The sequence below is a fragment of the Schistocerca nitens genome, chromosome 9 (genome assembly GCF_023898315.1).
Source record: "Schistocerca nitens isolate TAMUIC-IGC-003100 chromosome 9, iqSchNite1.1, whole genome shotgun sequence".
Taxonomy (NCBI): Eukaryota; Metazoa; Arthropoda; class Insecta; order Orthoptera; family Acrididae; genus Schistocerca; species Schistocerca nitens.
The window spans coordinates 373,967,395-374,111,573 of NC_064622.1; the positions used below are offsets into that span (position 1 = coordinate 373,967,395).

The following is a 144,179-nucleotide window of genomic DNA, read 5'->3' on the forward strand; positions in this document are numbered from 1 at the left end:
AATCAAGTGTAAATCACACTTACAAAGAGCCCTTCTGAAAGATTCTTCAGTATTGCTACTGGTATGATATTCTCAGGAGGCTGAATGAAAGCAAGAAAAAGGTAAGTTTCAGGAAGGATCTGTACAGTTTATCACCGATTTGCTCAAATAGACCGAGTGTGTGTCTGAGATGATCAACAACGTATGGAAGGAGACACTACAGGAAAGAACTGCAGGAAAGAACTGCATGAGTACCAGTTTAACTTTAAATTCTCGAGAGCATTTCTCCAATAAGAGTCAAACTACACATCCTCCTCCTCCTATGCATGCTGACCATGACAGCATGGCTGAAGACTTGCGTGTAAATACAATTCTTCTATCACGCTGATCTCTTGGAAATGTACTGATGACTGCAACCTGCAAACATATTTTTTTAATATTTGCCGTGTCAGCTGTATGTTTGCGTTGTTGACTCCATATGTCGTTCCCACAACTGTTTGCCAGCTCCTAACTTGCTAGTTTTATTCATGGATGAAAAGTATGATCAAGAGTTAGACACACCTACCCTCAACACTAATATTTCCTAAACAAGCACTGATAAATCGTAAATTCTTTCCCATCTCTGATATTATCTTTCATTTTTTTCCGAGCGTAAATATCTACTTACGAGAGATCCAGTATGGTACAATTATCAGTAGATTCTAAACCAAGACCGGTTTGGAGTGCAAAACTGGAAAATTAGGACCAAGAAACAACCATATGTTCTGAGTTAGCTCCAGTCACAAAGACGTTGCCTATAAAATCTGCAAGTTCGGTATTCGAGTCCTTGGTGGAAACATACCATTCGCTAGTAAATTTCATGGCACTGTACAAAAGCTGCGAGAACCAGCTACTGTGTGTATAAATCTATATTCACCACATTATGTACCACATACTGCAAACATGCAGATCTCACGCTCAGTCCACTTACCTAATACTGACAACACCACAGCTCTTTCCTTTTTTTTAAAAAAAAAAAAAAGCATGTGACAATTTACTTTTCATTTTGAAACTAGTCTGTTTCTCCACCCTTTTCAGTCTGTAAAATCATAGTTTGGCAATGGAAATCGAATGGCGTTCACATTCCAACGATAGTAACGATTGGGATGTCCCACTGTACACAGTGTCCACATTTCTACAGATAAGTGTCACATGCTGTTGTTTCTCCTTCTCAATAAACTGACTGCATTGGTCCCATAAAGCTGCACACTGAAACAAACAACTGTCAAGCGTTTTCACATACCTGGTCTTTGAGACACACTATCGGTTAGCTATGGTGATAGTTTTTAGTTATCTCATAACTGCTGCTAAAACAATTCCAGGTTCAATCTTTAGAATTATTTTCATGTCCATGCGACCTATTCAACACTGCACATGTAACTATTCTAAACAGTTCACTCAAATGCAACACTGCAGACGTATACCGCTATTTCAGAGCTAAAGGTCTTCAGCACATTTTGTTACGACTGCCACCGGTATATAAAATGTGTAAGTATCAGATTCCGGCTTCAGTGGTGTAGCATCAGCTTCAAGGCAGAGCCTGTTTGTAAATCTCTGGCCGGGAATGGACTGGATGACACTGAGGACAGTTCTCTGGCAGCTGGCTGAACGGGAACTTTTCTATGTTCTCCACGCCGTCGACGTCTGCTCTGAACTTGTCTACAGAGCTGTTGTCTTCTGTGGCAGCTGATCTAGTTGTCTTCTCTGTGAACACCGACATGTACATCACAGTAGCCAGGACGGAGCCTCCTAAAGGACCAGCCCAGTACACCTGCAACAATACAAACATGCCGTATAGAGGCTACTGAAATGACCTTGTTTACATATTATCATACTAATGCTCCACCTCTGCAATAACACAAACACACAATGTCCATAACCTGCTAAACACTTCACATAGCAAACGTCCAACAACTCAGACATGTGCTGTGGAGTTTGCTAAAGAGCCCACCGAGTAGATGCACATCACTACCAACAAACGGAGTAGCGCTGGCTAAAGCTATTTCTTTAAATGGATACTCACAATCTAGTACACTTGGAACAACACAAACACACGGAATAGTAACTGCTGAAGAGTCTACATTCCACACTTGCAACGAAAACACGTGGTGCAGACTTAACCAGAAGGCACACTCAGTACACATTTAACAACATATACTACTTACGGTTTAGACATTATTAAAGCAGTGCTTCCCAGCCTGCGGTGGTTATTACCCATCGGGGTTAGTGTAAAATTTTCTGAGAGGGATATGAGTGCATTATCACACCAAAATATTACAAAATCGTCCGCAGCTCGTGGTCTTGCGGTAGCGTTCTCGCTTGCTGCGCACGGGGTCCCGGGTTCGATTCCCGGCGGGGTCAGAGATTTTCTCTACCTCGTGATGACTGGGTGTTGTGTGTTCATCATCATCATTTCATCATCATTGACGTGCAAGTCGCCGAAGTGGCGTCAACTAAAAAGGACTTGCGATACGGCGGCCGAACTTCCCCGCAAGGGGCCTCCCGGTCAACAATGCCATACGATCATTTCATTACAAAATCATTCTTTTTTTTTTTATTTCGCTGGAACATTTATTAGACTTTCATCATTAGCCAGTATCCACAAACTCTATGCACTAAGATATCCGGCTAAAAGGGGTTGGATAAAAATGTGGAAACACCAAAAAGACAACATATTACCACGCCTGATGTGGTGTAGGAAAACCCTTACCATTTGAAACAACTCCAGTCGTCTCACAATGGATAAATACAGACCATGCGTGGTCTTCAAGGGAATCTTATACCATTCTCCGTGCATGCTCAATAATACTCTAATCTTTTTTTTTCATATCAGGAGCCACAGTAATCAATTTATTAAAGGAAGATGTCATTTTTAACTTTTGCTGTTTTAATTTTATTTGACGCCAACTAGTTTTCAGCTTGCAGGCCATTTGCAAGTGTTTTTATGGTACTGCAATTTGTGCCTTAGGTGTCTGTTCTGCGTTTTCTATTAGTGGAACATAAACGCTGTCTTGCTGGTTTGACAGCTTGGATATGACCTAGACTGCTGAAACTAGATGTGAGCAAATAAAATTAATACGCAAAAGTGGAAAATGTCGTCACCTTTTAATACCGTGATCTGGTGGCTATAATGGCATAGCTAGATGAGACAGTTCATCCCTTTGTTCAAAACACCGGTCCTGAACGATACGATCTGTGTGGACTGGGAGCACAGCATCATCATTGGAGAACATTGTACCATGGGATCGACCTGATCAGCCAAACTGCTAACATAATCATTGGCAGTAGCACAACCTTGCAGAGGAACTATAGGTACCATGTAGAACCACGAAGCGAGTTTCTCTCTTTTGACATAAACTCAGAGAAGCTGGAGACAGTCTGAAGCAAGGCTCATTCGACTAAATGATTTTTTTTCTCACTGCTTCATAGTCCAAGTCTTATAACTTCAGCACCAAGTTTTCCGGTAACTAGCTTGTTCATCACACTTTAGTGTTTTGCCATCCCGGATCGCCGTGAAATTCTCTAGTTGCGAAACTCCCTTCATACTGTTTTGGTGCTGGTGGGACTTGCAAATGTGACATTTAGCTCTACATCTACTTTTGCAGCCCTCTTCCCCTTACCATGGTCACGATCCTCTTCAATGAACATCTGTTTCGGTCACTAAGTACACACTTTTGTCCATGTTGTGTTTCGGCAGATGATTTTCTGCTTTCCTGTATGCGGTATAAGGATTATATCATCTGAGGTCATCAGTCCCCTAGAACTTAGAACTACTTAAACCTAACTAACCTAAGGACATCAGACACATCAATGCCCGAGGCAGGATTCGAACCTGCGACAGTAGCAGTAGCGCGCAGTTCCGGACTGAAGCGCCTAGAACCGCTCGGCCACCACGGCCGGCTAGCTACGAAAGCACTCACGATACGAACACCAGCTGTTTGCCCATGATCGAATTGACATAGCTCCGAAATAATGCACTCTCAAGTACACAGAACGTCGTTCCGACCACGAGTGACACATGCAATGTATTGCAACCATTGCAGAGGCGGTGTTCGTGTCCAAATGCAATAGCGCAACCTCCAGGCTCGCCTACTATCTACATTCGTATCAAAGCATGCATTTCTAAGGGTATTTCCACATATTTGTCCAACCTCTGTATGTAGCCTCCTAATTCTGCATGTTTTCATAATTTGCTCCACCAGTCTTCCATTGGGACACCTTATCTCTTGAAATTCTGCAAAGAACTACGTCCACCTACCATCTACCACCCGCTCTCCTTACAACATTTAATTTTTATCACGTACATGTGTAACTGTATCTTCCACTCCTACTTGTTCCCTAATCCATCTGCTTATTTACCTGTCTCTCTCGGTAATTCCCAATATACATTGACCCATCAGTAAAAATATCTGAGCGTAGCATTCCTGAGGGGTATGAATCAGTACTAGCATGTAAGGTAGGTTGTAGTAAGTTCGACTTTAGTTTATTGGGAGAAGTCTGAGAAATTGTAGCTCATGTATAATGGCTCACGTGTACAAAACACTTGTCAGACCCTTTCTTGAGTACTGCTCGAATGGATGGGATCCACTCAAGTCCGATCGTATGAAAACAACGAAGCAATTCAACTCCTAGATTTGTAACAATACCCGAGTATTACGGAAATACTCGGAAATCAAATGAAAATCCTTGGAGAAAAGTAGACTCTCTTCTCTTGACAGGCTGCCGAGAAAGTTTATAGAACATACGGACTACAGAATGATCCTACAGCCACCAATGTACACTATTGGATGAAAAGCATCTGGTCAACTCTGTGTAATGCGTAATTGGCCACCAGATGTCACGAGAGACTGACCCGTCAGTATAAATTGCCTCGAGCACCTCCTCATTACCCATAAATTTCCGTAGTCAGTGGTAAGCTGCGCTTGAGATGGTGTAAAGAGCGACAGTGTTGGACAGTGACGAATGATTTAACAATCACAGTATACCCTGTGGCAATCCGTTGCAAGGGATTGGGTTCAAATACCAAATTTCTTCAATAGAATTTTACTCGCAACACGAGAAAGCTGACTTGTATGTCACTCATGCAATACTTCAGACCATTCGTAAGTTACAACTGGACCACTACCGCTACGGCAGAAGTCTGTTTCGTATTACATCATCACATACCTTGAGAATATTCTTTCTACCATACATATTCATTAGATGGCACATTGCTTGGACAGCGTCGAGAAAGGGAAAAAATTTATTTGATTCGCAATGTCAATACCCTTCAAAGTACCACCTGTGGTAATATTATTTGGCAAGAAATGTCAATCAGAAACTTGCATTATATAAATTCCAAAGTTCTCATAAATTTACACTGCAAATACACAGACGTACACCAAGTCTGTATATAAGGCTTGTTCAAAAAGTAAGGGATTTTGTAATTTCGCACGTTTTATTAGTCCGGAGCGCGTGATTTTTTCGTTTTTGTTTACAAAAAATGTCTGCAAAGTATCTGTACAGTGTTAGCCATATCGGATATTTAGTCTGTTGTCTGCTGTGAAAAATGTTACATTTTCACTTTCTTCATTTGGTATCAAAATGGATCAGAAAATTGTGTCAAATATTTCTTTAAGTACGGAATAAAATGCAGCGAAGTCTTATAAACATTATTTTATGTCGATCTTATACGACTGAAAGGTGGGTTTAAAAGTGGCATATGTGTTCCTAAGAAGGCCATGCGGAAGATGATGATGACCAGCATCTTGTACGCCCCAGAAAATCATGGAAACAGTGGAAGAAATGATTATGAACGAATGCCGAGTAATTATCACAGCCCCCGATAAGGACACACTGATTTGAGTCATTTCATGGAACATTTTCGGATGTTTTTTGAATTTTTGAATTTTGAACAAAAACAGTGGCGAACGCAAGTTGCTAAGAAGTTACTACATGAAGTCAAAAACAATACAGAACTTCGTAACAGATGATAAAACATGATTTTGCGGATGTGGCATCGAAACTAGTGCTCAATCGTTCCAGTTGTCCTAAATCGCCAAGACAATGGAAAGCTCGACAAGTGCGGTGCTACGTCAAGGCTATTCTCACTGTATTCTTCAATTCTAATGGTGTAGAGCAACATGAGTTCTTCCCAAAAGGTCGAACGTGCAGTAAAGATTACATATTACGTACAAGTTCACTGTTTGCGTGGAGCAATATGCATAAAACTGTTTTCTTGTGTTTTTCACTACGTTAATCTACCTATTCAACCTTCGTAGATTGGACGTGAGTTTTTAATGACGCTCCAGCCTCCATATTCGCCATACGTGGCCCCATGTAACTTTTCTCTGTTCCCAAAAATAAAGAAATCCTTAAAGCACACTCGTTTTAGAATTATAGATTAAGAACACATCAGAGCGCTAAAAGCTAACCTGAAGACCGTGTTAGAGAAGTATTTCCTTGCTTAGAAAACATCCTGTCAAAAATGTCTTAATATCGAATTGGGATTTTTTTTAAGGGGATGGCAATGGAGACTAATAAGTAACATTCTTTTCCGAAAATGAACAACATCTGAGCCCACATTTTAACACAAAACAACAATTACATAAAATCTATAAATGCATTTCTGGCAATTTGTAGAATATCTGTCGATTATGAGTATATTCACACATAGGCTAAAGCATCGCAGTAAGGTAAAAACTGAATACATGCAGCACATTCGCAACGAAATAATTTTCCTAACATTAGTACATAAAAAGTCATGGTGCCTGAATTAACACATTCATGGAAACAGAGGTTAAGCAAAGTCACCCCACTGCGAATGATGTCACTCATTGCAAAATCGTCCTTCACACTGCACAACAAATCCCTTTTATTGCATGTGACAAAAATTTCTTTGCAACCTTCATACAACATATATAGATGTCAGTTTCACTGTTACATGATTGCATAAAATTCTCGGGAGACGTACCCAGTGGCATTCCCAAACACCCTTCCAGAGCGCTGGGGCGAGTGTCCTGGCGGGGTTCATGCTGGCTCCAGTGAAAGGACCCTGCGACGACAGTAAGAAGCGTAAGGAGTACAATATCACCAAGATGTGACAAAGCATACTAAGCAAACTACTATGAAGATGCTGTGACAGTCACTGTAAATCTAATTATTATTCGCCAAAATTTTTTACAATAATAATAATAATAATTTCTAATAGCTACTACGGCCAAGAATTCTTAACTTAGTCTGAAATATCTGCAAAAGGTATAGGTTTTATTCTGGCATTTTTACAAATTAAGAGATTTGGTTCAGATATGACTGATTTTTAAATGGATAACACAGTAATTAATTTAACTGAACAACAGTAACACCACCAGCATTGATCGCATACTGTCTGCAGGATAACCGTGTCACTGTACCAGTGACCTTTGCTGCAGGATCATTTCACTCAGAAGATGGAAGGAGGAGCGTTAGTGATATTATTAATACACATTTGGAGGATGATCGTCAGTGTCAATACAGTTACCATTATCAACAACATTGCAGATGAGGAAAGAACCACTTGTGACATTGTTGGCAGTTCCATCTCAGTATTCTCATGAAATAATTTAAAGCAATCAAGAAATTTTTAAATAATAACTGTCAAAGAAGGAACTTAACCAGATGTATCTTATCAGTGCATCAAACAGAGTTCGGTTTGCATTTAGTACACTTTTGTCTCAAAATTTAGTGTTTCCAAAGGCAACGAAAGAACATGAGACACGGCCATTACGTGACCAAACATACTTTGAAAATAATGATCCATAGTAACCTGGCTTCGAGATGCACTGGACAGACAACTATTTGCCGTGGGTGGCAGTTATGGCATCTAGACCGCCATAGTGGGGAGCAGTGCCTTGAAACAGCAACAGGGAATTAACCATGGATCATGCCACCCACCATACCATCGTTCAACAGGTGACTTTTGGAAGGGTAAAATCGTCAGTAACCGTTGCAGTCCTTCACGTAATGCCTCTCCTGTACATTTAGTTGGACGTAAGGCCAGTGGGAAAACTAATCACATTAGACATTATGTTCAAACATGGCAGGGACATTGTGTAACAAATTATTGTATTTCAGCGGTATTAGAGATAAGATTACCCTGAGGTGACAAAAGTCACAGAATACGTCCTAATATCGTTTCGTACCTCCATTTGCATCAACAGCTGGAAGTGGCATGGACTCAAAAAGGCGTTGGAAGCCTCCTGCAGAAATATTGAGCCATTCTGCCTCTACAGACATCCATAATAGCGAAATTGTTGCGTTGCAAGATTTGTACACAATCTGACATCTCGATTATGTTCCAAAAATTTTCGGTGGGTGACAAATCATTCGCTCCAGTCGTCCAGAATGTTCTTCAAACCAATCGCGAACAATTGCGGCTTGCTTACGTGGTGCATTGTGTGAGGTAACGGACGAGTTGCGGCGCCCTGGACATATTCTAAGTTCAGAGTTGGCGGCCACCGCTCGGGCAGCTGGGCAAGCCGCGGCTCGTTGGCAACCACGTGATGCCGCACAACGGCCGGACCACGTGGTCCATCGGCCGCGTGGCTGGGAATTCCATAGTGACACTGTGTCGATGAAGGGGACACGCCAGGAGTGCCAAAGATGGCGGGCTTTGGGAAACCATCATGGCAGACATTTCACAGTTCGTATAGAAATTAATAGTAGCCAGATGAATCATGGTACCTCAAAAAGAAACATGTACATTACTGTTATTTGCACGACGATTCTGACGGTGTAACCAGATTTTCAACATCTTTATTAGTTTAAAGGTGAGTATCTGACAGTAAATTATACGAGTAACACCCAGCAACGAATTTCCAAAATATAAACGCTTCATCCGAGTTTGTCGATCGCCGTGTATTTAGAAAGGTATTAGTTTAAACCTAAATTGGTATGAATTACAGGCATGTAACTTAAATAGTACATGAGTTATTGGAGGTCAAAGTAGCTGATTACTATCGATCGCGTCAAATGGCTCTGAGCACTGTGGGACTTAACATCTATGGTCATCAGTCCCCTAGAACTTAGAACTACTTAAACCTAGCTAACCTAAGGACATCACACACATCCATGCCCGAGGCAGGATTCGAACCTGGGACCGTAGCAGTCACGCGGTTCCAGACTGAAGTGCCTAGAACTGCACGGCCACACAGGCCATCGATCGCGTCAGCCATAGGTACTACACAGTTACAGGAAAAAACGGTAGCAGCACGCTTATAAATATATTTATTCATCTATGTCTTTTTTATATCCGATATATATTATTCATGAAGAAATTGGTTAAATATTTCCTGTGTTTTAGAAAGCACAGAGACATTAGGCTGCTGGCCTACATTTTGTTGCTATTCCTTTGATATATGTTTATTTAATTTGTTTATGTATTTAATAATTGTGTTAGAGCGTGTTTATGGTCCAGCCGTAGGAATATTTATTTAATTTCAAGTTATTTAAATGTAACTCCAGTATTTGGTATGTGTTTCAATATGTTTGTGAGTGCACGTTGGCCTGGAGACATGGAGGGAGCGCTGTAGCCAATCACAGCGGTCGTTGCTAAGAGAGACGTATGGAGGTTGGGGAGGAGCATCGTTTCCGGGCAGGACACGCGGTAGTTCTGGCAGAGGGAGAGTTCTGGCAGTTCGGAACAGTACGGCACAGGACACGAGAAGCAATTGAACAGTGGAGCAGTTTGCGCGTGGCCGCGGCAGATAGAAACACTTTGGAGTGCCGACTTGTGCACTTGTGAGATTTCCGTAGCTTCTACAGTGAAGTTTAGAGCTGTGTTGTTGTTGTTCACAACTAATTACGTGCTGTAGGTGCAAGCTGTTCGAGATTCTGAAAAAAGTAGGGGTAAGCTATAGGGAGAGACGGGTCAACCAAGAGGGAATAATAACAGTGGAATAATAAGAGTGGACGATCAAGAACGAAGTGCTCGTATTAAGAAGGGTGTAAGACAAGGCTGTAGCCTTTCGCTCCTACTCTTCAATCTGCACATCGAGGAAGCAATGATGGAAATAAAAGAAAGGTTCAGGAGTGGAATTAAAATACAAGGTGAAAGGATATCAATGATACGATTCGCTGATGACATTGCTATCCTGAGTGAAAGTGAAGAAGAATTAAATGATCTGCTGAACGGAATGAACAGTCTAATGAGTACACAGTATGGTTCGAGAGTAAATCGGAGAAAGACGAAGGTAATGAGAAGTAGTAGAAATGAGAACAGCGAGAAACTTATCAGGATTGATGGTCACGAAGTCAATGAAGTTAAGGAATTCTGCTACCTAGGCAGTAAAATAACCAATGACGGACGGAGCAAGGAGGACATCAAAAGCAGACTCGCTATGGCAAAAAAAGGCCTTTCTGGCCAAGAGAAGTCTACTAATATCAAATACCGGCCTTAATTTGAGGAAGAAGAGAATCGAAGCATTTGAGATGTGGTGCTATAGACGAATGTTGAAAATTAGGTGGACTGATAAGGGAAGGAATGAGGAGGTTCTACGCAGAATCGGAGAGGAAAGGAATATGTGGAAAACACTGATAAGGAGAAGGGACAGGATGATAGGACATCTGCTAAGACATGAGGGAATGACTTCCATGGTACTAGAGGGAGCTGTAGAGGGCAAAAACTGTAGAGGAAGACAGAGATTGGAATACGTCAAGCAAATAATTGAGGACGTAGGTTGCAAGTGCTACTCTGAGATGAAGAGGTTAGCACAGGAAAGGAATTCGTGGCGGGCCGCATCAAACCAGTCAGTAGACTGATGAAAAAAAAAAAAGGAATTTATTGTTTCTCTGTTATTCAACTTATATTTTATTTAATTGCTGGACCTTCGACACCAATAAGTGTTTTGCAGAAATATACTGCATTCTCAAAAGTACTTCTATTGTCGTACTCATCATTTTAAGTCGTTAATATAGTACCTGCAGATCTTATTTAATTGCAATCTTTCATTTACAAATTTATATGTTACATTCATAATTCCCAATTGTCGAGTGATAGAAACCTTCGACCATTCGATTCATGTATGTATTCTTATCGTATACTGTATTCAGCAGTATTTGGCCCGTAATGCGGCAACTACGTACCGCAGCCATGCGGCAACTGCGTATCGCAGCCCCTAGACAACGAAACCAGCCAAAACTTTAATGTTTCAACTCTGAGTCAGAGGGTACGTAGTTGAGGGCAACCTTATCTCACATTTTCTGTTTTGAAAGCTCGAAATTGTCATCCCTGACATGGTGCATTGTGATCTTGTTTGGGAAGATGACGTCCCTGAATGGCTGCATATGGTCTCCAGATATCCACACATAATCATTTACAGTCAATGATCGGTTCAAATGGACCAGAGGACCCAGTCCATTCCAAGTAAACACAGCTCGCACCATTATGGAGTCACCACCATATTGCACAGTGCCTCGTTGACAACTTGGGTCCATGGCATTTTGGGATCTGCGTCACACTCGAACCCTACCATCAGCTCTTACCAAGTGAAATCGGGTCTCACCTGACCAGTCCACGGTTTTCCAGTCCAACGTATATGGTCACGAGCCCAGCTATTAACTAAGACATTCGCGTCGATCGTCTGCTGCCATAGCCCATTATGCCAGATTTCGCCGTACTGTCAGAAGGATACGTTCATCGTACGTCCGAGATTGATTTCTGCGGGGGAGGGGGATGGGCGGCCATCTGGTTTGTCTGTTATCACGGACAACTTTACGTAAACACCGGTGCTCTCGGTCGTTAAGTGAAGACCTTCAGTCACTACGTTTTCCATGGTGAGAGATAGTGCCTGATATTCTCGGCCCACTCTTGACACTGTGGATCTCAGAATACTGAATGCTCTAGTGATTTTCGGAATGGGAGGTCTCATGCGTCGATCTACAACTACCATTTTGCGTTAGAAGTCTTAATTCCCATCGTGCGGTCATCACCACATAGGAAACCTTTTCACACGAATCATCAGAGTACAAATGACATCGCCTCCAATACAATGCCCTTTGATACCTTGTGTAAGCTATGCTACCGCCGTCTGTATATGTCTGTACCACTATCCCATGACTTTTGTCACCTCAGTCTATATCTCAGAGTATGAACTTGATTTCGGCATAAACAGCAAGCTACGCCAGCTTTAGTTTACGGCGACCAGTAAACACGCAACTGGTGCCACAAGAGTGGAAACAGCAGCAGTCTCTGTGCTGGACTCACCGCGGCGATGGAGATGCCGGTGATGTAGGAGCCGAACTTGAGCGGCGTGGAGTCCGAGTTGTGGCAATTGCGCGCGTCCCACGAGCCGTGGCACAGGAGTATCAGCATCGCCGTAGCCCCCGTCTCCACGAGCAGCGCCTGCGTTGTTGACAGCCCCGCTGCCGGCGTCGTCGTGCAGTCACACACCGCTGAAGATGGCGTCACACTCTGCCGAAACGTCATCCAGCATCAGTATGCACAATGTGTTGCAAAATTACAGGCATTCATTCACTGCTAAACAAGTGGAGAAACTCTCCATTAATATACACTCCTGGAAATTGAAATAAGAACACCGTGAATTCATTGTCCCAGGAAGGGGAAACTGTTGTGTCTACCTCATACAGCATAGACACAATGAGGTAGCTAGGTGCACGCTAAACTAACGCAGACGGGCTTGAAGTTCTGGAACATGAGACTTATTAATGAATAAGAAGAAAAGTACGTAGATGTTACTTAACTTTTATTCTCTTGTTGGAATACATCTCTTGAATAGTAGTAAGCTATAAGCACTGATACAAATGGCGCCTTGCTAGGTAGTAGCTATGGACTAAGCTGAAGGCTATTCTATCTGTCTCTCGGCAAATGAGAGGAAAGCTTCGTACGTCTGGTGCAAGCTATGTCGTCCGTACAACTGGGGCGAGGTCATGTCCGTGTCTTGTGACCTGCCATGTGGTGGCGCTAGGTTTGCGATTACACAGTGGCGACACGCGGGTCCGACATGTACTACAGGACCGCGGCCGATTTAAGTTACCACCTAGCAAGTGTGGTGTCTAGCGGTGACACCACAGAAACTTTATTGACACATTCCTGGGGTCAGATACATCACATGATCACACTGACAGAACCACAGGCACATAGACACAGGCAACAGAGCATGCACAATGTCGGCACTAGTACAGTGTATATCCACCTTTCGCAGCAATGCAGGCTGCTATTCTCCCATGGAGACGATCGTAGAGATGCTGGATGTAGTCCTGTGGAACGGCTTGCCATACCATTTCCACCTGGCGCCTCAGTTGGACCAGCGTTCGTGCTGGACGTGCAGACCGCGTGAGACGACGCTTCATCCAGTCCCAAACATGCTCAATGGGGGACAGATCCGGAGATCTTGCTGGCCAGGGTAGTTGACTTACACCTTCTAGAGCACGTTGGGTGGCACGGGATACATGCGGACGTGCATTGTCCTGTTGGAACAGCAAGTTCCCTTGCCGGTCTAGGAATGGTAGAACGACGGGTTCGATGACGGTTTGGATGTACCGTGCACTATTCAGTGTCCCCTCGACGATCACCAGTGGTGTACGGCCAGTGTAGGAGATCGCTCCCCACACCATGATGCCGGGTGTTGGCCCTGTGTGCCTCGGTCGTATGCAGTCCTGATTGTGGCGCTCACCTGCACGGCGCCAAACACGCATACGACCATCATTGGCACCAAGGCAGAAGCGACTCTCATCGCTGAAGACGACACGTCTCCATTCGTCCCTCCATTCACGCCTGTCGCGACACCACTGGAGGCGGGCTGCACGATGTTGGGGCGTGAGCGGAATACGGCCTAACAGTGTGCGGGACCGTAGCCCAGCTTCATGGAGACGGTTGCGAATGGTCCTCGCCGATACCCCAGGAGCAACAGTGTCCCTAATTTGCTGGGAAGTGGCGGTGCGGTCCCCTACGGCACTGCGTAGGATCCTACGGTCTTGGCGTGCATCCGTGCGTCGCTGCGGTCCGGTCCCAGGTCGACGGGCACGTGCACCTTCCGCCGACCACTGGCGACAACATCGATGTACTGTGGAGACCTCACGCCCCACGTGTTGAGCAATTCGGCGGTACGTCCACCCGGCCTCCCGCATGCCCACTATACGCCCTCGCTCAAAGTCCGTCAACTGCACATACGGTTCACGTCCACGCTGTCGCGGCATGCTACCAGTGTTAAAGACTGCGATGGAGCTCCGTATGCCACGGCAAACTGGCTGACACTGACGGCGGCGGTGCACAAATGCTGCGCAGCTAGCGCCATTCGACGGCCAACACCGCGGTTCCTGGTGTGTCCGCTGTGCCGTGCGTGTGATCATTGCTTGTACAGCCCTCTCGCAGTGTCCGGAGCAAGTATGGTGGGTCTGACACACCGGTGTCGATGTGTTCTTTTTTCCATTTCCAGGAGTGTAGTACCTACCCACTAAAAGATACGAATTATCTGGTAGCACTCTTGCGTGAAATGGATATTCATAGAGCGTTTCCATAGAGTCGTTGAAGGCCTCTGAGGCAACAACCAGTAGCTGTACTACACTTTCAGTAACGGATAAAACAAACTTCCTGGCAGATTAAAACTGTGTGCCGGACCGAGACTCGAACTCGGGACCTTTGCCTTTCGCGGACAAGTGCTCTACCAACCGATCTACCCAAGCACGACTCAATCCCCGTCCTCACAGCCTTAATCCCACCAGTACCTCGTCTCCTACCTTCCAAACTTCGCAGAAGCTCTCCTGTATACCTTTCAAGACTAGCATTCCAGGTATGCAGGAGAGGTTCTGCGAAGTTTGGAAGGTAGGAGACGAGGTACTGGTGGGATTAAGGCTGTGAGGACGTGGCTTGAGTCGTGTTTGGGTAGCTCAGTTGGTAGAGCACTTGCCCGCGAAAGGCGAAGGTCCTGAGTTCGAGTTTCGGTCCGGCACACAGTTTTAATCTGCCAGGAAGTTTCATATCAGAGCACACTCCGCTGCAGAGTGAAAATTTCATTACGGATATAGCTGTTTTTCTTTCTACTTTTTCCATTCTTAAAAATACATACAGAAAAGTAATAGCTACGATGTCGTGTGTAACGACATTAGTGTTTCGAGAGTTCTGTTGCCATAGAGCATTTCCAGGAAAGTCACTGCAGACCTCCGAGTTTCAGCGACCATTACTGGCGTTGTTCCTCGCTTGCCTGAACATTGTCGTCTATGGTCGAGATAAGTGGTCTTGCTTCCCGATCAGCATCACTCACATCTGTGCAGCGTTGGTCAAGTTGTCGGCGCCATTTCGCTACGACTGGACGCGACATTACATTTGGTCCACATACAGCAAGAATTTCATGCAGAATCTGAATGCATTTCAGACGTTTTACCCACAAGATGCGTACTATCCTGCCTACTTCAGCTGTGGAATACGTTTCCACTTGCTGCCCCATTTCATCCTCTTAACTGCGATGCACCTGTTATCCTTACCGGAGCAGATCTGTGTCTGCAGGAAACCCGGAACATGTACTTTCTTCCGACAGCGCGCGACTCTTGGTCTGCTGTGGTCTTAGCTTGAGACGACGACTGTACTGTCCGCGAAAACCATTCCGACACGCTGAGCAGAGGCTCATCGCAGCAAAAGTAAAGGCATCTCTAGATATATGTGGTGTCATTTCTTGTGGACATGTGGAAGCTCTAGGTTCCAGTCCCGCTCCGATACAAATTTTCACCTGTTATCATTGATTTAGTTTAAAGATATTGGGGAAGCTGGACCCGCCAGGGTAGCCGAGAGCGCTAACGCGCTGCTTCCTGGACTCGGGTAGGCGCGCCGGCCCCGGATCGAATCCGCCCGGCGAATTAACGACGAGGGCCGGTGTGCCGGCCAGCCTGGATGTGGTTTTTAGGCGGTTTTCCACATCCCGCTAGGTGAATACCAGGCTGGTCCCCGCAGACATTTGACACACGTCTGCACTATTTCACGATTTACACTAGATGCAGACAGTTGGGGTACACTGATTCCGTCCTGGGAGATACGGGGTGGCGGCAGGAAGGGCATCTGGCCATCCCTACAACTAACATTGCCAAATCCGTTGTAACCTCGCCGACCCTGCGATCACTGCGGGACTATGGCGTAAGCGAAAGAAAGAAAGAAAGAAAACAATATTGGGGAAGCTGGTGAATATAATTGGCGTGGTGACCGTACTCACGACTCCAGAGAGTGCTGCACCACAATCGATAAGGTGCTCTCGAAATACTCGTAACGCAGCAGCTGTATGGATGGGCACAACGAACTGTACCGAGGTCCGCCTGGGCCAGCAACTGCCAACTCATGGGCATCACGTGTACAGATAACGATTGACCGATGCCTCTTTAAAGACCGGAGCACTGAGCTACGGTGGACAGATCTCTTTAGTGCACCGAGGCGTGTACAGTTACCGCCTAGACTACAAGCTCCAGTGCTCTTCCGCTGTCTCAGATACTTAGTCTACGTAATTATCGTAGATCAGCTCTGGGCTCTACATAGGCATCACTCAGAGGCACACTGACAGGACTTCAATATTTTAGGAGACTCGTAGTAAAGTCGAACGACTGAAGGTGCTGGACATTTCATGAGAAGAAGCACCATTAAAGTTGAGAATTTTTTCATATTTAACAAATATTTTATTATTACTAATTGGTGGGAACCTTTCTGACTGAAGATAATACACGCCGTCCTCCTGCATTCCCAGCAACCGGCGTATACGCGCCAGGAGAGGCAAGAAACGCGGCAATCTACGAACGCATGCAGATGGCGATTAATTGAATACCGATGGGAAACCTAAATCAGGAAATTTAAATAATTATAGGATATTTCAATGTGGGGATAAGTACACCTACCATTAAAGGAATAGTGAGGCCGCATGGAGAACACATTAAAAGCTATAATGATCAGTTAAGAAATTTTTCGTCTTCAACTACTTAAGAATAACAAATAGTTTTTTTCCTTTAAGAATAACAAATATTTTTTTTTCCTTCAAAGTTATTCATTCATTCACGTGGAGCTCTAGTAGTTCTATATCACTAACAGACTCTGTTATTACAAACGAGAAGGCCAACCCATTAATAAACAAAGTCTACAAATGATATGATGTTAGTATTGACCATTTTCTGGTAATATCAAAACAAAGAATCCCACTCTGTAACAATAAGAGCACTATAAAAAAAATAAACTTGAGAAGAAGTCTATGGAATACATGCCCTACAACATCCGAGCATTGAATAGTTATACAGAAAACGTTTAGATGGAAAACTAAAGCATGAGAAAGAAAGAATGCTAATGAAAAGTGGAAAGAAATAGCAAGAATAATAAAAACAGCTTCTGGCGAAGCTTTAGGGAAAAAGATAAAATATAAAAACAAAATGAGACTTCCAGCTTCGAACCAACAACTAGCAGAAATCATAAAATGTAAGAACGGCTTACCTCAAACAAATACAGTCAAAGAAACTAGAAGACTCTATTGAGTGGTCAAGCGAGAGACAAGAGAAATAAGACACAAAGCTGGGAACATTTTCTGAGTGAAATGGAGCACGATGTACATGGGAAACAGACTAAAGATTATATGATGCTGAAACAACTTAATTACGATGAAAGAAAGATAGTCAAATTAACCACATTTCAGAAAATGAGTGGTTGATTTATTTCCGAAATCGATGGAGAGTTGATGAGGAGAATGTGAAAACTGCAGTTGATCTTATATCAACGGAAGAACTAAAGGCTCTGTTAGAAAACAGAAAATCCCCAGGGTGAGACAACCTAAATGTGTAATTATTTAAATATGCTTCGTAATCATTACTCATGAAACTACTGCTTTTTGCAAATACTTGTTGGAAATACAGACACATACCAGAGGACAGGCAAACAGCATCGCATTATTTTAAAAAAAACGTGATCGCAGAAAATGTGAAAACTATCGACTTGTCTTCTGACATCTGAATAAAAGATATATGCAAAACTAACAACAAATAAAGGTACTTTCGGAAACGTTTCTTACTGAAGAACTAAATGGGCTTCGGATGGCAAGATCTTGTTTAGACAGTGCTTTCTCATTCTGCCAGATTATTGAAAAACAGAGAATACAATCGTCCAACATACATGGCCTTTATTGTCTGTGAGAAAGCTTTTGATAAAGGTAACAGAGTAAAATTATGGGAAATTTTGGTAAATAATGGCATGCTCCAGCATCTAATAACTACAATTCGAAATATGTATATACTTAACAAAATCAAAGAACAAAAAGCAAGTAAAGCTTTGAGGACGGGGCGTGAGTCGTGCTTGGGTAGCTCAGTTGGTAGAGCACTTGCCCGCGAAAGGCAAAAGTCCCGAGTTCGAGTCTCGATCCGGCACACAGTTTTAATCTGCCAGGAAGTTTCGTACCAGCGCACACTCCGCTGCAGAGTGAAAATGTCATTCTGAAAAAGGAAATCCGTTTGCGAGAAGCATCTGTGAAGGAGTGAGACAAAGAGGCCCTGTATCCCTCACTTTATTTAATATGTACATAGAGGACGTCACAATGACATGACAGAATAAACTAGTGGAAGATTATAAGTTTACTAATAAAATTGTAAATACACTCCAGTTGCCAGATGATTAAATAATTTTATAGGCCTCAGAATATTAATTTGATTGTTGGACAAGGTGTTAAATGTTTATAGTATGACAATATCTAAAACTAAAACTAACATTTTGGCGTTCCATGGTAAGGAACAATTAAGGGCAAAAATAACAATTGATAATAAGCCACTAGAACAAATAAATACTTTTAACTACCAGGGACGTGAGGTCTCAGGTATCACACACAATGATCAAGACAAACTGCAAAAATTCCAGCAATTGAAAGGCCCTACAAATCGCAATCTCCTCAATAAAGTTAGAAAAGAGAGAATGCTAAAATGTTACAATGTGATGACAGTGCCAGTATTAATGAAGGGGTCAGGACTCTAGCCGCCAAGGAGGGTTGAGGCCGCAGATAATGGACTCCCAGGTCCTCTAGCTGGTTACGAGCTCATTACTCGGATAAAATATAGTGAAATAAAGAATGAACTGGGTGTCAAGAGCATACTTCAGAAAATAGATGAGTGCAGAAATAAATGGCATAAACACATTCAAAGAGTGTTTGAAGAACGAATATATGAAATGACATACAAGTATACGCTTCAAGGGAAAAGGAATGATGGCCGACACAAGAAGAGATGGAAAGATCTGTAGCTTTCTACTTGAAATTGGAACAGGCAAGGACGCCTAAATGAAAACTGTAAATGATGATGATGATTGTAAGTGTAGCCTTGTACGGAAGTGAAATTTGGCCGATAAACAGTTCAGGGATGAACAAAACTGAAGGTTTTGAAATGAGGTGCTACAGGAGAATAGTGAAGAGCAGATGAGAAGATTTGATAATTAGTGACTATATACTGAATCGAATTAGTGAGGAAATAAATTTATAGCACAGCTGGAGTAAAACTGAGGTTCTGTTCATAGGACGTATGGAGACACCAAAGTAGTTGTCAATTTTGTAATCAGAGGAAAGTTTAGAGGGGTGGGGCCGGTAAATAATTTTGGAGGAAGACGAAGCGTAAGTACAGTGTGGAAACACTCGTGGAACGCACACGCTGTGAAGGAATGAGGTGACTCACAGTGGATAGCCTACCTTGACGAGCCGCACGAAACCCATCATCGGACTACTGCTAACGCCAACACATTTGCGAAAGCAGTACTCACCAGCAGCAGGCGGAAGCCGAGCAGGGCGCCGCTGAGCTGTCCGATGACGTAGAGGGCGGCGGCGGGCACGGTGAGGTCACCCCTGAGCACGGCGCACAGCGTGACTGCGGGGTTGAGGTGCGCCACCGAGATGTGGCCCACCATCTGACGTCACACAACACCACCAGGCTACAGCGCTGCCTCTTGTTGCGGGGGAGCATGTCAGACTCACAAACTTATGTGAAAGACATTCACAGCCGGGAACAGCACTACGTAGGTGGGGCAAGCAGTGTCCAATAAATACAGATGTTATATATTTATGCACTTATTCCGCTTGCCAATTTTATGACCATTAATCTAACCTGTATCATTAATGATTTAACACGAGAACATGCATAATATTACATGAACTGTTCGAAATGGGGACGTATTAGCAGATCAGTTTGATTAAAACTGTGTCTAGTACGCTTCTGGCCACTAACACTGCAGCACCAAGAATGACAGAAGTAACGAAATTTTACTTATTATTTGTGTATATTAGGACGAATAAATGATTAAATTTTCTGATGATTTTACAGTATAATACACTCCTGGAAATGGAAAAAAGAACACATTGACACCGGTGTGTCAGACCCACCATACTTGCTCCAGTCACTGCGAGAGGGCTGTACAAGCAATGATCACACGCACGGCACAGCGGACACACCAGGAACCGCGGTGTTGGCCGTCGAATGGCGCTAGCTGCGCAGCATTTGTGCACCGCCGCCGTCAGTGTCAGCCAGTTTGCCGTGGCATCCGGAGATCCATCGCAGTCTTTAACACTGGTAGCATGCCGCGACAGCGTGGATGTGAACCGTATGTGCAGTTGACGGACTTTGAGCGAGGGCGTATAGTGGGCATGCGGGAGGCCGGGTGGACGTACCGCCGAATTGCTCAACACGTGGGGCGTGAGGTCTCAACAGTACATCGATGTTGTCGCCAGTGGTCGGCGGAAGGTGCACGTGCCCGTCGACCTGGGACCGGACCGCAGCGACGCACGGATGCACGCCAAGACCGTAGGATCCTACGCAGTGCCGTAGGGGACCGCACCGCCACTTCCCAGCAAATTAGGGACACTGTTGCTCCTGGGGTATCGGCGAGGACCATTCGCAACCGTCTCCATGAAGCTGGGCTACGGTCCCGCACACCGTTAGGCCGTCTTCCGCTCACGCCCCAACATCGTGCAGCCCGCCTCCAGTGGTGTCGCGACAGGCGTGAATGGAGGGACGAATGGAGACGTGTCGTCTTCAGCGATGAGAGTCGCTTCTGCCTTGGTGCCAATGATGGTCGTATGCGTGTTTGGCGCCGTGCAGGTGAGCGCCACAATCAGGACTGCATACGACCGAGGCACACAGGGCCAACACCCGGCATCATGGTGTGGGGAGCGATCTCCTACACTGGCCGTACACCACTGGTGATCGTCGAGGGGACACTGAATAGTGCACGGTACATCCAAACCGTCATCGAACCCATCGTTCTACCATTCCTAGACCGGCAAGGGAACTTGCTGTTCCAACAGGACAATGCACGTCCGCATGTATCCCGTGCCACCCAACGTGCTCTAGAAGGTGTAAGTCAACTACCCTGGCCAGCAAGATCTCCGGATCTGTCCCCCCATTGAGCATGTTTGGGACTGGATGAAGCGTCGTCTCACGCGGTCTGCACGTCCAGCACGAACGCTGGTCCAACTGAGGCGCCAGGTGGAAATGGCATGGCAAGCCGTTCCACAGGACTACATCCAGCATCTCTACGATCGTCTCCATGGGAGAATAGCAGCCTGCATTGCTGCGAAAGGTGGATATACACTGTACTTGTGCCGACATTGTGCATGCTCTGTTGCCTGTGTCTATGTGCCTGTGGTTCTGTCAGTGTGATCATGTGATGTATCTGACCCCAGGAATGTGTCAATAAAGTTTCCCCTTCCTGGGACAATGAATTCACGGTGTTCTTATTTCAATTTCCAGGAGTGTAGATGTAAAATATAGCACAAAATCCTTCTGCCTTAGGTAGTGACAGTGTATTGACACTGAGTCGAACTGATCTTGGATGACAAATACAGGTAGTCCATTCCATACTGTTTCAACTTTATGCCGTAGTAGATGGAAAGTGGTGACGTGTAAGCCTCTCGGCAACCCTTGAAGTTCTTGGAGACCTGAAGAGTGTGCTGGCCAGGGCAGCAGTCAAAAAACCTTTGCATCGTGATTGGCCAGGACAACACGGGCAAGATGCGGTCTTGCGTTATCTTGTTGAAAGACAACAGCATGCAGACCTTAAAGCTAGGGGACAGCCACTGCCCTTAACACGTCACAAATGTAACGCGTGCTGTCCAAGATGATGATGATGAGTTGGGTTGAGGGGGAGCTCGACATCACGGTCATCAGCGCCCTGACGAAAAGTCAACATGAAATCACGTGGGTGGGGACGAAGGCTGTCCCCACATGCAGAGCAGATTATAACGTGCTAAAGCCTGTCGCCCTTCCCCACCAGTTTAGGGATGAGGCCTGATAGTTCACAATTTTTCACCACTCTGTTAACACTGGTATCGGTATCTGCGAGGACGGTGGGCAGATCTCCAGCGAGACCAAGGGCTGCCCTAATATCAGTATACAGGACACACGTAGCCACAATATGCTCAATTGAAAGAGGCACGCCACAAACTTCACAGAAAGGTGGAGCCACTCCCAGAAGGAGGAAGCTACGTGTGAAAGGGCTATGCCCGATGCGCAGTCTGGTAGGCAAGACCTCCTTCGAGCGGCGAGGCTGACAAGAAGTCCGGCAAGGTTTTGTGGTCGGTTTGAGCGATCGCAGTTTGTTGTCCGACACCTGCAACCATTCAGTCTCCCACTGACGCATGATTCAGCTGTCAGAAAATGAGATAATGGCGTGCAAAGAAATGGCACATTGATGGGTGCGCTGTCCTAGTTAAGAGATACAGACTGTGACTGTGTATTACGTTTCAATAACGAAGAGGGATGTAATCCATTAACGTTTACTTTGGCGCACAGCACAGTTATCGCAGAAGTGGGACTGGTCTGAAGGGGCGGTGTGCCACTATTGTTTCCAGTGTTGTCGGTGGCTAAACCACTACCCGCGCGCCTCTCTCTGCTGCCGTATCAAGGGAAGCTTTCTACAAACAAGCTCATTTCCTGATTCAATGTACGATATTGCACAGTTGGGCGAACATTTTTTTAGTCTTATTGACCAGGTTTCAACACTTTTAAGAGTCCCATCATCAGAATTTAGAGATACAAAGTGGTTTATAACATAATTTATGGAAGAAAATTTTTTATATTTAAAAAAAGTGGAAGTACTGACTAACAATACTAGACAGAGATCGTATTCACATGTCAGGTATAACATAAATAACAAGCCAGAAGGGTTTTAGTCACGAAAATTCAAAAACAATGTGTGAAGGCGAGCCTCTAAGGACTGCTCATACCTGCACAGCCACATGTTGCCATGTTTAAAACTTTGGTGTTCATAGTCATTTGTTCTTGTCACTAGATACGTAACACGGATGTTTCCACCAATCAACAATAGAAATGCCTCTCCTGAATCTGAAACCCGCTGCGTAGTCTTTCCTTTTATACGGAATGTAGAGTGCGTCATGGCGTTACTCTTCCCTACGTTGTGCAGTTGCACTGAATTGCTAAAATTTGCACCCTCTCCGCCCCCCCGCCCCCCCCCCCACTCCTCGAGGCATGTAGTACAGTTGGAGCCAGTTTCTACATCTACATCTACATCCATACTCCGCAAGACACCTGACGGTGCGTGGCGGAGGTTACCTTGAGTACCTCTATCGGTTCTCCCTTCTATTCCAGTCTCGTACTGTTCGCGGAAAGAAAGTGTGTCGGTATGTCTCTGTGTGGGCTCTAATCTCTCTGATTTTATCCCCATGGTCTCTTCGCGAGATATACGTAGGAGGGAGCAATACACTGCTTGACTCCTCTGTGAAGGTGTTCTCGAAACTTCAACAAAAGTCCGTACCGAGCTACTGAGCGTCTCTCCTGCAGAGTATTCCACTGGAGTTTGTCATCTCCGTAACGCTTTCGCGATTACTAAATGATCCCGTAACGAAGCGCGCTGCTCTCCGTTGGATCTTCTCTATCTCTTCTATCAACCCTATCTGGCACGGATCCCACACTGGTGAGCAATATTCAAGCAGTGGGCGAACAAGTGTACTGTAACCTAGTTCCTTTGTTTTCGGATTTCATATCCTTAGGATTCTTCCAATGAGTCTGGCATCTGCTTTGCCGACGATCACCTTTATATGATCATTCCATTTTAAATTACTCCTAATGCCTACTCCCAGATAACTTATGGCATTAACTGCTTCCAGTTGCTGACCTGCTATATTGTAGCTCAATGATAAAGGAGCTTTCTTTCTATGTATACGCAGCACATTACACTTGTCTACATTGAGATTCAACTGCCATTCACTGAACCATGCGTCAATTCGTTGCAGATCCTCCTGCATTTCACTACAGTTTGACGCTTATTGTAAGTTGTCACGATGGTATTGCAGTTTATAACGGCCGGCAACATACGTGTCGTTTGCGCGAGTGCGACGTGGACGACGCCACCGACCTGTATGATGGAGGCGACGGTCATGCCGAAGACGAGCGGCCCCTGCAGCGGGTGCGGCTGGTGCGTGGGGCCGGCGAGCCCCGCGACGCCGCCCATGCAGCCCATGAAGAGGAGCAGAGCCGTGCCCAGCAGCTCGGCGCAGAACACCACCACCATGCGCTGCGGCGACAGGTGCCCGAAAGGGTAGCCCGTCCCGGGGTGCCGCCGGAACGCCGTCGTCACACCTGCAGCACGCAATGTTGTTGTAGCGAGTTGTGAACACTGTACTGACACAGAGCTTATATCGTATCACCAAGCATTGGGTGGGTGGGTGGTTTTGGGGTTTGACGGCGGCTAAACATCGAGGTCATCAGTCCCCAGTTCCAAACAGACATACTTGTAAAAGGCCTATACAGTGAAAGCGTAACCTCTGCACACAGAGGGAGGGAACACCAAGCGGTACAGAGCTAAAATGAACACCGCAGTAACACAAAATAGAGGACACTTAAAAGGAGCAGAGCAAATAGTTGACTAGAGTAAAACAGACTACAGTGGTTGATAGATTAAATAAAAGGTCAACCTCTCAACTACAAATGAATAACCTCCAGCTGGAAAGCGTTGATAGAGGTACCAATACAACTTGTTACCATAAAAGACACTATTCTGGTATCCACGTCACTATTAAAAGTCGCTGGAGTGGGTGTAGCCTGAGAAATCATGCGAGAGCACCCACACTAGAGCGAGTGATAAAATCCAGCTGCACGGATAAAACGTAAAACTGAGACAGCTATAGAGGCATCGTCATCTAGAACTAAAGGAAGTGCAGCTGGTAAATTAGAGGACTGCCGCAAGGGGGCTAAAAGGGGGCAGCATCAGAAGATGGATCACTGTCAGCCCTGCATCACAGTGACACTTGGCCGGGTTCTCACGACGAAGGAGATAGATGTGGGTCAACCGCGTATGTCCAATTCGGAGACGGCAGAGAACAACTGAGTCCCTACGCGTGCCCCTCAAGGGTGAGTTCCATACCGCCGTGTACGACTTGACCATGCGTAGCTTATTAGGCGTGTTCAAGACAGACCATTCAGAGCTCCAGACATCGCAGACCTTGCGGTGTAGGGCTGACCGGAGGTCTCTTTCCACGAGACCAACCTCCAGGGGTGGCGAAGTGATGGCCTGCTTGGCCAACCGACCAACATGTTCGTTTCCTGGAATCCACCAAGCATTATCTGCCTACACAGTACACTATACACTGATAAGGCAAAACATCGTCACCACTGCCTTCCGCGGTGTTGGATGCCGCCTAATGGCACTGCGGACACGTGACACGATAACAGAAGTATGTAAGCGGAACAGAAACGGACGGGGGGATAATTCTAGCGATGATATGGGCTACAAATGGGGAACTCATTGATATAAGACACTTTGACAAAGAGCAGACTACTATTGCGCAGAAGCTGGTCGAATGTTCACGTGCTACTGTCGTGAGCATCTACGGAAAGGGGTAGAAAGACAGAAAAGGCGCTAAAAGGCTGGACGTTCGCAACTCTTCACATAACGTGGTGTTCGGAGGCTTGTCTGCTTTGTAAAGTAGGATAAGTGCTGATCTGTGGCATCTCTACCGAAAGAGCACAGTACTGGTGCACGCGTAAGTGTTCAGGAGGGCACACCGTTCATCGTGCAATGTTCAACACGGAGCTCCGCAGCAGACTACCCCTACGCGTTCACATGCTGACCCAACGGCAAATGCGACTGCAGTGTGCACGGCACCATCAGAATTCGACCGTTGATCGATGGAAACGTGTCGGCTCTTCAACCGAAGGACATTTTTATTACACTATCTCGCTGTTCGTCTCCACAAACGCCGTCATCGAAGTGAACGGCAGCTCGAAACGTGCAGCGCGCCACGGACGCAGGTTGGTGCGAAGAGTATTATGCTATGGGACCGATGGCCGTAATCGAAGACACACTGATAGCTGCGAACCAGCAGCATCCCTTCATGGTCCATGCCTTCAAACGACGGCGATATCATCTTCCAGCAGTATAATTGTCCGAATATCGGAGCCAGAACCGTGCTACAGTAGTTTGAGGAGTATTGTAGTGAGCTCACGTTGATGTCTCGGTGACCAAATTCGACTGATGTAAATCCTATGGAACACATCCGGTGCGCTATCGGGCGCCGTCACTGCGTACGCAAATCCGCGGCTCGTTATGTACGCGAATTACACTACTGACCATTAAAATTGCTACACAAGAAGAAATGCAGATGAGAAAGGGGTATTCATTAGACAAATATATTATACTAGAACTGACATGTGATTACATTTTCACGCAATTCGGGTGCAAAGATCCTGAGAAATCAGTACCCAAAACAACCACCTCTGGGCGTGATAACGGCCTTGATACGCCTCGGCATTGAGTGAAACAGAGCTTTGACGGCGTGTACAGGTACAGCTGCCCATGCAGCTTCATCACGATACCACAGTTGATCAAGAGTAGTGACTGGCGTATTGTGACGAGGCAGTGGCTCGGCCACCATTGACCAGACATTTTCAATTGGTGAGAGATCTGGAGAATGTGCTGGCCAGGGCAGCAGTCGAACATTTTCCGTATCCAGAAAAGCCCGTACAGGACCTGCTACATGCGGTCGTGCATTATCCTGCTGAAATGTAGGGTTTCGCAGGGATCGAATGAAGGGTAGAGCCACGGGTCGTAACACATCTGAAATGTAACGTCCACTGTTCAAAGTGCCGTCAATGCGAACAACAAGTGACCAACACGTGTAACCCATGGCACCCCATACCATCACGCCGGGTGATACGCCAGTATGGCGATGACGAATAGACGCTTCCAATGTGCGCTCACCGCGATGTCGCCAAACACGGATGCGACCATCATGATACTGTAAACAGAACCTGGAGTCATCCGAAAAAATGACGTTTTGCCATTCGTGCACCCAGGTTCTTCGTTTACACAATCGCAGGCACTCCTGTCTGTGATGCAGCGTCAATGGTAACCGCAGCCATCGTCTCCGAGTTGTTAGTTCATGCTGCTGCAAACGTCGTCGAACTGTTCGTGCAGATGGTTGTTGTTTTGCAAACGTCCCCATCTGTTGACTCAGGTATCGAGACGTGGCTGCACGATCCGTTACAGCCATGCGGAGAAGATGCCTGTCATCTCGACTGCTAGTGATACGAGGCCGTTGGGGTCCAGCACGGCGTTCCGTATAACCCTCCTGAACCCACCGATTCCATTTTCTGTTAACAGTCATTGGGTCTTGACCAACGCGAGCAGCAATGTCGCTATACGATAAACCGCAATCGCGATAGGTTACAATCCGACCTGTATCAAAGTCGGAAAGGTATTGGCACGCATTTCTCCTCCTTACACGAGGCCTCACAACAACGTTTCACCAGGGAACGCAGGTCAACTGCTGTTTGTGTATGAGAAATCGGTTGGAAACTTTCCTCATGTGAGCACGTTGTAGGTGTCGCCACCGGCGCCAGCCTTGTGTGAATGCTCTGAAAAGCTAATCACTTGCATATCACAGCATCTTCTTCCTGTTGGTTAAATTTCGCGTCTGTAGCACGTCATCTTCGTGATGTAGTAATTTTAATGGCTATTAGTGTACATAACTTGAGCGTAGACATCTAATGTCACACACCTCTATAAATCTACCAACAAACTGTCGGATCCCTGATACGCAGAATCAGTGATGTATTTCGTTGCAAAGACGGACAAACATGCCATTAGGCAGGTGGTCATAATGTTTTGGCTCATCAGTGTATACAGTATGTGTCAAGAAAATGAAGCGTCCATACGAAATGGTCGGATATTAATATAACAACGTACACACAATCAGCGAGTACGCAAATGATTACAGTTGTACTTCTCAGTGACAAGCAGAACGGCAGCCTGGGTGCATTAGTAATGTTCGTGTTTAATACTGTTATCAGGGCTGCTAGGATATATAACAGCGTGAGCACCAAGGGCACAGAAACGCCGCGTACTCGTCTGAGGCAGCGTTATCAACACGTAACAGAGTCTGAAAGGAGCCTCTCTGAGGAACTCCATTTGGTTAGCTAGTCGAATCGTGCAATATCCCCGTTTATAGGGGCATTCGAATGTGACAGTCGCCCGATGTCGGACTGCGTGGGAACGTGAAGGCTTGTACATTCGTCGTCAAGATAACGGTAGACCACGTCTGACCACCTCAAGGAGGACCACCGTATTATGCAGCAGACAAGTCGTAGCCCCTTCACATCGGCACACGCTATCCGACAAGTAATGGACTCACTCCACCATTCTGTAGCATCCCACACTAGTGGTCAAAGAATAGCAACCGGTGGACTGGGAATTACCTTCCTATGCGTAAGTTGCCGTTAGCAGAATAAAGAAAACGGCTGCGTTCGATGTTGCGCCGTGGGCGGGAAGCATGAACTGCCGGTGAGTGGCCTCGCATTCTGCGCTACGTAGAGTGACCATCGTCTGCATGGTGGCGAGGTCCCATTCCTCGAATGCTTTGGAGAGGCACGTTTGTACAGAGTCATTAACTGATGTCACGTCGGTAGTTATGGAGTGTACTCTCATGGAAAATTATGGAGTGTACTCTCATGGCATAACGGATATCCTGCGTCCTCGTGTGTTTACTCTCATGCGACATTATCGTGGTGCCACTCTTTAACAGGGCAATGCTCGTCCACACGTGGACCGTGTCTCTATCAACTGTCTGCGTGATGTTCAGTTATCCCTGGGTCGCTAAGATCCCAAGGACCTGCTCGGAGCCCAACTACTCCTCACAGCGAGTATCCAGGATATCAACGAACAGTCACAACAGAAGCCAGTTTGTCTGAGGAGAAGACAGAATGGCTGTACGACACCTTTCCCAGTCTAATCACTACATGCATCCAGGCCACGTGCGATCCAAGGTGAAACTGGTAATTGGGCTCATACTGCCAATTTCTATGAAAATTTGGCTTGAAATCGAAATAACTGAAATAAACTCACATATGTTCTCACAATCCGTGAAGTTTCATTTCTTTTTCCCCTCCCTTCCTGAGTGCTTTACTTTTTTCAGGCACTGTATTTGGTTTACATTTGTAATAATATTATTTGTTTAATATGTAATACAAAGTGTTTGTGTCACTTGTTGCATTTACGCTTGCGAAGGACTGAGAAGACCAGACCACTAAATTTCACTCGGCTTCAGCATTATACGTCACCGGATGCAAATCATAGCTCTTAGGCAGAAGCCGAAGCGACACAAAACCTGCTGCGAGCAACGAGATGTGAAAATATGAAAACTGAACAGATACTGAAAATAATGTGAGATTGTAAAATTGTATACATCCTAGCTTTGAGTCTTGCATTGTACAGCTATTTCTTTTGTGAAGTCTGTCTTGGCTATTAAATAGTTCACAGTTAACAGCATTTCAGCATGACGCAACATATGTGTACAAAGTGCCGTGAATAAATAGTGCTCACGTGTCTTACTGAAAATTGATCAACTAGTTTGTGTGTACCATTTCATTACCACCTATATAAAAACGGAAGTTTTATTCATTTTAATTAAACGGAGAATAATATTTGGCTAATTATTCCGACCGATAGTAATATTAAGACGATTAGTTTCAAATAAGCCGGACTATACCGACAGAGTCAGTATAGAAAGGGGGATTAGCGATCATGATGTTATTGTAGCGCCGGCCGCGGTGGTCTCGCGGTTCTAGGCGCGCAGTCCGGAACCGTGCGACTGCTACGGTCGCAGGTTCGAATCCTGCCTCGGGCATGGATGTGTGTGATGTCCTTAGGTTAGTTAGGTTTAAGTAGTTCTAAGTTCTAGGGGACTTATGACCACAGCAGTTGAGTCCCATAGTGCTCAGAGCCATTTGAACCATTTGTTATTGTAGCAACTCTTTGAATTATTTCCTTTGAAACACTCTCCTTGTAAATTATGCTCCATCTGTGTTAATAAATCAGTCAAAAAAGCTAGGAGAGTGTTTCTACTAGATAGAGCAGTTAAACATTTATTAACATCTCACTTAGACAGTGAAATGACATCATTTAGTTCCAGTAAGATGAATGCATAGCAAACGATGGGGTAGGTTCTGGGATTGTATGCATGAAGGACAGTGAAGGAGTGTAGTCCCTATGTTCGGCCACTTAGTCGTTTTAGTAGTTTTAGTCTACGTGGACTTTCTGCTGGACTGGCTTTGCTCAGGTCTCAGGTAAGGGATGCTGTGAAGCATCAGATAGTGGGGGATGAGATGGGTGTCACTAAGTTGGAGGAACCTTGGGGCACTCCTGCAGTGGCGCAGAAAGTATGGGAGTTGGAGGTGTTAACAATGACATAGGATGGACGGTTGAGTAGGGACGATTTTGTAAGGTGGATATGGTTGACTAGAAATGCATGAGTCTGGAGTTTGAAAAGAAGACTGGAATGCCATATGTAGTTTTATGCTTTCTGTAGGTCAAAGGAGACAAATACGGCGCATTAACAGCTGATGAGCTGTTGGGATAGGAGGTGGGCGAGGTTCAGAAGTTGATCAGCAGCTCATCAGCCGAGAAGGTGGGACAGAAGCCACACTGGGTAGCAGGAAGCAAATGGTGTTGGTGCATACGTCAGTGGATGCTTCAGGAGAGGGTGGATTCAAAGACCTCACTATACACTGAGGTGAGGCAGATTGGAGGGACAAGTTTATTTAGTTTAAGGAAAAGTAAGATTTTGGAGGTTTTCTACAGGCCGAGATAGAAGACTGTGGAGAGGATAGTGATATAAAGTATTCCAAGGTTGATGAGACGAGGTGTCGATGGTTAACATGGCCGGTAATAGGGCATGTACTATGTTTTCTGTAAAATACTTATTTTGTAGATGAATTAATTAATGTATTAATGAATTAACTATTAATGTAGATGAAGATGAAATGGGAGATACGATACTGCGTGAAGAGTTTGACAGAGCACTGAAAGACCTGAGTCGAAATAATGCCCCCGGAGTAGACAACATTCCATCGGAACTACTGACGGCCTTGGGAGAGCCAGTCCTGACAAAACTCTACAATCTGGTGAGCAAGATGTATGAAACAGGCGAAATACCCTCAGACTTCAAGAAGAATATAATAATTCCAATCCCAAAGAAAGCAGGTGTTGACAGATGTGAAAATTACCGAACAATCAGTTTAATAAGCCACAGCTGCAAAATACTAACACGAATTCTTTACAGACGAATGGAAAAACTAGTAGAAGCCGACCTCGGGGAAGATCAGGTTGGATTCCGTAGAAATACTGGAACACGTGAGGCAATACTGACCTTACGACTTATCTTAGAAGAAAGATTAAGGAAAGGCAAACCTACGTTTCTAGCATTTGTAGACTTAGAGAAAGCTTTTCACAATGTTGACTGGAATACTCTGTTTCAAATTCTAAAGGTGGCAGGGGTAAAATACAGGGAGCGAAAGGCTATTTACAATTTGTACAGAAACCAGATGGCAGTTATAAGAGTCGAGGGACATGAAAGGGAAGCAGTGGTTGGGAAGGGAGTAAGACAGGATTGTAGCCTCTCCCCGATGTTATTCAATCTGTATATTGAGCAAGCAGTAAAGGAAACAAAAGAAAAATTCGGAGTAGGTATTAAAATCCATGGAGAAGAAGTAAAAACTTTGAGGTTCGCCGATGACATTGTAATTCTGTCAGAGACAGCAAAGGACTTGGAAGAGCAGTTGAACGGAATGGACAGTATCTTGAAAGGAGGATATAAGATGAACATCAACAAAAGCAAAACGAGGATAATGGAATGTAGTCGAAGTAAGTTGGGTGATGCTGAGGGTATTAGATTAGGAAATGAGACACTTAAAGTGTAAAGGAGTTTTGCTATTTGGGGAGCAAAATAACTGATTATGGTCGAAGCAGAGAGGATATAAAATGTAGACTGGCAATGGCAAGGAAAGCGTTTCTGAACAAGAGAAATTTGTTAACATCGAGTATAGATTTAAGTGTCAGGAAGTTATTTCTGAAAGTATTTGTATGGAGTGTAGCCATGTATGGAAGTGAAACATGGACGGTAAATAGTTTGGACAAGAAGAGAATTGAAGCTTTCGAAATGTGGTGCTACAGAAGAATGCTGAAGATTAGATGGGTAGATCACATAACTAATGAGGAGGTACTGAATAGGATTGGGGAGAAGAGGAGTTTGTGGCACAACTTGACCAGAAGAAGGGATTGGTTGGTAGGACATGTTTTGAGGCATCAAGGGGTCACCAATTTAGTATTGGAGGGCAGCGTGGAGGGTAAAAATCGTAGGGGGAGACCAAGAGTTGAATACACTAAGCAGATTCAGAAGGATGTAGGTTGCAGTAGGTACTGGGAGATGAAGAAGCTTGCACAGGATAGAGTAGCATGGAGAGCTGCATCAAACCAGTCTCAGGACTGAAGACCACAACCACAACAACAACAACAACAACAACTTATTTCATGCCCTGTGCTGTGATTGGGCTATTTAATTCTGTTTCTGGTATTTTGTTCAAGTACCCAAGCTGGGAGCCAGCGGTAGGACTGTGGTTTGTTTTGTTTTATGGCGCATAGGACTGTGGTAACTATGCATTTGTACACAGTAGGGAATTGGAGGTAGTCAAAGTGAGGATCATCAAGGATTGAGAGGATTTTGGAGAGATAGGATGCAAAGTGATTGGCTTTGCTCTGGTGGGCAGGTAAGGGATGTGTGTTTTGAAGGTTGGGTAGTGGGGAATGAGATGGGTGCTAGTAAGTCAGTGGATTGCTTTCCAGTACTTGAAAAATGTAACTGGGAGTGTAGCGTTCAATCTGAAGCATGTCTGGCGCCAGTCCCAGTGTTTTATGGCATTGGGTGAATTTCTAATGTCTCACTGTATTTGCTGGTGGCATGTGAGTGCATCCTGGTCATGAGACCATGGGAAGGAGCGATATAATTTCACAGATGTTCAAATGTGTGTGAAATCTTATGGGACTTAACTGCTAAGGTCATCAGTCCCTAAGCTTACACACTACTTAACCTAAATTATCCTAAGGACAAACGCACACACCCACTCCCGAGGGAGGACTCGAACCTCCGCCGGGATCAGCCGGAGCGATATAAGTGACTGGATTCACAGCAAAGGAGTGCAGCTTGTGATGAGAGAGTCGGGTGATGAGGATGCATGGCTTTCGTAGGGATATAGGCAGGGTTAGCATCTTACAATGTGTGCGGCAGGAAGGCTGTGGCATGGAGAATATCATTGGATTAAGCTTCCTATATGGGTATCTATGGATTCTCAGTAGACACAATAGTTGTGGACAGCTTTTAGATGCAGATTGGGATGGGGTGCGTGGGGATAAGGCAGTGTGTAGGGTATGGTGAGGAGGACAAGTAGGCGCTCGCTTCCAACTCGAGTGAGGTTTTCTGCAGTGAGGTGTCGAAGGAGGTTGGGAGATGCTAGGGTGACATCTAGGATGATGTTGCTTTCAGAACAGGTGTGCTGTGGTCCAGGGACAATTTTACCTTTGACGGAGTCTGTAAACCGAAGCCACCGCTGGAGTTCTACACGGGATCTATTATGAATATTGAGATCAGCAGCAATAATATAGGAGGGCCGATGTGGCTGGCGAAATCATGGAGGATGGGATTATTAGCTCAGATGTCGATAGTAGCACAGGTAACAGTTGCTTTGAAGAAGAGTCCAAGAATAAGGTGTTCAAAGGGATTGTTGAGCAACGATTTTGGCCGAACAGAGATGATCCTGTGATGGCCAATTGCTACTTGACCTATCGCCAGAGGGAGAGGGTTATAAGAGCAGCGGAGGGTGCAGGAAGGGGTACGGATGGTGTAGTGTGGTTGGAGAAACGACCAAAAATATTTGACACCGGTTGTATGAATGTTTTATTTGAATTAGTCTGTACTATCACATCCTAAAATATTTACTGCTGCACCTGGAACACACTGTGTATATTACGGCTGGTACATGAAGGAAAAAATCTTTGTAATATAATTTTTACGGACACGTACCATGAACGATGATCTCGCAGCAAGGATCCACCGGTATATCGTCATCACGCCGTGGCGCCTTCTGGCCATCGGCGAGAGTTGTCGGACAACGCACACTGATGACCTCTGGCGGCGGCTTTGCGTACTCCTGGTCGGCCGTGGCAACGGAGCACTGGTGCTGCCCCTGGCTGTCTGCCAGGGCACTAGCGGTCACGCACGTGTCGCGCTGTGGTCCATGTTTTGAGTGCAATCCGCCCATTTTCCTGAACAGCTATGGAAACAATCTGTGGCAACCTGATCTCAACTCAGATTCCTTAAATCTGGTATCGGTTCCAAACGTTCAGTTCCTTTCTACAGTTTCTTCACACTATTCTTTACTTCTCTTTTCTGTAATTTTCTTCTGAGTGCAGCTGGGCTGGTTCGCACAATCTGGGTAATTCTTCCTACGTTGTTTTTCGTGACGAAGGTTTCAACTTTATTTCACTGTTCCTCTGTTTATACCTCAGGATGTATTATCAAACTGAAAATATACTTTTTGGAAAATTCACTCGATTCCTGTCAGTAAATGTCGGCGTTACAACACAATACTGTATAGAAGTATGAAGCATACATACTATGCTTTTAAACACAAGTAATACTGAAACAAAAGGAACTATTATCTTAAACTATGAATACTGCAATAACAGGAACTTTACGCAAAAGACGTGTGTTGATCTGTTTCGTTACAGAGTCTCCTTGAGATATATTTGCTTATTTTATTTCTTTTTCTAAGAAATTTTCCCTGCTCCCTAAGTAGCTAGAAATTTTAGATTTTCTCCTCTCAAATTTTTAAGGATAAAAGGCCATTTTGAAGAAACATAAAATTATCATAAAGGAAATTTATGAAACACTGTGAAACCTCTTGATACTAGAATTCTTTTCTGACGAATAATTCTACCAAGATATCTGATATAAAACATAAAAGTCAAAGTGATCAAATACTTCAATAAGTCTGTGAAAAGTAAAGCAAGCTTCAGTTAGGCAAGTGTACTGTGTTCTAATTGATAATTCTGTAATTTTCTCAGTGTGTCTACCGAACTTTTTTGTTGGGATGACGAAGATACTTCCTACAGTAGTTGTCGCCTTGTGATTGTCACCTGCTACTTCCTGGTTTCTCACGACGTTACTTGGAACAAAAGCCTTCGCAGATGCTACCGTGAATCGATTTCTGAAACAGACAAAAAGACAAAGCGTTTAGATTGTAGTTCAGTCATTACAAACAGTAACTAATAGGCAAACGTCTAAAAAACGAATCTATTTTGTAGTAAATAGGAAGATTATTGAATTTACTTGCGTTTCGTAATTCTCGAACAACAGAGATTGAAAACAGATTTGATAACTAATCGAAAAGATATTTGGGGTAGTAAAATGGTTGCCATTTGTAGCCTAAGTAGTATGCACAAAAGACAGTTCAATGTTCTAACTGCAGGGTGTTCCAAAATCATTCCTCTGATTTCTCAAGACTCTGTCTTCTACATGAATGAGGATAGAAATGAAATCCATGGGTACATGAAAATATATGCCTGTATGTTCCGCATCAATTCCTACACCAGTGGACTGGTTTTAACCAAATTTGGTACACGTATCACTTACTGTCTGGAAAGAAATGCTGTGGTGGTAAGAAACACCTACCTATCAACGGTGTGGGGGTGGCGTGAGAAGAAGTGTAACTCACCACAAGCGCGTACCTAGAATTTATTCCTGGAGTATTTGAAAATGAGAGAATTTAGTGACTTGCAGCAAACTTTACACGTAATTTAGCTTCTTTACTATTTTTTCCTCCGCTAGCAGCCTCCACAAAATGATGGAAGGATGATAGTTTATCGCTTAAAATATATTTTCCTTGTTCATGCAGAAAAGTGTCACATCATGTACCATGTTTAAATTTATTACTTCTTTGCTACCTTCTCTATTCGCCACACATTTCGCATGCAGTATCCGCATATACTGCTGAACCCGCAAAATTTATATCACTATACGACACATAGTTCAAGAGATTTGACGTCATAAACACTGAGGTGCGTGTAAACGAAACTTCTGGGCGAAATTCGCTGGAGATACAGATGAAACATTTGTACAAATATGTGTGAATCATATTTGATATTTGTGAAATATACAGCGTGAGTCACTAACTATTGCCACCTAGATTCACTCCGAAAGTATGATAGTTGCTGAAAAGTCTGTGGGGCAAATGTTGTATGGGACAACGAGGGCCATAATATGACGGTGTTTTGTTGCTAGATGGGGTCGCGTCAGAGATATGAAGGTCAACTTTGTTTTTTTAATGGGATGCTATAGTTTGGTAATTATTTTCTGATAGCGGCTATCGAGATGAATCCAATTTGGTGTAACAGTAAGGTCTTTGAAGGTCAACGAAGGTTAAAAACGTGGCATGAACGTATCAATGCAGTGCTGCAATCTTGTCATGGATTGAGTGGTATTCCTCATCACTTCGACACTTATCGAAGAACATGCTCTGACAATTCTCTCTCGTATATTGTGCAAATAGTAAATATTCGCCAAATACCGCGTATCCATGTAACGTGCCATTGACATGTAAACACCATTCGATGGTTTCGCAATACTACACTAATAGGAACGGTAAGACTGGTGTCGTTGAATTGAGCAAATGTGAATGATGTAGTACTTCGAAGAAAAAGTAGATATGCTTGTCATTTACGGAGAATGCCAACGAAATTCAGTGAGAGCTAGAGACTTACGCACTGAAACATATTCTCAACGTACATTTAAATATGTGTATGATAAATTTTTCCGCAGCTCGTGGTCTTGCGGTAGCGTTCACGCTTACCGCGCACGGGGTCCCGGATTCGATTCCCAGCGGCGTCAGTGATTTTTCCTGCCTAGTAAGGCGGTGCGGGTCTCCCGCATCGTCCCCTATGCTCCTCTGAGTATGGGACCTCATCATCATCATCATCGTGATAAATTGAGACCAACTGGATGTTTAACGCATCGGAAACGTATCCGCCAAAGGAAAGTTACTAACGAGGTTCGAGATCCTTGTATTAGTTCGCGTCAAATCGCAAGGGAATCTGGTAAGAGCCAGAGTAGGGTTGTTCGTGTTCTGCGTCGCCGTGAATATCATCCTTAACATATCAGTCTCCACCAAGAATTAACTGGTACTGATTATATGCGTCATATTGAGTTCTGCGGATGAGCTCAACTTCAGATTCAGAGCGATGACACATTTATTAACATGAATTTATTTACTGACGAGGCTACATTCACGAACCATGGAAATGGTAATTTGTATAACATGCATTATTGGGCAACTGAAAATCCATGTTGACTGCAAAAACCGTGGTCGGTGAATGTATGGCGTGGGATTCTGGGGAAGAGAATTGTCGGCCCAAAGGAAATCTTAATGGTAGGAAGTACACCACATTCCTGCAAGAAACATTAGGTCTGTTATTGGAAGAAATACCTTTAGGAACAAGCAACAGAATGTGGTATCAACACGATGGGTGTCCGTCACATTTTTCGCTGATGGCTATAAATGGCAACTTCCAAATCGTTGGATTGGACGCGGAGGAGATGTGTCATGACCGGCTCGTTAGCCAGATTTGACGCCTCTGGATTTTTTCTTGTGGGCATTCGTAAAAGACATTGTTTAAAAAGATGTTCCAACTACACCTGAAGATATGGGAGAGAGAATTGTCAGAGCATGTGCTTCGATAAGTGCTGATGTGATAAGGAATGCCACTCATTCCATGATAAGGAGATTGCAGCACTGCATTGATACCAACGGTCATCACTTCGAACACCTCCCGTAAATGGACTTTCATGCACCTTTGTGACTTTCTTTGAACTTACTGTTACACATCATTGGATTCGTCTCGATAGCTGCTATCAGAAAGTAAGTACCATACTACAGCATCCCATTTTAAAAAATAAAGTTTACTTTCATGTCTCTGAAGCGACCACACCTAGCAACAACAAAAAAGTCATATTATGGCCCCCATTGTCCCATGCAACTTTTGTCCCACAAACTTTTCAGCTGCTATCATACTTTCCGAGTTATTCTTGGTGACAATAGTTAGCGCCGCACCCTGTATATGAGATGTGCGCATGTAGGCAAAACCCCAGGTAAAAACTCTTCCTAAGCCCCTGGATCGATTTCAACCAAAAATGATGCACATATTATGTACTATCTGGAAAGAAATACTGTGGCGGCAAGAACCAGCAACTGTGGGGTTGATAAAGTAAAGAGAAGGCGGAGGATAATACGGATAGGCAAGAGGGGGAAGATAGTCATGGATACAGATAAGGGGGGTGGCAGCAGCAGCAGGAGGAGGAGGAGGAGGAGGAGGACAGAGAGAGGGGGCAGAAAAAGATGGACAGAGAATGGGACAATAGGAGATGGGCAGAGGGAGGGGGTAGGAGGAGGTGGGTAGAGAGTGGCGGAGAGGAACAGATGGACAAGGAGTGAGGGTAATGGTAGATGGACGAAAAGCTGGGCAGAAAGAGACAGACAGAATTAGGGTGGAGAAGTTGGACTAATAGAAAGCAAATAAATATGTATCCGGGAAATTGCAGGTACGTCTGAAATAGAAGTTTACCTTGGTTGGTTGGTTGGTTGGTTGTTTGAGGTTTAAGGGACCAAACAGCAAGGTCATCAGTCCCTTGTTTCAAATATACTCCATTCTGCTAACGGGACATCTCAGAAAAGTCAGAACAATAAAACGGAAAAAGAGAAAAACGTAAAACGGCAGTCACGTTGTCATTGGTAAAAAACAAATGAGGAAAGTTGGCAAGAGAACGAACCCAACACTATGCTGAAGCAGCATAGGCAAGACCACCTGTGACTTAAAAGGTACAACTGCTATAATGCAGAAAGGACGTATGGGAATAGAAAGACTAACCAAGCCTTAAAAAGAAAAGGGGGGGGGGGGGTAAAAACAGAGTAAAAGGGGAAGAAAAGAGGATTCCGGTCAGGGAGATGAATCTGGAATCTCTGAGCACTGCCTACAGTGGGAGACACCCAAACACTCACCGCCCTGCCCCAACACCAGTGAGAGATTAAAAACCTTAAAACTGAGAATAAAAACCACTCTCCCGGAGGAAACCGAGAACCAGAGAGACCATCCGGGAATCGTCAGCCAACATCAAAGGTAAAGTGTGGGGGAGTCTGTACTTAGCACGCAGAGCCAAAAGAAGGGGGCATTCAACCAAAATGTGGGCCACTGACTCGAAGGCTCCACAACCACATAGCGGGGGTGGCTCATCACGCAAAAGAAAACCATGGGTCAACCTGGTATGGCCAATGCGGAAACGACACAGTGTGGTCGAGTCCTTTCGGGAGAGGCGAAAGGAAGAACGCCATGGGCCTGGTGTCACCTTAATTGCACGAAGTTTATTAGACATTGGAGTAGCCTCCCAAGAATTGGCCCATGACTGTGCGAAGTGGGATTTGATGTGAAGCCGTAAATCCGCTGCAGGAGGGGTTACAGAAAACGGGGGGTAAGTAACTGCTCCCCCAGCCAAACGATCAGCGAGCTCATTACCCGGGATACCCACATGGCCAGGGACCCAAGTTTACCTTGGTGCCAGCTATAAGTTCCAGTTCATGCGGTTGCTGGTCATGGCCTTTCTATTGTTGTTAGCTTCCTTGCTCGTTGTTTCACTGCGGCTTTTTCCGTAACTGACAGAACATGAAAATTTCAGTTTCCAAAGGACGGACAAATCACCACACTAGCATTTGCACATAAGAGCGTTTCACAACAATAACCTGTCTCAACCGTGGATCAGCCACAAAGGGCGCACGAATCTCTCATTACTCCACTGACTTCCTAGGTCGCCAGATCTCATCCTTTTTTCTGGAGGTCTTTGTGGAACACTGTGTCTACGTGCTTCCCCTTTCAAAGACTTCTGGTGTACTACTATGCCTCTTCGCAAAAATAGTAAGTACAGACAAGCTGGTGAAAATGTAAGACATATTTTGACTGGCTGTTTGTCGTGCATCCTGTGTAAGGCCAGACTGAGCGTTTGTGAAAACTTTTATGGTAAACGTAGTTGCAAAATCCCAATACTGTATGTGTCAGCAATTAAAATATGTACAGTTACAGAACTGGATCTTTCTCTCGGAAATAAAAACTTTGTAGATCTATGCACAACTTAAAATGTATCTTATCCTACGTTTATATCTTCATGCTTGTAGAAGCTGTAGTTTTGTAAATCGTATGAATATTTTTGAAAAATACTATACAGGTCGTTCTGAAATTCCCGTTACAACATATTATTTACCCTAGAACGAAATTTTCACTCTACAGTGGAGTGTGCGCTGATATGAAACTTCGTGGCAGATTAAAACTGTGTGCCGGACCGAGACTCGAACTCTGGACCTATGCCTTTCGCGGGCAAGTGCTCTACCAACTGAGCTACCCAAGCACGACTCACGCCCCGTCCTCACAGCTTTAATTCCGCCAGTACCTCGTCTCCTACCTTCCAAACTTCACAGAAGCTCTCCTGCGAACGTTGCACTAGCACTCCTGGAAGAAAGGATATTGCGGAGACAAGGCTTAGCCACAGCGTAGGGTTTGTTTCTAGAGTGAACGAGGTACTGGCGGAATTAAAGCTGTGAGAACTGGGCGTGAGTCGTGTTGGGTAGCTCAGTTGGTAGAGCACTTGCCCGTGAAAGGCAAAGGTCCCGAGTTCGAGTCTCGGTCCGACACACAGTTGTAATCTGCCAGGAAGTTTCATATTATTTACTATCTGGAAAGAAATACTGTGGGAAATTGTGAAACAGTAGAGGGGAGTAAGTACATAATATTTTGAATACGAAAACGTGTCCGGAAAGTAACACTACCGTGTTACAGCCGTTTGAAAACATGTTTGCTAGGGAGGTTTTGCAGCAGTGTAGTCATGGTGTGGAGTGGTTACGTCGGATCGGCTGATGTCATTTGACATCTGTCCTACCTCTCTGACCTGGGTCGAGCTTCATTCACGCGGCTGTGTGTGTTAGAGGAGTGATTGAGTATATCTTTGCAAAATACACCTTTATTAAGATCGTTCTCCACAACGTCCCACTCTATCGCATATCGTTTTCGCCACAATTACGCAACGGCTTCAAGGAGGGGTACCTTCACTGTCAACAGGCTTGACTGTGGTCCTCCAAGGAGACACCGAACACCTGACCTGGAAGAGGCCGTACTGAAGCACATTGAAGAGATAGTACACGAGTAATTTCTTTGCCTGTTAATGCGTGAAACATCTGATGTGCTGCGTCACGCCTAATCAATTACTTGCAAAAGTGGTCGCGTTACCAACATGTTTTCAACGATACATTTCCGGAATATTATCTACTCACTCCACTCCTCAAGTCCTAGAAGTTTGTAACGGGAATTTCCGAACATACTGCGCATTTTGTAAGGAAACTGCAGCAAACGTCTAACAGCAGAAATTGACAGACCTCGCCTACAAGCTGAGATACCTCAGGCCAGTCCGTGTTTGCGGGTTGCCGCCGTGCATGGCTTTAGGCGCTCCAATGTAGTTCTTTGTAGTGTTCTCTGATATGCGGTGTTCTACAGTGATTCCGTGTATGGGTTCGGAAGTAACGTGGACCGCTCCGAAACAAGCTCTTCATATAGTCAATTATCGATGTTGTAATCAGTTTAGAGCATACAATTACGTTCGTGTCTGGCCTAGATTAACATCCATAAAAATATTCCAGTTTAGTCAAATTCCACGGGACAAGCTTGATAAAGGAAAACTCGATTTCGTAGAGATGTCAAAGAAAATAATGTTTCAAAAACGTTTACAAAACGTTCCGACAGAACAGACTTTTTTTTTGGGGGGGGGGGGGGGGGGGGCAGCAGCCATTAGGGTAGTCCGTACAGCTGCAATCACCACTGTGTCCGAATGCCTCAGTGGTGACAGTACTTGCCTATTACGCAGGAGGCCTGGGGTCGAATCCCAGTAAGGACAAATTTTCGTCATACCCCATTGATTTCAATGGATGTCCACTCGCAGCCAAGATCTGTAATTCTTTTGAGTATTATTTTGTTTACTTTATGATTACTAATGCCACAAGTTTCTTGATATCATTATTCACAGAACAAATAATGAAGAGTTTTCAAAGAAATTTATTAAAACGACAGTAACAAACATTCATAAATACATACAAATAGTCTTCTCGGAATCTGGTACACGTGATTTAGCAAAAAAATGGTTCAAATGGCTCTGAGCACTATGGGACTCAACTGCTGTGGTCATCAGTCCCCTAGAACTTAGAACTACTTAAACCTAACTAACCTAAGGACATCACACACATCCATGCCCGAGGCAGGATTCGAACCTGCGACCGTAGCAGTCCCACGGTTCCGGACTGCGCGCCTAGAACCGCGAGACCACCACGGCCGGCTCGTGATTTAGCAGCGCATTCCTCTACAGCACGTAGAGCATACAGAGGCAGTAAAATAAAAGTTTCAGCAAAGGAATTGAAACAGTTACAGAAAAAAAAAAAAAGCCAGTGTTTGTTTAATATGATGCACGCGATGATTTTTTTTAAGAAAGGGGGAAAAAATAGACTAAGTTCACAAGAGAGAATGATTTAATGAAGCCATTTATGGATACAGCAAAACGGAATAACTCTGGAAAAAGATACCATAGGAAAATCGAGAACATGCGAAGGTGGAAGAAAAGTAACATCAACGTGACGAAACAGACAGGATAACGAAGACTTGGTAATAGTGGGACTGAGTGGTGATAGTACACAGAGCACTGCACTACACTCTCTTCGTAGGTTAGTAGTTGTACGTGTGTCGCACGTGTGTATAGCAAGTTCTGTATAATGATGTAAAGGCGACCCTGACAGCATATTCACTGCAGACTATGAGCTGAGAAAGTGTTACCAAATAAACGAGTGTGGGAGCCCGAAATGGTCGTATTAAACAAAGACATCTAATCAATTCATAATTGTAATGCTACTGTTGTTAACGCCGCTTTGTTTTGCTCGAACGTTGGTCCGCGAGCTTAGTTGGGTATCTTCGAAGGAAATAAAATCTTTTTATGAAACGATGTTGAGGACGTTTAGAGATTCAGTAGCGGCAACAGATTCCAAACGTTTCTACTGCCTCCCATGTTAGTGTAGAGTATAAACCATAAAAGTAGAATGGTGGAGGGGAGGTCTCATTCAGAGCAATCTTGTTCCCTTCGTTCCATTTTCGAGAGGAAATGGAAATACGTAATCCTACCTTGCAATTAGTCACCCCTTCCCAGAATATATCACTCTAATACTGTCTACAACCACCTTTATCGTTGATAATGGTTTCCATTCGGTGAAGAAGAGGGCCCGCAAGTTTGTTCGGGTACGTCCAGTGCAAGACTCCTCAACTCCGAATATCTACAATTCATCTGGAACTGGTTAATCATCCCTTGGCCTCCGTCTACAACTTTTACCTTGCACATTTCCTTCCGTTATCAAACCGACGAATCCTTCATGCCTCAAACTGTGTCCTATCACGTGATCCCTTCTCTTAGTCGAGTTGTGCCACAAATTTCTGTTTCCACCAATTCGACTTCCTCTAACCTCTCCATTAGCTACTCGATCTACATATCTAATCTTCAGCACTTTACTGAAGCACCGTTTTTCAAAAGCTTCCATTTTCACCCTATCTGAACTGTTGTCTCGTTCACGTTTCATTTCCTCACAAGAGTACACTCCAGACAAACACATTAATGTGACCACTGCCTACTTTGGACGCCCACGTGCAGCGACCAGTCACAGATGGCATGTGGCAGCAGTGGAGGGTGTGTAAGTCGTGTCCAGGGGACGCGGAAAATAGTGCAGTCGTTGTCGTAATATGGAAACGGACGGATTTATCGGATGTCCAAGAGAGCACAATCATTGGTTTTCGGAACAAGGATGGAAGCATCTCCTAAATGGCTAACTTTTTGAACTGTTCGCGTGTACAGCATCGCGGTTAAAATATACCGTGAATGTATTGTATTGTAATCCACTTCACCCCTCCGCCGCCCCACACCGAACCCAGGGTTATTGTGCGTTCCGGCCCCCGGTGGACCCCTCTCCCCCAGGGAACGTCTCACACCAGAAGAGTGTAACCCCTATGTTTGCGTGGTAGAGTAATGGTGATGTACGCGTACGTGGAGAACTTGTTTGCGCAGCAATCGCCAACATAGAGTAGCCGAGGTGGAATAAGGGGAACCAGCCCACAGATGGAAAACCGCCTAAAAACCATCCACAGACGGGCCGGTTCACCGGACCTCGGCACAAGTCCGCCGAGAGGATTCGTGCCGGGGAGCGCTCGGCTAACCGGGCGGGCATGCCGTGAATGACGCTATCCCAAACTGCGCCGAGCCAGCTTTGGTGTTCCAAAGGGCGTAAATAACAGGAGTGAACATCGCCAGTGGAGATGTGTACAGGGGAAGAGACGTGCAACTGCTGAGCAGCTGACCCCCCAGGCGGACCAAGGGGCTACCTCGTGTATCCTCAACGACCGTTCAGCGAACGTTGCCGCGTATGGGCCTCCGCAGCAGGCGCCTCGTTCATGCACGCATGCCGACTGCCATCCATCGGCGATGAAGGCTGACATTTGCAGGCTAGTACCACAAATGGACGTCCACTGAGTGGCGACAGGTGGCCTTTACAGATGAGTCACATATTTTATGCTCATCGGACAGCTGATTTCGGCGTGTGCCGCCCTGCAACAATCGCTGGTAGGACGGAGGAGGTAGCATTATGGTGTGTGTAATGTTTTTTTAGCATTCCCTAGGCGATCTCGTCATTCTGAATGACATAATAGATCTAATCGAGTATGCATCTGTCGATGGGGACCATGTAAGTAGCCTTCAAAACTCCGTATAGGCGGTGCGTCCCTGGTAGAGAGGTATCATTGAGTTTCTCTTAGCAGAAAACCAGATATTCAAAGACGCTTGCAGTATGTCTACGGAGACATGGTCAGTGAACAAAAGCATGGTGAGCCGTTGGGCGTGGCGTCTGTCATCGTCCCAATAAGGTCGCTCTAACCTGGGTTCCGGCCGATCGCACGTTGGGACGTGCGGACACTCTCATTCGAAGTGATCAACGGATCACAATGAAAAATCTCGCTGCTCAGCTGGACGTCTCTATTGGTAGTGCTGACTCACTCGTCCACTTAGTACCCAAAAGGTGCGAGTTCACTGGGTACCCCGCCACCTGACATAGGATCACAAAGAGCAACGAAGGAACATCTGTACCGAGTTCTTTGCACGTTAAGAACCTGATGGTGACAATTTTTTGTCCAACATCGCCACAGTGTCGCGAATGGGTCGCGGATGTGAGTAGAAATGCATAAGATGGCGTAAGATGAAGATGTAGGAAAGCAACCTAACGTCAGCCAGGGCGCTTGGAAGCAGGAGAGGTTGCGTTTTTGTGGCAAGGGACGCTGGAGCTACATGACCAGCTACGACAGAATGTTCTGGAAGGACGACAGGACACGCGAGACACGCGTAATCGCGGGGGATTGCATCAGACGAGCCTCTATAAGCACGGCCGCTGGTGCTGCTTCGACAGTTGCCTTAGGCGCTGGACCTGAGTTACTCTGCCCTCGGGACGGTACTTAGTTTCTCGTAGCACTTAGCTGCACAGGGTACATGCAGGACTGCCCAACTTACATTCAATGTGTTGGCGCCTCTTAGGGTTCGGCAGTGGGCTTATCCTACCTCGTGTTTCATCTCAGTTATTTCATCAGAAGTGTACGTCCTTTATCCCACAGGACTTCGAGTTGGACGAGCCACCTCATTACTGGATTTAGCGTCTCGCAGGAAACTACAGACGCGACAACAGGCGATGAAACATGAGTTCATAACTTCGAATGGAAAGAAAACGGCAATCCGTGTAGTGATACCATACCACCTCTCCGCAGAGGAAAATGTTCAAAGCTGTACCCTCAGCCGCTAACGTCATGGTGACGATCATCTGGGACTCTGAATGGGTTGTTCTGTTTGGTGTCTTCTCTCACAGTGCAACGATCAACTCTGAAGTGTATTGTACTACCATCAAGACATTAAAGAAACGAATTCCGCCTGTTCGTCGCCACAAAAATGCAAACGAACTTCTGGATGATGGTGCAAAGCCTACGTAAGTCTGCACACACGAGAGCAGCTCACAAAACTTCACTAGATTGTTCTTCCTCACCCACCCTAAAAACTGAATCTCTCTCTTTCCGACTTCTATCTATTTGGCACAATGAAGGCTGCACTCCTCGGGAAGCAGTAGGTGGATGATGGGGAGGTTATTGCTGCATCACGACGTTGGTTTCGAAGTCCACCAGCAGGGTAGCACTATACAGGTATACAGTCCCTCCCAGTAAGGTGGCGAAAGGCCGTTGCATTGAACGTAGATTGTGTTGAAAAATAGGATTTTGTGGCCAGAAGAGTGGGGAATAACACGGTTTATTGGAACACTGAATAAAACCAACCTGCTTTCAGAAAGACAATGTTACTTTATTTAACGAACGCCCCTCGTATTTCGTACAGGAAGTTTACTGTCAGTGGTTCAAAGCGCTCTCCTGCACACATTGTAGTGTATGTTTTGGAAACCCTGACTTAAAAATTAAATATCTCGAAAACTAAGATCGATAGACAAGTGCAACAATGTTTACTGTAAAAGCTGTATGAATTTTATACAGATATTTCGAAATAGTTGGAAAAATTGCTAACAGAAGGCGCTGTAATCGCAATAGGTAGTGTCTACAATGAGTGCGTCGCAGCTCAGAGCGACCAGTTCCATAGTAGAACAGTGAAAGAAGGTTAGCGTACCGAAAGAAGAGATTTAAACCACGTATTCCAGTAGACGACGTGGTTTTTCGGTACTAGAATACCACAGGTTGGAACACAGCCCTATGGCAACAAGGCACAAACACAATTTAGTGTTCCAAAAAGACGATGCAGAAACTATTCGCAAGTTCTTCGCCAAACTCCAATGGTCAGGCAGCTTGTCTGATGATCTTGTTTGCCTGGGGCCAAAAGTCCCCGCTATAGTTACTCTATAAAATGTCGCCATGGTTTCTAGAATTATTCAGCAATTCCGAGGAATACTGTCAAAAGAATTGCAGCAAAGATTACTTTGAAACAGTCCAGCATGTAGAGAATATTGAGACAGAGACTACCCACCTTCCTACTCAAAATCCGAAATCGCCAGGTCATACCTGTACGAAGTGCGCGACAAGAGGCTGACTCTGCAAACCATGTTCTCATAATGACTGATAATGAAAGACTTCACCTTGGCTGCAGCTGATTCACGGATGATGCACCACTCCCGCCTCAATTGTAGTCGTCAATAAACAAAACTGGCGATTTTGGGGATCCGAAAATCCCTGTTTGTATGGACGCGAAACCACTGCATTTACCCGAAATTACTGTTTGGGCTGCGGTATCCAAGAGAGGCATTATTGGACCTTTTTTCATGCTGGAAACGATCATTAGTGAACGTTATGTTGCATTTTTGGAACAGTTCATCGCCACACAGCTAGCGTTGGAACATCTACTAGGCACCGAATGGTTCATTAAAAGAAGGTGCCGGATCAGATGTTCCGCTTTCTTGATGATTTCTGGGACAGTGTCATTGCGTTGTATAATTGGAAATTTTCTGGCACAGGGTTGGATTGGCCTCCACATTCTCCCGTTCTCCTTTTGACTACTTTCTGCGGGACACATTGAAGTCATTGTGTACCGGAACCATCCAACCGCACTGGTCGAGCTTGAACCGGCGAACTGTGTGGCATCGGAATTCATTTCCGTTGAGACACTACAGGATGTAATGGCAAATTTCATTGTTCGTTTGTACCACCTCCGTACTGGGAGTGGTGAACATTCCGAAAGGTTCCGATGTGATTGCGAAGGCTGCTTGCAGAAGGCGAGTTTAATTTTCCGCTCTGATACTGTACGAGCTGCTCAGCAAACAGTGTCCTATGTTAGCAGCTTCTCGAACTATTTCGAAACTTCTGTATAATTCCTATATAAAATTATGTCAGTTTTCACAATAAACAGACCTTTTGCTGCATTCGTCTATCTTAGTTTTCCAAATACGAGGGTTGTCCAGAAAATAAGTTCTGATCGGCCGCGAAATGGAAGCCACGGGGAACATCCGGTAAAGCTTTGCACAGATGTGTTGGTCAGTGTCTCTAGTATGGCCGTCGATCGTGTCGCGTCGCTCTTTTCAGTTTTGAGTGAACAGTGAGCACGTAAAGATGCGTAGGGAGTAGCGTCTCCCGCCAAGTCATGCCTGTGTCCTGCAGCCCACGTAACACAACTGTCGAGCAGCTCCATCTTCATGCCAGTTCTCGACCGCACACTGCAGGGGCAATGAAGACGCTCCTGCAGCGTTCCCGATGAGAAGTGTTTGATCACCCACAATACAGTCCGTAATTGGCTCCCTCTGAGTCTCGTCTCTGCCCACAAGAACCGCTGCCTATGGAGACAACATTTTTCCACAGACAACGAGCTGCAGACAACTGGCCGAAAGCACAGGCGGCTGCTTTCTATGACGAGGATATTGGAAAGTTGATACAACACTACAGCATTCGAAGTTGGAGCGACGACTATGTAAAGAAGTAGGTGGAAGATGTACCTAGCTGTTGCAAATAAAACAGTTTCTGGTTTTCACTGTGGTTTCCATTTCGCGACCGATCGGAACTTACTTTCTAGACAACCCTCGTATTTAATTTTGAAATCAAAGACGCCGCCGGACACCCTGTATGTAGCTGTATACGACGCAGCGACTACTTGTATTAAACAAAATCTTGGCAGTTGAGTCTTTACTGTGTGTGTTCATATGATCTACGACCCTTGCAGGAGCTTTCGCTTTTATTAGATAATCAAAACTGTCATCAATAGAGGTATGTAAAACTAATGCGCGGAGTAGAGACGAAGCACGGTGTACTTTACTGAAAGCAATAAAACGGTCGCGTGTTCATCTCATCTGAGCTACTCGAGGCCAGAAATTGACACATCATGCCTGCCGCTTAACACCTGATATACTCCACCTACCTGCCTGAAGATCCGGCCTTAACTTTCCGGCTACTGTTTTCCATGTTCTCATTGATGTCGCGGCTTTTTACCGTATCCGAAGTCACGTACACGTTCTTTCTGAAAACAGTAACTAATCTGTTTACTCCGGAATCTTTCCCGTAGCGCATATTATCTCATTTACATTCCAGTCCTGTTTTGACTCAGCGTGCCGACGTCCCTTATTTGCATCGGAGCGTACGACAAACCTCCGCATGTGTCAAGTGATACCTGCGGCTCATTCACTTCTTCGTCACTGAATTAAACTGTGAATCGTGAAAGTATTCAATCTGAGGCAATAAACTAAAGCCTTGATTGTTTCTTATATGTCAGATATTCTACATGAAGATAAGCGACAAAATACGGCAAGTATAGGGTTTTTTGTCATTATCGTCGTCGTCTTCAGCTAGAAGACTGGTCTGATACAGCTCTCCAAGCTCGTGTATCCTGTGCGAGCCTCTTCGCCTCTGTATAACTATTTCATTTCAAATCCACTTAACTTGCCTGCTGAAGTCCAACTTTCGGAGCCATCTACAATCTTCAAAATGGTTCAAATGGCTCTGAGCACTATAAGACTTAATATCTGAGGTCATCAGTCCCCTAGAACTTAGAACTACTTAAACCTACTAACCTAAGGACATCACACACATCTATTCCAGAGGCAGGATTCGACCGTAGCGGTCGCGCTGTTCCAGACTGAAGCTCCTAGAACCACTCGGCCACACCGTCCGGCTCTACAATCTTCACTCCTCACCCTTCCCTCCGGTACGAAGTTGATAACTACTTGATGTTCAAACAAATTTCGGGCTTGCAGCCGGTCGCCGTTTAATTCAACCAACGATATTTCGGCTGGGCATAGGCCAGTCGTCGTCAGGTGAGCCACTGTTATTACATACCCCCACGCTTCATGCGGACGAGGTGGGGCAGGCAGTGGTATAAACAACCGACTCTTCAACCAGTTTAACATGCCTCCAATGTATATGTTAAAAGAAAAACAAAACAAGGAGACATACGTACTATGCATTAAAATTACTCATATAATGGGAGAATATATGCAGTATAACGCTATCTTGATGAATTGCTTAAAACCACTGTTAAAAACGTGGGCAGACAGCTTAGTTAAAACCACTTGAGAAACTCTTGAAAAACGCTTTAAAAACGAAAAAGAAACAATGAACATGACAGTAGATACGCTGACCATTGGGCTTTCACTAAAACTGGAAAAGGAACTGCCCTAGGATAGTAGGTTGTAAGGTTAAGGTAGGACAAGTAGAGAGAGAGAATGGAGACTTGGGCTGGTGAGGACTGATGGCTGGTAAGAGGTGCTGATGAGACAGGGGTGGCTGTGGAGGACAGGGAGAGGGGGATATCTGGTATTGGGATCTATAGATTTGAGAGGAAAAGGGGGTGGGAGGCAATAGGAAAGGGAAGAGAGGAAGTGTGGTATGGGGAGAGGAGGAGTGGGGGGGGGGGAGGGGTGGAGAGGGTGGTGTGGATTCAGAGCTTGTAGGGCGGGTATATGTCGGGGCCGAGCTCGAAGTCTGGGGACAAGGAGACGGTTGAAATTTCTTAGGAAGAGGACGTGCAGGATATGGAAGTGTAAGGTTGGTGGGATGTGTAGGGAGAGATGCGGCAGCACACTAGGATCGGAAAGGAGAGGGGGCACAACAGGATTATTATAGAGTTTATAGATGATGTAGGTTATTTGGAAGTGTTCAATGTGAGCGAGAAGAGCTGGGAAGTTAATGAGTTACTAAAGGACTGTATGCGGATGTCGGAATTGAGACAGAGATCATAGTGTTCGAGGATTAGCAGGGACTTACGGAGCTTAGGAGAAGCCAAGGTCCATGCAACATTTGCATTGAAAAGGATGGGTCTATCAGAGATTTGTGCATGTGGAGGACATCGGAAGGGTGTAGTCCCCATGTTCGGCCAGTCAATAGTTTTAGACTGTTGTGGGCATTCTGTTGGATGGTTAGTAGGTGAGGTTTCCAGGTTAGTTATCAGACGAAGGTTAGTCCAAGGTATTTTAGTGTGTTAGCTAACGGGATGGGACAGTCGTAAATGGGAAGGTAGATATGGAGACAGAAGGCGCCAGTGGTGCTATCTGTAATTATTGCCTGAGTTTTGGAAGGGTTAATCTCGAGGAGCTTTTGCTTACACCAGCCTGTAAACTGATTGAAGTGGATTTCAGGGAATCGTTGAGACTTCTGGAGCGTAGAGTAGAGAGCGAGGAGAACAGTGTCATCAGCGTACTGAAGGAACTGGACTGTAGGAATAAGGTATAGGCATGGGCAGTCTATAAGAGATAAAGAAGGGGGGACATAACGGAACCTTGGGATACTCCGGCAGTGGGATGGTGTTGTTAACAATGACATAGGATGAGCGATTGGAGAGGAGGGATGCAATAAGGCGCACATAGTTGATGATAAGTGCATAAGAACAAGGTTTGAAAAGGAGACCAGAATACCATAAGCGGTCGTATGCTCTCTTTAGGTCGAACGAGACAAATAGGGCAGATTTACCATTGTTGAGCTGTTGTGACTGGATGTGGGAAAGTTGATTATAAGCTCAGGAGGAGGGACGGAAGCCACAGTGAGTAAATGGAAGGAAATAGTGGCGGATGCAAGGGGAGAGGATGGATTCAAGGACCTTGCTGAACACTGAGGTGAGGCATCTGTGGCTCTAACAAGGTATCAGTGAGGGATTTATTTGGTTTAAGTGAAAGCAGGATTTTGGAGGTTTTCCACAGGTCAGAATTGTAACCTGTGGAGAAGAGAGTGATATAACGAAGATTTTCTCCGTTCTGCAATATATAGGATGCTGTGAGATTTCCGAGCATGAATCAAAATCAAGTTGACAGACGGACCGCACTTCCCGACATGCAAGGAAGCATCCTATCTGATCAAGTGCATCCATCCATGTCCATTGTGCATTCCGACGGACTTGGGCAATTCTAGAAGGGCAATGTGACAAACCACACATCCAGAATTGCTACAGAGTGGCTCCAGGAACACTCTTCTGAGTTTAAACACTTCCGCTGGCCACCAAACTCCCCAGACATGAACATTATTGATCATGTCTTGGATTCTTTGCAACATGCTGTTCAGAAGCTATTATTTATGGACAACCCTGCAAGGTTCATGGTGTTAGTTCCCACCAGCATTACTTCAGACATTAGTCAAGTCCGTACCACTTCGAGTTGCGTCACTTCTGCTTGCTCGGGGGGCGCCCTACACGATATTAAGCAGGTGTACCAATTTCTTTGCCTCATCGGTGTATCTGCCTGATGTTGAGGTACTCCCGTGACCAGCAAGATCCCCAGATCTGTCTCTCAAAGAACACGCGTCGTGTCACCCCTGACATCACATCGGTCCCAATGCCAGTGTCCAAGAGACAACAACTGTTAAGGACGGGCTTGCCTAAGAAGAGAGTACAGCAGCTTTATGACTCCATTCCGAACCAAATCAGGCCAACATTTAGGCCAGAGAGGGTGCACTTTATACTGTGCGCTCATACTGCCATGTTCTTTCTAAATTTAATTCGATTATATAATCACTGAAATAACATCACATACTCCTCGTCTTCTGAGTGCTCCACTTTTTTTCCTTTTTTTGGTCAGATAGTATGTCTTAAGGTTATTATTGTTTCAACTGAGTTTTCACCAGTATTGTAATCCAAGGGTAGTGGGTATTTCTGCATTTTTATGCGCAATCGTCGATCTTCTGCAAATTTTCTTGCATTTGCCAACCATTTTCTGGCTTTCCAGCTTTGCTATATGCAACATTTGGAAGTTTTATACACTAAATGAAACACTAGTAAATCACAGTTCGATGTGTTACTACTTGATGCACCTTGACTGCAGATATAATTAAAATTGTCCGTTTGTTCCGCATACTGCCACTTTAAATAACTTTGCCTGCTGAACACATGAGCGATACACCGTCTCTGGTTTCCAGTGGTTAAATTATTGAGAAAAGTGCGTACGACCTAATAGGTAACAATCGAGTCGAGTCGGGTGGTAGCCTTGCACAGTAATAGTTGTGGAGTCGCGAAGAGACGCTGTTTTATCAGGGTGCAGCGAACAGCGAACAGCTTCGACAGCGGAGATACTTCACAGAGATTTATATTTAAGACGTTCCATGATGTGTAACCTGAAGATTGGGGGTGATTTTTAAGAAGACTGTATAAAAGGACAGCCCTTCGGAAAAAGGTAACTTGTTTTGACTTCGTTTCCTGCAAGTGCAAATTCAGTAATAATTGCTATGCAAAGATTTTATTGAATCCGGTAATATTCACGTGTTGGTAATCTGGGAGAACTATCATCATGCGTTCAGTATTCTAATTAGTGCTCCCCCATTTAGAGTAGTTAAATAATATTGTATCGGGAATTCAACAAAACAAAGTTTGCAGTAGAAATATTTTGTAGAAGCAGGCATTATCTAGTAATACAATGCAGAGGGAGAGGAGAGAGAGAGAGAGAGAGAATGCGAATTGTTCGTGTTAGAGTTCACTTTTGTGTTATTAAAAGAACTTCATATTACTTTCTCTTGTCATTTACAGCTATATAGCCGGCCGAAGTGGCCGAGTGGTTCTAGGCGCTTCAGTCTGGAGCCGCGCGACCGCTACGGTCGCAGGTTCGAATCCTGCCTCGGGCATGGATGTGTCTGATGTCCTTAGGTTAGTTAGGTTTAAGTAGTTCTAAGTTCTAGGGGACTGATGACCTCAGATGTTAAGTTGCATAGTGCTCAGAGCCATTTGAACCGTTATTTAATATTTAGTTCATTGTGTCCAATTCCTTAAAACACAAAAATAACGGCTTATTTTGATTTATTTTTAAGTTCAAATGGTTCAAATGGCTCTGAACGCTATGGGACTTAACTGCTGTGGTCATCAGTCCCCTAGAACTTAGAACTACTTAAACCTAACCAACCTAAGGACATCACACACATCCATGTCCGAGGCAGGATTCGAACCTGCGACCGTAGCGGTCGCGCGGATCCAGACTGTAGCGCCTAGAACCGCTCGGCCACTCTGGCCAGCTATTCTTAAGTCACCCCAGTCGCAACTGTCTCTCATTTATTAGGAACTTTTCAGTCGAAAGTGAAAAACAATGTAAATGTAAGTGTGTAAAAGCTATATATTTAGTTTATTCTCTTGATCTCAACTATTAACTACTCCTTATTGTTATATTAAACTTCTCTTATAATTTATTAAATATGATAGGCTTAATTTGCACTAAATAACACGTTAAGTTGCTAATCTCTCTCTCTCTCTTTCCAAGCAATTATCCCGATGTGTGATCTGCTGCTATGGTTAACCGGATTTGTCGTGTTAATTTTAAGGGGTGGCCGGATGCCCTTCCTGTTGCCAACGTAAAGTTGCTAATAATCAGTGCGAACATTTACTTGGAAATAGCCGTATAAACGACTTTATGTAGTTGGTAGCTGGCAGTAAACAGCAGCATTCAAAGGATCAACAGTGCTGCCTTTCTGTTGTGTGTCTACATACGAGCAGCCGATGTGTTTGTTCACAGTAATCGAAGCGTGACGTCTGTCCGCGGACAGCTAATAGGTGCTGTTGATGGCGTCGAAGTGTGAGATTGATGCGCACGAGGTTCTAACAAGCAAACTTGACATCCTGGTGCGCAGATTTAAGTGCCAGACGAGTCGAGTAGGACGCTCTGAGTGAATGTAAACTGTGTTAACAAGGCAAAACGTGAAGCTGCATACCACTGCTGCCAGGAACGTACCTAATTTCTTGATATGCATCATCATATACTACCAGAGAGACCGCCCAGTGCGCCGCGCGAGACCTTCGTGCCAATACAGTCGCTACTGCCTCTGAACATTCCCTGATCTCTCTCATGTTCACTACGTGACACATACATGGGAGTAGCAGAACTGTTGCATATTTTTCGTCAAATGCTTGTTCTCTACATTTACCCTAAATGGTTTCGAGATAAAAATATCGCCTTTTTTCCAAAGAAGCCAACAGCCTTGCCGCAGAGATAACACCGATTCCCATCAGATTACCAAAGTTAAGCGCTGTTGGGATTGGGTAATACTTGGACGGGTGACCGGCCGTCGCCGAGAGCTGTGGGCAAGCGGGGTCAACTCAGCCCTCGTGAGGCAAATTGAGGAGATGCTTGACTAAGAATTAGCGGCTCTGGTCACGAAAACTGAAAACGGCCGGGAAAGCGGTGTGGTGACCACGTGCCTCTCCATATCCGCATCCAGTGCCGCCTGTAGGCATGAGGATGACACGGTGGTCGGTCAGTATCTTAGGGTCATCCGCGACAAGTTCAGACAGAGTTTAGTTCTTTCCTGCAAAGATTTCCATTAACGTTCCCTGAGCATCTCTCTTGCGATCCTAGCTGCGTGATCGTGAATTTGTTGGATGTCTGCTGTCATCACAACTTGATGAAAGTCGAAGTGTTCTGGAATGGGTCTTGTATAGGATCTTCTTTACTTGTACTTTTCTGTCGTGCAATGGAATTGGTCAATGGCTCACTTTCGCTACGTACTGTAAATGCATATAGTTGAAAGTACACCATACTAGAAACAAGAAAGTCTCCGTAAACATAGGGTGGAAAATGCATACCTTAAGAGCTACGAGCAATTTTTCATCTTCGATACTGTGAAGCAAATCTTTTCTACTGCAAGCTCTTTGCTTTCCAAATTTTGGGAGGTAGTAGTATGGACGAAAACAAGAAAAAACATTTGCTCATAAATGCATACCTTAAAAGTTATGAGCAATTGTTCATTAGAAGAGTTGTGTTTCCAAGTAATGAAGATGAGCACATGATCATAACTCTTAAGGAATGCATTTTAGAGCACATGTTTACTAGGCATTTTCTTCTTGTTTTGGCCCACATTACCATTTCACACAATTCAGTAGAAGAGATTTTCTTCATAGTATCGAAGATGAAAAATTGCTCGTAGCCCTTAAGGTATGCATTTTCTACCCTATGTTTACTGAGACTTTTTTGCTTCTAGGATCGTGTGCTTTTAACGGCATGCGTTTACGCTATTATGATACATCCTGTATGTATTACTAAATACATGGACATCCTTCACGCCACAAAAATTTTGGTTCTTGGTTGTGATAAAGTTAAATAATGTTCTACTTCTGCACAAATATATAAATGTGCAGATAGAAATTATTACAAGATAAAAATCGAACTACTAACAGTTGTGTTAAACAAATTTTGATTTCATGTTGAGGAAATCATCTGGTATAATAATGATAACAACATCAATACTAATAATAATAATATTCTTGGATTACGATTTGAATAGGATCTGAACATAAATTTTATAGAATATTAATGACAGATAGCTTTTATATTTTCATGTCAACATCGGTACATAAATATCGTTAAGGTTTATAGCTGAAACAGCAACTATCCACAAGTATGGTTTAATAAGGTTTATATTTATCAAATCGTGAACCATTTCGGATTTCTTACAAATCCACTTTCGAATAGTTGTTACACGTTTCGCCGTTTTCTTGCTAGGGCCTCGTTTGCTGTGCTGGGATAGGAAACAAGTTTTTTATTCAATATTTGGTAAAGTTTACGAGAGATTTGGTTCCTATCATCTTATCTAAGCGCTTATGAAATGGTTTTAAAGTTACTGACACGTGAATTGCGGTAAAAACTTACGTGCCGTGTGATTCTGTGTGACGAAATCACCCTGTGTTTTTGTTGTTAACATATTTGCGGACATGCACTATGCGAGAGTTGTTAAATTCACTAGAAAACACCTTACACATCATCATTCTCTTTTGCATATCAGCACAATACACATTTGCAAAGCGTGGCCCAGCTTCACGTGAGTAATATAAACAATGTTCTCAAAGATGTTACTGTGGTAAAGGTGTTAGGTTACTGATGCTGCGAGATTCTAACCACAGTTCACATTTTAGTAACTTTAAAACCATTTCATAAGTGCTTTGATAAATGTCGTAGGAACTAAATCTCTCGTAAGCCTTACCAAACAGTGAACAAACGTCTTTCTGTCCTAGTGCAGCAAACGAACAACGGATACAAAACGAGACCACAGCAAGAAAACGACGAAATGTGTCACGATCATCTGAAGATGGATTTGAAATTAATCCGAAACCGGTTAAGGTTCGATTTAAATAAACTTAGTTAAACCCCATTTGTGTCTGATGTTTCAGTCATATACCTTACAGTATTACAGCAACGGTTCTCGGAACGTTAGTTTCCGATAAAATACCGATAAATATCTTTGCGTTGCGAGTTGAGCGTCGCTGGTCAATTTAGTCTCACATTTTCTCAGGAGCCATCATTGTACTGTTGTCTAATGAGGTACGGCGTGTTAACTCTGTTCTCATCTGTAATGTAGTGCCCGGTACTATGATGATGTGTTTTGTTCCGTTATATACTACCCAAAGCTGAAAATTGTTAAGGAAACAGTGAATTACATGACTGATGACGACCAAAAAGGCTTTGCTATATTTTACTTCTAAATTAATAGCAAAAATCTGTATAAGCAAAAGTCTTGATTGCTCCTGGTAAAACTGGAATATACCTCGAATTTGAGCTAATATACACGAACTTCGAGAAGATCACAGGATCTAAGCTGAGTGACTTACTTCATTTTAGATTTTCCTTTCTAGTAACTCTGAATAATGCTCGCCAGTAAAGTGCTGGATAATTCTAATATTTTAATTTCTGAAACATAGTCGCTAGAAGTATGAGGTTTTAACGTCTACAGAGCCCTTTCAACATTTCTATGTATTCTACTCGCCTTCCCTACCACAAATGTAACGTGTTAGTCCCGCTTCACTTCTTAGATTTAAGCCTTGAATATTTATACAGTACTATTGGCTTCATAGGTCCACCAGATATTCTATTGGATATTCTGAAGTTGTTCCTCTTTGTCTAAAATTTATATTCCAATTATCCACAGTTACATCACGTAGTACAATTTTTTTTCAATTATTTCCGTTTCCTTAAGATCGTTCACTAACTATACTTTCACGTCTTACATGCGTAGCTTAAAGCGATGAGGAGAATGGATTGGCAGAGGCCGAGTTCTTTTATGTAGTCTATTAGCCTCGAAAAGTACCAGCAAGCATAAGACTTTAATGTAGCTCTTATTCTACAACATGATCACTATTCCCTCATTATCAGAGAGATTTCGAACATTTGATGTAATCACTAACATTCTTGATCCCGAAAAGGATATTGGAATGATCTGCGGTGTTTCCTCGCGAACTTCACGAGACCCACTCTTCGACTATATAGAGATTCTAAGACTGCCATTTACATAAATGGTAATTTATATCTTTTATGAGAGTTGGTGTTGATGATGAGAGCTCATTATGAAGGAACTAGGCAGAAAAAAGATTCATGCTTCAATATCTTCCACTAAGTCACAAAACAATTGTGTGCACTGTTATTTAGGAACAAATACACTACTGACCATTCAAATTGCTACACAAGAAGAAATGCAGATGATAAACGGGTATTCATTGGACAAATATATTATACTAGAACTGACGTGTGATTACATTTTCACGCAGTTCGGGTGCATAGATCCTGAGAAATCAGTACCCAGAACAACCACTTCTGGCTGTAATAAAGGCCTTGATACGCCTGGGCATTGAGTCAAACAGAGCTTGGATGGCGTGTACAGGTACAGCTGCCCATGCAGCTTCCACATGATACCACAGTTCATCAAGAGTAGTGACTGGCGTACTGTGACGAGCCAGTTGCTCGGACACCATTGACCAGACGTTTTCAGTTGGTGAGAGATCTGGAGAATGTGCTGGCCAGTGCAGCAGTCTAACATTTTCTGTATCCAGAAAGACCCGTACAGGACCTGCAACATGCGGTCGTGCATGAAATGCTGCTGAAATGTAGGGTTTCGCAGGGATCGAGTGAAGGGTAGAGCCACGGGTCGTAACACATCTGAAATGTAACGTCCACTGTTCAAAGTGCCGTCAATGCGAACAAGAGGTGACCGAGACGTGTAACCAATTCACCCCATACCATCACGCCGGGTGATACGCCAGTATGGCGATGACGAATGCACGCTTCCAATCTGCGTTCACCGCGATGTCACCAAACACGGATGCGACCATCTTGATGCTGTAAACAGAACCTGGATTCATTCGAAAAAATGACGTTTTGCCATTCGTGTACCCAGGTTCGTCGTTAGTACACCATCGCAGGCGCTCCTGTCTGTGATGCAGCGTCAAGGGTAACCGCAGCCATGGCCTCCGAGTTGATAGTCCATGCTGCTGTAAACGTCGTCGAACTGTTCGTGCAGATGGTTGTTGTCTTGCAAACGTCCCCATCTGTTGACTCAGGGATCGAGACGTGGGCTGCACGATCCGTTACAGCCATGCGGATAAGCTGACTGTCACATCGACTGCTAGTGATACGAGGCCGTTGTGATGCAGCCGACGTTCCGTATTACTCTCCTGAACGCACCGATTCCATATTCTGCTAACAGTCATTGGATCTCGAGCAACGCGAGCAGCAATGTCGCGATACGATAAACCGCAATCGCGATAGGCTACAATCCGACATTTATCAAGGTCGGAAACGTGATGGTACGCATTTCTCGCCGTGTCACGAGGCATCACAACAACGTTTCACCAGGCAACGTCAGTCAACTGCTGTTTGTGTATGAGAAATCGGTTGGCAACTTTACTCATGTCAGCACGTTGTAGGTGTCGCCACCGGTGCCGACCTTGTATGAATGCTCTGAAAACCTAATCACTTGCATATCACTGCATCTTCTTCACGTCGGTTAAATTTCGCGCCTATAGCACGTCATCTTCGTGGTGTCGCAATTTTAATGGCCAGTAGTGTAGATATTTTTGCGTTATGTTATTACTCATATATATTTTCCTAAGCCATTCTTTGAACATTTGTGTATATTACGGGCGCAGCGTTTTTGGCTTTTATCTTGTGCGCAGATGTTGCAAAGTTCCTCTTTTGGTCTTTTAATAATTGCAAATAATGCAGCCGATGGAGTACTTCGGACGCCAAATAGTTCCCTCCTCCCCCCCCCCCCCCTCTCCCGTTAATAGTTAATAAGTATCTCGCATCTTGCACGCAAAATTTCAGGTATGAATGTAAGTTTCGCCATCGATTGCTGAGTTCAGAATTGTTGTCGTTCTGTAACAGTTCGTATGTGTTCAGTTCTACTGAATCACATCCAAATAAAATTCAGAAGTATTATCAGCACTTTCTCAGTTCTATATCCAATAGTCGAGTGCACCAGTTTCGGCCAAATAGCAACCGTGTTGTAAGGGACGCCTGTTGCCAGGCTGGAAATAACTGCTGTTTTGTCAGGATGCAGACCTGTGTGGCATCATTAGATGCAAAACAATAGTATTCAAGAGTATTCAATTTATTACTTAGAACACAAGTCGTTGCCGTGTCTTCTGCGACGGTTGACGGCTAATTTATCAGGAATCCAACAGCGGACTCAAAGTTGCCGAGGAAACTACAACTCGGGGTAGAAGTCGGCGTTTTGCCACCCGCTAGTGAGGTTATCACGCCCCGTCGGAGTACTGTTTGGAGATGGCGATGGCAGCGACGTGTGTCTGTGATTTACACTCCGTTTCAGGGAGTACTCAGTCCCTCCCTGATCAGTTGGACTGCTATGTCGGATGCAGTCATGTCGTGCTGAACCTGGCCCGCCAGTACAGCAGGTCGTCAGATTCATTCGATGGTAGATCTATGGATTGTCCCTCGGCGCTGTCTGCTATGCGACTTCAGTACGTGATAGTGGATTTCATTATTCGTGCCTACGGATTGCTGATCTTCTCGTAATGGATCGAGTGTGAGACCAACACAGATTACACACAACATGTTACTATACTATAACCAGAGAACGCCATGAATTCTACTAATCGAATGCTCTAGGCTCGTGGGATAGGAGTATTCGTGTCATCGATGAGATGCTTCACTCTGCGACGTCATTTGTAATGACCGAATAGGTGCTGCTCTTCTCGAGTCGTCAGCAGTCTTCATTTCTACTACATTTGCGTAACGAATTTGTTACAGTGTCTACTGCTTAGTCAATGTTGCGTGCTACCTAATGAGCCTTACACAATTTTAGGAAGGTAGTTCTGTCTGCACTCTCCTAAAGATGTTCTGCTAAGCTCGCTCGCAGTCTCAGTGAAGAGAATCCAGGTTGCTGTCTTCCTGAATGAGTAACTGTGGTGACATGTTTGCGTTTCCCTGCCGGCGGCTGTTGATACTTCCGCGTGACTGAGTAGTGCAGGTTGTTCGAACTTAGAAAATTTCACTCTCCAGTATGCTTACTAATTTGTCTTGTAACAGTTCGTTTGGCCGCGGTTAACTTCGTATATTGTAATAAAGGCGACCTGGAGGTTCGAAGATCTTAGATATGAATTAGCATACGGCCACCTATATACCCGACGTTTCTGTACAATCGCTGGTGAGTGACGTCATTCTCACATGCTCTCGCTTTAGTCAACTTTCAGAAATGTGTTTATATCTCGCTACTAGCCCGTTCGTTTAAGATTGGAGAAATGGAAAACAAGAGAAGCAGATTTTTCGAAGTACGAGATGGATGTACTTCCCGACCTGGTCGGTGCGAATGTAGCAAAATAACTTTCAGCTGCAGTATTTAAAAAAATGCGGAGTGTCTCGTTTCGCTCGTTATTTTTTCGGTTTTTTTCCTTTTTTTGCCGTACATCATTTAAATAAACAATTCACCAACTACGTGCTAATCAACACATCTAATGGTAAAGTTTATGAAAAATCCTCGTCAGCTTATTTCTAACTATATACTGCATACAAAAGTCCAGTTTCTATTGCAAACAAATTTCTTCGTTACCGATCTTTTATAAAAGGTCATTAATCAAAAATGTGTAATTAAAAATGCCTCAAATTTAATTTTTTCTATCTTACACGCCACACAAATGTTCATAGAAAAAATTGTTTAAAAATTTGAATCCACCTGAAATCGAACCCTGTCCCCCAGTGAAGCGGGTATGCACACCACCATAGATCCACACTGCTTGTCGAAGAAAAACAATCGACGTTATTTTATCACATTAAATACGGTCGGAATTTTTCACAGTTACACCGAACTGCTTTAGGAGAAGTGTATTTGAGATCTGAACTTCATGCAGCATAAATATACAAACATACAAAAAAATCAAGTTTTCATGTCGTAGAGAAAAACAAATGGCTCTGAGCACTATGGGACTCAACTGCTGAGGTCATTAGTCCCCTAGAACTTAGAACTACTTAAACCTAACTAACCTAAGGACATCACACACATCCATGCCCGAGGCAGGATTCGAACCTGCGACCGTAGCGAGAGAAAAACAGGCAATGCGGTCATTTGAGGAGGCACAATTTAATTATACTCTTAGTAAGTTTGATTCGTAAATTAACTGACTTTCTATGTTCGTATTACTTCCGGGGTATGGTATATGATACCTTGTTTCTCTCTCAGTACATCAAAACTTGCTGCCATCTTAATACAGTATGCTTATAAAATCCCGGTCATCTCGAGAAAACCGGGCGTCAACCACAGTCAAATTTCACCACGGTCAACTCCCTCGGTTAACTTCGATCGAGACCAGTACATCAGAATTTTTCTTTGAACAGGGTTAAATGCGGTTTTTACCGCGATTTACTTTTAATCCAAACTGACACTAGAGCGTAGATACTGCAATTACTAACAGGGGTCAGGAATCCCGGTTCACAGTGGTCGTCTAATAGTTGGTAGGTGTAACACTCGTTTAATTTTTATACGATCTTCCGAGTAATTATAGAAGCTAAGCCTATCTTTTATTAGTTGCGCTATTTACTGTAAGTGTGACCTTATGGCTAAATTTCTTATTCACTTTCCAAGCCAAGTAGCATTACGATACTGCTTATTGTTTCATGAATTTGTTTGTGAGAAAGCATATTTTCACAAAATCGGTGCTTAAAGATACTACTTGCGTGACACAATAGCCAACTTGCACCTAGAATTTCGTAAGAAATATGATGCTGGATTTTTACTCCCTTAAATGTTACTCCTTCATAATAACCTAAGTCGTAAGTGAGTCAAGGCAGTCTGACTGAAGTTACTTTTAGTTTCGGAGTGGCAACAACTTCCGCAAAGCGCAATGGAATCATAAAAGGGGAGAGGAGTTGGGTGAGGGGCTAACCAGAGTTAACCAAGACAGAACTGAAGCAAAAATTATAAACGTAGGTTTCCGCGGTCATTGTCACATTCAATAAAATTTTTCTGGGTGTGTCACCGCATTGTCAATATATATAAATAAAACTACCGACGTTTCAATAAAAATTTTCTAGTGGTGTGATCGCATTGTAAAGATATATAAATAAAGCAACCGAAGGTCGCTTGCGACAGGGGGCGAAACGTCAGTAGTTTTATTTTTATATATTGATAATGCGGTCACAAACCCAGAAAAATTTTGTTGAATGAAGCTAGAATTTATAGTGCAGATCTCATGCAGTTATTAATATATGTGCACGAGAAATTGAATCTTATATGAACATTCCGTTCAATGCCAACTTTTCTGCAGTCTGGCTAATAATATTCTTTGTAACATTCAGGTTGAATCGTCTGAGTATGAAGTAACCAGGGTCTGGGACCATATCCTGAGATGAGCCAAGTTCCCTGTTAGTGAAAGGTTCAAATGGCTCTGAGCACTAAGGGACTTAATATCTGAGGTCATCAGTCACCTAGAACCCAGAACTACTTAAACCTAACTAACCTAAGGACGTCACACACATCCATGCCTGAGGCAGGATTCAAACCTGCGACCGTAGCGGTCGCGCGGTTTCAGACAGAAGCGCCTAGAACCGCTCGGCCACACCGGCCGGCTTCAGTGAAAGGTTTAGCTGGGGTTATCACATGGAGAGACGTCTTCAACTTGTCGTTCGTGCAGTAGAAAGGTAGCCAGATAAGAAGCGGATGTCACTGTTGTCACAAAGTGGGTCGCACGTACTCAGCGACAGCCAACGCTTTGGTACAAAAACCACCCCGAAGGACAAGACCCAAGAACATTTGTCTATCATTGCAGACCAGAAGGCTTCGGAGCTAGCCCACCTTCCTCACGCCCGCCCCCCCCCCCCCCCCCGCTCTCTCCCTCCCGCCTGAGACGAAAAGGTACACATTCCCAGGGAGGAGATGTAGCGCCCCAGCCCTTCAACGATAACGATCTGCTACTGAAATATCGTTGAGCCACCATGGCACGGGCCAACAGTGGAGGGGACTTGTAGAAAGGAGAATATCCGTTCCAGTAGTGTGGTTGATCACGTCTCATCAATGCAACCTGACAGAGGGAGGACGAAGGTAGCAGCAGACACATACAGCTGCCAGTTGCCTGTTTCAGGCACCCAGTATGACAGGTAGTCAGCCCCTGGCATTGGCATGGAAATGACAGGATCATCAGAAAAAGTGGTTACTATCACAAAGACAGTCATGTAGCGACCAATGCAATGAAGCCACGAGACTGGGGGAGAGATCATTACATCGATAGCTGGTCACTGGATAGGGGTATCATCATTGATGAGGCACAGATCGTGGTCGGTAAGAGTCAAGTAGAAGGCCCCAACCAGACGAAACTGTACTCCCCCATAGGAGATGATGTGCATTGAAATCCCCAAAGAGGAGAGTCTGAGGAAAATTTTTGGATTAAGACGGTAAGCTCAAGGTAATTAAATGGCCTGCCTGGAGATAAGCAAACGTTGCAAATGGTGGTTGCTGAGCTCTGGGCTCATATTACTTCCAACGTTGTACAAAAGAGCTCCACTTACTGGTCACATCTGCGCGAACCAATGTACAAATCTCTACAGATAACCTCTCTTGGCTAGCACATTCTGACAGAATTTATGAAAAAAGAGTGTTTCTCATAGAGCAATGTGAATTAGACTTCCACTGAATGACTAAGTTACAGCTATGTTAGGCATCAAGGGGCCACCAGGAAAATGATCACGCCTCAGGATCACTGCCTGTCCCCAATGGCGCTCGAACAACATCAATTACCAGGATCCGATGGTGTTAATGGATTTGGCACCTCCGTGGCCATCTGAGTAGCCTAGTCCCTATTCTTCTTCTTCTTCTTCTTCTCCTGCTCCTTCTCCTCCGCCGCCGCCTATTGTGGCCGGTGCTCTTGGGAGGGCGTATCTGAGGCGAGCATGGGCACATGTGATGAGCGGACAGCCCTGGAATCCACAGATTACGCGGTATCTTCAGCTACTGGCTGGCCCCAGGCCTCTGATCTGTAGGAAGCTGCTCCTCCGTCCTGACGTGCGAAGTAGTTGCCAAAGATGGTGCTGTCGGAACGACAAGAAAGTAGGGCTGTGTTTCGAAAAAATTAAGGAAGTGAGAGAGATGGCTGTGACTTTCCCATAATTGGACGTCCTATCAACAGGATTTAGGTGTTCTCATATACTTTTAAGTGCCTCAGTATACGACAGGCAATTAATAGATCTCTATTCCAATATTTTTTCTTCTTCTTGAAGACTGGGCAAACGAGTGAACGTTGCAGACAGTGCTCCATGCAATTCGTGGAGTGATCGTCTTCATTTATCAGATTTTGGGTCAGCCATGAAGCAGAATGACGTATGACCAAAGTATGACAAATAATCAGTTATAATTAATAAATTTATTCATTTATTTATTAGTTGCTGTTTCTACATATGACCTGCATCGTAGAAGCACATTAATAGAATTGCTTCCTTCTTAGATGAAGTTATCTCGCATTATCAAAACCGAACACCACATTACACAACTAAACTACTTAAAAAGTAGAAAAAAAAGTGACGCAAAGGAGGAGGAAAGACAGAGCGAAGGAGAAGTTTAGATTGAGAATAAATTACTATATAGCTATAAACAAACGTTAAAAATAATGAAAAGAGATTACAAGTAATGGTAAGAAAAACGTAAATAAGTAGGACAATCCAGAAACATCCCCCAGGCTGTGGCTAAGCCATGTCTCCGCAATATCCTTTCTTCCAGGGGTGCTAGTTCTGCAAGGTTCGCAGAAGAGCTTCTGTGAAGTTTGGATGGTAGGAGCCCAGGTACTAGCAGAATTGAAGCTGTGAGGACGGATTGTGAATCGTGCTTGGGTAGCTCAGGTGGTAGAGCACTTGCCCGCGAAAGGCAAAGTTCCCGAGTTCGAGTCTCGGTCCGGCACACCGTTTTAATCTGCCAGGACGTTTCAAGTAGGACAATGCTTGTATTTTCATTATGCATCAGAATTTGACGAAGGGAGCCCACCAGTCGCAGTCCTCAGACTCCGTATCCGGAGCGCTGCAGTACCCCCGACACACGGCATCAGCAACGCCAACGCGGCATCATTCATTCCAGCAGATGTCAACACTTGCCTTCACGTTTTTGGCACGTGGGGTGTCATCCATTGTATGTAACATCCTCTCCTTTGCCCGGCACGATAGACCGTGTTGACGTGACACACTTTCTTTCCATTCGCCTGCTGGAGTTCGCACAAGGCTGACTCTTGTCAGCAAGCAGGGAGTCCAGACTCCCGGTATAATCTGGGGACATCACGCGCTCTCTGGCAGATGCTGACGTCAGTCATCTTTCCTTTGCGCTGTCTCCTCTAATACTGAATCTATAGTCAAGTATTGCTGTAAGAGATTACCGCTGTAAGATATTTTCGGTGCTCTTTCCTGGAATACGTATTTGACTGCGCAGTAGAAGACGTGCTTCTCTATCGCGTATAATATCATATAAACTACGACGTATTAAACTGTCTGTCTACATCACCTGAGGAGATTTGATCGAGGCACTACATGTTCAGGTGTTCCCGTCTCTCCTCAGTCCCATCTGCCGTTGCTTCTTTTATTGAATCTGCACAGATAATACGGATAAGCTCCGCGACGCGTCAGTATGTGGTCCAGCCACTTCGAAGGGCATAGGCTACTCATTTTTGTACGTTCCCTAACGTTTGCTTGTATCCTATGTATCCTCCTTCGTGCACTGGCAGCGTCCCAGATTCGTTGCCATTCGTCCCTCATCTTTTTAAATCTTTCGTATCAGCTATTAGTTTCCCGGAAATTTCCCTTACTTTTTCAAAACTTCCTTTCCTGAGCCGAAATTCAGTACCCCGTCTACTAATCCGTAGCTTCATTGGAGACATTCCAAGTAACACTCAGGCCTACCGATGTTGCCCGATAAGCACGAAAGATCCTTATAAGAACATTGCGCTGCATCCTTAGGAGGATTTCAATCAGAATGCTATTTTGTCGAAAACTGGCTTGGTGAAATCGTTACTGTAAAAATATAGGCATTATCAATAATGTCTGGTCGCTGTCTTTAATTTTGTTAACATCATTTATACCTTTCCGGCAGTAGCTCTATCTATGGTAGTCACGTCTACCCTTATGAAACAAAGTCTGTAGTAAGCTGCTCACTCGCCACCACTGAGTCAGTTTTGCTGCTGCTGCTGCTGCTGTTGTGCCGACTCGGTTGTTCCATGGCAGCTGTTTACGTTCCACGCTTGCCGAGGATGGATGTTTATTTCCGCTATAGCGGATAGCCACGAAGACGAAAATCGGTAGCTGTCATCTCTATCAAAATTGTACCTCGTTGTTTCATATTTCATCTGCTTCACGGACTTTCCTGCCAGATCACGTAAGAGACGTGATCTGGGCTTTCCTTCACCACTGTTGCACCCATTGCCTAACACTCGTAGGTTTTTAAATTTCATTACTTAGTAACATTCTTTTTGATGATTTTACATTTTATCTTAAATGTGACTTTCTACATCTACATCCATACTCCGCAAGCCACCTGACGGTGTGTGGCGGAGGGTACTTTGAGTACCTCTATCGGTTCTCTCTTCTATTCCAGTCTCGTATTGTTCGTGGAAAGAAGGATTGTCGGTATGCCTCTGTGTGGACTCTAATCTCTCTGATTTTATCCTCATGGTCTCTTCGTGAGATATACGTAGGAGGGAGCAATATACTGCTTGACTCCTCTGTGAAGGTATGTTCTCGAAACTTCAACAAAGCCCGTACCGAGCTACCGAGCGTCTCTCCTGCAGAATCTTCCACTGGAGTTTATCTATCATCTCCGTAACGCTTTCGCGATTACTAAATGATCCTGCAACGAAGCGTGCCGCTCTCCGTTGGATCTTCTCTATCTCTTCTATCAACCCTGTCTGCTACGGATTCCACACTGCTGAGCAGTATTCAAGCAGTGGGCGAACAAGCGTACTATAACCTACTTCCTTTGTTTTCGGATTGCATTTCCTTAGGATTCTTCCAATGAATCTGTCTGGCATCTGCTTTATCGACGATCAACTTAATATGATCATTCCATTTTAAATCACTCCTAATGCGTACTCCCACATAGTTTATGGAATTAACTGCTTCCAGTTGCTGACCTGCTATATTGTAGCTAAATGATAAGGGACCTTTCTTTCTATGTATTCGCAGCACATTACACTTGTCTACATTGAGATTCAATTGCCATTCCCTGCACCATGCGTTAATTCGTTGCAGATCTTCCTCCATTGCAGTACAATTTTCCATTGTTACAACCTCTCGATACACCACAGCATCATGCGCAAAAAGCCTCAGTGAACTTCCGATGTCATCCACAAGGTCATTTATATACACTGTGAATAACAACGGTCCTACGACACTCCCCTGCGGCACACCTGAAATCACTCTTACTTCGGAAGGCTTCTCTCCATTGAGAATGACATGCTGCGTTCTGTTATCTAGGAACTCTTCAATCCAATCACACAATTGGTCTGATAGTCCATATGCTCTTACTTTGTTCATTAAACGACTGTGGGGAGCTGTATCGAACGCGGCATCTACCTGGGAACCCGTGTTTATGGCCATCTGAGTCTCGTGGACGAATAGCGCGAGCTGGGTTTCGCACGATCGTCTTTTTCGAAACCCATGCTGATTCCTACAGAGTAGATTTCTAGTCTCCAGAAAAGTCATTATACTCGAACATAATACGTGTTCCAAAGTTCTACAACTGATAGACGTTAGAGATATAGGTCTATAGTTCTGCACATCTGTTCGACGTTCCTTCTTAAAAACGGGGATGACCTGTGCCCATTTCCAATCTTTTGGAACGCTACGCTCCTCTAGAGACCTACGGTACACCGCTGCAAGAAGGGGGGCAAGTTCCTTCACGTACTCTGTGTAAAATCGAACTGGTATCCCATCAGGTCCAGAGGCCTTTCCTCTTTTGAGCGATTTTAATTGTTTCTCTATCCCTCTGTCGTCTATTTCGATGTCTACCATTTTGTCATCTGTGCGACAATCTAGAGAAGGAACTACAGTGCAGTCTTCCTCTGTGAAACAGCTTTGGAAAAAGATATTTAGTATTTCGGCCTTTAGTCTGTCATCCTCTGTTTCAGTACCATTTTGGTCACAGAGTGTCTCGACATTTTGTTTTGATCCACCTACCGCTTTGACATAAGACCAAAATTTCTTAGGATTTTCTGCCAAGTCAGTACATAGAACTTTACTTTCGAATTCATTGAACGCCTCTCGCATAGCCCTCCTCACACTACATTTCGTGTCGCGTAATTTTTGTTTGTCTGCAAGGCTTTGGCTATGTTTATGTTTGCTGTGAAGTTCCCTTTGCTTCCGCAGCACTTTTCTAACTCGGTTGTTTTGTGCTCGTTACCGCGGTCCTTTAGTTTTCCTATCAGTTTCATCGACCTATAGGAGGCTTTTTTTTTTAAGTTGTCTCGAAATTAAAAACACAGTGAAAACCCGATGAAGCTTTGCACAGATGCGTTGTGCAGTATCTCTAGTAAGCTCGTTGATCGCGACTCGTCGCATTTCTCAGTTCTGAGCACACGGTGAGCGCGTGGAGGTGTCATCAACAAGAGGCTCCCTCCAAGCGTGAACTGTGTGCTGTCACTCGACTTCATGCTGAGGTGTTCTGCGTGACTTCATGCTGCTTATATAACGTAACTGGCAGGCAAAATAGCAAAGTGCGGCACTGGTGTAGGACTAGCACACATTCATGATGCAGGCGGTCAGGGAAAGAGGCGAGTGTCAACCGATGATGCTGTTCAGCAGGTGGATTAAGCGATTGGAGAAAATCGTCTACGAAGAGCAGTTCAGAACAAGCGCAGAGGAACGTTATCAGGTATTACCTTTCTTCATGACAATTCTCTGCCGCGTCTGCAGCTGCAACAAAGTCTCTCCCACATAGTAATCGATGGGAAGTATTCGAGCACCCACTATACAAACTGCACTTGGCTCTCTCTGATTTTCATCTCTTTCCTAATACTAAGGCTGACTACGAGACAGCAATTTGGCACAGACAACGAACTGCAAATCAGCGAATTGGCAGAAAGCACAGACGGGTGCCATCCTTGGCGAGGATATTGGGGAGTTGGTTCAACACTAGGAGATTTTAATTGCGGTTTCCATTTCGCGACCGATCGGACTGGGGAACCAAGAAAAAAAATGGAAAAATCCCTCGTACTTTGCCAGAACTACACGTCACTTCACAGACACACAAACAAATGTTCGTCTACTATCAGGAAGCAACAATATTTCGGGTTTCCCCCTCTTTTGGACTCCTCCCTCTCAGTATCAGTTACGGTATCTACCCAGTGACGACAGCCCACTAATACTAGCCTGAATACTTTAATGCGCAAGTCCACCCGACCTGAAAAGCGCGAGAAAATACTCTTGTGTAAGTGAGGAAAGACAAAAGTAATGAGGAGTATCAGAAATGAGGTTAGTGATATACTTATCAAACCTGGGGTCCAAGAAGTTGGCGAAATAATAGAATTCTGTTACCTCGGAAGCAACGCAAGACGGACAAAACAAGGACGACACAAGAAATCAGACTATCACAGACAAAGAGTTCATTCATAGCCAAAATAAGTCTGCTAGTATCAAACACAGGCCTTACTTTGAGGATAAAATTTCTGAAAATGCAAGTTTTGTGCACGAGATTGTATGATTAATGAATCATAGACTGTGGGGAAACCGGAAAAAAATAGAAGTATCTGAGATGTGGCTCTAGAGGAAAAATGTTGAAAATTAGATGAACTGACAAGACGATGAATGATGCTGTTCTTCGCAGATGGAAACAAATGGAAAACAATGACAAGAATAAGGGGCAGGATGGTTATACATGTCTCAGTGTCTCAAAGAGTAACTACTGTAATATTTGAGAGAGATGTAGAGGGTAAAAGTTGTGGGGGAGTCAGAGCTGGAAATGCATCCAACAAATAATACAGGACACAAGATGTACCTCCTACTCCGGGATGAAGAGGTTGTTACAGGAGAGGATTTCGGGTTATCAGCCGTGCAGCTTCACCAGTGGAGTCCTGAAGAAGGATCTAAAAGACACAACGTCGGGTATTGAAGTTCGGAGAGGAATATGAAGAAGCCTAACGATTCAGGATATTTTACCATCAGAAATAAATTCTCACTCTCTCACTCTGTCTGTTTCCGTAGTTTACGGGGACAGATCTGAGAGTGGCACAGTCAGGGTTAGCACAACCGCGTTTCACTTTTTTTTTTATTTGTGAGGCATTTTCAGTGGCCTGTAATACATGTTTGTTTTATGTATATGATAACTGTGAAATATAATAATGTGAAATATGTTATTGCATTACATTTTCTCTTGAAGTTTTGTTTTTAGGTGAGAAACAAGAATTGCAGGATAAGATTCGTGCATTATTCACCATTTGGTGTTAATTATTCTTAATCGATTTGTGTCGTCTTGAAGTCGTATTTATTTGGTCTGCACACTTCAGATGGCCGATTTTCGGCATTTTTTCGAACACACTTATTTGAACACTTCATTTCCACATTCCAATGTGTGTTAATTGTTTGTGTTTGTAGTATGTAGTGTTACCAATTGTAGCTGTGTGTTTATCACACGTCTTATATGTTTTGTCTATATGTGCTTTCATTATTTTTGTGCGTCTGTGTTTTTGTGAGAGTCGCATTTTTCTTAAAACATGACAACCAAACAAATATCAAACTACGCACCTAAAAGACGAATGATAAACACTCAGCGACAGCTCGCAGTACTACACACTAAACACGCACAATCAACACACAGTGAAAAGTGGAATTAATTGTTCAAATAAATATGTTCGAAGAACTCCGAAAATCGACCATCTGGAGTATGATGACCAACTAAATACAACTCCAGGGCAACACACACGGATTAATAACATCAGAAATCGTAACACCAAATGACAACATAAACTCACGAAACTTGCGCTTGCAAAAGATGTTTCTCACCTTAAAACAAAAAAAGAAGGGGAATAACAAGAAAAACGTAATGTAGCAAAATATTTTGAGTTACAAAAGTTATTATACTTCGTTACAGGCTACTGAATATGCTTCATAAGTAAAAGAAGTGAAAAGCGTATACCACAAAATAAACTCGTTTAGTTGCAAAGACTACATAAAACTCTATAACAGTGAATGTTTCGCACGTTGAAAATATAGATAAAGTTCTCTAGTTGTCGTTCTTAACTTCTCTCTCTCTCTCTCTCTCTCTCTCTCTCTCTCTCTTCCCCCCCCCCCTCCCTCTCTCTCTCTCTCTCTCTCTCTCTCTGTCTCTCTCTCTTCCCCCCCCCTCCCTCTCTCTCTCTCTCTCTCTCTCTCTCTCTCTCTGTCTCTCTCTGTCTCTCAATAGTAGAAGAAGAAGCAATTCTGGAAATGAAAACCAGAAATGAACGAAACGATCTCTCTCTCTCTCTCTCTCTCTCTCTCTCTGTGTGTCTCAATAGTAGAAGAAGAAGCAATTCTGGAAATGAAAACCAGAAATGAACGAAACGATTTGGGCAGCCTGTCCAGTATGATAGATCAGCAGCTTTGTCAAAGGCTTCAGCAAACGCGTGTGCGATCCTAGGTCAAACCGCCGCGAGCACCTGTACACACAGACAAGATGCAAGGCCAGAGGCTAATAGGGGCCACTTAGCTCATATGCTAAGGCGCGAGGTGGGAAATACACAGCCGCTCTCAGCTGTTACCTAATGAACACATAATGGTCTAGTGGGGCCACACTAAACTATAAACAGAAACATTCTATTGTCTGCTCTAGACTCCATACCAGTCGGAATGTTGCTGATTAATAGCCTCATACGCAGAACCTAATATCATCTACAAGCACCTACAGCAAAACTTGACACCTCGCGGAAGTGCATGTATGCTGTGCAAACAATAGTTTTTGTGTTGATCGGAACCTAGAAGAATGTGCTTGTGAGCTGTTACTGTAGAACACTTCTCTGATAACTGTAACAGTCTACAGATGTGCTCTAGGAGACTTTCAACTATTTATGAAAAATCTAGATACATTATTGAGCTACCTGTCCGTAATGTATTCAAGAACAGTCCACATTTAAATGGAAACCATTTTATCAGTATATCATAGTTTGGATTCCAGAACAGTTGCTCGATTGAGAATAGCATTCATACATTCACTCATCAAATAGTCCGCAATTCGCGGTCTAGTGGCTTGCGTTACTGCCCCTGCAGCACGGGGTGCCACGTTCGATTCCCGGCCGCGTTGGGAATTTTCTCTGCTCAGGGACTGGGTGTCTGTATTGTCATAATCATCATCATACTCCGTGACAGTGGCTAGATTGGACTGTAAAAGTTGGGACTTTGTACGGGCACTGATGACGGCGCAGTTGAGCACCCCACAAACCAAACATCACCACCACCACTCATCAAATTGTAGAAGCCTTAATTAATAATACATCGCAAGATATTTTTGTGAGATTTCCAAGGCATTTCATTACGTAGAACATGTTAAAGTCTTAGCCAAACTCGGGTTTTATGTAACTGCTGGCTTTACACACAGCTGGTTTGAAGCATACTTAAAACAGAATTCAAAAGGTTGTGCTGAATAATTCAGACAATGTTGGAAAGGCAAAAAATTTAGTGACTGAGAAAAAAATCATCAAGGGCGTCCTACAGGGTTCACTCCTATCCCGGAAATATGTGAATGACATTTAACTTAACATTCAACAAGCAAAAATGGTACTTTTTGTAGGCGATACTAATGTTATAATACAGGGTGATTCAAAAAGAATACCACAACTTTAAAAATGTGTATTTAATGAAAGAAACATAATATAACCTTCTGTTGTACACCATTACAAAGAGTATTTAAAAAGGTTTTTTTTTCACTCAAAAACAAGTTCAGAGATGTTCAATATGGCCCCCTCCAGACACTCGAGCAATATCAACCCGATACTCCAACTCGTTCCACACTCTCTGTAGCATATCAGGCGTAACAGTTTGGATAGCTGCTGTTATTTCTCGTTTCAAATCATCAATGGTGGCTGGGAGAGGTGGCCGAAACACCATATTCTTAACATACCCCCATAAGAAAAAATCGCAGGGGGTAAGATCAGGGCTTCTTGGAGGCCAGTGATGAAGTGCTCTGTCACAGGCTGCCTGGCGGCCGATCCATCGCCTCGGGTAGTTGACGTTCAGGTAGTTACGGACAGATAAGTGCCAATGTGGTGGCGCTCCATCCTGCTGAAATATGAATTTGCAGCTCTCTGCTAGCTCTGCGAGTCGATTTTCCTGGGCTGCGAACAAATGCTTGCTGGATGCGTGCTACATTTTCATCACTCGTTCTCGGCCGTCCAGAACTTTTCCCTTTGCACAAACACCCATTCTCTGTAAACTGTTTATACCAACGTTTAATACACCACCTATCAGGAGGTTTAACACCATACTTCGTTCGAAATGCACGCTGAACAACTGTCGTCGATTCACTTCTGCCGTACTCAATAACACAAAAAGCTTTCTGTTGAGCGGTCGCCATCTTACCATCAACTGACGCTGACGCCTAGTCAACAGCGCCTCAAGCGAACAAATGTACAACTAAATGAAACTTTATAGCTCCCTTAATTCGCCGACAGATAGTGCTTAGCTCTGCCTTTTGTCGTTGCAGAGTTTTAAATTCCTAAAGTTGTGGTATTCTTTTTGAATCACCCTGTAAATCCCATTACAGGGTAAGCAACAGAAGGGTTGGTGAATGATATCGAAAGAACTGTTACTGGACTCTTCCTACATTTTGTAAAACACACTATATTCAATTCTGCGTAACAAGTAGAGTCGTCCTAACAATTTATATAGCACATGAGCATGAGTCAATGAATAGGGTAAACACTACAAAATTTTTTGTGTACGTACTGATGAAAACTTCAACTGGAAGAAGCATATTTCTGAGCTTCCCAAGTAACCACTTTTGCTCTTCGAACAGTTGCTAGTATTGGAACCAAACGTACTAACCGCTTCACGCATTTTGCGTATTTCCACTCAATAAAGTCTTACAGAATAACTGTCTGAGGTAACTCATCACATAAGTGAGCAGTAATAGTAACATGTAGCGTTCACACACGAGACTCATGTAGTTGTATCTTAAAGGAGCTAGGCGTTTTAACAGTACATATATTTGCTAATGAAATTCATCATAAGTGATCAGCCACAACTGGAGAAAAACAGTGATGTCCATACCTACAACATTAGAAAGAAAAACGACCTTAATTACCCACTGTTAAAGCTCTCACTGGTTCAGCAGGGAGTTCAATATGCGGGAACAAAAATTTTTGATCATTTTCCCAGTAACATAAAATTTCCGAAAAATGGCAAAGCAAATTTTAAACACAGTTTAAAAACAATTCTCCTGGAGAACACCTTCTATTCCACTGACGAATTTCTACTTAAAAACTAGCAGCCAGTAAAAAGAATTAGTTATATGAGTAGGATTAAAATAATGTGTTCATTAAAGTTAACACTAATCATTTACACATATCATGTAAACTGCATGTTACACGTCATTTAAATTAAATAATCTGCAATTGATACGATACATGGAATTAACTAATTAATTAACTAACTAGCAATGACGGTGTATCAGTACTTATAACGCATCTTTCTGCACTCCTTTTTTTCCTAGTGTTGTCGCGTGTGTCGCAGAACTGATTTATTTGTTTCATGGTCTGTCTAAATGAGTAGCATTTCTAGCTTCTCTTCATTGTAGGCTGTAGTGAAACAAAAATACAAAGGAAGACCGTTGATTGAATGACCAGTGCACTTCCCTTGTGTTCCCTTCGTCTACTGGCAGCCCAAGCAAGTGGACGAATAACGTTACCCCTTCGGCGCCAGCACCACCATCCCAAGAATCTTTCATTACAAGGGGCAACAAAGAACCAAAAACTTCAGCAAATGTGCATCTCGACGTGAACAGTCGTCTGAAGACGAACCTGTCCGTTCGAAACCGGTGATGGCGCTAGTTACGTAATAAATAGTGGCTGATAGCTGTCTTCTTACTTGAAAGAGTCAATCTATCCAAAATCACACACTAGGTATTGCTCGCCATCCATGTGGAGCACGTGTTGGTCCCATCGCGGACTTCTAGACTTGCCCACACACAACTGATTTCATCAAAGTGTACGGGCCTGAAGATGGCGTTGACGCAACGTCGAAACTTGTAGCGAAGTAAATATAAAATCTTAAGTACAGCTGGAGGAATTTCATTCTTAATAAAAATCATACCAGTTGTGTCCAACCTTCATCCAGTTTAAATATGGATGTACGAAGATATCCAAAATCAGTTCTCTGTTACGTTTTTAATAACGTCATATTTACTCGCGTGATACACTGTGGGAAGTTTCTTGAACAGGTCTTCATTAGAGGAAGTGGATTACCGAATAAAAAACATAGGCCGATGACTGGAAAAAATTGCTGCCGTTCATATCTTCGTAACGTAGAAATACATAAGAAAAGCAGTCTTGTTGGTTAATATTCACTGGTAACCAAGCGACATGCATAACACTTTTTTATTTTGTTTCTGAACAGAAAGTTATTCGGCTATTTATATTGGGTTATTCTGAATAGCAAGAGGCAGCGAGAAGGCCACCCCATTTTTTTTCTACAGGGAATAAGTATGTTATAGCAGTTAAACTTGCGAATTTACAGACGTACTCAAGTAATTTTTTTACATTTATAGCTGCCGAATTGTGCTACCGACTTGGTTTCTTTAAAAGAATGTACAAGGGCTTCAGGACCTCACCGACATACTCTGAAGAATGATAGGTCACACAAAGAGCATCCTTTTATCAAGGAACATAGACGCACCCTTAAGGTTATAATGATGAATAACCACATGCACAAAAAAATGGCTCTGTGCACTATGGGACTTAACATCTGAGGTCATCAGTCGCCTAGAACTTAGAACTACTTAAACCTAACTAACGTAAGGACATCACACACATCCATGCCCGAGGCAGGATTCGAACCTGCGACCGTAGCAGTCGCGTGCTTCCGGACTGGAGCGCCTAGAACCGCACGACCACCGCGGCCGGCCAAATGCACAAAAATTACCGTTTATTATTATTATTATTATTATTTCTTTACTTTCTCAGATGTTAAGTCTGGTTGAGAATGGAAAGTGACGCGGACCTTGATCAAGCGTCACTTCCTATTAACTGTACGGTATGTGTTATATTGCATTTAGGAACTTTCGGGTAATTGAACATGTATCAATAATTACGGATTTCTGTAGTTGTATATATGTGTTTGGATGTAGCTGTATTGCATTGATGTACTGGTGGATATTGTGTGGTATGACTCCTGTAGTTGATACTATAATTGGTATGATGTCAACTTTATCCTGATGCCACATGTCTTTGACTTCCTCAGCCAGTTGGATGTATTTTTCGATTTTTTCTCCTGTTTTCTTTTGTATATTTGTTGTATTGGGTATGGATATTTCGATTAGTTTTGTTAATTTCTTCTTTTTATTGGTGAGTATGATGTCAGGTTTGTTATGTGGCGTTGTTTTATCTGTTATAATGGTTCTGTTCCAGTATAATTTGTATTCATCATTCTCCAGTACATTTTGTGGTGCATACTTGTATGTAGGAACTTGTTGTTTTAAAAGTTTATGTTGTAAGGCAAGCTGTTGATGTATTATTTTTGCGACATTGTCATGTCTTCTGGGGTATTCTGTATTTGCTAGTATTGTACATCCGCTTGTGATGTGATCTACTGTTTCTATTTGTTGTTTACAAAGTCTGCATTTATCTGTTGTGGTATTGGGATCTTTAATAATATGCTTGCTGTAATACCTGGTGTTTATTGTTTGATCCTGTATTGCAATCATGAATCCTTCTGTCTCACTGTATATATTGCCTTTTCTTAGCCATGTGTTGGATGCGTCTTGATCGATGTGTGGCTGTGTTAGATGATACGGGTGCTTGCCATGAAGTGTTTTCTTTTTCCAATTTACTTTCTTCGTATCTGTTGATGTTATGTGATCTAAAGGGTTGTAGAAGTGGTTATGAAATTGCAGTGGTGTAGCCGATGTATTTATATGAGTAATTGCTTTGTGTATTTTGCTAGTTTCTGCGCGTTCTAGAAAGAATTTTCTTAAATTGTCTACCTGTCCATAATGTAGGTTTTTTATGTCGATGAATCCCTTTCCTCCTTCCTTTCTGCTTAATGTGAATCTTTCTGTTGCTGAATGTATGTGATGTATTCTATATTTGTGGCATTGTGAACGTGTAAGTGTATTTAGTGCTTCTAGGTCTGTGTTACTCCATTTCACTACTCCAAATGAGTAGGTCAATATTGGTATAGCATAAGTATTTATAGCTTTTGTCTTGTTTCTTGCTGTCAAATCTGTTTTCAGTATTTTTGTTAGTCTTTGTCTATATTTTTCTTTTAGTTCTTCCCTAATATTTGTATTATCTATTCCTATTTTTTGTCTGTATCCTAGGTATTTATAGGCATCTGTCTTTTCCATCGCTTCTATGCAGTCGCTGTGGTTATCAAGTATGTAATCTTCTTGTTTAGTGTGTTTTCCCTTGACTATGCTATTTTTCTTACATTTGTCTGTTCCAAAAGCCATACTTATATCATTGCTGAATACTTCTGTTATCTTTAGTAATTGGTCGAGTTGTTGATTGGTTGCTGCCAGTAGTTTTAGATCATCCATGTATAGCAAATGTGTGATTTTGTGTGGGTATGTTCCAGTAATATTGTATCCATAATTTGTATTATTTAGCATGTTGGATAGTGGGTTCAGAGCAAGGCAGAACCAGAAAGGACTTATTATTATTATTATTATTATTATTATTATTATTATTAGGCATGTTCTGACAAATTAACATGAATGGTTCAATCAGTTTTCCCTGTGTGTACATACATGGTTCATATATTCGTATCAGTGCCTGTCAAATTCTGCGTGCTGTCGAATTTTGTGGAATGTATCAGTAATTCGGGCTATCAGCTCAGCTTTAGTGGCAATTAGAGTAACTTAAAGCATGCTCTTGACATTTCCCCAGAGAAAGTAATCAAGGGCCGTTAAGTCAGGCGAATGCGCTGGCCACACAACAGGTCCCCCCCTCGTCTTATCGAACGTTTCCCAAAATCGACATTTAGCTGTGCTCGCGCATCACCACTGCAGTATGCCGGAGCTTCTTCATACAGGAACCAAAGGCCTCTGCGCCCAAAAATTGGCAGATTTTCCAGCAGCTCCGGGAATGTGGCCTGCACTAAGGAAGCTGGTGCAGATAACCTAGGCGGCAGTACCACAGGACCTAGAAGATTGTTACACACAATTCCGGCACACATGTTTACGGAGAACATTCGTTGGTGCGCTAAAAGAGCAGATGTTACTGTTCCTGCTGTTAAAATACTCGTCTCTTGTAAAGAAGGCCCGATCTGGAAATAAAACGTTTGTTGAAAACAACACCGTCACTCTTCAGTGCACGAATCACTGCACAAAAAGCATACGATGTGGGTCAACAGCTGATCCGAAATCCTGCACCCTTTTGAGGATAGTATGCATGCAATGCTCTCCAGAGACGTGACCTGTTTCCATAGCACGGCCTGTAGCATATGTCCTGCTTGAAGATTCATTGCGATCACTTCACTCTCAAAAGATGGCGTTCTCGTGTCACATCACCAGTATACTGAGGACACAACCCCCCCCCCCCCCCCGTTCCTCGCAAGTGTACATCAATTGCAGCAAAGATAATGTGGAGTTAGTTTCTTCTGTTTCAGATCCAGTTTTCTGCACTTCCGTTTCCCCTCACTTCACCGTAACATAGGCCATTGAGCTCATCTGATCCTCATCCCACTTTTCTTTGAGTACTAACTGCAAGACAAATTGAATTCGAGTATCTTGAGAGGCACGAAACTGAAGATACAGTAGCACTACACAACCTGAGTGACAGGTCTGGTACAGCTCCACAGAATAAGAACCTCACGACGTTTACATCAGTACTCCGCAAACCCCCTAACGGTGTGAGGCGGATGGTACTTCCGGTACCACTTCATGGTCCTACCCACCCTACTCCTTACAATGATGTAATGGTACTGGTACATTCAGAGGTACATGTAAATACTGTGTGCAAAATAATACAGTTATAGTAAGGAAATAGTACATTAAAGCGTCATGCTTCATGCGGTAGTTTTCCTGCATGAACAGTGAAAATGTAGTACTGTACATGATAAACTTTTTTCCTTTCATCATTTTCTGGGGGTTGTCGGTGAGAAAAAATTCGTAAAGATTTTTAATTATGTGTAAAGGTTGTTGCAAGGCATTAATTGATCTCATTCTCAAATACTGGATCGATAAAACAGTGGGGTTCACTGCTTTTTCGTCCACACCCCTTTGATAGGTAGGTGGTGTTTACCCCGAATGCGATTCTTTACGGACAGTAAGTGATAACGTGCACCAAGTTTGGTTTAAGTCGGTCAGGTCGTTTAGGAGAGGTGGAACGTACGTACGTGCGTCTATTTTTATAATATGTATGGATGAATGGATAGCGCAAAGATTCTACGTGGGGCGCATTAGATCAGTAGCTGGTATGTGGCACCACATATCTGAGCACAGGCCGCTGAAATCCCGTAAATTACGTCCCGGCTGTTGGCGGACGATGAGTTATCGCCCTATAGTGTTCCAACTGTGTACCATCTGACTCAGATAATGCGCATTTGGTGGCTGGGACATCAATTTAAGTTCACTATCATGATTCTTAAACCACTATACCTCGCTTCTGGACTCTGACATGGACAGTTATCGCCTCGAGCGAGCTATCAGGCAGAGGGGATGCAGCTGGCCTGCAGTGATGTTTACGTAGTCCGCAGCTGTCATGGGGCCTTCGACTTCTACCACAGGTCGGAAGGAAGTCAACGCAAATGTTCCCCATAACATAATACTGCCCATCACTGGCCTGCGGGAGGGGCGACAAGCCACTGCTCATGTCCGTGGCGCCAAATACAAAAAAACTCACGTAGGTGTGAGCCGCGTGCGACTAACGGAAAACCGACGCGAATTCCGAAACACAGAGCAGCCTGGCATATTTCACATCAACAGTATTTGCTAAAGCCTAAAGAAGTGATAATCCATATATAAAAATCCTATGGCTGATTCAGCACAGTGCCATGCAGCATAACTGCAGTTAGACCTCTGTCGCCTTGTCACCGCGCCTCTTGTACAGACGAGTTGACGGATCGCATTGACAGCGGACTGTGGGGAACAGATCCAACGGCCGACCACATACACCTCGTCCCTGCATCCCAGGTCTGGGCGCGTGTTCTACAACGCCATTCATCACAGCGGCCGCCGGCAGCACTTCGGAATTTTCCACGGTCGGCGGGCCTGTCCTGGCAGTGTTACCCGACCCAGGCTACGTCCCCCCCCCCCCCCCCGAGTTCTCACCCCCCCTTGGAGCGACCCCCTTTCAGTACAGCGCCATTCACAACGGGTGCTAGTCGTTCGGAATTTTCCACACTCAGCCCGCCTACCCGCCACGCGTGGCGCGCGTAACGAGTGCCATCTGTACAGTGCGGCCAACTCCTTCGAGTCACTTCCATTTGACGCAGTACCTCACATGTGCGTCCTCTGAAATCATGCAAGACGGAGCAACGTTCTAAAATTCACATTTTTGATACTAGGAAGCTAGAGACATTTCTTTTTATTATTAACCAAAACCAGTAAAAATGTGAGTGAAGTTAAAGGACAAACTTATAAACGCTTTTTTTTTTTCAACTCAACGTCACAGTAACAGTGTTTGCTTGCAAAAAATCCGCGTCTGTTCATGCTAAAGGACTTAACTGCGTAATTTTGGACTATTTTCTAAAACTGTGTGGCATAATTAACGAGTAATTTATTTAAGTGTAGCCAAGGCCAGCGTAAAACAAGATGAATTTGGGATACGTTCCAAAACAATCACAGAGTGCCTTCCAAGAGCCTTGGATTGAAAATGACTCTTACCCCCCCCCTCCTCCTTTTTGTTTGGCATCTTAACTCATAATTACGTAATTACAATGAAATGAACACCCTTAGCTGCTTACAGGCGTTGACACACGTCAACGGGGACAGATGAAAATGTGTGCCGCGACCGGGACTCGAACCCGGAATCTCCTGCTTATATGGCAGACCTATCCATCTGAGCCACCGAGGACACAGAGGACAGCGCGACTGCAGGGATTTCTCTCTGGCGCGCCTCCCGCGAAACCCACATTCTCAACGTATTGTCCCGCACTACATTCGTAGTGCCCCCGCCCATTATACTCGTTACTCGCGGCGCATTGCGGATTCCCGTAAGAGTTCGGGCACTGTTTGTGCATTCGCACAGAAGAAGAAGATGGTCAAGTGGCCGGTGAGCCTTAACTATATATATACTAAGATGGTGTCTGTTCTTTCGGACATGTAAGCAGGACACCCCGAGTTCGGGTCCCTGTCGGGACACACATTTTCATCTGTCCCCGTTGACGTATGTCAACGCCTGTAAGCAGCTAAGGGTGTTCACTTCATTGCAATTTCATTCTAACGAGCTGCATGTTCACCGATGGTATCTGTTCTTTCGGACATGTTCCCTGAGTGCAGAACGACGCCAAAATCACCGCCGGGCCGAAGAAAAGGAACAGCCTGTATTAGAATTCTGTATTCCAAATATCAGGATGGGACAAGGTATTCCAAACATCAGGATGGGACAAGGATCCCTCTTATCTCCCTTCGCAGATGCCTATGGAACCACATATACGTATATTATCCGAAGTACTACCGTCTCAGCTATCAAAAGAAGTTAGTGAGCGCTCTGAGGATTTCTTGGCAAGGAGGATGCAGAATGGTATCTTGGATGGAGTGTCAGCCACAGAGGGAGAAGTAATTTCAGATGTCCCCCACACAAGTTCGTTGGGACCGTATCTGGTCATGTTGTTTATTAATGGCAGTGTAGACAATGTCAATGGTAACTTAGATTATTACCAAATCATGCAATTATCTGTAACGAAATACTGCCAGAAAAAAATCTGCACAAATACACTGTAACACACCACAAAGTAACTACCCACTTGAAGTAACCACCCACTTGAAGTAACCACCCACTTGAAGTAACCACCCACTTGAAGTAACCACCCACTTGAAGTAACCACCCACTTGAAGTAACCACCCACTTGAAGTAACCACCCAATTGAAGTAACCACCCAATTGAAGTAACCACCCACTTGAAGTAACCACCCACTTGAAGTAACCACCCACTTGAAGTAACCACCCACTTGAAGTAACCACCCACTTGAAGTAACCACCCAATTGAAGTAACCACCCACTTGAAGTAACCACCCACTTGAAGTAACCACCCACTTGAAGTAACTACCCGCATGAAGCAATTACCCACATGAAGTAATTACCTGCATGAGACGGTAATGGGTAGATGTGACGTGCGTGTACACATAAACGTGTGATTACAATTTCGAAGAACTGTGATTTATTCAAGAGAAACAGCTTCACATATTGGACAAGTCAATAATGCATTGGTCCACCTGTGGTCCGCCGGCCGGGGTGGCCGAGCGGTTATAAGCGCTACAGTCTGGAACCCCGCGACCGCTACGGCCGCAGGTTCTAATCCTGCCTCGGGCATGGATGTGTGTGATGTTCTTAGGTTAGTTAGGTTTAAGTAGTTCTAAGTTCTAGGGGACTGACTACCTCAGAAGTTAAATCCCAAAGTGCTCAGAGCCATTTGAACCATTTTTTGAACCTGTGGTCCGTATGGAAGCAGTTACCCGGCTCGGCATTGATTGATAAAGTTGCTGGATGTCTTCCTGAGGGATATCGTGCCAAATTCCATCCAACTGATTGTCAAAAACCCGAGCTGGATGGAAGGCCCTGCCCATAATGCTCCAAAGTTCTCAATTGGGAAGATATCCAGGGAACTTTCAGGCCAAGATATGGTTTTGCAAGCACGAAAATAACCAGTTGAAATTCTCGCCCCGTTCTAGCGGGCATTATCTTGCTGAAGTATAAGCCCAAGATAGCTTACCATGAAGGTTAACAAATCGGGGCGCAGAATACCGTCGACCTACTACTGTATTGCAAGGGTGTCACGGATGATAACCGAATGCGTTCTGATATGAAAGGAAATAAAGAAATGACAACCCGGGCCATAACTTCTGGTTGTCCGGCCTTACGGCGGGCGACAATCAGGTTGGTAGCCACCACTATCCGAGGCGTCTTTAGACGTGTCGTCACTATTCATCTGGCACAATTCGAAATGGAACTCGTCACTGAAGACAATTCTACTCCAATGAGATTCCACGCTAAAGACGGGTCTGGAGACACCCCATACAGGTGTCGAATACCAACCTGACTGTCCCCTGCCATACACACCGACAACTGTGATCTTCGCTTTGGGGTACCACTTCTTTTAGTAGCAGAAGCCCTTTGATTGTCTTCCGCGGCACCCTTGCAGCACAGTGGTACGTGCACGATTGTCTACGTCCTGTTTTGTTGCCCTTCACGGCAAGCCATCCTTGGCCTACATTTCAGCAAGGCAGTGCCTGCCCGCACACGGCGAGTCTTTCTGTTGCTTGTCTTCGCGCTTGCAAAATCCTACCTTGGCCAGACAGGTCGTCGGATCTCTCCCCAATTGAGAAAGTTATGGGCAGGGCGATCTAACGCGCTAGTTCGACAGAGTTTGGAACGATATCCCTTCTAAGGACACCCAACAACTAACAGTCAATGCCAAGCCGTGTAATTGCTTCCATGACAGCCAGACCAATGTGTTGCAGACTAGTTCAAATTGTGAAGTTCTTTTTCTTGAATAAGTCATTCAATTTTTCTGAAATTGTAATCTTTTTTTGTCTTTACGTGTCCATCACACTAGCAATTTCCATACCATTCGGATAATTCCTTCGTTGTTTTTTTGTGTTATAGCGGATTCAGTAGGATCATGATAACGTTTAAGATTTAGGCGCAGGTTGGCAACTTGCTTTAAATGTTGACAAACGTCTAACTGTACATTTCACAAAGTGAAAAAACATCGTCTTCTATGACCATTATGTCAAGAAGTCACAGCTGTAACTGATAAACTCATACAAAGGAAAGCAGATTGCAGACTTCGGTTCATGTGTAGAATATTAAGGAAATGTAGTCAATCTACAACTAAGATTGCTTACAAAACACTCTTGCAACCTCTCCCAGAATATTGCTCAAGCGTGTAGGTCCCGTACTAAAAAGTATTAACAGGGGCTATTCTTTGTAGCCCCAGTGTTGACGTAACATTAATCTCTGTACCTCCATTATTTTCGTCCCAGAAATGAACTTCTGTTTTAGTAGTGGCTGTAAAAAGAAGACCGAACTAGAACAGAACTCTTATCACAAGCATATTGCCGCAACGAGGCATCGTAATTCCTCTGGTTCTTTCACGTCTTGTTAATGGGCTAAAGCAGTATTTTTTTATAAATAATTCAAAAGCCAAGATAGCTTAAACACTGTTTATTAGATAACCGGTTTCAACATACTAAAGGTGCCATCATCGGATCTGTGAAGATATAACATGACAGGTTTGAGGGAGGGCTTACATGAGTTACACTATATACATTACTATTAGTACAGCACCACGTACACGAATGTAACTTAACATGCATAAGTCATTTGGATATAACGATACAGGAGGCAGACCAGCTGATATAAAATCATTGTCGCAGAAATAAAAAATAGAAAACAACTGCTTCCATGGTCATTCTATTCCATCAGCTATATACAACCGAAGTCACAAGGTAAAACTATGACACATGACCGCAGCTACGGTGGTGCTGTACTAATAGTATATAGTGTAACTCATGTAAGCCCTCCCTCAAACCTGTCATGTTATATCTTCACAGATCCGATGATGGCACCTTTAGTGTGTTGAAACCGGTTATCTAATAAACAGTGTTTAAGCGCTCTCGGCTTTTGAATTATTTATACAGCAGAGTGCTCTCTCCACAACACACTGTGTGTTCACTGCAGTAATTTTTTTCAGTGTCCTCTCCTTTATTGACGAGACTCAGTTTCGAGACGTTATTTTCAGAGAATAAACAGAACACTGTTGTACAAAGAGGGAGACAAATACGAACGTAGACGAAATATTTGATTTCTGTTACCGTAGTGTTCTCCACGTGAGACAATCAATTCTTCTCATCTTTTACGCATGCAGGAGAAAAATTAAAAATTCATGTAATCATAAAGGCCATCACATGAATCCTGGCCAGCAGAATGAAACGTTGCAGCAGAAAGTGAACAGGAATTTGCCACTCAGATTCAGCTTAAACGTAATTCAGTTTCACAAATCTCCTACCTAAAGCGACAAATTAAAATTTGTGCCGGACCAGGCTTTGAATCCGGATTTTCCGCTTATCGGGAGCGGTCGCCTTATCACTTACGCTATCCGAATTCGCTCCCCGGACCGACCCAAACTTCCACATGTCACACTCCTGTCCATTTCTTTTCATACATTATTAATTCATTTACCCACTCTCGCAAATCACGGGATTCCCTTGCAGGTTTTTAGAATCAAGACATCGAGAAGTCAAACTACCGTATTTTCAGCACCATCCCATCTCGTTGGCTTGATTCTCAAAACCTGCCCGGGAATCACTTTGTGTACGTGTGAGGGTAAATAAATTAATAATCTATGAGAAGATATAGATAGGTGTGTGACATGTGGAAGTTTTGGTCGGTGCGGGGAGCATGCTCAGATAACCTAAGTGGTTAGGCGACCTCTCGCGATAAGTGGAAAATCTGGGTTCGAGTACCGGTCCGACACCTGTTTCCACATATCGCTTTCGGTAGTGCATCGATACCTATTACAGTTAAGTTGCGTTTCAGAAACAAACTGTAGTTCGTCATGAAATAGAGATAGGCACGTTTCAGCTATCATATTGTATATTGAATTGAAGGTGGAAATTAATTGTAACAACGCCAAGACTCTGAATTAGCTTGGAGGCGTCCCACCTCTGCCCGCAGACAGCTGATTTTCAAAATTAATGAAACGTTTTCAGTGCTCTCCCTGCCATAACCCTCCTCGTTAAAACTAATAAATGTCGGACATACATCTGGGTTCTCGGACTTTGCTTACTAGCAAATCTTTGAGTGCCTAGCTTTTGTCAGCAAGGCATCGTAGATATCGTGTAACCTTAAATATTGCGTAACGATAAATACAGATATATCTCTGAGAGTCAGTTGCATTCTCGGAATGATGATGAGAGAACTATCCAACCGCACGTAGCAGGCTCGAGATGTTATCCAAGGCGCCAGAAGTGAGAACGTTTCACCCTCTAATATATTCGACAAGATTTCACGTAAGCCATTGTTTTGCTTAGATCTTTAATATATTACTTTGACTGTCATCAAACGAAGAGACCTTAAATGAGAATACAAAAAAATGAAAAATCCATTGAACAACAATCAAATGTTTTCTGAAAATCCGATTTTAATGTAAGAAAGGTGGTGGCAAGCATGACAGGGGAGATTCAGGCCAGTAAGTCTTAAGACTGTGTTAAAACGGAATTGGCAAGATTATATGCTTCAGGTTCACCGTTAATACCGATTGCGAAAGCTGAAATGGCTCTGAGCATTATGGGACTTAACTGCTGCGGTCATCATTCCCCTAGAACTTAGAACTAACTAACCTAAGGACATCACATATATCCATGCCCGAGGCAGGATTCGAACCTGCGACCGTAGCAGTCGCGCGGTTCGAGACTGCAGTGCCTACTACCGCTCGGCCACTCCGGCCGGCATTTCATACGAAATTCCGCTCTAACAAATCACCAGATCATTCAGACGAAACTGCGTATTGCCGCTCCTCTTGTACACGGAGGAAACATGGGCAATGAACGAGGCCACAATGGAAAAATAAATGCGTTGGTAACAGAGGTTTTTAGAAGCACATTCAGTTTCCTGAATGCAGTGCCCAATGAGAAATACCGAGAAAAACTAATAAAGAGTTAAAATTGTAATCACCACCAAGAAAAGGAAAAGTGCATATCTTGCAATGCATTCTATCGTCGTGTGAGGTATCGGTCCCAGCTGCTGACACCTGTGGGTAAAACTCGAAACATCATTTCCTACCAAGGAACAAAACTGCGTAAATATTAAAAAGACCACTCAAACTTGTTTAAGAAGGCAATTAAAATGTGTGTGTTAAGCAGTTAAGTTCTATACAGTGAAGAATTTCTTCGATAACACATAGTATCGATGTGATGAAAATGTAACAAGTTCCTAATGATAAGACAGGTCTGTAATTTCACAACACACTTCCACACTACGTTTGTTTTTATTTTCTGGAAATTCTTACACCAAATATCCGCAAAGGATAATACACAGACTGGCCTCCAGTCCTCATCCGGCTGTGACGGATTTGGTTTTCCGGGCTTTCCCTAAATTACTACAGACAAATTCCGGTTTGTTCCTACCGTACTGCCTACCATACCCTAGTCAAACTACCCCCTTAAGTATACAAATGCTTGCAAATATGATTTTTTTTCTTCTGGATGAATACTAATAAAACTATTACTGTTAAAATAGCGGGCAGAGATGAGCGCGAAAGGAGTGGATCTCACGTCTCATGACTTTAAGAAATCTGTTTCAGTTTTCATCTAATGACACTAATCGAAAAGTTCCAAACACTGACAGAATTTCCTTGTGGTCTGTTATGGTCTCATAACGAATCGGCACTTTAAGAAAGTGTCTAACCGATGTACCTATCAGAGCAAACTTTCAATCACCAGAGCGCACAGAGGTTTTAGGAGTCTCACGCATGTATCTCCTAGAACCATAACACACTGTTGAAAATTTGTTCCCATTGGACATCGTTTTTAACCCAGTCTCTTTTTTTCTTTCTAGGTAGCAAACTATTTCTTATCAAGCAACCCATGTTGAAAGAGAAATACGGGAGCGCACAGTACCTCGTCCACGGCTGGCTACGTACACACGAGAGGACAGTTGACTGCCGCAGACCTTTTGCTGTTACACCTGGCCACGTCGTGAGCGCGCACTGGCCACGCCAGATCGCAGCGCCCCTATTTCTGGGCTGTCTCCATGGCGCTTCGGCTGTCGCCGCCATCGATCGGAAGATTTGACGGATGCAATCACAGCCCACCGGCGTCTTTGACGTCAAACGCCCACCGCATTCCGACACTTACGTATCCAGTAACCTCTCTCTCTCTCTCTCTCTCTCTCTCTCTCTCTCACACACACACACACACACACACTTACAACGGTCGCGCGTGTACGGCTAGGGACGGTGCCTCTGGAAGTTACATGATCGATTCTCTCACCCAGCTTCGATACAGATCAAAGCTTGTACTCCGTCTCCTACGAGCTTGTCATCGCTGCAATAGTTAAACCTAATCTTTTCTTCACTTCTCCCTCTTTCTTCCGCTATGTACATCTATATAATATACAGGGTGTCCCAGCTATCTTCTCCACCGAAAATATCTCTGGAACAATAACAGCTATTGGAAAACGACTTTCACCGGTATCAATGTAGGGCTGGGGCCCATGAATGTACATATTTGGAAACATTCTAAAACGAAAGCATATGTGTTTTTAACACAAACGTATGTTTTTTTAAATGGACCTCCTATATTTTTTCTTCAGCAATCCATAGCATGACAAAGCACATACACAATGGCGTTGATTGCATAGCAATATTCCCATTACATCCCGAGATATTGAGACGCGAAGTTGACGCTTGAAACACCCGACATGCGCTGCTATGTGATTGACATGTGTAATCACACCTCCATACTTATCAAGAGGTCCGAAACGAATAATACGGTCTGCTGCGATTACGGGCAGCATGGGGTTCCGCCTGAGCCTCAGGCCGTGCGCTAGCAGCGCATGTCGGGTGTTTCAAACGTCAACTTCGCGTCTTAATATCTCGGGATGTAATGGGAATATTGCGATGCAATCAACGCCATTGTGTATGTGCTTTGTCATGCTATGGATTGATGCAGAAAAAAATAGGAGGTCCATTTAAAAAAAAACATAAGTTTGTATTAAAAATGTTTCCAAATATGTACATTCATGGGCCCCAGCCCTACATTGATACCGGTGAAAGTCGTTTTCCAATAGCTGTTATTGTTCCAGAGATATTTTGGGTGGACAAGATAGCTGGGACACCCTGTATATAATATCGAGCCCTCTGACGCTATGAGGCGGAGGGTACTTCTGGTATATTGAGGCCCCCCGTCCCTGTTCCGCTGACGAATGGGGCGTGGGAAGAATGATTGTCGACGGGCCTCTGTATTGGCTCTAATTTCTCGAAAATTTTTTGTAGTAGTTTTTAGCGAGATCTGTGTGGGAGGATGTAATACGTTAAGGAGCTCTTCGCAGAATCTAGGAGACGAGATACTGGCAGAATTGAAGCTGTGAGAACGGGTCGTGAGTCATGGTTGGGTAGCTCAGAAGGTAGAGCAATTGCCCGCGAAAGGACAAGGTCCCGAGTTCGAGTCTCCATCCGGCACACAGTTTTAATCTGCCAGGAAGTTTAATATCAGCGCACACTCCGCTTCAGAGTAAAAATCTCATTCCGGATGTAATATGTTGTCCTACTCTTCCCAGAAAGTACTCTATCGGAATTTCAATGGCAAACTTGTCTGAGATGCACAGTCTGTGATGCACAATGCCTCTCTTATAGCGTCTACCACTGGAGTTTGTTGAGCATTTCTGTACGCTCTCGTGCCAACTACATGATCCCGTGAAAAAACGCGCCGCTCTTCATTGGATCTTCTCTATCTCTTCTATCAGTCCTACCTCATAAGGGTGCTGGATTGATGAACATTACCCAAGAATCCGTCGGACAAGCGCCTTGTAAGCAACTTCTTTCGTGGATGAGTTATATTTCCTTAAGATTCTTCCTATGAATCTCTCTCTGGCGTCTGCTTTTCCTATTATTTGTTTTATTTTGTCATCCCACTTAAGATTGCTCTGGATAGTTACTCCTAGATATTATCAATAGTATAGGTGTACAGTAGTGGATTTCCTTTCCTATGTGTGCGCAATATGTCACATTTATTCATGTTCAGGATCAATTGCCAAAGCCTGCACCATTCATCAATCCTCTGTAGGTCATTTTGGAAATCAATAGCGACTTTTGGCTTTGCTACTTTCTTATAGACAACCGCACTATCTGCCGACAGTCTTAAAGAGCTTCCGACGATTGCTGCTAGATCCTTCATATACACTGTGAACAGTAACGGCCCTATCATACTTTCTTGGGATACTCCGGAAATTACATTTACATCTGTCGATTTTAATCCTTAAGAGCGTTATGCTGAGTTCTATCCGCAAATAAGTCCTGCATCCAGTCGCAAATCTGTTCCGACAACCGGTAAGCTCGTATTTTTTTCACTTGAAGGCAGTGCGGAATGGCGACAAATGCGTACCTGAAATCACAGAACGTGGTATCAACTTGAGCACCGCTGTCTACACCGCTATGTATCGCTTGAGGGCCGCACGGAGTATCCTCGCGGTCTGAGATTCCATGTACGGATTACGCAGCCCCTCCCATCGGAGGTTCGAGTGCTCCCTCCAGCACGGGTGTGTATGTTGTTCTTAGCATAAGTTAGTTTAACTTAGCATAAGAAGTGTGTACGTCTAGGGACCGATGACCTCAGCAGTTTGGTCCCTCAGGAATTCACACGCATTTTGAGCGCTTGAGGAACAGAACGAGCTGAGTTTCACGAGATCTGTGTTTGCGGAATCCATTTTGATTTTCGTAGAGGAGATTTTTCATCCTCCAAAAACGTCACAATTCTTTAGCATAATACACTTTCATGATTCTGCAACGGATTGACGTCAACGATATAGGCCTATAATTAAGTGCGTCTGTCGTACGACCCTCCTTGAAAACGGGTATGACCTCTTCTATTTTCCAGTCTCTAGGTACCCTTCATTGCTCTAGCGAACTACGAGAAACTGCTTCCAGAAGGGGAGCAATTATTATGCATAACCATTGTAAAATCTTACAGGTATCTCGTCTGATTCTGGTGTCTTTCCACTTCTAAGCGACTGTAGTCGCTTTTATATTCCGCGATCGGTTATTTCAGTATCTGCTATTTCGACGTTCGTCGATGATTGAAAGGAGATACTGTAAAACGATTTTTCGCGGTCAGACGATTCCAGAAGACTGAATTCAATATTTCGGCCTTCTGTCCGTTATCTTCCTCTTCGGTGTCTGTATAGTCACTGAGTGACTGAGTACATGATGTCGACTCGCTTACTGATTTTACGTAATACCAAAATCTCTTAGGTTTTTAGCCTGATCGGTTGACAAAATTTTACTTTCAAAGTCATCGAGCCCGAACACTTCTCCCTTGCTCTCCTTACGATCATCTTTTGTTTCTCTGCTAGATTTTGACTTCTCTTGGACACATGATGCAGCTCTCTTCGTTTGCGTAGGAGTTTTCTAACACAGGTACTAAACCACGGTGGGTCTTTCCCACCCCTTGAAGACCTTGCTCGGTACACACTTCTCTCACCCGCCCCCCTTCCCCCAGACATCCCACCCTCCGTCACGTGCGCCCAAAATGCCATGGCATCCCTAAATAAACACGCACATAATAGTGTTGTAGCTTGAACATTTAGCACCCACTTTTCGCACAAACTTTTCGAAACTTTTGGATAATCTTTAAGTACAACAAACACGGACGTTATTTTCGGTGCTTCACAGTTATACAGCAACTGGAAAGCTTAGTTGTAAGATAAATAGAAAAAGTAGAGAAGTAGGTGAAGGAGATGTTCTTTATTGAAAGCAAAGAAGGACCAGGATGTCTCTTAACATAATGGCTATCATTTTGCCAGTAAAAAGCGAGTTAGTCAGCTAGGAGCAACACTAGCGGTGGAAAGAGAACAGTTTTCACTATTAGCTAACGTCGAAATAATTTCCTTTTATCAACATACCAGATATCCTTCTAACAATGTCGTCGTAAATGGCAGAATACCAATAAAAACTAGCGTTCTATGTAAAGAAAAGACGCCTTGTTATCGGTGGAGATATGTGATTCGTTATGTTCCTTTATTTCCTTATGGTGCGATCACAAAAGCACGTTTTCTAAACTGTCAAATGGTTCAAATGGCTCTGAGCACTATGGGACTTAACATCTGTGGTCATCAGTCCCCTAGAACTTAGAACTACTTAAACCTAACTAACCTAAGGACATCACACACATCCATGCCCGAGGCAGGATTCGAACCTGCGACCGTAGCAGTCGCGCGGTTCCGGACTGAGCGCCTAGAACCGCTAGACCACCGCGGCCGGCTCTAAACTGTCGTAACTATATAAATTTCCATAAGAAGTGTTCATTCTTCAGTGGAATGTGCGCTGATTTGAAACTTCCTGGCAAATAAAAACTGTGTGCCGGAATGGGAGGTGACCTTGTACCTTTCCCTGTCGCGAGCAAGTGCTCTGCCACTGAGCAACCCAGGCAAAACTCAGAACCCGCTTTCACAACTTTGCTTCCGCTAGTAATTCCTCTCCCATCCTCCAAACTGCACAGAAATTTTGCAGCGTATCTTGCGGGAATAGCACGCTTGGGACGAAAGATACAGCAGAGAAGTGGCTTAAAAAAACGCTTTTTTCTTTCTGTAATATTGATATTTAATTTCATTGCAGCGTTTCGATTGTTATATGTAAGGCGCCCTCAATTGGTGTTAATAATTTCTTTTTTTCTGTCCTGCCGACTTCTGCGTTTTTTGTCATACTATCATGGCTTGAAATCGAAATTTCCGTTTCACTTACAAAATCCAACGCATACTGGAGACTAAATTCCCCGTTTTGTTGCTTTTTCAGACCTTGCTCTTTGTTACTACACGATGGGAACGCCTTACTAATGTCTAAAGATTATCACAATACCTGTTGTACTTTTTATAGCAGAAATGTTTAGTTTTGTCAGGCAGATAAGAAATAGCTTTCATCCACGGAAGCTGGCTATCTGGAAAATTAAATACCAGCCTGTCTCACGAAAAAGGCGTTTTTATCAGAGATTAACATTAGCAGTAATAGTAATAGTAATGAAAGGAAGGAGGGCTGTAGTTCAGAATTCGTCGTGATTGACATTATTGCAGTCCGCACCCTAGCTCGCTTTGCAGAAGGATGAAGAAACACAGAATTCGCCAAAGGAAATTTACGGAACATGGTACAGTAATATACACCAAAAGAAGGCATAACGATGAAAAGCAACGTGAATTCCGTAAACTGTTCGCTCTATTTGTTCCTGAAATCCAGAATGTAGTGGCCGTCAGCACTCAGGTTGATACCGTGTTCCTTGTGTTTGGTGGGCACTCCATACAGCTCTTCACTGTCGTTTAGTGCATAAAATACGAGACTACCGATCATCGGACCAGATTTTTCACTGCATTCAGGAGTTCCTGGGTGACAGAGCTTAATATCGGTACGCATGCGACAGCATGCGCTAGCTAAAATGTTCATATATCTGGTCGGGTATTACTGGTGATAGAAAGGTAGATTCGAGAGTTGTGGATAGCTCTTGCGTTAGAGACTATTTGTATACCCGACACAAGCCGGCCGGAGTGGCCGTGCGGTTCTAGGTGCTACAGTCTGGAACCGAGCGACCGCTACGGTCGCAGGTTCGAATCCTGCCTCGGGCATGGATGTGTGTGCTGTCCTTAGGTTAGTTAGGTTTAATTAGTTCTAAGTTCTAGGTGACTGATTACTTCAGAAGTTAAGTCGCATAGTGCTCAGAGCCACTTGAACCATTTTTAAACCCGACAGAAGGTTCGTCATAGTGTCACTATCCTACAATACAGGATCAAAGTGTGACACATCCCCCCGCTTAGGCAAATGGACTAAACCCGTTGGTTCTTTTTTGGGTTTTAAGTGTCTACGGTGGGTTTTTAGGTGGCTCATGATGGCAGCATTAGTTCTTGGTCGGTTCCTTATAAAATCTCAAAAAAGCATTTTTTAACATTTTTTCGTACTAAAACAGAGCCATGGAGTCTAAGACGCCTACTCGTAGAAAATGGCTGAAGTTTTTACGATGTATACCTAAGATCCCGATATCGAATAAATCTGAAATTTTTTTTGGTATTTTCGCCCATTTCACGTAAAAGGTGCACGTAAAATCCCATCTGAGGCGATAACGTAGGTTATAAAGTTACTTAGAACGGAGAAATATGATGTAAAGTATCTTCGTTATCACCAATATGGTTCCGGGAACACCATATTATAGTACTGCAGCATATGCAAAATGTTTATGGAAGCAAAATCCACTCTGTGGTGTAAAATTACTTTTACCTTATTTCAGATTCATTTCAGTAACCTTTCAAAATTTTACTCTCTCATAAGGTTCATTTGATATGAGTGACGAGCCTTGCTGTGGCAGGGAAAAGAAGGGAGCCAGCGGCAAAATTCTCCTGTCGGACCTCAATAAAGGAGAATATGCTCCTTTTTAAACGGTTCTGACTGGTTTACCGGCTGCCTCAATCTACCTTGCACAATACCTTTAAAAATTGCCACAAAAATGTTAGCATGAGAACATATTCGCACTTTTTTATGCTGAGAAAGAAGGGGACAGTAATAGAGCGAAAGAGACGGAAAAATAATAAATACCGCAACATATTAGACAGTGGCTGTGGTACAGAAAGGATGAAGATGACAGTTGGAGTGTCTGAGAAATAGAGGGACGCAGTGGCAATGGCGCGTAGTCGATAGAGACAAAACAGTGTCGGGAAAAGGAGGAAGTGCCAATGGGACAGGAGAACATGGAAGTGGGTGAGAACCAGTGATAATGAGAGGCAGCGTTTATGACAATGGCAACGAGGAAGACAGTGACAAAGAGAAGAGACAGCAGCAGTGGGAAGGAATGAAGGAGACAGTCGCAGCACGAGAGAACAAAAGCGACACAGTGATAGAGGCGACAGTGGTAGTAAGACAGAAAGAAAGATACTGTGGTTGTGAGACAGGAGATGGTGGCATTCAGAGAGTCACAAAGAGATAATGACAATGACTTGGGCTGAATGACTGAGTGAGAATGAGGTGGAAGTGAATGGGTATGAGCGACTTACAGCGATGGACTATTGAGGTGTGAGCGAGTTACAGTTAGTGATGGTTATGGGAGTGAAATGTGAGCTGCATGGTGAAACCGGGGCGAGCTGCATGGTGAAACCGGGGTGAATACGTTTGCATGCCACAAGTGTTGGGAAAATTTTTAAAGGTGCTTAGGACTGTAGAATTGGGCAGGCGGTAGGCCACTTTTCAATCAGTCTTTTAACCAGGAGCTTATTCGCCTTTTTTATGCTCCGATAGCTGCTTGTTTTCTCTAGTTTATTCTTAACGGGATGAAATCGATACGTGTGAAGGTATTTATAGCAGTACCGCAATGGAATGTTAAAGGGCCATTGCTGTGTACAATTTTTATAAATGATCTAGTGGATAACATCGAAAGCTCTATAAGGCTTTTTACAAAAGATGCTCTTGTCTATAAGTAGGTAACAAGCCAACCAGACGGTAGCGAAATGCAGAAATTGTAACCTGTCTAGCGTAAATAGGCGAAGAGATCCGTTACTGTTAGATTACGCTATTGGTGAAAAATTATTTTAAACAGTACCGACCGTAAATTACATAGGCGAACTGCTTAAAACAAATACCGATAAAAGCAGATGCCGAGCTGAGATTAATTAGAAGAATCGTAAGGAAATGTAGTTCTTCCACGAAAGAAATGGACCGGCCGTTATGGCCGAGCGGTTCTAGGCGCTTCAGTCCGGAACCGCGCTGCTGCTACGGTCGCAGGTTCGAATCCTGCCTCGGGCATGGATGTGTGTGATGTCCTTAGGTTGGTTAGGTTTAAGTAGTTCTAAGTCTAGGGGACTGATGACCTCAGATGTTAAGTCCCATAGTGCTCAGAGCCATTTGAACCAGTTTTGAAAGAAATGGCTTGCAGAACAATTATTCGAGGGATTCTTCAGCGTTGCTCATCAGAGTGTGATCCTTACCAAGAAGCGATAGCAAAACCCAGTGAAGAGCAGCACATTTCGTCACAGCACCATTCAAGAAGTGTGAGAACATTACAGAGAAGTCCAATTAACTCCAGTGGCATATGTTATGAGAGGGTCGTTGCTAATCAGTTAGATGATTATTGCTGAACTTTCGAGAAGTTACGTTTGAAGAAGAGTTGGGCAAAGTATCAGTTACTCGCACATATGACGACAGGAAATGGAAAACCTATGTGCCAAATCTAACATCTATCAGCTGAATGAAAAAACAACGCGCTTGTATCTTTTTTGTACATAACTGTTTTGTATAAAAAAATTGAGAAGCTATCCCGATACCACAGAATTATGCTGCTCACCGCACCACCATAAAAAACAGTGAGCTAAATTAGCAAATAAATACCTTATTAAGAACGCTTTAGGTGCCATACCAGGAAACTGACTGGTTCTGTTCCAACAAGAAAGTTTTTAGTATTGATTTAGAACAGTCTTGGCTGCAATTTTAGTTTTTTATTTTTCAACTACGCGTTTCACCGTATTTAGGCATCTTCAGGTTGATCTTAATTTGGTATTTCTTAGAACGATCCTTTAGACAGCCAAAGGGCATCGTCGAATACATCAGGCCAACATCGCTTTCGTTAAACTCAGGAAAAACTTCCTAGATGGACTGAGTTTAACGAAAGCGATGTTGGCCTGATGTATTCGACGATGCCCTTTGGCTACACTGTCTAAAGGATCATTCTAAGAAACACCAAATTAAGATCAAGCTGAAGATGCCTAAATACGGTGAAACGCGTAGTTGAAAAATAAAAAACTAAAATTGCAACGAAGACTGTTTTCAACCAATACTGTTAAGCACTGGTTTGCTGTATGCCACAGATGGATTGTAAGAATTTCTAAGAAAGTTTTCACTAGTTGATTCTAGCAAAGAAGGAAACAGCAACCAACCACTGTTAATAATGGTACTTGTTTACACAAATTGTACCGTTATCGCTGTCGAAGGGACAGATTCATCTTGAGATGGCGGTTCCCTTTTACATTACATTTGTTGTTGTTTACGTTGGTTGTTGAATATTTTCCCCAACAATTACTGTAAAGAATAACAAACATGTATTGCCGTCTGAAGATGAACCTTTGCATCTATACCATGCTCCTCAAGCTACCTGACGGTGTGTGGCGGTGGGTACTTGTGGTACTACCAGCTGATCAATTTCCCCCCCTCCCTCCTCCCGCTTCCCTGTTCCACTTGCGGATGGCGCGTAATGAGGATGATTGTCGGCAAGCCTCTGTGTCTGGCTGTATATCAGAGGAAGTAATAGGTTGTCCCGGAGCGTCCTCCCTCGAAATTTCAATTGTAAATCCCTCAGTGATGCACAACGCCTCTCTTGTAACAGGTGCCAATGGTGTTTGTTGAGCATCTCTGTAACGCTGTCTCGCCGACTCAAGGATCCCCTAACGAAGCTCTTGGTTCGAAGCCGATAACGGCGCTATTTGTGGAAATCATTAGCATTATTAGCAGTGGTTGGTTGCTGTTTTCTACTTTGGGCGAGTAACTTGTATCCTGTACACAGCAACGGTCTCAAAATGTTCGTTCTGACGAGATAGCAAGAAGACATATTTTATTCCAAGTGCCACTGATACTGATACACAACGTTTTACTTGAAACTTCCTGGCAGATTAAAACTGTGTGCCCGACCGAGACTCTACCAATCCTTTCTTTCAGGAGTGCTAGTTCTGCATGTTTCGCAGGAGAGCTTCTGTAAAGTTTGGAAGGTAGGAGACGAGATACTGGCAGAAGTAAAGCTGTGAGGACCGGGCGTGAGTCGTACTTCGGTAGCCCAGTTGGTAGAGCACTTGCCCGCGAAAGGCAAAGGTCCCGAGTTCGAGTCTCGGTCGGGCACACAGTTTTAATCTGCCAGGAAGTTTCATATCAGCGCACACTCCGCTGCAGAGTGAAAATCTCATTCTGGAAACATCCCGCAGGCTGTGGCTAAGCCATGTCTCCGCAATATCCTTTCTTTCAGGAGTGCTAGTTCTGCATGTTTCGCAGGAGAGCTTCTGTAAAGTTTGGAAGGTAGGAGACGAGATACTGGCAGAAGTAAAGCTGTGAGGACCGGGCGTGAGTCGTGCTTCGGTAGCTCAGTTGGTAGAGCACTTGCCCGCGAAAGGCAAAAGTCTCGAGTTCGAGTCTCGGTCGGGCACACAGTTTTAATCTGCCAGGAAGTTTCATATCAGCGCACACTCCGCTGCAGAGTGAAAATCTCATTCTGGAAACGTTTTACTTGTTATAACACAACTACAGAAATACAGCGAGAGGTTTTTAAGTAGTAGAACTGTAGTCAACAAAAACCACTCTTCATACCTTTTAAATTGTGGAACTGCGAAGAGAATCACAGGGAAGCAAAGGCCTTTCACCATCTACTAACATCTAATCTACTAACATCTACTTACACGTAATACCATCGACCCGCTTCAAGTCACAGAAGAACATCAACCTGACATCAAGGAGCAATGGCGGCACTTTTGAAATGATTCTGGAATTAATAAACAAGGTATACAAGATCCTACTCTGGAATTACCGGGATTTGACCTGAAGAGATGTACCTGGACTAAATTAAACTTTATCATAACGGGCCATGCAAGATGCAATGCATATAAGTACAAGTGGGGTCCATGCGACTCACCAGCCTGTGACTGTGGAGCACCAGAACAGAACGTCCGCCATATCATTGAGGAATTCCCCTTAAGAAGACACGCCGGACCTGTCTCTGAGGTCATATATGTGAAACCCTCTGCTTTGGATTGGCTGTCCAATCTAGATATTGAGCTTTAAATATATGAATGAGTTTCTAGTCAGGCTTGCCAAGCTTTTAACGTGTAGTTATTTTGTCTTGGGTGATTGTACTCTATCCTTTTGTGCTATTGCTTGTTTTTTACACATGTACTATTTACACATTGTTTTGTTTTATACATGTCGTTTACATATTGTTGTACTTATATAAAATATTGTCGCTGTATTGCCATACGCAAAATGTATAAATAAAACCAACTAACGTATGTTGAAGAGTTACTCCACGGTTTGGATCAAGTCTACGGAATGCAACAATGTACCGAGAACAACAACACTGAAAACACATTACGGTAAAAAAACGTCACTTAGAAGTTTTCCGATTCCACTAACATAAATCTCGCGAACGTACAGCAAATATCGAATTCTGAGAAATCAGAGCTCATACAGAAGTCTGTCGACTCCCACACATCAGTCAACAATGGAAAGAAATGGGGAAAATGACAGTGGTAACAGTACACCTCACTTGCGGAGTTCAGACACAGGTAACCGTACAATTACGAAGTAAGAGTGGAATATGAGGGAAGACACGCATGACATGCAGCAGTGGACGGAGCAGACGAGCGCCGAAAAGCGGGGGAACTTACCGCAAGCCGGTGTCGCTGCGCGTCGCCTCGTGCGGACTGGGAAGAGAGTTCGGCACCACACCTCCGGGTCTGCAGAGGAGCGGCCAGCTGAATGAGCGGCGGCCTCAGGGGTGGCTGCAGCGGCGCCCCCACCAGGAGAGGTCGCAGCGGCGGGCGGCGAGCGGCAGCCGGCGCCGGGGATTTTCCACGGCCGGCGAGCGCCATCTCCCCAGACCACTCCGCCACGTATCCGCGCCCAGCGTCGCTGCTGTATCAAAGGCCTACAGCGATCAGCAGATATAAGAGGCGATCAAAAAGCTTCCGTTTAGGTCGTTGTTGCAGTGTACAGGGTGAAAAGTATTTAAGCCGACAAACTCCGGGAGGTTGTAGGGGACATCAAAACAAATATTTTTCCCTAATGTCATTTTTTCTATGAGGAGTATCTAAACCGGTAGAGGAAGATTTCTCTGGCGGCAAATTAACTAAACCAACAAACACTTTTCCATTTTTTATGACCAAGAGACAACAACTAGGTAGGAGATACGGCCCAATTAAACAATCTCCAACAGCACCAACCCACACATTAACGAAGAACCGCACTTGATGAGCGCTAGTAACTGTGGCATGTGGGTTATTCTCGCTCCAAACATGCGAATTGTGCATGTTGAAGACTCCGTCACGCCCGAACGTTGTTTCATCGGCAAACAACACAGAGGATGGAAATGTAGGATGCATTTCACACTGTTCCAGGTACCACTGCGAAAGCTGTGCTATGGGTGGATAATCAACTGGTTCCAGGTTGTGGACACGCTGTAAGTGAAATGGACGTAACAATTTTTCTCGAAGGACTGTTCTTACATTCGTCTGATTCGTCCCCATGTGACGTGCAACTGCACGAGTGCTGATTCAAGGTTCCCGCTCCACATGCTGCAAGACAGCTTCCTCAACTTCTAGCGTTCTTACCGTGCGACGGCATCCCTGTCCAGGTAATCTGCTAAATGACCTGGTCTGATGCAAACGTTGGTACGCAGCATCAAAGGTCGTATGATGCGGGATATGGCGAATAGGATATTGTTGTTGATAAACCCGCTGTGCAGCTCGTCCGTTGTGGTGCGCGATCTAGTACGCACCAACCATATGAGTGTACTCACTCCAGGTGTATCGCTCTATTAGTAAACAGAGACAATGCACTACTACACTGGTGGACAGCAGTTGCCTACAAATGAAGAGCATAATACGCCCTCTAACAACTGAAGATCGTAACATAGCCTCTAACAACTGAAGAGCGTAACACGGCATCCACTGGTTTAAATAATCCTAATAGGAAAAATATTTGTCCCCTACAACCTCCCAGAGTTTGTCGGTTTAAATACTTTTCACCCTGTATATGCAATGTAATGCGACTCCGGTGCAGGTATACAGGGTGGTCCATTGATAGCGACCGGGCCAAATATCTCACGAAATAAGTATCAAATGGTTCAAATGGCTCTGAGACTATGGGACTTAACATCTATGGTCATCAGTCCCTAGAACTTAGAACTACTTAAACCTAACTAACCTAAGGACAGCACACAACCCCCAGTCATCACGAGGCAGAGAAAATCCCTGACCCCGCCGGGAATCTAACCCGGGAACCCGGGCGTGAGAAGCGAGAACGCTACCGCACGACCACGAGCTGCGGACAAATGAGTATCAAACGAAAAAACTACAACGAACGAAACTCGTCTAGCTTGAAGGGGGAAACCAGATGGCGCTATGGTTGGCTCGCTAGATGGCGTTGCCATAGGTCAAACGGATGTCAACTTCGTTTTTTTTTAAATAGGAACTCCCATTTTTATTACATATTCGTGTAGTACTTAAAGAATTTTGAATGTTTTAAAAATGGTTCAAATGGCTCTGAGCACTATGGGACTTAACATCTATGGTCATCAGTCCCCTAGAACTTAGAACTACTTAAACCTAACTAACCCAAGGTCATCACACAACACCCAGTCATCACGAGGCAGAGAAAATCCCTGACCCCGCCGGGAATCGAACCCGGGAACCCGGGCGTGGGAAGCGAGAACGCTACTGCACGACCACGAGCTGCGGACTGAATGTTTTAGTTGGACAACTTTTTTTTCACTTTGTGATAGATGGTGCTGTAATAGTCACAAACGTATATGTACGTGGTATCATGTAACATTCCGCCAGTGCGGACGGTATTTGCTTCGTGATACATTACACGTGTTCAAACGGTTCAAATGGCTCTGAGCACTATGGGACAACTTCTGAGGCCATCAGAACTACTTAAACCTAACTAACCTAAGGACATCACACACATCCATGCCCGAGGCAGGATTCGAACCTGCGACCGTAGCGGTCGTGCGGCTCCAGACTGTAGGGCCTAGAACCGCTCGGCCACTTCGGCCGGCATTACACGTGTTAAAATGGACCGTTTACCAATTGCGGAAATGGTCGATATCGTGATGATGTTTGGCTGTTGTGATCAAAATGCCCAACGGGCGTGTGCTATGTATGCTGCTCGGTATCCTGGACATCATCCAAGTGTCGGGACCGTTCGCCGGGTAGTTGCGTTTTTTAAGGAAACATGTGAAACGTCAACCACGAACTCAACAAGTGATGATGCCAAAGTAGGTATTTTAGCTGCTATGGCGGCTAATCCGCACATCAGTAGCAGACAAACTGCGCGAGAATCGGGAATCTCAAAAACGTCGGTGTTGAGAATGCTACATCAACATCGATTGCACCTGTAACATATTTCTATGCACCAGGAATTGCATGGCGACGACTTTGAACGTCGTATACAGTTCTGCCAGTGGGAACAAGAGAAATTACGGGACGATGACAGATTTTTTGTACGCGTTCTATTTAGCGACGAAGCGTCATTCACCAATAGCGGTAACGTAAACCGGCATAATATGCACTATTGGGCAACGGAAAATCCACGATGGCTACGAGAAGTGGAACATCAGCGACCTTGGCGGGTTAATGTATGGTGCGGCATTATGGGAGGAAGGATAATTGGCCCCCATTTTATCGATGGAAATCCAAATGGTGCAATGTATGCTGATTTCCTACGTAATGTTCTACCGATGTTACTACAAGATGTTTCACTGCATGACAGAGTGGCGATGTACTTCCAACATGATGGATGTCTGGCACATAGCTCTCGTGCGGTTGAAGCGGTATTGACAGACGTTCTCCGGATCTGACGTCCCCGGATTTCTTTCTGTGGGGAAAGTTGAAGGATATTTGCATTCTTGATCCACCGACAACGCCTGACAACATGCGTCAGGCATTGTCAATGCATGTGCGCACATGCGTACGGAAGGCAAACTACTCGCTGTTGAGAGGAATGTCGCTACACGTATTGCCAAATGCATTGAGGTTGACGGACATCATTTTGAGAATTTATTGCATTAATGTGGTATTTGCAGGTAATCACGCTGTAACAGCATGCGTTCTCAGAAATGATAAGTTCGTAAAGGTACATGTATCACATTGGAACAACGGAAATAAAATGTTCAAACGTACCTACGTTCTGTATTTTAATTTAAAAAACCTACCTGTTACCAACTGTTCGTCTATAATTGGAAGCCATATGTTTGTGACTATTGCATTGCCATCTATCACAAAGCGAAAAAAGTGGTCCAACTAAAACATTCATATTTCTTTACGTACTACACGAATATGTAATAAAAATGGGAGTTCCTATTTAAAAAAAAAACGCAGTTGATATCCGTTTGACCTATGGCAGCGCCATCTAGCGGGCCAACCATAGTGCCATCTGGTTTCCCCCTTCAAGTCAGACGAGTTCCGTTCTTTGTAGTTTTTCCGTTTGACGCTTATTTCGTGAGATATTTGACCCGGTCACTATCAGTGGACCACCCTGTATAACCACCAACATGGAGGCTAAGGATTAGTGTGTTACAGATAATTTTTGGAGGAGGGCAACCACAGATCAGGAGCATTAGTAGTAACAATAACAACACTCAACCCTCAATAGCCACAAACTATCGTAAACATTACAACTAAAAAGTCTAGAATGATGAGGTGTTTCCAAAAGTCGCATAACTGTATGAAGGTGCTTTATTCGCAGCTACCGGTTTCACGTCAGTGTAGACGGGTCTTCAGGTTTATTTTTCAGTTCTTGTTCTTACAGACACCATACGTCTGCTTCGAAGCTCCACGTCCTGTACTGTTGCGGTTTAAGCCAGTCTATTTGCCATTGGTTTTTATCTCGTCAGTGAGCTGGTTAGCGTCAGTCAGTCTTCAACTTCATAGCAAACGATCATCAAGATTCCCGTATTACCCCGAAGTCAGCCATGGACGACGTAGGTTGCCTCGTCGACCGACCAAGGCAGCGGGGAACTCTCCAAACCGGGCTACAGCTCTGACCACGATGTAAGCCAGCTGGAATCTTCCCGTCCCTCCTGGTCTTTTCCAAATATACCTCCACTTTTTGTGATTCTTGAACAGAGTATTCGCTATTACTAGCTGAAATTTACTTCTGTTGATTCTGACGACAACAACTGAACTGTTCACGGTAACTCATTCTCTGTCCCACCTCCCTATTTATTACGAAGCCTACTACCATTGTCTAGTGCTGTCGATATTATCATATATTCGTCGGACCATAAATCCGTTTCTTCTTTGCGTTGTAATTCAGTGCCCCACACTGTACCTAGATTGACCCTAAGCACTTCCCTTTTTAGATTTTCCAGGTTCCCCACCACTTCCAAACTTCTAACACCCCACGCTCCGAGTCGTACAATGTTACCCTTTCGTTCGTTATTGTATCTTTTGCTCATTGGTACCTCCTTTTTGGCAGTGATCTCCCGGAGATGCAAATGGTGAACTAATGCGAAATCTTTTGCCAATGGAGAGATCATCACGACACTTCTTCAGTTACTGGCAAAATGTTCTGTGGATACACCTTATGTTTATTTAATGCAGTGGTTTCCATAGCCTTCTGCATCCTCAAGTCTATGATGATTGCTCATTCATCCGCCTTTTAGGGACAGTTTCGTGGTCCAATGGCAGAAGACTACCCTGAAATTCTGTCCGTTCCACCGCCATGATTGAAAAGGCCGTTGGCAGAACGAAAGTAACGTCTTGTGCCGGAAATCTCCGGTTCCCACTGCTGATCATTTTTATTCAATATTCAAGCAGTGGCTAGGTTGACTATTACTCAAAAACGCTGCCCCCTTTTATCTCCTCTTCATTTTGTTTGTCTTTGTTCCCGAAATTTGGTCTGGGCGGACGTCACATGACACCGCTACAGTCGCAGGTTCGAATCCTGCCTCGGGGATGGATGTGTGTGATATCCTTAGGTTAGTTAGGTTTAAGTAGTTCTCAGTTCTAGGGGACAGATGACCTGAGAAGTTAAGTCCCATAGTGCTCAGAGCCATTTGAACCATTTTTTGAACATCCTTTCCGATTCATCGTTGAATATTTCACACAGTTCTTTTGTTACGGAGGACAGCCAGTTCGAGCATTCTGAGCTACCGTACCAGCAGCTTAGACCGCGGCACCTGCATTATGTTACTGCCCACTTTCAGCCTGTGCGGATTTTCAAATGCATTTGGGTCGATTAAATAGGAAAGCAAATGCAGCTGCATTTGAAGGCAGTCACAGGCTGAAACTGACCAATAATGTAATATGACGCATTATGCAATAAATTTCGTTCTTAATAAGGAACTTGACGGACTACGGTGAACATGTTTTAGCGTTCAAAAGTTACGTCGAGGGCCGTGAACCCATACACGAAAACTAATGACTAGCTCATCGGTTTCTCAGTGTGCGTGCCCTCCAGCAATTCGCTTCACAGGTCAGCTGGCTGCCATTGAATATAATCACGTCACTACTGAGGCATCAGCCGCGATCCGCACGCCCGCACTTTCAAATACGCGCCGCCGCGTTTCCTACAGCCGCCACGGCGGAACGAGGGCGCAGCCACGAACGATTACGTCGCTGCCAATGAGGTGCGAGCATCCCCTCTGCGGAGCTCCAGCTTAAGTTCGAACGTTTATGCGCTGACCCCGTTTTGTTTGTTTGCCAGTTGAATAACCACCTAAGGACTTTCGTAGTGGTCGGAGCTCGACGTCTTCTGATAGATATTGTACTGAAGAGAGACCGATTTCTAAATCTTTTGTATCTGTATATATTTCTGCATTAAAATCTTCTGTTAACAACTGGCGCTGCAAATACAGTAACAAAAGTTCTGTATTACTCTTACTATTTTATATATCATATATAGAATAAATTAATATCTGAATTCCTTCTTCTCGCTCCTGTATTGACTAAAGAACCGTAATAATGTGCAAAGGAAATCATAACAGACTGGCGACAAAGAAAGAAAAGTGCACAAGGAACTTTGGACCCCAGAGCAGAACAATTATAATTTTTATTTCTGTTGACTTATTTTTGTGTGTGTGTGCTTATATGAAGTTGAAATACATAAACCGAAATACGAGGTGTGGCTAGAAAAAAACCGGACTAGTACTGGTGAAACAATAAAACGAATGCAATAAGGCTGAAAGTCGCGTGGCCTGTCACGTGACTCTCGCACCGCCTACTGCTCGAGTTTCATCTGCCTCCTGCACTCAGTCTGCCCGTGGCGTCTGTTTTAAGTAGTTGACGTTTTGTCTGTGCGTCGGAAAATGTTGAGTGTACAGAAAGAACAGCGTGTTAACATCAAATTTTGTTTCAAACTAGGAAAATCGGCAAGTGAAACGTTTGTAATGTTACAACAAGTGTACGGCGATGATTGTTTATCGCGAACACAAGTGTTTGAGTGGTTTAAACGATTTAAAGATGGCCGCGAAGACACCAGTGATGACACTCGCACTGGCAGACCATTATCAGCAAAAACTGATGCAAACATTGAAAAAATCGGTAAACTTGTTCGACAAGATCGCCGTTTAACAATCAGAGCAGTGTCTGAGTTAACAGGAGTTGACAAGGAAACTTGTCGAACAAGTTTACCGATTTTTTCAATGTTTGCATCAGTTTTTGCTGACAATGGTCTGCCAGTGCGAGTGTCATCACTGGTGTCTTCGCGGCCATCTTTAAATCGTTTAAACCACTCAAACACTTGTGTTCGCGATAAACAATCATCGCCGTACACTTGTTGTAACATTACAAACGTTTCACTTGCACATTTTCCTAGTTTGAATCAAAATTTGATGTTAACACGCTGTTCTTTCTGTACACTCAACATTTTCCGACGCACAGACAAAACGTCAACTACTTAAAACAGACGCCACTGGCAGACTGAGTGCAGGAGGCAGATGAAACTCGAGCAGTAGGTGGAGCGAGAGTCACGTGACAGGCCACGCGACTTTCAGCCTTATTGCATTCGTTTTATTGTTTCACCAGTACTAGTCCGGTTTTTTTCTAGCCACGCTTCGTATTTAAGTTGAGTTATTTAAGGAATCATGGAAAACAAGGGAGAGAATCGTCTAAGTGCTGAGCAGCGTCTAACATCTCTTGTCCAATTTCAGAGTCGAAAAGTAACAGAAGTGCTGTTGGCAGATTCTTGCCTCGTACAACAGTGAGCAGCCCAGCAGAAAAAAGCACAGAAGCTAAAGAAGGCGTTCAGCTGACGCGTCCGCCCTTCTCACAGTTCGATGAGACGAAGGAAACATGGAAAGAATCAACATTTCGACGCCTATAAAATCATAGGTTAATCACGTCGTGCACTTTTTTTCCATGTCTAGGAGTGTACGCCCACCACCTCCTAGTTAAATTTGTTCCCCTCAGTGAGTTCCAAACCCAGCCCTACGAGGTCATAAATGCAAGATAAGACGAATTTTTTGAGAGTCAAATACACGTTGCTGTCACACGGCGTAAATTTTTCTGCTAGCAACGTCGTAGTGATAATTCCAATTAAGAACGGATTCTGGAATTGCAAGGCTTGACAAGAAACTGTAAATTCGGTTGTGTCTGTGGCGCAACTTGTCAGGATGTAATGCTTCGCAATGATATTATTCAGAATCTATCAGATTAGAGATTGAGGGCCGAAATTCTGAAAAATCGTATTGAAGTGCTTAAAGTTATCTATGCATGCGAGGTTCAAAATTTAGGCGACCAAGATTCCTGCCGGCCAGTATCTCTTTGAGACAAACAACGGTGCATAGCCACATCCCCGGCCCCAGCATTCGCAAGTCAGCACTCTTTAAACAAGGCAGGACACAACAACACACTGTAGGAAGAATTGCTTCTTCAGACGAGCTGAATCCAATGTTTGTCACCGCACGGCTCATAACCCCGGTGTGCCTGCAAAAGACTAGGAAGCCCTGCTCTGCTTCACGTGGGAATAATGCAAAACAGGAACGAATGGAAATCAAGTCATTTCATGTCCGTATTCTACGCCTCCTTCTGCTAAAAAATCAGACAAGCGATGACGCAGGAAACACACACACACACACGCGCGCGCGCTTAACATATTCATGTTAAAACGAGCGTAATTTCAAGAAGGCTCTCCCAATCTCGTAATTCGCCAAAGTGCTCTACTGCGCTGGTGGAGCAGTTTTTCACAACACGGTATGGACAACTGTATTAAGAGAACACACCGAAAACTGTGGATTGCAAGACAAACTTGTAATCAATCAGTGCCTTTTCAACTAGGATACAGAAGCTTCTTTCACTTTGTTTCCCCTAGACACATATGACAAAATTGACCAATCTTTGCAATAGTCAAGTCTGCAGCTCACCACCTATAATGATGACAGCATTTCCGTGCCTGGAACGAGCCGCTTACCTGCAAAATACAAAAACACGATTGAGCAAGTCCCTTCCACTGCACGCTCACGCACGACCCCAATTATTCCCAGCATGGATGCGTCTGATTCCTGCTGATTGGACGTACAGAACAATGTGCATGCCATTGACACCAAAGTTTCCCATGCCGCAGTACAACAACTCTGTAACAAGTACCAACATTTGTTCGACGGTACTCTAGGATATGCAAAAGATTTTCACACTCACATTGCGCTGAAAGATAAAGCGCAACCCAAATTCTGCCGCGCAATCCGTTAAAGTCTTAAAACCTATTTCAGCAAGTCAATAGGCATCACCCTTAGTCGTCATTCGTAGGCCAAATGCGAAGACTGTGCGGATTTCAAACGCACGTTAAATTCACAGGCAGTCACTGATTCCTAGAGGAAATTGATCTTGCAGATCTCCAGTTACCATTGGACGAAGAGACAAGCAAAATTTTTGTTTGTGAATACTCATGTCGCCTGCGTTGCTTCAAAAATTTCTCGAACAAGTAACGTTCAATGTACCGCCTTGTTTCAATTATCTTGACGACATAATCATCTCCGGACAAACACCGGAAGAACACCTTACAAATTTGCACTGTCTTCTTCAAGTTTTAACTGCGGCGGACCTCAAATGTAATTTGCAGAAATGGTCTTTTTTCAACACAACGACTGAATACCTAGGACATATCCTCCACGCCAATGGGGTTCGTACTTCGACGAAACATTTGCAAGCAATTCAGCAATTGCTATCACCTAAGAATGTACGTGAACTGCAAGCTGTTCTTGGAAAACTGACTTACTACATAAAGTTCACTCCTACCGCGACGCAAGTTGTTGCGCCTATGTACCGATTCACATGTAAACATTTTTCGTTCCATTGGACAAAAGACAGTGACCAAGCTTTTCAAAGACTGAAACATGCACTGCTTCGTCAACCTTGCCATATAGGAATCTCTGGCTATAACTACAGCTTTACTGTATGATTAAATGATGATGGCGTCCTCTTGGGTAAAATATTCCGGAAGTAAAATAGTCCTCCATTCGGATCTCTGGGCGGGAACTACTCAAGAGGACGTCGTTATCAGGAGAAAGAAAACTGGCGTTCTACGGATCGGAGCATGGAATGTCAGATCCCTTAATCGGGCAGGTAGGTTAGAAAATTTAAAAAGGGAAATGGATAGGTTAAAGTTAGATATAGTGGGAAATGTGAAGTTCGGTGGCAGGAGGAACAAGACTTTTGGTCAGGTGAATACAGGGTTATAAATACAAAATCAAATAGGGGTAATGCAGGAGTAGGTTTAATAATGAATAAAAAAATAGGAAGGCGGGTAACCTACTACAAACAGCTTAGTGAACGCATTATTGTGGCCAAGATAGACACAAAGCCCATGCCTACTACAGTAGTACAAGTTTATATGCCAACTAGCTCTGCAGATGATGAAGAAATTGATGAAATGTATGACGAGATAAAAGAAATTATTCAGGTAGTGAAGGGAGACGAAAATTTAATAGTCATGGGTGACTGGAATTCGTCAGTAGGAAAAGGGAGAGAAGGAAACATAGTAGGTGAATATGGATTGGGGGGAAGAAATGAAAGAGGAAGCCGCCTTGTAGAATTTTGCACAGAACATAACTTAATCATAGCTAACACTTGGTTCAAGAATCATAAAAGAAGGTTGTATACCTGGAAGAATCCTGGAGATACTAAAAGGTATCAGATAGATTATATAATGGTAAGACAGAGATTTAGGAACCAGGTTTTAAATTGTAAGACATTTCCAGGGGCAGATGTGGGTTCTGACCACAATCTCTTGGTTATGAACTGCAGATTGAAACTGAAGAAACTGCAAAGAGGTGGGAATTTAAGAAGATGGGACCTGGATAAACTGAAAGAACGAGAGGTTGTAGAGAGTTTCAGGGAGAGCATAAGGGAACAATTGACAGGAATGGGGGAAAGAAATACAGTAGAAGAAGAATGGGTAGCTCTGAGGGATGAAGTAGTGAAAGCAGCAGACGATCAAGTAGGTAAAAAGACGAGGGCTAATAGAAATCCTTGGGTAACAGAAGAAATATTGAATTTAATTGATGAAAGGAGAAAATATAAAAATGCAGTAAATGAAGCAGGCAAAAAGCAATACAAACGTCTCAAAAATGAGATCGACAGGAAGTGCAAAATGGCTAAGCAGGGATGGCTAGAGGACAAATGTAAGGATGTAGAGGCTTGTCTCACTAGGGGTAAGATAGATACTGCCTACAGGAAAATTAAAGAGACCTTTGGAGAGAAGAGAACCACTTGTATAAATATCAAGAGCTCAGATGGCAACCCAGTTCTAAGCAAAGAAGGGAAGGCAGAAAGGTGGAAGGAGTATATAGTGGGTTTATACAAGGGCGATGTACTTGAGGACAATATTATGGAAATGGAAGAGGATGTAGATGAAGATGAAATGGGAGATACGATACTGCGTGAAGAGTTTGACAGAGCACTGAAAGACGTTTCGACTCAGGTCAGTAGACAACATTCCATTAGAACTACTGACGGCCCTGGGAGAGCCAGTCCTGACAAAACTCTACCATCTGGTGAGCAATATGTATGAGACAGGTGAAATACCCTCAGACTTCAAGAAGAATATAATAATTCCAATCCCAAAGAAAGCAGGTGTTGACAGATGTAAAAATTACCGAACTATCAGTTTAATAAGTCACAGCTGCAAAATACTAACGCGAATTCTTTACAGACGAATGGAAAAACTGGTAGAAGCGGACCTCGGGGAAGATCAGTTTGGATTCCGTAGAAATGTTGGAACACGTGAGGCAATACTAACCTTACGACTTATCTTAGAAGAAAGATTAAGAAAAGGCAAACCTACGTTTCTAGCATTTGTAGACTTAGAGAAAGTTTTTGACAATTCTAAAGGTGGCAGGGGTAAAATACAGGGAGCGAAAGGCTATTTACAATTTGTACAGAAACCAGATGGCAGTTATAAGAGTCGAGGGGCATGAAAGTGAAGCAGTGGTTGGGAAGGGAGTGAGACAGGGTTGTAGCCTCTCGCCGATGTTGTTCAATCTGTATATTGAGCAAGCAGTAAAGGAAACAAAAGAAAAATTCGGAGTAGGTATTAAAATTCATGGAGAAGAAGTAAAAACTTCGAGGTTCGCCGATGACATTGTAATTCTGTCAGAGACAGCAAAGGACTTGGAAGAGCAGTTGAACGGAATGGACAGTGTCTTGAAAGGAGGATATAAGATGAACATCAACAAAAGCAAAACGAGGATAATGGAATGTAGCCAAATTAAATCGGGTGATGCTGAAGGAATTAGATTAGGAAATGAGACACTTAAAGTAGTAAAGGAGTTTTGCTATTTAGGGAGTAAAATAACTGATGATGGTCGAAGTAGAGAGGATATAAAATGTAGACTGGCAATGGCAAGGAAATCGTTCCTGAAGAAGAGAAATTTGTTAACATCGAGTATAGATTTAAGTGTCAGGAAGTCGTTTCTGAAAGTATTTGTATGGAGTGTAGCCATGTATGGAAGTGAAACATGGACGATAACTAGTATGGACAAGAAGAGAATAGAAGCTTTCGAAATGTGGTGCTACAGAAGAATGCTGAAGATAAGGTGGGTAGATCACGTAACTAATGAGGAGGTATTGAATAGGATTGGGGAGAAGAGAAGTTTGTGGCACAACTTGACTAGAAGAAGGGATCGGTTGGTAGGACATGTTTTGAGGCATCAAGGGATCACCAATTTAGCACTGGAGGGCAGCGTGGAGGGTAAAAATCGTAGAGGGAGACCAAGAGATGAATACTTCATGCGAATAAAAATCTAGTTGTATTTCACAAGAACGATGTTTTCTAAATCCATGTTGACTGTGTGTCAGTAGACAGTTTTCTTCGATGTAATTAATTATGTTAGAACACAATATGTGTTCGAAAATCCTGCTGCATATCGACTTTAATGATATGGGCCTGTAATTTAATGGATTACTCCTACTACCTTCCTTGAATATTGGTGTGACCTGTGCAACTTTCCAGTCTTTGGGTACAGATCTTTCGTCGAGTGAACGGTTGCATATGATTGTTAAGTATGGAGCTAATTCGTCAGCATACTCTGAAAGGAACCTAATTGGTATACAGTCTGGACCAGAAGACTTGCTTTTATTAAGTGATTTAAGTTGCTTCATTACTCCGAGGATATTTACTTCTACGTTACTCATGTTGGTAGCTGTTCTTGATTCCAATTCTGGAATGTTTACTTCGTCTTCTTTTGTGAAGGCATTTCGGAAGGCTGTGTTTAATAATTCTAGTTGCAGCACTGCCTTCGATAGTATCTCCATTGCTATAGCGCAGAGAAAGCATTGATTGTTTCTTGCCGCTAACATACTTCACAAACGACCAGAATCTCTTTGGATTTTCTGCCAGGTTTCGAGACAAAGTTTCGTTGTGGAAACTATTATAAGCATCTCACATTGAAGTCCGCGCTAAATTACGAGCATCTGTAAAAGATCGCTAGTCTTGGAGATTTTGCGTCTGTTTAAATTTGGCATGTTTGTTTCGTTGTTTCTGCAACGGTGCTCTAACCCGTTTTGTGTACCAAGGAGGATCAACTCCGTCGTTTGTTAATTTATTTGGTATAAATCTCTCAATTGCTGCCGATACTATTTCTTTAAATTCAAGCTACCTCTGGTCTACGCTTATATTATTAATTTGGAAGGAGTGGAGATGGTCTCTCAGGAAGGCGTCAACTGAATTTTTATCTGCTGTTTTGAATAGTTATAATTTTCGTTTATTTTTGGAGGATTTGGGGTTACCATATTCAACCTCGCTACGACAACCCTGTGTTCACTAATCACTATATCTGTTTTGATGCTCGCTATTAACTCAGGATTATTTGTTGCTAACAGTTCAAGCGTGTTTTCACAACCGTTTACTACTCGCGTGGGTTCATGAAATAACTGCTTGAAATAATTTTCAGATACTGCGTTTGGCACAAACATGTATTTCGCCAACATGTCGACATCTAGAGGGTAAATTAAAGTCACCACAACCTATAATCGTATGAGTCGGGTACGTGTTTGAAATCAAACACAGATTTTCTTTGAACCTTCCAGCAACTGTATCATCTGAACTGGGAGGTCGGTAAAAGGATCCAGTTATAAATTTATTCTGTTGACAACAATGACCTCTGCCCATACTAACTCACTGGAACTATCTACTTCAATTTCGCGACAAAATAAACTACTTCTAACAGCAGCAAACATGCCACCGCCAACCGTGTTCAGCCTATCATTTCGGGACACCGTTAGGTTCTCCGCAAAAATTTCGGCTGAGCTTATCTCCGGCTTTAGCCAGCTTTCAGTGCCTATAACGATTTGTGCATCAGTGCTTTCTATTAGCGTTTGGAGCTCTCGTACTTTCCAAACACAGCGACGACAATTTACAACTGCTATACCGATGGTTCCTGTATCTACGTTCTTTCTGTGTTCGGACTGCGCCCTTTGTGACTGAAGCCCTTATTGTGTTTTCCCGAGACGCTCTAGCCTAAAATACCGCCCAGTCCAGGCCACACAGCCCCTGCTACCCGTGTAACCGCCTCCTGCGTGTAGTGGACACCTATCCTATTCAGCGGAACCCGAAACCCTACCACTCTTTGCCGCAAATCGAGGAATCTGCAGCCTACTCGGTCGCAGAATCGTCTGAGCCTCTCATTCAGACCCTCCACTCGGCTCTGTACCAAAGGTCCGCAATAGGTCCTGTCGACTACGCTGCAAAGGGTCAGTTCTGCTTTCATCTTGCAAGCAAAACTGACAGCCTTCTGTTAGCCGCTCTAAACCAGAGAGAATCTCTTCTGATCCAAAGTGACACTCATCATTGGTACCGATGTGAGCCACCACCTGCAGTTGGCTGCACCCTGTGCTCTTCATGGCATCCGGGAGGGCACTTTCCACGGCTGGAATGACTCCACCCAGCTTGCACATTGGTTTTCTTTCCCTTCTTGGAAGCCATGTCCCTAAGAGGCCCATAACGCGCCTAACGTTGGAACTCCCAACTATCAATAATCCCCCCCTCTGTGATTGTCCGGATCTTGCAGGCTGAGACTTTCTTATGAAACAGGGCAGCCACAGACAGCACCTGGAACCTGTTTGTCAGACAAACTTGGGAGGCCTTACGTGCGGCCGCTTGGGAAGTCTTTCGCCTCCAGCTACGCCGCTGGGCGACCTTCTACTTGACCATAGGTGAGGGGTCGACCTCAGTGCGAACAGTAACTGGGCTGGCCTCCGGTGAGGACCGATCGGAGGAGTCGGACATGCTGGACATCCGCTGGATCCCCACGGCCGGTCCACAACAGTGATGCACATCCACTGCAGCCTCAAACTGTGTTAAGTGTAGCCATCACAGCCTGGAGCTGAGAGCGAAGTGTCACCAACACGGCTCTCATCCGCACACAACAATCGCAGTCCCTATTCATACTACAGAAATTGGAAATTTGTAGTAAGGTCTTATCTGACCAAACTGCTGAGATCAACGGTCCCTAAGCTTACACACCGCTTAATTTAACTTAAACTAACTTACTCTAAGGACGACACACACACACACACCCATGCCCGAGGGAGAACTCCAGCTACCCCACACGGCCCATACTAAAGACCGTGGGAAACTAAACTATGCAGATAAACGGACTATCGGCACGGGCTGCGCAACTCTACTATAGACACTGACTAATAAATTAGATTAATACGCAGAGATTCAGAAACGTAACTACCGAAGCACTCAGGTGAAACTAAGTAATTCGCCCCTGATTAGGAACTTGTAATATGTCACAAAATCGGTTTATTTTCTGACGCAAACGAAAACGCGAGAACTGTGGCTATTGGATATTAAATTAACACGCAGAAACTCAAGAAACTAAACTAAACTATTAAAGGCGCACAGATGATATTATAAAGCCCGCATCTCGTGGTCGTGCGGTAGCGTTCTCGCTTCCCACGCCCGGGTTCCCGGGTTCGATTCCCGGCGGGGTCAGGGATTTTCTCTGCCTCGTGATGGTTGGGTGTTGTGTGATGTCCTTAGGTTAGTTAGGTTTAAGTAGTTCTAAGTTCTAGGGGACTGATGACCATAGATGTTAAATCCCATAGTGCTCAGAGCCATTTGAACCATTTGATATTATAAAATTCGCCCCTGGTAAACTAGTAAAAGTCACAAAATGGGTTACTTCCCTGCTATTGCGTGTGCCTCGGCCGGCTGCTGCTGCCTGACTGTCACGAAGCCTTTGACTGCACTATTTCATCCGTTGAAACAAGTTCCCGAACGCACGGCGCAAAAGCTGCAACGTTGGCCGCTATTATTGCCAAATAACCAGTATGAAATTCTGTATTGTCAAACGACGCAGCATGAAAACGCCGATACATTGTCTCGTTTACCTGTCGGAACAGATGCACCATTCGACACAACGGAAGCTTCTTCATTACGTATTGATTGTTCTGCACTCTTTTTTTTCTATCGATTCACAGCGGGTCGCAGAAGCCACGGAGCATGACCACTCAATACGATTGCTAAAAAGTTGTATTCGCAAACGTTGGCCACGCTCTCAGAAATGTATTCCCGATCCGTTAGTGCGAAGATGCTGTGAGCACCGCAACAGTTTACCTCTTCTGAATGATGTAATTTTGCTTCACGCGCCTAACGAGCAGACAAGAGTGTTACGCCCGCCTCGTTGCAACAGCAGGTGTTAAGTCTTCTACGTAGGCGTCATTGGGGAACAGTTAGCACTAACAAGGGAACCTCCCCATCGCACCCCCCTCAGATTTAGTTATAAGTTGGCACAGTGGATAGGCTTTGAAAAACTGAACACAGATCAATCGAGAAAACAGGAAGAAGTTGTGTGGAACTATGAAAAAAATTAGTAAAATATACAAACTGAGTAGTCCATGCGAAGATAGGCAACATCAAGGAGGCTGGCAGGCAAAGAGCGCCGTGGTCCCGTGGTTAGCAAGAGCATCTACGGAACGAGAGGTCCTGGGTTCAAGTCTTCCCTCGAGTGAAAATTTTAATTTTTTATTTTCAGTTTATGTGAAAAACTCTTATGTTTTCATAACTTTTTTGGGAGTGATTATCACATCCACAAGAAAACCTAAATCGGGCAAGGTAGAAGAATATTTTTACCCATTCGCTAAGTGTACAAGTTAGGTGGGTCGACAACATATTCCTGTCATGTGACGCGCATGCCGTCACCAGTGTCGTATAGAATATATGAGACGTGTTTTCCTGTGGAGGAATCGGTTGACCTATGACTTTGCGATCAAATGTTTTCGGTTCCCATTGGAGAGGCACGTCCTTTCGTCTACTAATAGCACGGTTTTGCGGTGCGGTCGCAAAACACAGACACTAAACTTATTGCAGCGAACAGAGACGTCAGTGAACGAACGGACAGATCAAAACTTTGCGAAAATAAAGAAAGTAAAATTTTCAGTGGAGGGTGGACTTGAAACAAGGACCTCTTGTTCCGCAGCTACTCATGCTATCCACGGGACCACGACGCTCCTCAGGTCATATTCTCCGTGATGTTGCCTATGTTGCACACGGACTACTCAATTTGTATATTTTACTAAGTTTTTCATAGTTCCACACAACTTCTTCCTGTTTTCTCGATTGATCTGTGTTCAGTTTTTCTAGGCCTATCCACTGTGCCAACTTATAACTAAATCTGAGGGGGGTGCAATGGGGAGGTTCCCTTGTAAGCAGCTGGCGCTCCAACATTGGTTTCGATAAGGAAATAGGACGTGTGACGCCACAATGTCGCACCTGCGAAGACAATCAGGCTGCTGCGCGCAGTGAATTTTTCCCCTGGTCACATTCTCATACTCCATGGCAATGCCTCCACATAGACTTCGTTCTCCCCTTTTAGAAAACACGTTTATTGACTATCGTCGATGCCTACAGCAAATATCCTTTTGTTATCCCAGTGCGTTCAAAGAGTGGCGCCAGTACTATCAAAGCGCTCGTTCCCGTATTTTCTCTCGAAGGCTTTCCACATACAATTATTACTGACTAAGCGCCTCCTTTTGTCTTCCAAGGAATTTGCACAATTCGGAAACACAATGAAATACAGCATGTCAGAACAGCACAATTCTCTCCGCAATCTAATGGTGGGGCTAAAAGTTTCCTTCAAATGTTCAGGACGCTAATGTCTAAATTTCACAATCACGTGAAGATGCCTTACTGATGTTTCTGAGTTCATATTGTACTTTGCCTGCTCCTGACATTTCGCCGCCGGAACGTTTGCGTGGGAGGCGAAGTGGGACCTTGCTGCATTTGCATCGTCTTTACCGCTCTGCTCCAGAATCATACTTCACCACGAAGTTTCACCCGAACGTCAGAGTTCAATATCGAGTGTACATCAAGCCACATTCGTGGGATCCCGGTGTTGTTCTCAGATCAGCTCGCAGAGCACGCATCAGTGCCACCAAAATCAGCTATGGCTTTGTGAATCCAGTGATCCTGCCAGAGATCAAACTGTGTCACGTTTCCTCAGTGCACGAAGTCCGGCCGTCGTGACGTATCCACAACCGCCCGTTATAACACAGCCTCCTACGAGGTGTGTTTTTAAAGCAAGTACCGTTTTGAAATTTAAAAAAGACGTACTAAGATCTCTCAACAATTTTATTTCTACATGAAAGCCTATACCTTAATCTACGCACTGACGCCGTTACAGTCTGATTCTTCCTTGTTTACGTTGTGTACTGAGTGTTTAAGATGCCTACGATAATCGTGAGTCCCACAGACTGTGAAGTACGGGCTGTTATAAGATTTCTTAGTGCTAAAGGTCTAAAAGCGGTCGATATTCATCGTGAGATCTGTGCAGTTTACGGAGGAAACATTATGAGTGATGGATGGTAAAAAAGTAGGTGAGAGCATTTAAAGATGGCCGCACAAATGTGCGTGATGAACAACGGAGTGGGCGTCCTTCGGTCGTTAATGAAAGTTTGATGCAGGAAGTGGACAATAAGGTGAGAGAAAACAGACGCTTTACGATTTCCTCCTTGCGGAATGACTTTCCTAATGTTTGTCGTAGTGTTTTGTATAGCATTGTGATCGAGCACTTGAATTACCGAAAATTGCGCACACGTTGTGTACCGAAAATGTTGACGGATGTGCACAAAACCAAACGTTTAGACAGTGCACTGACTTTCCTTGAGCGGTACCACAACGACGGTGATGATTTCTTAAGCCAAATTGTTACGGGCGATGAAACATGGGTGGCCTACGTCACACCAGAATCAAAGCATGGAAGTTGAGCAAAGGCGTCGTTTTGCTGCAAGACAATGTTCGTCCGCATGTTGCGAATCAGACCAAAGATCTCATCATATCTTTTCAATGGGAAACTGTAGATCATCCTCCGTACAGCCCCGATCTTGCGCCCAGTGACTACCATCTGTTCCTGCACTTGAAGGAACACCTGGGCGATCAGCGTCTTCAAGACGATGACGAAGTAAAAACAGTGGTGATGCAGTGGTTAACAAGTCAGGCGGCAGACTTCTACGAGGAGGGTATTAAAAAACTGGCACAGCGTTATGACAAGTGCCTCAGTATTGACGGAAATTATGTAGAAAAGTAGATTAAGGTGCAGGCTTTCATGTAAAAGTAAAATTATTGAGATATCTTAGCACGTCTCTTTTTAATTTCAAAACAGTACCTGCTTAAAAAACACGCCTCGTACGTAGCTTAGCCGAGCATGTGGCTCCAACTGCGGCCGTCTCACCCATGCAAGTCTCCGACTGCCCACGGGCGTCGTCGTTGCTGACAATGCTGCAGGTCGCCTCTCCCATGGACATCGACGCCGTCTCCGTTGGCTAGACCCGGTACCTTCTGCAACACCTTCCACGCTCCTGCCTGTGCGGTCGGATGCATCCCGCGTCTGATTTTCAGGGGCAGTTTCCCTGGCGATCGCTAGACGCAGTGCCGCAACGCGGATTGGTCTACTCTGCCCCCAGCCTGGCAACCGGCGTCATAACTGTCTACGGCACGGGCCTCCCCCGTACCTTCAAATACTCGCGCTGCCAGCTACGCCGACGCATTTCCTACAGCCGCCACCGCGCCCCGAGGGCGCTGCCACGAACGATAACGCCGCGGCGAACGGGGTACAAGCATCCCCTCCCCGGAGCTCCCCGGAGCTCCAAACGACGCCTCGCTTGGTGTAAGGAGCGTAAATATTGGACGATTGAACAGTGGAAAAATGTTGTACGGAGTGACGAATCACGGTACACAATGTAGCGATCCAGCATAACGCCAGCATAACGAGGTACCGTGGTATGGTTTCTACCTCGCGGCGCAACCGCAAGTAAACATAGTAGCTGACAGAAGTAACGAAGAATGTGAGACGGTGCAGTAGACACGCCCAGAAGGGTTTCCGTGCGTCACCGCATCAGCGACGCTAAGCACAGGCAGCAAGAATCGTCGAAGACGGCAGCGTCGTCTCTCTACCGAGCCAGCAGAGTGACAGTCGTTTTAGGTAGAACTCTACATAAATGTTTGTGGTCACTTGCATTTTGTGAGAAGAGACCGGTATCTTGTTCTGTATCAAGTGATACATTAATGTTCAATGACAGTAATAAAAACTCATTACATTCCTGTGGGCGTGATTTGTAACAAAGTTAAGTGTTTCACTTTGTTGAAGTTGTAATCAAGTGATCTAATACTTTAAGTGTTATAGTCGGCCCCCTCAGGAGTAAGGCTGGGAACCCACCACTGTACCGACGAGTGTTATTTCGTCCAGCATAACAAAGTGTATAAACCAAATGTTGTGGAGATAACCAGCATCTGCGACTTTCTTATAACTTTGTTCGTTACGAAAAGAGGAACAACAGCACATTATTTTTAGCAGCATCCTGGAATTTTTATTCCATATGCATTTCTCGTCCCCAAGAAGTGTTCTAAATCATATTAAGGAAGTTACAAGAAAGGCTGTTGTGCTGATTAGTGTTTCTCTGGTAGCTAAACGCCGCGCGGGACTAGCCGAGCGGTTTGGGGCGCTGCAGTTATGGACTGTGCGGCTGGCCCCGGCGGAGGTTCGAGTCCTCCCTCGGACATGTGTGTGTGTGTGTGTGTTTGTCCTTAGGATAATTTAGGTTAAGTAGTGTGTAAGCTTAGGGACTGATGACCTTAGCAGTTAAGTCCCATAAGATTTCACACAATTTTTTTTTTTTTTTTTTTTTGTAGCTAAACATTTCCTTGATCTTATTTTTAATTTGTCTTCTTCACGGAATGTTATTTGGGTTGGTCACGAGAAAAGGAGCATGATGATAATAATAATAATGCTAATAATAGTAGGTGCGGTAATAAATATGTTTTTATCCCTATTGAGTCTTGTTGAACTCCGCTGCCGGTAAGGATTGTTGATGAATCACACACTCAACCACAAATAAATCTAAGACAAAATAAAACGACGCACAATCAAAGAATTATCAGAATGCGGCGCAAATCGGTAGATGTGATGTACATTTGCGGACAAATAAATGATTACAGTGTCAGAAAAATTGGATGATAAATTCAAGAGAAAGAACTTCACGAATTGCGCAAGTAAATAACGCGTTGGTTCTCTACTAGCTCTTTGGTGTTGGCTGATAGAACTCGTAGATGTCCTCCGGTGGGATATGCTGCCAAAATCTGTTCAACTGGAGCGGTAGGTCGTAGGAATCCCGGGCCGATTGGAGGGCCCGCGCACAATGCTCCAAAAGTACTCAATTCGGCAGAGATCCGGCGACCTTTCTGGCCAAGGTAGGGTTTGGCAAGAAGGAAGACAAGCAATATAAACTCTCGTCGTCAACGGGTAGGTTTTATCTTGCTGAAATGTAAACCCAGGATGGCATGCCATGAAGGGCAAATAAACGGGGCGTAGAAAATCTTTGACGTACCGCTGTGCTGTAAGACTCCCTGGGATGACAACCAAAGAGGTCCTGCTATGAAAAGAAATGGCACTTCGTCATTCGTCGTCGTTGGGCCGTATGGCGGCATCCCACCGCTGTCCACGGCGTCTCCGGCCACGTCTTCACTGGTCATCGGGGCTCAGTTCGAAGACAATTCTGCTCCATTAAATTTCATACTAGGCCGATAATGTGTCTGGAAACGCCTCAGACAGCGTTGGGACACTAAACTGACTGTTGCCAGTCATACGGCCCAACAACTGGGGTGCCATTTCGTTTCACAGCTTGACCCTTTTGGTTGTCTTCTGCATCATCCTTACAGCTCAGCAGTACGTCGACGAAATTCAGCGCCCTGCTCTCCTGCCCTTCATGGCACGCCATCCTGGCCTTACGATTCAGAAAGATAATTCCTGCCTGCAGACGGCGAGAGATTCTAATGCTTGTGAAAACCTACCTGGTTCAGCAAGGTCTCCAGATCTCAACTGAGAACGTTTGGAGCATTTTTGGCACGGCCCTGCAACTATCTCGGCACTTTGACGATCTAACGGGCTAGCTGGAAAATTTTGGCACGGTATCCATCAAGAGGACATCCAACAGCTCTGTCAATCAATGCCAAGCCGAATAATTGCTTGCAAAACAAAAAATGGTTCAAATGGCTCTGAGCACTATGGGACTCAACTGCTGTGGTTATCAGTCCCCTAGAACTTAGAACTACTTAAACCTAACTAACCTAAGGACATCACACACATCCATGCCCGAGGCAGGATTCGAACCTGCGACCGTAGCAGTCCCACGGTTCCGGACTGCGCGCCTAGAACCGCGAGACCACCGCGGCCGGCAATTGCTTGCACAAGAGCCAAATATACACCAACACATTAATGACTTGCTCAGTTTGCAAAGTAATTTCTCTTGAATAACTTGTCTGAAATTGTTATCATTTGTTTTTGTCTGTACATACTCATCATATTTACTGACTTCCGTCCCGATAATTATTTCGTGGAGCATCATTTTTTCTTGTCTTTGATTTTACTTACAAACGTTTATTTTAATGCAGTAACTGGTTCCGGTCTGTCATTTTTGTCTTCAGCTGAGTAACTTTTCCAGTCATATGAGATTTAAAAAAAGTATCTTATTAACGTTGTTTTAAGCGATTTACTCATCACATTCTTGTCGAACGTCACTGACAACAACAACAGAAATGTATGGCAGCAACATAGAAGGAACTAATCGTGAAATAATTTATATTTCTTATTCGTTTGTTCAAAGTAAAACAATATTTTATAGGCTTATTCAAGATCTTTTGCATTTGCAAAACGCTGAATCTCTTCCTTTAGTTACTCTCATAACTTTTACCTAAAATAATACATACAACGTGTGTTATAATTAGTAGTAAAATCAGACACAGGGGCAACTATACCATCATAGAAGCAGGAACGTTCCAATAAACATTGCTCCGCAAACAAATCGCTTGCCAGATAATTCTCAATTTGTGTTTACGAGCTGACACTGGTTTTAAGTGGGAAACCAGTTCAAATATATTACTAATGTAGAAATTTAGACTAAGTCGCCATCAACGAGGGGTGTTCAATAAGTAATGCAGCACTATTTTTCAAAAAAATTCGGAATTTTTTTGCAGGACATTGTGCAATTTTCCCGCTTCATGAAGTTCCGATAGACGGCAGCGCTGCATGTACCTTTCAAAATGGCATCTGCAACGGAAGTGCATTCCAACCAGAGAGCTGTCATTCAGTTTGTTTTGGTGGAAAACCAGAGTGTCGCAGATATTCATAAGCTCTAGCAGAATGTCTACAGAGACTTAGCTGTGAACAAAAGCACGGTAAGTCGTTGGGAGAGGTATGTCTTCATCGCAACGACGTCGCACACAGCTGTGACTCCTGCAATGTTGGGATGTGTGGACACTGTCATTTGAAGTGGCCAACGGGTCAAATGGACGTCTCTGTTGGTAGTGCTGATATACCCGTACACCAGTTGGTGTACTAAAGGTGTGTGCCCACTGGTATCCTCGCCGTGCAAAGGAAGACCATAAAGAGCAACAAAAGACCATCACTGTGAATTTACTTGAAAGTTACAAGGCTGATTGTGACAATTTTGTGTAGAACATTGTCACAGGCAATGAAACATAGACTCATCACTTCAAACCGGAAAAGAAAAGCCACTGACGAATGCACACTGCAGAAAGCAGTACTTGGATGATAGAGACATTATAGACCCAGCACGGTGGTTGGCTTCGACATCGTCCGGTAGAGTGGTATCATGTGGCTGTAGAGGTCGAGTAAGCTGGTGTAAGGCCATCACATCGAACAGAGACCATGTTGAAAAATACGGTTTTGTAGCCAAAAGAGTGAGCAGTACTATGGTGTATGAGAGAGGACAAGTTTCTCTCTCACCTATTCTTCTCATACAGAAAATTATTAATGGTTTTATTACAACCTAATGCACCTTGAGCGAGACTCTAGAAAGTTAATTGCCTGAGCAGACGCTGATGAAGACTGGTAGGGTGCTAGATGTATGAGGTATTTTTATGGTTCTTAGCTCATAGAAACGGCTTGTTGGAAGTTGGAAGCAATTGGTGGCGAGCCCATCCCTCAGTAAATCTTGCTGGACAGGCCCACAGCAGTACACGGCAGATAGGTCTGCCCCTCATCGTGACAGGTCTCCAGCAGAACAATGCCGTGATACCTGTCACGGCGCCAGTGGAAGGCTGGGTGGGTGATGATAGAATGAACACGTCAACACAGTGGAGTCATAAGCTGGGCATTGCGTGCAGAGTCACGCGGAATAAAAATTCACCTATTGTTGTGTTCACCAATACTGAAAATAGGCCTATGACCCACTACAATTGGCCTCCTCGGTTGCATAAGAAACTCCGGCGTCTGAGAAACTTTTAGAGATAGAATCTTTATTACACCTCATAGGTAGGACTAACAAGCTCCAAGGCAAAGGCAATTTAGATGAAGATCTTTAAAACTGTATCTGTTCGCTTGTTGTTGTGGAAAGTGATGCAACTTTGGAGAAAATCATCTTCTCCCTCTGTGAAAACTTAAAAAAGGGCAGTAATTGGCGGTTTCTTTTTTTTTCAGAAATGCACGTTTCTTAACTCTTGCCCTGGTTCGACATGAGTTTGTGCTGTCATATGGGACGGGAGATTCAGCGCCTGTGGAGCCCTGTGCTTGGCTCAAGATGGCGTGAAGGCGGTGCTCTTCGCGCACTTTGCGAGAAAACTTTATTTTTTTCTGAAGAGGTGCGAAGCACTTGGGTGCTGGACTTTGGTCTGGTAAGAGGACTTCTGGTCGAAGCTCTGGCATGTGTGGTTGGTGCTTGGGACCTGTACTGAGACTGACTTCACTTGCGGGTACCTAGACTGGGAAGCCTGTGGAGAAGTTCTTACTGTACCTACAGTGTTACTTCAAACGTCTTGAACTACTCGTTTGCCGAGGGCACACATATTAGTTTTTGGCTTACCAGTCTTGACGTTTGGTATCCTTGTGTGCTCTGACGTATAAGTGAGCCAAATTGGTCCTTGATACGACCAGCAAACAGGTGTGTCACACACTGAAATCTACCGTGATTTCAGGGCTCTGGAAGAGAGTAAATTGCGATCCATCTGCCTGATGGCTAGACCGTGAGATTTTTGAATTTCTTTCGTGGCCGCGATAGATTCACAGGAGCCGCCTCACGTCTCACCTCCGCCGCACCCATTTCGCCAGCTGCAGGTTACATCGCCATACGAAGCAGACAGCGTAATGTTCTGCCACTCCAGCATTGTCAGGGCTTACAGATCTCAATCGCCACTTGCTCTCAGATGCATCTATGTAGTGAAACAACAGTAGATTTAATCAAATAAAATCTGCTCAGCGAGAGATCAATTCAGATTGTGTTATCCACATTTTTAGTGCCAGAGTACTTGACCCACTTCTGCACTCCAAGATCCTTGTCCATTGCGCTCTTAAACCAACTGTTAGTTGTTTACGGTATTCAATCAATAACTTGCTTAAAATAACTTTTGTCTGTCTTTGTTTTGGGAAAATAAATGTTGTTAGTAAACTAAATGTTGCATACATTCTCAATCATTTTCACAGCTTTAACTTTCGTTGTGGTGTCCCCTGCAAGTATCTCGGATTGGTGGCATCTTCTGTGAACGTCAGATCGTGTTGTTTAACGTAGTCACTCAATATGACGCCCATTGCACAGAATCTCGGATTGATGGCACCTGCGGTGACCGTCAGATCGCCTTGCCTAGCGAAGTCATTCAATTTTATGTCCCTTGCGCAGTATTTTGAATTGATGGCACCTTCTGTGACCGTCAGAAGATCGTGGATAGTACTGCCTAGTGAAGTTTCTGTTCCCCATGTTTAATGTGGTGCACTGGGTAGAGTATATTCGCTTTACGGGCGCCTAGGCATAGTACTAATATTTAAGTATCGTATGTGTGTATTTTCATGTTGTGGTTGTGACTTCTGTGTCACTTGATTGTTTCTGACGGCGAACGGCGTTGTGCTGATTTGTTAGGAGAGTGAGCATAGACGAGCGTGCTGTTATTTGAATTCGTTGTCAGGAACTAGGAATCAGTAGCTCACGGGATCGTAATTTAGACCAGAATCTGTATGGCGCAGGAATGTATAGTTTTTAAATTCGTTTGGATCAGAATTAGAGTTCACGCTTACAAGAAGCAAGGCCCGTTTGCTACAGAGTTGCGCAGTTAATTGTGTTTTGTTAACCATGGATGCACGCCAGATTATTAGCGGTGACCAGGCAGATATTACATTGGATTCTCAGGTAAATGAAGTTGCAGACTGAGCAGAAATGTCGAAAGTAGAACCTGCAGAGTGTGACGGAATGTCTCAGTCAGGTGACGAAAGTGAACAGGAGACTGCAGCAGAACGGAATGTAGGCGCTGCTGGTACGAGACGCACTGTCAGTGAGACTGGCAGACCAGAATCACGAACGAAACGTCACAGAATGATGGAATCTCGTTCATCTGGCCCTGAAGGTGTTAGCGATGGCTCTCAGTTTGAGGCTCTAATGCAATTTATGAAAGAGGTAGAAAGTAACAGACAAGAGGCAGAAAGGAATAGGCAAGATACAGAAAGGAAGAGACAAGAGGGAGAGAAAAAGAGAAGGGAGGAAGAGGAGGGAGACACAAATTAGTCATAAGAACGGTCACAGACGGTCATAGATAGAATCAAGATAGAGATCGCAGGAATCCAAGAAGAGCTAGAAAATGTCAAGAAAACGGCAGCAGATACGTTTCAGGTCTCGAACCAGGCGAAGCGCGATGCCAAAACAGCGCGCTTGGTAGAGAAAGTAGCACAGAAGGACGCATCAGTGGCCAAAGAACATGTTAAACTGGCAAGAGCTGGGGTGTGTAAGACAAGAAAGGCACTTGCAACTCTCCAAAAACAAGGCAAAAAAATAATTCAAGAAATGCAGGAAAAAATGAATGAGGCGATGAAGCGAATCGAACAGATAAAAATCAAACAGGCCGAAATCTCTGAAGTTAAAGACCAGCAGACCCGAGTCGCCACGCAACAAAACGAATTGGCTAAGGGCGTTCGGCAAGCACATGAGCAGGTCGCGCAATTGCAAACACAATCTCGTCCGGTAGAGCGCCATCTAGAGCATCACAGAAGTGAAGAAAATGTTTTGCGACTCTCCGAATCACTATATGAGGGCACACCCCCTGCACATGGGCAAATGCAGCAGGAATATGCTCCTGCGCGGGGGAACGTGTAATAGAAAATGCTCCGTCGGTAACACGCAGCGTGTTAAAGACAGAACCGGAACACAGTTGTACCCGTCTACGGAAGTCAGAAAAGTTATTACGTGAATCTGGCAACACGAGGGGATACCATAACAGTCCACGAGGATGTATGGGGCACGGATACACGTAATCACGCGCTGCAGACGAGAGGGAAAATTCGTACGGCGTATACGTCGAACCTTTCGACCACAAACTTTTCTTGACCATCCAGAATTTTCAAGTCTACAGGGAGGCAAACAATGCATTACACCCTAAGACCTGGATGGCACAGGACGATCACGTGCCACCAGAATCTTGGCCACTGAAGTACAAGCTCCAGTTTATCTGTAGTTTCTTAGAAGGTGCGGAGCTGCGAAGAGTTGTCGCTGCTACCAAGAATTTAAGGAGGCATCCCTCAGCACATATTGGTCGCAAAACGCACAGGAGAGGATAAAGAAGGAGATCATGTTAGGAAACGACTTAGAAGCGTCAGGATTCCGCAGTACTGTCAAATTTTTCGAATCCCTCGCCAAGAAGAACCGGTTCTTGAATCAACAGTCCCAAGGAAATTATAAGGCACTGCTACGTTAAATTACCTTTACGTTACCAGCAACTGCTCATCGGTAGATGCAGCGATTCAATTGAAGATTTCAAGAGTGCGCTATGCGAACTCGAGTACGTGAATGAAAAAAATGGCTCTGAGCACTATGGGACTTAACTTCTCAGGTCATCAGTCCCCTAGAACTTAGAACTACTTAAACCTAACTAACCTAAGAACATCACATACATTGATGCCCGAGGCAGGATTCGAACCTGCGACCGTAGCGGTCTCGCGGGTCCAGACTGAAGCGCCTAGAACCGTGAATGAAATTCACAACTCTAGGGAAAGAAGTAGAAATAATAACAACTGGACAGATACACCAGAGAGGAATGACGATGGCGAAATGGGCGAAAACATCGATCGAATCGAAACCAAAATTCAAACTTCAATGGGAATAACCAGCCACCAAGGGAAAATAGAAGAAGACGAGGAAATTATGATCACAACAACAACATCAACTACCGACGAAACGGAAACTGGAGAAAGCAACAGAACTCAGACCAGGATCAACAGGATTCTACGGACCAACAGCAAATGGCTCAAATGGCTCTGAGCACTATGGGACTCAACTGCTGTGGTCATAAGGCCCGTAGAACTTAGAACTACTTAAACCTAACTAACCAAAGGACAGCACACAACACCCAGCCATCACGAGGCAGAGAAAATCCCTGACCCCGCCGGGAATCGAACCCGGGAACCCGGGCGTGGGAAGCGAGAACGCTACCGCACGACCACGAGATGCGGGCGGACCAACAGCAAAGCAATAGCAGGACATACAACGGTCGAGGTCAATGGAATGATCAACGTAGCGAATATGTGCAACTGAGGCCATCGGAGGAGTCACGCAGAGAAAATTCAATCAGGAATTAATACACAGCCGCTGCGGACTCCACTCAAAACAATGCCGCAGAAACTATCGGAAGGAGATGTATTAACCTGTTAGAGTACTAAGATACAAGAGAACTGCAACGGTAAGAGAAGGTACAGCATGTAAATAGTCTCCATGGATGAACTGTTTAAGGAATAACATAACTTAACGTTAATACTGTATTGCTTAGCGTAATTTTCCATTTGTTCTATTTCAGTGTTCTTTTGTTTGTTTGCCATTTCCATTAGTTTTCAGAATGAATCCTTGTTGAACCTGATCAAATGAGTTGCGTATTTGTGACATCTCCACGCCAACATTCACTGGCAGATTGAATCAAAATTCCATTGCAAGTGATATGTCATCAACAATTGGTACTTTTTGTGGCATACCAAACAAACCAAGCACGTTACAATACTGAGTACTCCAAACAACTGAGTACTGCTATTATTTCTTTGGATCTCACAATTGTCCGATTTCCGCAATTGAGCGTCGTACTCTGTCATAGCATTCTCGTAGAAGAGCCTTCAAAATTACCACCATGGTCGATGAAATTGTTTCTGTTTACTTTCCGTGGTTTCTTGTGCACTGCCCAAGGGACGGATGTACGTCACTTGGTGTCAAGACGGTAAATCGTGCCATAGAGCATGTGCGCCTCGACTTTCGGTTGTGTTTCGTATGGTGTTAGCAGTCCACGCTTTGTGCGCGTGTCGACGCTAAGACTCGGTATGATATGCGCCATCGTCTGTCGTGCGATGTAGCCAGACTCGTAGCAGTGAGAATTTTGCCAGCGCCATGTGAGCGCCGTCGGCGAAATATTGTATATTCGAAATTACCACGGGCATGTGCAAGTCATGGTAGAGTGGCGAACCCCAGACCCAGAAATAGGAAGCAGAAACGAAATGTTGGACCATAGGTGAGACTTAAATTATATATAGTGCAGATGCTTTTGTTTTCGTTTCATTTCAGCAGCAGCGATCCTGACAGAGGAAACAGGAGGCATCCTTGTAATATGTAAATTTTCGTGTACCCAACCATAAATGCCACTATAATGGTTTCAGGCAAATCACCAGCACTTGAGTGAGTAGACGCAGTTCCTGGCCACTGTTCACGAGTCTGGGTATTTTGAAATTGGCCTCTCAATATATCTATTCCTTGCTGTCATTTCTTGTTAACAATATTAGCTTATTACCAAGAATAAGCAGCTTTCACTCAGTTAATACTCGGCACAGAAACCAAACCTGCATTTGGATCGGACTTCCTTAATTCCTGTGCGGAAAGGTGTGCAGTATACTGCTGCATCCATTTTTAATATTTACCACTAGAATTCAAAAATCTTAGCAATAATCCACGCGCTTTCAAATCGAAACTGAAGAGTTCCCTCATTGGTCACTCCTGTCGAGGAGTTGCTTGAAAAATTAAGCTGAGCCTTGATGTATTGTTGACTGTGTTTAAATAAACTTATGGCTTGACTTTTTTCGAGTTCATAGATATTTTATTTTTATCTGTTATTACTTTTGTGTTGTAATTTCATGTACTGACACGTTCCATGACCTTGGAGATTTGCTGCTCAATTTGGTCCTACGGAACTTGACGTGTAAATAAATAAATATATAAATAAAAGAGCAAACCACGCTTAATCACGCAGTCCTGCTGAATAACTTTTCTTTTTTGAAGCAGCGTCGAGCCTCATTTCCTTTTCTTTCTGGTTTCTGATTATTTTACGCCATACATGTATATTTCTTAACTGGGTTAATGTTTTCCGCCATTATTTTTGTGGTCCTCAATTAGGTTTAACGAATGTACGGCATATGCCTGTTCCCTATAGTAATGACTACGAGGTCCACCCAGTTCATTTTACATGTCCTCTTTTAATAGAGTGTGCATGTTTGTCATTTGATCCTATGACTTTGGCGCATTATTGTGCTACGTCATTATCTGTGTCCTCACTAACTTAAAATTTACCTGTCTTTCATGATGTAAAATGCGTCTCAGGTCTTACCTCATGTAAGCCTCGATTGTTGTCGACATTGAGTTAGCAGGTTTGAAATTGACCCCACTTTTAATGTGTTCTTTGAGTGGTATTGCTGCTAGCTATTAATTGACGTAATAGTTTGACGTGTGGACTGTAAGATTTCTCTGCTTTTCCTTTTGGTCTGTAGCAAGATGCTTGTAAGCAGGAGTGACACATGTGTATGTTCTTTTAACTGATGACTGTGGTGTGTTGTTCCTCGTCGCCACGTATATATCCCCACTAAATTAAAAACTTGCATGCTACTCGTTTAAAGGAAAAAGTTTGATTGCGTTTTACGGTTTATACATAAATTTTATGTAGCAGCTTCCTCTCAGTTTTACTACAGTTCTCTTCCTATACGACGCATAATGCGCTTTTAACGTTTTTCATGTAACTTTTCATGTAATGTTTATTTTTTATTTTTTATACTTCATTTTAAATGTAAATCAATAACTCAAATTGTGAATGGCCAGGCTAGTGACCCCGCGTCCTTCTTCCCGTCAACAGATGGCAGTATTTTGCCACTCTGGTTCACCAGTCTGCTTCCACCTTCGCGTCCGCTATTCCATGCTCTGCGCTCGTTGGAAGCCCACCGCGTCTTGTACACGTCCACCGCGGCGCTCTGGGTCACAGCACCAAGTGGGAGTGTCCTGGTATTCTTTACATATTTCTTTCCCCAGGTATTCGTCAGTAGTACTGTCTGGTGTCACTTTGGTATTGACTTAGGTTTCACAGCACCTAACCCGACCGTCAGTTTTTAAATGGTTTAAAATGTTTTATGGATTTTTTGTTTTATATGAGTACTGCTGTGTGTAAAAATTATCTACCGTCTCTTGCTATTTTCAGTACGACACCTCAGGATGGGGGTATAAGAGCCCGAAACCAGTCGTGTGTTAAATAAAAGAACCTTACAATTGTAGCGGCATTTTCAACATCTGGTACATTGCAAATGTGAAATGGTGGTACATTAATAACTGGTGTAACCGCCAGAATTGAATGGAAGGATGCAAACGTGCATACATTGTATTTATACATCTACATATATACTCCGCTAGCCACCAAGCGGTGTGTGGCGGAGGGCACAATTCGCGCCAAAGTTATATCCCCCCCCTCTGTTCCACTCGCGGATCGCGCGAGGGAAAAACTACTGAACGCCTCCGTTCAAAATGGTTCAAATGGCTCTGAGCACTATGGGACTTAACATCTATGGTCATCAGTCCCCTAGAACTTAGAACTACTTAAACCTAACTAACCTAAGGACAGCACACAACACCCAGCCATCACGAGGCAGAGAAAATCCCTGACCCCGCCGGGAATCGAACCCGGGCGTGGGAAGCGAGAACGCTACCGCACGACCACGAGATGCGGGCGAACGCCTCAGTACGAGCTCTTATTTCCCTTATCTTTGAATGGTGATCATTGCGCGATTTGAAAGTTGGTGGTAATAATATATGCTCTACATCCTCGGCGAACATCGGATTTCGGAATTTAGTGAGAGCCCCTTCTGTTTAGCGCGCCTTCTATCTGCATGTGTGTCCCACTTCAAACTTTCTATGAGATTTGTAACGCTCTCGCGATGGCTAAATGTACCAGTCACGAATCTTGTCGCTCTTCTTTGGACCTTCTCAATCTCTTCTCTTGAGACCCAACTGGTAAGGGTCCCATACAGACGAACAGTACTCCAAGACTGGACGAAGTAACGTATTGTAAGCTATTTCCTTTGTTGAAGGACTGTATCGCTTCAGGATTCTACCAATAAACACCAATCTAGAATTAGCCTTACCCGTTACTTGTGTAATCTGATCATTCCATTTGACGGACGTTACCGCTTCCAAAGACTGGGCATTTATTTTGTAGTCGTACGTTAATGGGGATTTTCGCCTTGTTATACGCAGTAGGTTACACTTACTAATATTGAGAGATAACTGCCAGTCATTAAACCACGCATTTATTTTCTGCAAATCCTCATTGATTTGTTCACAACTTTCGTGTGATTTGTTCACAACTTTCGTGTGATACTACTTTCCTGTAGACTACAGCATCATCGGCAAACAGTCTAAGGCCGCTGTCAATACCATCAACCAGATCGTTTATGCAAATCGTAAAAAGCAGAGGACCTATTACGCTGCCCTGGGGCACACCCGAAGTTACGCTTGTTTCTGTTGAAGTCACCCCGTTCAGGACGACATATTGCTTCCTGTCTGTTAGAAAACTTTCTATCCAAATGCATGTGTCATCGGATAGACCGTGAGTGCCCACTTTTTGTAGCAAGCGACAGTGCGGAACTGAGTCGATTGCCTGTCGAAAGTCGATAAATATGCCATCAACCTGGGAGCCGGTATCTAGAGCCTGTTGTATATCATGTACAAAGAGGGCCAGCTGTGTCTCACATGACCGCTGTTTTCTAAAACCGTTCTGGTTTCTACAGATGAGTTTCTCAGAGTCTAGAAAGGTCATTATGTGTGAACACGAAATATGTTCCGTGATTCAACAACAAATCGATGTCAGTGAAATTGGCCGGTAATTATGTGCATCCGATTTTCTACTCTTTTTATAGATTGCAATCACCTGGGCCGTTGAACTTTCCGTTGTTCCAATGATCTCTGGTAGATGATGGATAAGAATGGTGCTATATTTGTAGCATAGTCAACATATAATCTTACGGGGATACCGCCTGGGCCAGATATCTTCCTGGCGTCTAAGGATCTTAACTGTTTTACAATCCCAGCTACACTAAACACTATGTCAGCCATCCTTGCGTTTGTTCGATAATTGAAAGGGGGAATGGTGCTGCAGTCCTCTACCGTAAACGAGTTTTTGAAGGCTAGATTTAGAATTTCGGCCTTCTGTTTATCATCATCAGTTACATTACCCGTACTACCGGCAAGAGAAGGTATTGAATTATTTGTAGCGTTCATGTGCCGGATGTTAGTTTGTGGAATGGAGTTCTATACCTCTCGCACTCGATCGGTCAATACACAGAGGGTTAATGCTGGGTTTGGATGGTGCTGGAGTCGCCGTCCGGTGGTGTCCCGCATGTGCTCGACTGGAGACAGGTCTGGGGATCGAGCAGGCCAATGCAACACGTCGCCGCTCCGCAGAGCATGATGCATCACAACAGCGTCGGAGACTCACGCCGAATACATTGGTCTTCCCTCTCGGTAATGCCACATGCCCGTCCGGGGCGAGGCTCTCTTGTGACCGTACATTCCCGTGACCAGCGCCGCCTGCAATCGGCTACTCTCCTGTTACGTATTTCTGCAGTATCAAAGGATGAACATCACGCTTCCCATAAACCTATTACACGACCTGGTGAGGTGTTGATAATGACGTCCTTGTCGCCTTAAAGGCATTATAGTCACTAATATCAGCTTACCACATCCAGTGCCACAGGTCGCACAACTCGTTCTTGGTGTTGCGATTTTTTTCCTATGTTGAGAAGACTGCTCGCAGAATCGTGATTTGGAGGTTCTTGGTGCTCGGTTCCAGTTTGAGCTAATAACATTGGGTAAAAAGCTTTTGATTAAGCCCGAAGCAACGCCCATTTGTGTAGCCATTCGAACATCTGTCTTACTATAGCTCTTTTACAGTATGTTAAGCAAGGTTTGAACGACGAAAAGGAGCTAGCACCCAGGCAGATTGTGCGAATCGATTAATTACTTTTGCAAAAGTTGTTAGTCTGGCTGAAATTAATGCTCAGCTGATGACACCATTTTTATGTATGCCGTTCGGATTCTATGTGCATTTGAAGGGCTTATTTCATAGTGGTACAAGTCCATTATCTCCACTTTTCTGCCTATAATGCTTCTGAAATTAGTGGTACAAGCAAACAGAAAGAAAGGTTCATCTCTAGCAAAAAGCCATAGGCTTGAATATTTCTGGTATCTCAATTGCAGATTATTCAGCGCTCATTTAACTTTAGGACTCTGTATCTCAAAATGGACAAAAATGGACTTGTACCACTATTGAAATAAGCCCTTCATATATGCACAAAAAACACATTTTTGTGAGTTTTTTGAAGCGCACCACTTCTATACTTTAAACTTGTATGAATCAGTTCAAACTTTGCTCTAAAATAGATGAATCGATAAATCAAAACTAATTTTTGTATCCCATGATCTTTATCCGTTGTGGCGATACGGTGGTTTAAAGTTGAGCAAAACGTAGCACGTAAAATACGTTCTTACGTGAATTGACGTGAGTTAATCCTACTTGCCCAAAACAGTGGGCTCTCTTAGCTACAAGCAGTTGGAACACCTTCATCTTGCAAATTATAGGTTAACTTTCCTGATCCATTGCCCAAAATCCGGAAGATTCGCCAGCCATAGTAAACAATGCAGATCATATGACTGAAGAGCATACAAGTCATAGCCAAAAACCTTTTTCATGGGGGCATAAAATTTTTGGGGGTGCATTTGTTCCTGAATGGATAACATCTCTATCACTTGACACCATGCACTTATATTACATGCATTACAACTAAAAAACAGCGTATATGTCTTTAAAGCTGGCAGATAAGTCGAAAAGCTAGTTCCTTCTTTTACATTCCTAACTCCGCCCAGGACACATTCGCTTTTTTGTGCTATGATAGGAGCATTTTTCTTTCTGGTATTAATATAAACGACTAATGAGAACCATCGAAGCCTTATAGATACATGTTTACGACCAATTTTGTTCGTTAGAACGTAAGATTGTAGAGTTGCGCCAACATCATGATCTAAGAAGCCTTGTGTAACATTAGAGGCGAAATCTGGAAGTGACGATCATATAAAGACATTCAGCTGACCGCCTAGCTGAAGTATGACGAACAGTAAGTGCCTGTGACACGACAAGCTGTGTACAGCGAGAATTAGCTGAACTCCGCATCTCGTGGTCGTGCGGTAGCGTTCTCGCTTCCCACGCCCGGGTTCCCGGGTTCGATTCCCGGCGGGGTCAGGGATTTTCTCTGCCTCGTGATGGCTGGGTGTTGTGTGCTGTCCTTAGGTTAGTTAGGTTTAAGTAGTTCTAAGTTCTAGGGGACTTATGACCACAGCAGTTGAGTCCCGTAGTGCTCAGAGCCATTTGAACCATTTGAGCCAATTAGCTGAACTAATCCATATACACACATCAAAAAAAGTTTTACATCGCCCCGGCTTCCAGAACTCCTGAAGACAGACCTTGACTGTGGATATTGTATCACAGACACAGTCCCTTTGACTGTTAAGAGATGTCACTAAACCCGCCCAAATATGTAACCAACCATGCATGAGCAGCGCCTATAGACGGAGGGTGTCCGACAGCCGATCAGTTCCAGTCATTCCACCAGGAAGGAGGTACACGGCTCGTGTTGTCTCAAGTTCAGTCATGCCTAGACGGTCAATGCCGCGGTTCGATCGCGTCCGCATTGTTACTTTGTGCCAGGGAGGGCTCTCAAGAAGGGGAGAGTGCAGGCGTCTTGGAGTGAACCAAAGCGATGTTGTTTGGACATGGAGGAGATACAGAGAGACAGGAACTGTCGATGACATGCATCGCTCAGGCCGCCCAAAGGCTGCAACAGCAGTGGACGACTGCTACCTACGGATTATGGCTGGGAGGGACCCTGACAGCAACAACACCATGTTGAATAATGCTTTTCGTGCAGCCACAGAATGTCGTATTACGACTCAAACTGTGAACAATAGGCCTCATGATGCAAAATTTCATTCCCGACGTCCATGTTTACAACCACGACATCCTGCAGGGCGATACAGATGGGCCCAACAGCATGCCGAATGGGCCTCTCAGGATTGTCATCACGTTCTCTTCACCGATGAGTGTCACATATGCCTTCAACCAGACGATTGTCGGAGACGTGTCTGGAGGCAACCCGGTCGGGCTGAATGCCAGGCTGAATGCCTGTTCAGCGAGTGCAGCGAGGTGGAGGTTCCCTGATGTTTTTGAATGGCATTATGTGGGGCCGACGTACTCCGCTGGTAGTCATGGAAGGCGCCGTAATGGCCGTACGATACGTGAATGCCATCCTCCGGCCGATAGTGCAACCACATCGGCAGTATATTGGAGAGGCAGTCGTCTTCATGGACGATAATTCCCGCCCCCATCGTGCACATCTTTTGAATGACTTTCCTCCAGGATAACGACCTCGACTAGAGTGGCCAGCATGTTCTCCAGACATGAACCCTATCGAACATGCCTGGGATAGATTGAAATGTGCTGTTTATGGCCGACGTGACCCTCTAACCACTCTGAGGGATCTACGCCGAATCGCCGTTGAGGAGTGGAAATCTGGACCAACAGTGCCTTGATGAACTTTTGGATAGTATGCCACGATGAATACAGGCATGCATCAATGCAAGAGGACGTGCTACTGGGTATTAGAGGTACCGATGAGTACAGCAATCTGGAGCACCACCTCTGAAGATCTCGCTGTATAGTGGTAAAACATGCAATGTGTGGTTTTCATGAGCAATAAAAAAAAAGGTGGAAATGATGCTTATGTTGATTTCTATTCCAATTTTCGGTACAGGTTCCGGAACTCTCGGAACCGATGTGATGCAAAACTTTTTTGATGTGCCTGTTTGCATTTCCGCAACCTAAGTTGTGTTCATCCAGACATGGTGAGCGTACTGTAACAACGCAACTCAGAAGCGATCGACAGTACCAAAGCGACTGGCTGTCCCTGGCGATTACTTATCGAGCACTGAGCCGCTTGGGAAGAAAGCGAGACGTGAAGTGGACGTGTAAGCGGGATGCACGTGGCGTAAGTAGTGGCAATTATCGGTACAGTGTCATTTTGTCTGCGGTGTATCGAGGGCACGAACTTACGGAACTTATTGCAGCGGAACGTGCCTTTGAAGTGTACCAGTCTCAGGTCTGTCTCCCGCAATGAACGTCCCTAGTGCTCGAGTTTTACAGCATTCAGGCACGCCTCCTCCTCCACCCCCTCCATCCAGTCTCCTTCCCCACCTTCCTTCCATTCAAGAGCTTCAAAGTCTTTCTTCATACAGATTATCTGGACATGTTAAAACTGTGTCACAGAGTGCGATTAAATCGCAGACGTTGGCCTCCCGTGAGGAGTGATCCACCTGCAAAGAATCTTTTCCTTGACATTAAATTAAGTTGTCTATAGATGGTCCACAAATAGTGTCATTCATTGTAATCATTTGTTAACACAGTCATAAGTCACATTACGCGAACTATTTAATACCTTACCACCCTTAAAAGTTGACAACAAGGAGCGATAAATCTTCAAAACCTCGTAGGCCCCGAAGTTCTGACATGTGCAGGATCGATATGAATTTTTTTTTTTGTAATGTTCCCTCCCAGATTAACATTACTGAAATACTTCATGGGAAGCAGATTACATATTCATAAATAAAAAAGACTTCAGTCGCTATGTTGTAACGTTTATTCCCTAAAAAAGAAGCACACTACTGATCGGAAGCGAATTTATTCCACTGATTAGGGACAGACTTAGAGACAGCTTTTGACAATGTTGACTGGAATACTCTCTCTCAAATTCTGAAGGTGGAAGGGGTAAAATACATGGAGCGAAAGGCTATTTACAATTTTTACAGAAACCAGATGGCAGTTATAAGAGACGAGGAGCATGAAAGGGAAACAGTGGTTGGGAGTTATTCAATCTGTATATTGAGCAAGTAGTAAAGAAAACAAATGTTCAGATGTGTGTGAAATCTTATGCGACTTAACTGCTAAGGTCATCAGTCCCTAAGCTTACACACTACTTCACCAAAATTATCCTAAGGACGAACACACACATCCATGCCCGAGGGAGGAGTCGGGCCTCTGCCGGGATTAGCCGCACAGTCCATGACTGCAGCGCCTCAGACCGCTCGGCTAATCCCGAGCGGCGTAAAGGAAACAAAAGAAAAATCCGGAGTAGGAATTAAAATCCATGGAGAAGAAATAAAAACTTTGAGGTTCACTGATGACATTGTAATTCTGTCAGAGACAGCAAAGGTCCTGGAAGAGCAGTTGTACGGAATGGACAATGTCTTGAAAGGAAGATATAAGATGTACATCAACAAAAGCAAAACGAGGATAATGGAATCTAATCGAATTAAATCGGGTGATTCTGAGGGAATTAGATTAGGGAATGAGACGCTTAAAGTAGTAAATGAGTTTTGCAATTTGGGGAGCAAAATAACTGATGATGGTCGAAGTACAGGGGATATAAAATGTAGACTGGCAATGGCAAGGAAAGCGTTTCTGAAGAAGGGAAATTTGTTAACATCGAGTATAAATATAAGTGTCAGGAAGTCGTTTCTGAAAGTATTTGTATCGAGTGTAACCATGTATGGAAGTGAAACGTGGGCGATAAATAGTTCGGACAAGAAGAGAATAGAAGCTTTCGAAATGTGGTGCTACAGAAGAATCCTGAAGATTAGATGGGTAGATCACATAACTAATGAGGTGGTATTGAATAGAATTGGGGAGAAGAGTAATTTGTGGTACAACTTGACTAGAAGAAGATATCGGTTGGTGGTACATTTTCTGAGGCATCAAGAGATCACAAATTTAGCATTGGAGGGCAGCGTGGAGGGTAAAAATCGTAGAGGGAGACCAAGAGATGAATAAACAGATTCAGAAGGATGTAGGCTGCAGTAGGTACTGGGAGATGAAGATGCTTGCACAGGATAGAGTAGCATGGAGAGCTGCATCAAACCAGTCTGTGGACTGAAGACCACAACAACAACAACAATACGATTAGGGACACGACATTTCACAAACGATTAACATTACAAACCGGTACATATAATGTGACTGCAGCCACCACGTGCCACAATCAGAGCTGCTAGACGTCTGGGCATGGAATCAAAGAGCACCTGAATACGCTGCTGTAGAATACTCTACCACGCGGTTTGTAGGCGCGTCCACAAGGCACCAGCTGTGGCTGCAGGGTGAACTGATCTTAGACATGTTCGATGGGCGACATGTCAGCTGAACGGGCAGGCCAGGGGAACAGCGATACCTGTCGTTTTTGTAAGGAGGCTTGTACATTCCTCGTCACATGCGGCCTGACGTTGTCCTGCTGAAATATGGCTTGTGGAACGGCCTGCTGGAGGGGCAGTACATCTGTCTGTAAAAGCTCCCAAATGGAACAGTAGTTGTTCAGATTGTCAAAAAATGGCTCTGAGCACTATGGGACTTAACTTCTGAGGTCATCAGTCCCCTAGAACTTAGAACTACTTAAACCTAACTAACCTAAGGACATCGCACACATCCATGCCCGATGCATGATTCGAACCTGCGACCGTAGCGGTCGCGCAGTTCCAGAGTGTAGCGCCTAGAACCGCTCGGCCACCCAGGCCTGGTCAGATTATCCTTAAGACCCAGGAGGTGTGATCGTGTTATAGGCAATGGCGCCCCAAACCATCACACTTCGCATTTGTCCGCTATGCCGCTCAACAATACAAGTTGCCCGCGTATGCTGAGAGGCACCCACATGCCTTGCTCATACTGTGGCATCAAGCAGTCAGGCCTGCAAGATGAGTGGTCTGCCAAGTGAGTGGATTCATTCTTATTTATCGAGTAACATGAACTCTAGTACTCACAATTAAGTTACAAGTTATCCTCCTATATGAATAATACGCAACGGAAACACGCATCTGACTATTAGTAATTTACAGAACTCTGACTGTTCACTACGCACTGGCAATACCACATTTTCTTTCTTTTTTATTTAACGGCTTTTGTCAACACGTGGCCATCGCACTGAATATGAGTGGCGCACACATTATAAATTCTGGATATCATGACAACATACAATTCGAAGGAAAAGGCCACCAATCTTTTTCTTTTCACTATCTTATTTATTCCGATAAATTCTATAACCTAAACACAGAAATTCTATAACCTACAACAATAACACATGAGAAATTCCGCCCAGTGGGCATGGCTTTACATTGGTGATTCTCTATACTATGGTCTCGTAATTATTTAACGCTACAGTGCACTTTCTGGATAGGATGGTGGATCTTTTATTATATCTCACACTTCGACTCTCACAATCATCATCACGAAACTATCCTCCAGATCGAGCGGTACAGAAGGAACAAGCATAACCCACTAATCTTTTGAAACTACCTTGCTACTCTCCCATGCAAACCACACATACCCAAATTACATGACATACACCACACTACAACATGGAATACAATACAATAAATAGTCACAACACTATCACTTTCAGCTTTCCCACTTCAATTAGTATTTATCCCAGTTTCACACGACACTGCCCCACTTTGTAATTCTACTTTCCTACTATGAGGCCGAAGTGGCCGTGCGGTTAAAGGCGCTGCAGTCTGGAACCGCAAAACCGCTACGGTTGCAGGTTCGAATCCTGCCTCGGGCATGGATGTTTGTGATGTCCTTAGGTTAGTTAGGTTTAACTAGTTCTAAGTTCTAGGGGACTAATGACCTCAGCAGTTGAGTCCCATAGTGCTCAGAACCATTTGAACCAACCTACTATGAACTCTGGAGTTATATGCACGTCTTCCTGTGCAATGCGAGCCAAGTGGCGTTGCTGGATAGACGGCCGACTCACCTTGCTTCTCTCTCAGAGTTTGAATCTAGCGTCACACGGAATCTCTTTATCCTTTGTCTCATACACAGATTGAGACTCACACAGTACTCACCACGTGGAAGTACTCGTCTCTAATTTCAAGTCCTGCACACGCCATTTCTTAAATATTTCAACTTATGGTACACATGCTATTTCTTAAATATTTCAACTTATTGTACACACGCTAGTAATTCAGCTTAACTTAAGCACACGGAAGTATTTCAACTTATTGCTACACATGGTTTCATTGTGACCGTTGGTCACTTCCGAAGATTACTACGATCCCATTAATATTACCTGCCTGACATTCAATTCTCCCCACAAAAGTTCCTGAAATAGAGAAATTATTATTTCAAACTACTCTTAAATATTCCACATGCATACCATGTCTCCACTCTTTTGTCTTTACAGATCACACCTAAGATAGATCTTAACAACACAAGATCCAGCGGCAGAGTGCTGAAACATGGCCATTCTTCAGGTCCTCTCGCACCTCTGCTGAAGTGGGGGAGCACCTTGCTACCGTATTGGTCAGCCACATTTCAGGCGCTCAAAGCTCAGGTAAATTTCATCTCTTTGGTCCCACCAAAGGTGGCCAAAGGGTCGTCTCAAAGATGATCATATATTCACATTCACTGTCTGCGGTTATCAGACGACCATACATTCATTCATTTCACAGATCTCACCAAACTGGATGTAGGGATTTACTATGTGGGAGTGCACATGTGATCAATTAAATAAATAAATTGTCATTCTTTCCCACACTGGTATCCGGCTTCGCTGTATTAATTGAAATTGAGTTATTTTACAAAAAAAATGTGTTGTTCTGACAAAAATAATGAAGTATGTTGTACCTATTTTCAATGTTGGGCGGTACTGTACCCTTTCAATGCGTCCACCACTGTAGGACAAGTTGAAGCAGGACTCATCCAAAAACACGACAATTTGGGACTCAGCATGCCAGGACTTGAAGTTCACGAGCACATCGCAATCCTCGGTGTTGGTGCGTTCTGGTCAGTGGAAGCCAACGCGAAGGAACTTGCCCCCTTTTTGCAGCGGTGTACCGTAGGTCTCTAGAAGAGCGTAGCGTTCCAAAGGATTGGAAAAGGGCACAGGTCATCCCCGTTTTCAAGAAGGGACGTCGCACAGATGTGCAGAACTATAGACCTATATCTCTAACGTCGATCAGTTGCAGGATTTTCGAACACGTATTATGTTCGAGTATAATGACTTTTCTGGAGACTACTTTGTAGGAATCAGCATGGATTTCGAAGAAGACGATCGTGTGAAACCCAGGTCGCGCTATTCGTCCACGAGACTCAGAGGGCCATAGACACGGGTTCACAGGTAGATGCCGTGTTTCTTGACTTCCGCAAGGCGTTCGATACAGTTCCCCACAGTCGTTTAATGAACAGAGTAAGAGCATATGGACTATCAGACCAATTGTGTGATCGGATTGAAGAGTTCCCTAAATGGAGAGAAGTTTTCCGAAGTAAGAGTGATTTCAGGTGTGCCGCAGGGGAGTGTCGTAGGACCGTTGCTATTCACAATATACATAAATGACCTTGTGGATGACATCGGAAGTTCACTCAGGCTTTTTGCGGATGATGCTGTGGTAT

General features: G+C 44.0%; 1 protein-coding gene and 1 non-coding gene across 2 annotated transcripts; one reads left to right on the top strand and one right to left on the bottom strand.

Annotated features, from left to right (window-relative positions):
* Positions 1-1,020: 1,020 nt before the first annotated feature.
* On the bottom strand, positions 1,021-84,041 carry LOC126204244 (uncharacterized). The gene is made up of 8 exons (XM_049938638.1): positions 83,751-84,041; positions 34,341-34,590; positions 24,347-24,570; positions 19,742-19,885; positions 16,194-16,280; positions 12,239-12,445; positions 6,971-7,051; positions 1,021-1,789 (listed from the first exon to the last, which is right to left on the bottom strand). Exons 1-8 carry the CDS (start codon positions 84,039-84,041, stop codon positions 1,547-1,549), a joined length of 1,527 nt encoding a protein of 508 aa, XP_049794595.1. The 3' UTR covers positions 1,021-1,546.
* On the top strand, positions 40,974-41,047 carry Trnas-uga (transfer RNA serine (anticodon UGA)). The gene has a single exon. It is a non-coding gene; the product is annotated as a tRNA-Ser (tRNA).
* Positions 84,042-144,179: the final 60,138 nt, after the last annotated feature.

Excerpts from the sequence above, each read along its gene's own strand:
- LOC126204244 (XM_049938638.1), bottom strand. The coding sequence starts at position 84,041 with ATGCGGGTAGTTACTTCAAGTGGGTGGTTACTTCAAGTGGGTGGTTAC. Across the intron at positions 19,886-24,346 it reads CCGTCGCCTCCATCATACAG|ATGGTGGGCCACATCTCGGT; the intron begins GTCGGTGGCGTC and ends GTGTGACGTCAG. Across the intron at positions 16,281-19,741 it reads TCGGCTTCCGCCTGCTGCTG|CAGTTCGTTGTGCCCATCCA; the intron begins GTGAGTACTGCT and ends CGGACCTCGGTA.